At 36.8% G+C, this 106,608-nt stretch overlaps 1 protein-coding gene and 1 long non-coding RNA gene across 4 annotated transcripts; one reads left to right on the top strand and one right to left on the bottom strand.

The window, feature by feature from the left end:
- Nucleotides 1-18,878: 18,878 nt before the first annotated feature.
- On the bottom strand, nt 18,879-69,494 carry RBM26 (RNA binding motif protein 26). Of its 3 annotated transcripts, none has more exons than XM_038130226.1 (22): nt 69,001-69,494; nt 58,150-58,268; nt 57,322-57,458; nt 56,326-56,414; nt 55,541-55,752; nt 53,442-53,702; nt 51,082-51,321; nt 49,445-49,585; nt 48,923-49,063; nt 47,785-47,896; nt 46,824-46,983; nt 45,277-45,441; nt 41,691-41,822; nt 40,610-40,681; nt 37,368-37,496; nt 35,133-35,207; nt 34,326-34,496; nt 30,404-30,508; nt 27,692-27,901; nt 25,892-25,978; nt 22,968-23,081; nt 18,879-19,700 (listed from the first exon to the last, which is right to left on the bottom strand). In XM_038130226.1, the coding sequence occupies exons 1-22, from the start codon at nt 69,069-69,071 to the stop codon at nt 19,611-19,613; spliced, it is 3,033 nt and encodes a 1,010-aa protein (XP_037986154.1). In that variant the 5' UTR covers nt 69,072-69,494; the 3' UTR covers nt 18,879-19,610. The 3 variants fall into 3 exon arrangements, with proteins under 3 accessions (XP_037986154.1, XP_037986146.1, XP_037986160.1); XM_038130218.1 differs by having other exon boundaries at nt 49,418-49,585; XM_038130232.1 differs by lacking the exon at nt 37,368-37,496 and having other exon boundaries at nt 49,418-49,585.
- LOC119698389 lies at nt 68,717-79,961 on the top strand. The gene is made up of 3 exons (XR_005256153.1): nt 68,717-68,952; nt 76,587-76,653; nt 79,334-79,961. It is a non-coding gene; the product is annotated as an uncharacterized LOC119698389 (long non-coding RNA).
- Nucleotides 79,962-106,608: the final 26,647 nt, after the last annotated feature.

Below are 106,608 nucleotides of genomic sequence, written 5' to 3' on the forward strand. Positions count from 1 at the left end.
TAGGACAGATATGTTTATTTATACACATGTATTGTACTCACACATTTGTGCATCTGCCTACTGGGAATACATTCCAGCCTCATCACTGGTCAGTGCTGGACTCCTGAAGTTGTGTCTTTTTGGGAACTTCAGATCTGGCAACCTCTGTGAACTTCTACTGACATTTTGACACATTTTACAAATATTGAAAACTTCTGGACTAACTTTGCTTTAAAGATACTACACATACTACACAGAAGCAAAGCAGCAGTTACCGTTTTATTCATGTTGAAGGGCTCCTTTTCATTTATCCCTTTACTAATGCATGCCCTTCTGCCATATCTATGTATTTCACTTTGAAAAGGTATCTGTCAGCTTACTCTCTAAGAATAGAAGAACTTCTTTCTCTATGTTGGTAAAGCTCATCCAAGTTCAGAGGTATCTTCTGCCAGACAGGTAAGAAATTCCGCTGTCACTGCTGGTGTCTGTCTCTTTGCAGCACCGTGACGGCACTGCACGTGGAAGGAAAGCTGTTGAAATCAGCTGTGTACAGCACACACAGATCTCACCTATTTTATTATTCATATTAACCTCAGTTCATTTTAATTTTATGTGAGAGTTTTGATTCAGGTATAAAGCAATTTTTTATTATATGTTTTATTATTATTCTTTCACCTTACACTGTGAAAGGTCCCAGAGGCCTCCATTTCTACCTTTGACTATTTGCAGTGTTTCAAAGTAACCATGGGGTGCCTGTCCTTTTTAGCATCTAATTACACTTTGTAAGGGCTTGATTACCAAAATGCATTAAACAATAATTAGATAAGGATAATTTACATCCAAACAATAAAGTTGAAAAGAACAATATAACTGGTAATTGGCCTTGACCAAGGTAAATAATGTCCTCTTTTTTTATTTACATTTGGTTTTCCCCATAAACTGCCTACTGGGTTGTACAGAAGTAAGAGGCTAGCAAAAATCTGAATCCCCATCCATCAGTATTAATCTCACACTTTACTGAGGCCCCATCCATTTATCTTTCCGACACAAATTAGAAATTCAAGAGTTTTAACAAATGAGCCTGCAAATGTAAACTTATTAGGCCATATATTTTTACTACACACTGTGCAGTGCCCTCCACAAAGCTGTCCCTTCAGAGAGTGTTTTCCTATTTTGTGTTATTGATGGCAGCTAACTAATCACATTTTTAATGTTGTCTTTGGGGAGGGCTGTTTGAGTGAATGTGCAAACTAAACTACCCAGAATAAATCTACCTTATTAAATGCTTGAAATTATGTGTCTTTTACGATAAAGAAACTCTCGAGCATTGTTACATTTGCTAACCTTCTTTTTTGTAGAAATCAAAAGACTGGGATTAATTAAAATAATACATCAAAACAGGGGTTTGTACAGAATGTGTCTGCGTGTGAGAGAAAGGCCAAGAAAAATTGGTTAATTGGTCTCTTCATCCCTTCTCTCTTTCGCTCCATTGAAATATATTTTAAAATTGCTTTTCAACTAACCTTTGTTAGCTGAATGTTGTCATTATTTATGCTTTTGGAGAATTTACTAGTGAACAGATCAAAATGCAAACCTTGAGACACAGCCTTTCTGCAGTTGTCACAAGAGTTTTTCAAAGCTCCTGCATAGCAAGGAGACTCTCTGAACAAAGCATTTCAGATTTTACAAGATCTGGTTTTTTTTACTAATATTTTACTGAATTTCTGGAGGTTTCTGATACATTTAGTAATCTATCTGATTTTCTAAGGCATACTTGTTTGTATGCCTTTAAATTTGTATAATTTTTAGAAAAGACTGGGAGAGGAAGTGACTGATCTGAACAGTATAGGCTTTTCTAGAAGATAATGTTTAAAATCCTTTAATACACACAAATAAACATCTTTGACCAATAGCATTCAAGCTGATTTATCTCATCATTAACATTTAACAAAAATATATAATTACTTTGAGAGCCTTTACTACTTTGCTAAAAGACTGGTTAAATAATTTTAACCAATGATCAGTAGAAATGCTAATTGCTCTTTCATTATTCTCTTCCAGCAGCAAACAGAAGTCTGAGTGATACTAGATTCTTATCTTTAAAAATAAGGCCTATTGTCTGTTTCAAAGATTTGAGCAATGAAGCTGGCTTGGTTTGTTGAGGACCTCTAGAACTGCTCAGTGTAGTACTGACTCCTGTAGAAAAGGCAGAGAACATTTTCTGATTTTTCAGGTAGATAGGAAATGAAACTGAGAACTAATAATGACAGTTTCATAAATCAAGGCAGAGAATTTAGTTCAGTTTGCTTTACGTATATAACAGCCCAGTGCCTACTTCTGCCCTACTCACCATTTAAAATCAGATTTCATTAAATCTTAATTTCATTAAATTCATCAGATTTCATTAAAATCAGACATTTTATAGAAGGGGTTCCATGAAAATTAAAATTATGCACCAGAGTTCTTGATATCAATCCAAAGAAAAAAGATCTTCAACACAAGAGAAGCCTTATGAAAGCTATACAGATTTAGGCTTATTTTTCTCTATTTTTGCTGAAATATTCCTATTGGCGCAATGGATCAATAGGTCATTATTTTTCTTTTCTTATTGTTAGACCTCAGATTCTACAGTACTTGGCAATTAATAAATTATTTGGATTCCTTATATCAACTTTGTTTTTACATTAAATATATGGTTTTGCAGCTGTTGTCACTGCTTATTGCAATTGGCTTATTGGATGAGGTCATATTTTTAGCAAATTGCTTGAAATTTTGTATGATTTTTTTTTGTTATTAATACCTACCAACAGAGAACCCTGTAGATAACACTACAGTAGGAAAATTATCCAGCAGAATTTCAGAGCAATGAATATTCTGCCATTTCAATACAATATATATCCTATAAATAGCACTCTAATGGATATGAAATTACAAATACTGTTATGTTGTCGAAACCCTATGGCTTGTGCTATAGAGGAGGTCAGGCAAGATGATCATAATGGTCCCATTTGGCCTTACGATCTATGAATTTCCAAGAGTTATAGGTCTAGTTTAAGTGCACCCTCAGCATGAGTTGCCTTATTATTTAGCAGAAAGGGGGAAAAAGTAACCTTGTTCATGCTTATTCTGTAATGCAGTAGGTCAACACACATTTTACCCATAGGGTAAATAAGTTTACTTTTTTATATAAAAGAAACAGGCAATTTAATATATGTCTTTCCTTGTATGCACCCCAAACCACAGAGATGTGTAACCTACTAATCATGTCTGTGTGTGCTTATTCCTTTGCATTTAGCTATGGTCAAGAGTTGAGCTCATGGGAAGGAGGTCATCATTGTATAATAAAATATATAGGGAAAGATGGACCAGTTGTCTCTCTTACATACTGATGAAGTTACTTGCAATCTAAAGCAAAACAAAAAGCAAGTTAATGGAAGTTTGTTTATTCTAACATCCAACCTAAGAGACTGAGCCAAGGAGAAACCTTTATTTACCCAAGCAGACCTGGGAAAATGAGAAAATCCCCATGAATTACACGAAGGTACTTACAGAAGCAGGGGAGACTGTTTTTAATCAAGTATCAACAGATATCTAGCAGAAGGATAAATGAAAAGTGCACATTTTATTACAGCTGAGGGAATATGGCAAAACATCTCTCACTAGTACTTGTTCAAAATTTTAAATGCATTTATTTCCCTCACTCTTTCACATTTCTCTCACTTGCCTAGCAAAACATTTTATGGATAAGGATATTGATGGATATAAAACTTAAACAAATTCTGAAATGATAAATCAGTCATTTACACCAAGAACCAAGTTCAGAGACCTGCATATTCCCATTTACTTAGGAGACAGATTAACTTAATGAAGGAAGTTCAGAACCTAATTTCCCTTTTCAGAAACTGCCTTTAAGCCCTCCTGTCATAGCTATTTTGACCATAAAACTCACCCTCAGAGCTAATATCTGTTTTCTGGCTGTTTCATTTGCTCCCTTCCATTCCCCATTTCTCACACTACTTCAGAATAAATATAATAATATACATAACTAAGTTCAGAGAAAGGCAGAGGAGGTAGAACAAGGGATGAGGATTATTTTTTTAATAAATGCAAAAATTTCAGGATTTAGCAATAATATTTCCATGCTTCAAGAAGTTATGTCAGAAACAAAGCAAGACATTATCTTGTATTATTTTCTGGTTAAAATCTGAGAAAAGAATTTCACCCATATGCATAGTTTTTTGTACTTAATTCAGTTCTACCAGTTTTAACATATCCAGGGGATTTTCAGATCAAATCATTGTATGGTAAGACGAGATAACAATTTAACAATAAACATTAGCCCTGCTGCTGAGGGATAGGACAAGAAAATTTTTTATTCTTCTCTTTATATGAAGAAAATTGATTTTGAAAACACAACCTATTCCCTTCAGTAGATAAACCTTCTTCTGTCTCTCTGGTCACAAAGATATCTCAGGATATTTCAGCTATTGGGATGTATTTTGTAAATGAGAGATGCTGGGAGGGAATATTAGATTCACCCTGGAATATCTTGTTAAAGGTTACTCAGAGTAACTTAAAACATTCTGGAAATTTGCCAGTGATCTTTTTGTTCTGACCAGGAGCTGCTACTTCACTGATTTTCAGAATCAAACCCGTTGGCAGCATAGTTGCAGTTTTTCAAGTATAGAATGAAGTTTTTGTTAATTAAAATTATTTCTTGAATTTTTGCTGTTTCTCAGTTTGATGCTGTGAGCTTGATATACTAACGAATAGTCTCTTCCAAACATCTGTATCCCTCTTTTCCAAACGTTTTATTTTGCAAATATGATTTATGTATTTAGTGTAACTCATTGGCAAACTTGAGAAAGAGGGCAGGAAAGGAGTTTAACTTTAAAAAGCAGTCAATGAGGAAGGAGATAAAGTAGTACAATGTGGAGGAAGGATGAGAAAAAGAAAACTGATAATATTCTAGTGATCACAAACCAAACACAGGAACACAAAGTACAGCACAAGTTATTTCTCCAGGTATATTTTTAATTACAATAGAATTCAGTCTCAAAAATGAGGAGACGGACAGTGTTCTCCAACATACTGATTTGTGAATGTTACAATCTGATATTGCTGCAGCTAAATACACCAGGCTTTGTCAAAGGTCTTTAAGAGTTCAGACCATTTAGCCTTGTCAAATGAAGGCTGCGACAATGTGACAGCTTTGGACGAACATATCAAGGAAGTAAACATCAGGAAGGGAGAAAAGCCATTTAAAACAACTAACTACAGATAACCTGGATGAAAGTCAGTTTAGGTACAAACTTACCAGAGAAACAGTTGGGAATATCTTACAGTTTTAAGATATATCCTTGATCAGTTATAGATTACGTCCCACTACTACAACTGTTTTCAGTGAAATTCATTTGACATGAAAGTCACTTTAGGGACTCCTACCCTTTCCCAGGCACAATAAAATGAAATTAAAAAGGATTTAAAGCAAAATAATTTCTATTTTATTTTCTTCAACAGTATTTCAGTCATTGCTACTGACGAAAATTTTTTCAATTGAAAACAATTATTTTGATATTTTAGAACTTCTAGAAATATATGGATTTTATATATTAACTACCAGTTTTTCTTATCAAGTTGTTTTAGAAGCCTTCAATGGTCCTGACAGATTTATATTCACTATACCCATGTTATCATCCACCTTTTTAAATGATGACAGTTACAGGCATTCAGAGTATAACCAACCAATGACAATGGCAAAGGGATGGATGATTTGGTTCTGTAGATGATTTTTTTTTTAATAGATATTGTTTGGCGGAACCTCCTTTCCCCTCACAAAAAAAACCAACATGATATTCAACTGTTTTAATTGGTTATCTCTTGGTATAAATCATAAGAAGCATTTATAGCTAAGTAAAGAGAAAGTATTCTGAATTGGAAATACAGCAGTTGTAGATACATTTGGAAAGCAAAGTCAAACCCCAGAATTTTGAAAAATCACAATAATTTGAACAAATCCATGCTCTTTCAATGGCAGTTTAAAAATGGGTCTTAATTTCAAAATAATACAGCACCTCTGTAATAAGCTGTCACAAAGTACCCAGAAATAAGAATGTAGATTTTTTTACCATTTGCATTTCAGGTGAAAATACTAGCTTTCATTTTTAAATAATATATCTCCCTCCTCTATACAATCAAAAGCAAAGATATTTTCTGGGTTTACAGAAGGACAAGATAAAAATGGCAAAATGCAAAGGCATACACCAGTAATAGACTGCAAAATCAATTTAAGAAGTGCAACTGCAGTTGTCTTTCCCAGGTTTTTAATTATGTGTTTGTTTGCCATGGTGGCCTAATTTAGTCAAGTAGATGAGCCAACATTAAAAGCTGGTAGGAGAGGTAAGTAATCCCAAGGGTGGGCTGCTTGTGTAGAGAGTTTAAAAGCTACATGTACAGAAGCAGAAGCCAAGGCAAATTTGAGAAGGGGGTCCACATGATAAACAGTGAAAAGCCAGCAAATCAAATTTTTCACAATTAGTTGAACAACAACTGTGACAGGTTCAGCGCTTAGCATTTTCATTTGTGTGCTCAAATTTGGTTATCCGTCCTCTTTTATGCAAATGTGATGTGACAGGAGAAGCTGGGAGCACTCAAGCAGGCCGATCACTCACAACAGGAGCTAGGTCTGTACAGCTGAGAGGTCTGGATTAAATGGACTGAGCGCTGATGGATAAATGACATAACCTAGGCTGAAAGCCTCATGAAGTGATTTAGAACTTCCACAAGATGATGCCCAGAATACAAATTGCATTTTATTCTCAAATGTAAAAATAGAGGAGATAAAAACATCGGCTTCTGCTAGTAAATAACCATACTTATAATCTAGCTAAATCCAACATGCTCGTTGCCTACTACAATAAGGAACTTGGGAAAACTCTAATATGTATCTCTAATAATTGCTTATACACGAACCTTGTAACTCTACTACTCACTGTGATGTTTTTGTTCTTGCATGGGAGACTTGAAAAGCTGATTAGGCAATTAAATAATTCAATCTACTTTGACAGATGGGAGCATGGCTGATGAAATACATGCATAGACATAGAAAATATTTTTACAATGTACTTGCAAGTAATTTGGCAGCAGAAATTATCAGGTCAGAGAATTCCATCCTACTGCAGAAGGTATAATACTTAAGGTGATGTATTGTGCCAACAGCATACTTACACATGAAGGGCTAAAGGATGAATTATCTGCGCAGAGCTCCCCCGTGCCAGTATACAGGAAACAAAAATTCTAGAGGAAGGCGTGCCTGAAAAGTATCACAGCTTGCCCCTTCAGCTCTACCAGTGCATTATTGTTAGGTTAATTTTCCAGACTGTTGGTAATACTCAGAGATTGTTCAAGAGACCTTCAAACCTTACTAACGAAAAGAAAGTTTGAATAAAATCGCCTACGTGAATTTCAGCTTGAAGATTACTATTAATTCTCTTTAATAAGGTTTCTTCTAACTCTGTGTCTCACAGGACCGCCATGTATTTTATACCTTTCATTAAATCCAGTAGTTATGGTCTACAAAATTTTAATTGTTAATAGCATTTGTCCATTAGCTAAAGTACTAGGATTTTAATTTTTTTAGTACCCATTCCCTCTTTCAGTTACTGACATTTATCTCTGGAGAGAATGGATTCCTTGCAGAACATTGTTGACAATTGTCACTGTTTTTGAAAACAACAGATTTACCTTAAGGCCCCTTCAGCTACCACAGGAAACAAATCGTATTACCTATTGTTAGACTAAGCTTGGCAACTCAATCACACATCTGAATTAGTGAAATATGTCCAGCATACATCATAGGCACCAGAACCCTGTTGTGGGTGCCACAACTAATACCTTGTTAGGCCTTAGCACCTCAGAGACCCAGATTAGCTATCCCGAGTCAGAACTTTTCTAGCAGAGAAATCCCGAGTCAGAACTTTTCTAGCAGAGAATGTGGATATGGCTGTCCTGTTTGAAGCCTAACAGTGTGTGTGAGACTTGTTCCATGCCAGTTGGCCTCAGTGTCAGAGAACGGTCCCAGCCATGTTTAATTTACTAGTATTTATGTAGACCAGGAGGCTGAGTACCAGCATTCCGACAGGGAACAAGACACTGAAATAACCCATGTCTCTAGTGAGTTCTACTAAAAGCAAAAGCTATGAAGATATACTGAAATGTGATAGTGCTGGATACACAGCAACTAAACCACAGCATTATTGCATGACATGAAATTATTTGAAAGCCACCACAGTCTACCACCTTGCAAGATCTTTAGGCAAGTTACTACAGGCAGAAGTGGTTGCAAGTACATTCATGGGCTTTTCTCACCATTCATGTGGTTGTTGGGATGGAAGAAAAATTCAGAAGGTCCTAGGATACCCATATCAATCTAAAATACCATTTAAAATTCATACAGAGGGTTCCTAACCCATTGCTCCCATAACCACTAACCAATATTAAACAGAGTGGTTAGAGAAGACCATTCTTTGTTCAGACATTTGGAGGAAAACAAACAAAATGCTGAGTTCTTCAAAAGCCAATGTGTACTTTTGCAAGTAGCAATATATATGGTATTTGGGGATATTTTAGAGATTTCAATGTGGATCCACAGAGATAAAAGTAGATGATTACTTTTCATTGTGACTTTTGGACTCTGATTAAGACTCAAGATTACAGTCTACCTCTCCTTTCACATAAATATTTTAATTTTGAATGGTTTTGATTATCTGATTTTAGAAAGTAGACATCAAAGCCTACACAACCTCTCTCAGATAAGACAGTACTAGGGATGGCCCCTAACAGTTTTAAGGTTCAGAACAGTTACAAAGCAGTTCAGAGAAAGATGGTCATGACAAAACCATTTGCTCTTTGTGCAGCTGGAGAGATATCTGAAAGGAGTTAGGTACTAAAATTCTATGCACTGCAGAAATGTCCACTTCAAAGGCTGAATTGACACAAGCTCCTGTTAATGTAACCACAAGAGTTTAGACCAGTACCTTTCATCTTACTCTGCAGCTAGGATAATGAAAGAGGATTCCCTTGTTCCATGACAATAACTCAACATCACAATTTGTTCACTCAGCCAACAAGTTAAACAGCTTAACAAGCAGGAAAGTTCCATTAGCTGACTTGTTCATGTTATCCTACCTAACTTGGATGAGTATGTTTGAACACACAAACACCCACTGACTGGATAAGTAGTCTTTCAAAAGAGTAACTGACTGTTGACACAACATACTCCACAGGGACTCATAACAAGGAACACTAAATTCTGCAGTCACTATGCCATGCAGAAGTAATCACTAAAGTGAGGCTTCTCTTTACTTCTAGGTATCTTGGATGATACTCTAAACTTCCAAATGAAAGCTTCTGCGAAAGTACTAGTCAGAATCAGTATATCCTGGCCCTATTATCTGGATTTAGCAGTATTTCCCAAATATTTTACAACATGGCTTCTCTGCAACAAACTAGGCTACCCACAGGTGTGGCAGACAGAGGGTAGATTGCAGGAAAGGAAACCTGCACATAAACAATTCTTTGGCCAAGAACTTGAAACCTCAGCTTCCATCTGCCTCAGCACCTTCTTCTAGAATTTTAATATTGGTAGTTTATTTCACCAACACCCAATAAATTTAAACAAAGCCAGCTTTTCTACCATCTAACCTATTCAAGTCCTACAGTGCATGGTACGCTTACTCCGTTTTCTTCTTACCTGCTGGGTTCCCTGACTAAGGTCCCTAAATGCTGTTAGAATTGCCCTTGTTCCCTGTCAATGGTTTAGCTTATTTACACAGATCCATTAGAGAAAATGATCTCTTCCTGCTCCAACCTAGCCTCAAGGCTGCTTCACCCAGCTGGCAAAGCCAAGTTCTACGAAGTGCAAGTGCAAGCACAATGGTTCTGCTGCACAATGTTGAGCAGAGGAGGAAACCCTGCTGCTGCTGCATTAGCATTGCACTAACATAGAGTCACACAGCCTTTTACACAAAGATACCATACTCAAAATAAGCTAAATGAAGGTCCTAAAAATCAGACAAAAATCAAGGTTTCTCACATCTATTTTGGAGGTGATCGTTGACTGATCTGAGACTGCTTCCCCCCCATCAGAACCACTGAAGGATATGCCAAAAGGAGTCAGAGCTCCTATAGCAAAGTCCCTGTTTGTAAGGCTATTAAGAACACAAATGGGTCCAGAGAGTCAGCTCAAATACAGGGCCAGGCAGCTTTCAATTTAGTGGGTCATGGCTGAAGCACAGCATGTTCTATGCTTGTCCTGAGTCCTGCGCAAAGTTCAAGGCTTCTGTTCTCAACTGCTCTTCTGATCTTCTGTGGAAACATTTCAGCTTCTACATTCTGCTCACTAAAGGTTTTATTAAATATTTTGTTCTGGCTCCTGTAAATCAGAGGAAGAGAAGAGACAAACCAAGAGTTGAAGCCAAACACATAACCAAAAAGAGCACAGTGGTGTGGATTTTTCCAGTGAATGTATCACGGCTTGAAACAGAATAATGGATGAAGAGGTCTACTCATACCACCTCCTCACTCCTGTCCCAGCATCCCCCACCAGTAACATCTTTTCAGTCATCGGGTAAATTAGGAAGGTAATTCATTTGTACTATCCCATTTTAAATTACTACATTATCACTCAAATACCTGTTGTGTCAAGCACTGAGCATGGGCAGGAGTGACCAGCCATGGTCCTCTCTGATCCTGGCACAGAACAAGACAATTTATGAGAACATTCTTCACAACTTATTCCTGGCCATCAAAGAGTTAATACTGCTTTATATAGAAAATGAATTCTTGAAAAACACTATAAAGTTCAACAGTGGGAAAAAATTATTTCACAGAAAGATTCAAATGCTAAAAACTAGCTCAGTATTTGTTAATTCAGGGTGACTCCAGAGAGTAATTCATAAGCTTCTAAATTAATATTTTTAAGGAGGTCATAAAATGTGAACTTTAGTAACTGCTACAGCCAATCAAGGTGCCATCAATCTTGCCTTAGACTACTAACACACTAGTAATTACCTACTCAAATTACTTTAAAAGTTTAACAAAAGCTTATCTACAGATAGTATTGCAGCATGATATACTGCCATCTTAAAAATGGTAGTGTACTGAATTCTCCTGGTTAATCTTTCAGTTATTTCAGATTCAAATTTCTGTAACCTACTCTCAATTTATTCTGTGTTTTCCTGGTAAATTGTCTTCAAAAAATTCAATATATGGTAGATTTGCAGAGAAGAGCCAGTAAAGAGCAAAGACCTCAGTATTTTTAGTAGAGAAAGGATTACAGAAAACAAGGATGGGAAAGAAATAGTACTTACTTTAAATTCACTTGAAAGGATGTTTGGAGACAGCTCAACTCAGAAACTGAAGAAATAAATATATTTTAAATTATTTTATAATTCTAGTTATTAGAACATAAATTTAGTGAAGACATGCAAATAATACTGTGGGAGGTCACAAATACAAAACTGCACATACAGAGAGAACTAACCTATTGAAACTTAACAAGGTCCAATATGACTTACATTCCTTAATTTTTCATTATATATTGACAGGGAAAAGTGCTCTATATCATTCTGTTGTACTGCCAACATCCTTACATTACTTCTAATAGAAAACTTATTTTGTGATTCAGGTCAGGCAGTAAGTCTGCTGACCAGCACTTTGCTTATTCCACCATAAAGGCTACAGCTATTGCTTTTTGCTCTTTAATTTCACATTTTTCAGTAACAGAATACTCTCACAGATAAATATGGCTACATCACATTAATACATCTAAATACAAATTACACAGGATGTTGCTTCTGGGAACAAAGAATTCCAAATCCTAAACAAGAAAAGGTAGTTTTGCAAAGTAACTGATGAAATTTTACCACTGGGGGAAAAAACACCCCAAAACCACAAACACCCCTTCCCACAAAAAAATCCCCTCCCAAACCCGAAACCAAATCAAACAATAGAAAATGAACAAACAAACAAAAACCCCAACAAAACCAACAACAAATAAAAAAACAAAACAAAGAAAAAATCCAACAGAAGTAGCTTGTAGGACCACCAGAGTCCAAATTTCTGAATATTAGAAACAAATATTTACAAATTATTGACTTGGTATTTTAAAAAGAGGCAGATTACCCCACAGATACTGAATATGTATTTTTGGATGTAGCGGCAAAATTAGATTTTTAATCTCTCTATAGAAAGATTAACCCATTTAAAATGTGTTCAAGTATATAAGCAGTTATGATTCCATATCCAGGTCCATTTCATTACTAAAGCAATGCATGGAAGCAAAGTTTTCAAGTATGAGTGGGTAACATTTGCCTTCAGTCTAAGAACTTGTTTGGAAGATAGTCAAGATTATTCAGGCATAGAAAGTCCACTTTTCTAGACATCTGTACAAAAATCTATGCTGCAGGAAAGTTTTCTAAACCTGCTCGCTTGCTGCTTACTGGATATTTCTATTTTTGTGTTCTTGATAAAAATTCTAATTCTACTTAAACTTACACAACTTTTTTTTTGCCTAATGTGAAAGATAGTACAACTAATAGGCGAGTTTTGAAAACAGCACCAATGAAAAAGTTGGAGACTGTAGAACTATACAAATAAATAAATAGTATCCAAACACTCTTCTCTCTTCTCTGTTATCTAAAGTAAATTATTACCACAGAGAAAGAAGATAGAAAAATATGATTAAAAACTGTATTAAAAATACTCTTTGATTTCCTATTTAATGGGCAGAAAGATCACACAGGGAACATATCATTTTAAACACTACCTGATACCTCCCTAAGAGCAGCAGTGGATAAATGTTAATAATCTATCAGATCAGAATGCAAAGAAATAATCATGATAAATAAAACCAAGTAATTTTTACAATCAGAATTCCTCTTCTCACAATCACTTTTAGTAAGTAAGGTTTCCTTTTTTAGGTGAATTCAAAGACACTGACTCTGTGGAAGTCTTGCAGCATTTTGTGATGTTTATCCACAGATGCTGATACAATGGCCCCCTTCAAGAAAAAAGGAGAGCATATTATAATCTCCACATAGCTGATTTTGTGAGTTAGGAGGAGTGTAAAAAATCTGTGGTGCCTCAGCACTTTTTGACATTACACTAATGACTGAAAGGGAATAGAAAACAACAGAGAATGAGTTACATACATGTCCTGCATGGTGTTGGCCTATATATGATTTGTGTGCATGGGCATTGCACTCTCGGGAGTTCCAAGTGCTCCACTACACACTCAGTGTTCCAATGTATGGGCTACCAGCAGCTTCCTGGTGCACCCAGGCAAGACAGTAAGAGACAGTGAATGGGTGTACAAGGATGAGCAAGTATTCCACATCATAGCTGAAAATTACAGTGCACCAGTTGGAGGAGCTACAGTAGTAATTATTTTATGTATTTAAGATGAATCTACCATAAAGCAAATATAACCGGCTACAGTGGTAGAATTTATTCAAACTACATTAGGCTGGTGATTTCTTTTTAGTTTGTATGAAAATCCAATGTTGTGTGCCATTTCTGTCCACCTGCACTTTCCAGCAATAAGTTTTAGCTTTCTCTATTCCAGAGCACAAACACATGTTTAAGAGATTAATTCTTACAAAAAGCTTTGACAAACAGGATGAAGCTACCCAAAGTTTTCTATAAGTTCAAGTGTAGTCTCTCTAACCTAATTCAACTCCCAGAGCAGAAAAGGCAACAGATACATGCCTCTTGCAACACAGAAACATTCTTCTGTTTTATTCAGATTTAAACACCTGGAGTCATGTTTTATCATTGGTACCTAAATCCAGAGAGATACTTTGTTTCAGTTCACACACACAGGATTTCTGCTGACATAGTAGAGATGTATACAGGTTTTTGCAAGAAATGCAAATATTAGTATGAGAACTGAAACAGGAAAAATATCACTGAAGTGTTAAAATGGGAACACTTCCCAGCTTTTGTTTCACTTGTGTGGCCATAGTGCCCTCTAGCAGCCGAAAGAGAAAATACAAGGCTTTATCTCAAGGGGAAAAAAAAAAAAAAAAACCACAAAAAAACCCCCAAAAAACCACAAAAAAACCCCCAAAAACCACAAACCCCCCCCCCCCCCCCGCAAAATCAGAAGTGGTTTTTGGGTTTTTTTGGGTTTTTATTTTTTTTTTTCCCAAGCAGAAAAAAGACAGTTTGCAAATGAGAGAAAGAACATTTCTTCATGTTAAAACAAGGTACTTTAATGGAAAGGACACTAATCTAGGCTTCTATGCAGCAGAGCTCTGCAGAACTGGGAAGCTCTATAAAAATGAGGGGTTTTACCCTAAAGGCATTTCTGTGCTTCTGTAGATCTCAGCTACAATATACATGCACTAGCAACATGCACCTAACTTTAGCAAAAGGATATAGATTCTTACACGCATAGATCAAAACACATTTTTGCCAAGTCTTTTTTTCTCTTTGGCTAAAAAATCTGTATTGCACAAAATTTTGTGCAAGACAAAGAAAAAATTATCACAGAATCACAGAATTTCTAGGTTGGAAGAGACCTTTAAGATCATCGAGTCCAACCCATGTTCTAACACCTCAACTAGATCATGGCACCAAGTGCCACATCCAGTCTTTTTTTAAACACATCCAGGGATGGGGACTCCACCACCACCCTGGGCAGATGATTCCAGCATTTGACCACTCTTTCTGTGAAAAACTTCCTCCTTAATTCTAGCCTGCATTATGACCTTTAAAAGCCAAGAAACTTTTGTCATTTCCCTAGAGAGCAAATTATTGGTTAGAGAAGAGTTCATATGCCTTAAGAGCTGGGACATATCCCGTCTGCCTGCAGACTATCACAAAAACATTTTTGAGAAGCTACTGTTTCTTTTCCTCTTGCATTTAAAATAACACTCGGTTTAAGAAACAGAAGTCATTCTTCAGCAACTAGGAAAAGAACATTTGCACTGTTGGAAGTTTTGGGGCCTGTAAATAATATTTCTGATTTGCAATAATCTTCTCAGCTTGTCAGGAGGAACTCTAACACAATTACTTTTCTCCCTTTTCTTTGCAGATAAAGAGTATACACTAGATGATATCAGAAGATCTGATTTTTTAAAGAAAATTTTAACCCATCAAATTACTACCAAAAAATCTATGTACATTTGCAACACAGAAAAATAAAATAGTGTAAAAGAGTAAAAAAGCTATTCTACTCTCTCTGTATCCAAGAGGTCAAAATGAAACAAACACGTCTACTGTAGATGTTTTTCAGAAAAATAAATTTTGAAGAGTATATGTCTCAAACTTTTTTCTTCTTTTTGTTCATAACGAAATACTAAAATCTAGTTCATCAACTAGACCAGACAGATTTGCTAAATATGGTATTCCAATCTTCAGCAGAGAGAGGTGAGAAACTGAATTAATCTGTTCTGCTAACAAATATTGGAATTCAAGAATTAAAACTATAATATCAAAATTACTACACTATACCACAGGGTCAGATGAGATGATTCTCAAAGACATCAACTGGTCTCAGGATTACAAGCTTACTGCAAGAAGAAGAGAAAAATGTTAATCTTCAAACTAAGAACAAAGTACAATCATTCAGATAAGTTTTAGCGTTAACACATATAGAAGGACTTTAAAAATAATTATCTATTAGGAAAAATAGACGGTATGGGTGGTATAGGTGGTATGTTCTTGAAATCCTTCTCATTAGAGTTCCCATGAGATCTCAACAGAATTCAAATAAAGATTGAAATCACCGAAGTCTATTTTTGTTGTATTTTTGATGTCCTCAGAGTTAAAACATGGTTCAGGATAAAACATGCAGAGGCATATTTAAATAAAAATTACTTCTAAGACTGCAATATTTAGGTACCTGTGTAATAAGCACACTAGTGCATTTATCAAGGTCTACGTTGACCTCTTTAGAGAGTCCACAAAAACTAAAGGTTCATCATCCCCAAGGACAAGTTTACAGCTATATTGGTTCATCAGAGAAAGATGAAGCTGCTGTCTTTATATTGATCAAGAACTTTTACTTTGTCTGACTTCACAGGTTCATTTTAAAGTAACCAAGTGCTGTAACACCAATACAGTAAGATACAGCTCCACTCAGAACAGCATGATAAATAATAAAATTTTTTCAAATTTCACTTGTTTTTCCAGAAACCCCTCAAATTTCTGTTATTTGTTCCAGTTGCTCTAAATTTAATTTTTCTCATTGTAACGTACTGTCCTAGTTGTAATACAAGACAAGTAATACAGGATTCAATCTGACTATATCTTCATTAGTTGCAACATAAAAAAAAAAGTTGAATTAGAGTCAATGAGGTGTTTCATTGAAGGTCTCTACCCTTTGTGCATGTGTACAACTGTAGTGTATGACTGGTCTTAAGAGAAGGAAAAATATGAACAGTACTGGCTATAAGCATTGTTTCAAAGATTTATTCTTGTTAATCTACTGTTTTGTAGAGCTTGTAATACATTCTGAATTACTGATTCTCTTTACTTCAAGTGTTTTCTAGTTCAACCAAATGCAGTTTTAAACAATATTGCCATTGAACTGCATGTCAGCTCACATCTTACTCAAGTTGTTTAGCATTCAAGTGGAAAATAAAATACCTTCTTAAATGTTACCTTTTATTCGATGGAAATTTTGAAAAGGTGTCTTGAGGAAAACCAAGCCAGCAGGATGTTTGGTTTGTTGACTGAAACAAGGATGCTGCTCCAGGTGACAAAAGATTTCACTGTAAGCTATGTTAATAAGAATCTGACTGAAGTGACAAGCATTGGCTAAGGTAGCAGCAAAAAGATGGAGGGAAGAGCAGAGTAGACAAGGAAGACAGAGCAAGCCAACAAGAAATCAAATAAAGAAAATAATTTGACAATGACAGAAATCTGTATAGAATCATTCAGACTGCAACTGGGACACTGTTTCCTTATACTGAATGACATATAACCACAGATTGGTTTTGACTGGGATTGGTTTTAAAGTGAGAATAAACCAAGCCATTCTGATCCAGGTGTTTTTCAACCATTTAGAATGTCACAAGGTAACAGCAGGGAACGAAACACACACCAGTAGAAAGTTTGCAGAAGGAAGGCGATAAAAAGAATTTTAAAAGGTTTCCTCCTTTGCAGGGTGCAAAGTTTCAAGGAAATGAATCTTGGATGGATGCATTACCAGGCTGAATTCAAAACAAGCAGGCAAACTTGGAACCCAAGTTTTCAAATTATATGATACAGCAATTTCAGATGATTTGTAAGAAGCATCAATGTAAAAAACACACTCATAGCTGCCGTTAGCTTGTGTTGAGTGACTGCAGTGAAGAGGCAGGTTTGAGCAGCAAAGCATGCCACACAAACACTTTACGCAGCATGGACAGTGTTTTACTGAGCTGTACCTGTTCTGTAACATAACACACAAAAAATCTCCACATCATGGATTGTCAATTTGGCCCCTTTCAAATGCACTAAATGAATTTAAAAAGTAGGAAAGCTTGCACTTAATTCAGTGAATTAGAACAGCTCATTCAGAGCACTGGATTAAAAGGTTCTTAAAATATTTTATTTTGCCTGAAATTCAGTGAAAAAGGAAATCAATTTCCCAAATACAATTCCTTACGGCAAAATTTAGAACTTAGTGTAACAAGCATGGCAGTCAATTGTGACATTTCAATGTGAAACTAGGACTGTACAAAAATTTAAGTGCATGTTTTTTTGCAACAAGATATGCATACACATCAGGACAGAGGGGAATACCAAACAAAAAGCTCACAAAAAAAAAAAAACAGGATCCAGTTCTTGAAATCCCTTCAAATAACGGAAAAGCACAAACAAAATTCTACAGCTGGAGCTCTTCTCTCTAGAATGCTTCTACTTCTACTTTTCCCCACTCCTACTTTGGAATTGATTAAAAAAAAAAAGGGACATGACTTGTACCAGTTCTCTCCCTCTTTTCAGTATAAGACAAAAACATGGACTAAAGAAGACACCCTATTAACTGAAGTACTATCACAAAATCACAGAATATTCCAAGTTGGAAGGGACCCCCAAGGATCGAGTCTAACACTTAACTGACTGGCAGTACAGGCGCATATCCATCTATTTGATAAGTAAGACAGTGGTTTTATGATGCACCCATTAATGAATGGGGGGGAAATATTAAATCAAAACAACACTCCACCCACTCCCTTCAGAAAAAAACAAAACCCAAGAATTTGATACTTAACATGGGTTTCCTTTTGAAACCAGTCCAGCAAAATGCCACTAAATAAATAAAACCAAGTCTTTCTGAGAGGTCCTTTACTGCAAAAGAGTAGGCAGTTCCCCTTCCTAAGAAGCAACTTCAGACCTCATATGACAGAAAGACCAGCTAGAAAGAGCCAATGACGATTTTCTGTACAGTACACTAACATTTCACCTATTTTTGAATGGTGAATACATGCTATAGTGTGAACATAGGATTTTCCAAGTGTTACATTTTAAATGAAAAAATGTAATCATAAAAACACAAGAATATAAAAAAATGCACTAGTTGTGTACTCAAATTTTTAGACTATTACCTACTAAGTATTCAGATTCTCCTCACATATTTTTCTAAATTATACTTCAGTACTCCATGTTATTTTTGTGGCATCAAACTTTCTTCTAGAGTTGTCCAGTGCAAGATATATAAAAAAAATCCTTATTGTTGAGAGTATTATTCTATTTAAGATTTGACTTGCATCACTTTAAATTCAAAACATCCAAAAGTTTTTATGAAGAGTATACCATGTGATAATGTAGTAACACGATTGAGATTGTTTTATATATTCAGTATTATTTCAGGGTAAGTGATAGTGATTCAAGCTCCTTTTGTGAACATGGGGGTGGGGGTTGCCATCTGGAATGGTCTTTTCTCTTTTTTTCTTTTTTTTTTTTTTTTTTCATCATGAAGGACCATTGCCTTAGCTTTTTTGGTTATTGCTTTTTTTTTTTTTTTTCTTTTTTTTTTTTAAGACCATTCCATTTCTTTATTTTTTTTAACATCTTAAAGTCATAAGGACTTATATGCAAAGCAGTCATACACTTTATCATTAAAACCCATAGGTAAAATACGTACACAAATCCAACAAAAGGCTAGTACATAGTAAAGCCTAAGCATACTACTATGCAATATTATGAATACATAACTTTAGAGACTTCAGTTTAGTACTGTTATCTATTCAATTCTGAAAACATTCACAAAGATTTTAAATGCAAATTTTCATTCCGTATCTGGAATAGAACAAAAATTATCTATGTTATAACAACTTTTGGTCATTTGTGTTTGACCAATTCAGTAAATTACAAAGAACCCAAAGAATTCTGTAACTTTCTGTAGAACTATGTAATAAAAACATTGCATATGTTCCTAGTATGATGTCTTTAGCAATCATTTACTGAAATGTAACTCAAACATCAATCTCTCAAAATGTATAACTGACCAGCTGTTTTTTAATCTATTATCTGAATCCAACTTCATCACAAAACCCCTTTTAATACAAAGATGCAGAAGTACATTAGGTAATACTAATGCAACACAGGTGCAGCTCTAGCATTGTCGTTGATCAGTTGAATCATCTTCTCCATGAACGAGATTCATTCTCCTCTTCCTCTTCATCATCATCTTGAAGCAGTGAGTCATCCACCAAAGATTCTTCCTGAAACTTCAAGAGAAAAATGTGATAACCATTATATCAAAAAATGTAAAAAAATCAAAAGGCAAAATACAAATCTCTGGCACTTGCACTTTAATACAGAAGAAAATCTGGTTGTGAATAGGTAAACATTAATGCTTTCAATAAAGTACACTGGATATGTATGTGTTATATATGCACCTCATCCTTAAACAGCTCTTCTGATTATTCAGCATATCATTCATGTCCAAGCTACTATATTCCCATGAAACTTAAAATGCTATACTGAAAACTAATGGTTTTTTGTCTGTTTTCATCCGAGAGCTTAATCCATATGTTCTACAGTATCAAAAAAGCTGAATCTGGGATTTTTTGATTTTGACAGCTTAATGAAGATTGAAATCAATATAAAAATTTAAACTAGGCAAGGAGACAGGTATTTAGAGAAATTCAGACAAACTGTATTAGTATAGTCTCAATTCTGTTCCATAACATAGTAACTTGACAGACTTCAAAGCTTTTGAATGTTAAGTTGCCTAAATTTCTATCTACATATAGACACAGAGGTGTATATAAACTATCCTGTCTTGGAAATTTTTTAACGATCACACCTAACGCAGCAAACTCTGCCATAGCTAAAGAAATGACTAAAACACAAGGAGATGCCTTTCCCTAGCAAAACTGCCCAGCTGTTACATAGCTGCTATGCTCTTTCTTGCTTTTTCTTTGTGTCTAAGGAATTGTAGGTTTTTTGCTACAGTATTTCCAAATTCAGCAAGAGGTGTGAAGGTTGATTTGCAAAATTATGAAGTCTTCTGAGAGAGAAGAGGCTGTAGGCTGAAGAAATCCTGGAACTAAGCATTCTCTATTCCCAGCAGGCTCTTTTACAAGAGGGAGAAACTACTATCTTCATTACTCTTGCATATGGAAAGCAGTTTCAAAAGGAGCTCTGTTGACACCTGACCTGTCTACCAATGCATGCCTGCATAGTCTGACCCTGACTAAAACACAGAAGCTTTCTGAGGACTTAGATTCTTTCCTGGTATTCCCTGATGTTCAGTGAGCTAAAATACAACCCTGCAACAGTCACAGAGGAGTAGTCCTGGGCAGTGCACAGTGCAGAACTCTATAGAGCACAAGACTGAGTGGTAGCAGAGATGATCGAAAAGCCAGGCTTCCATACAGGGGAGCAACTACGGGGAGATAAAATAACTGAGGGGAACTATGACAGTGCCCCTGCATATCAAGTATCTTTAAGAAAGTGAAGAGAGAATATATATGTAGCAGATCCAATACAATAATACTTATTCAGGGTAGATATAGATGAACACTGGCATTCCTTGTTACAGGACATGACAGATGTTATTCAGATTCTAATGAAACCAGCTAAATTAATACAATAAACACATGTCAAGGCCCTTTAACTACAAAGACACAACATCTCTGACTCAAGAGGTTCCCCAACTGCAAATCCCTGATGATTAAAAGCTTATGTCTAGTTACACATTCTATACTCTTCTTAGGGATCAACTGTTGACTCAGCAGAGTCAACTCTTTTGTTAGGCACCCAGGTGTAGAACACAAGCATCTAGGAAGACCAATTAGCTGCCTACTCACCAGGGATTTTCTAAACTGCTCAAGTCCAAAAGACTTTCCTCTTATTTACATAATAGACTGGGAACCCTGTTTCATTATTAAGAATCTCACTCAGCTGAATTACATAGTTTTTTTTTCTTTTTTTGAGACAAAGTACTCACTTTCATTCAAGTCTTAAGCCTGCTACCTACCTTCTCTAGCATAGTACTCAGCTGAACTAACATGGCATTATAGATATGGAATACTGAAGAAAAACTTTTTAATGTGCTTACAACTGTTGCTATAAAACAAATTAGGTAAGTAGCAAGCAGACAAAACCCATGAACAGCTAAGAGTTTTGATCCAAGTTCAACTCTTAGGTGTTTTCCACAAGAATAATTAGCTAAGTCAGTTAAAAGACAGATCTCTCTGTAGTTCTCCTACCAATGAATCTGTACATTCCTTACTTTACTCTGCTGAAATGTTTGCCTACCCCTGCATGCCTTTCCTTCACTACACAAAAAGTCTCAGCGGCTACTCAAGGAGACCTCCCAAAAATGCAGACTCCTTGCATCAACACACTGCTGTTGAACTTCCAAGACATTACTTCCCTGAAGGAGATGTGACAAAATACCTAAGATGCTCTGAAGATTCCATAATATAGTCTCTTGTTCACTCACAGCTCATGACCATGTGACAATGCTTGAGGCTTGTGTACATGAGGAAAGTAGCACTCAGTAAACTAGAATGTACAAATGTCTAATATGAGAGGTACCTATCTTCAACTGGCACACAAAAAACGAATCAGCATTTTTGGAGACAGGAAGCCAGCAGACAAAGTGGCTTTCTTCAGGAATAAAACAAGAAGTGAACACCACCAATGTAAGAAAACTCACCAAATTTGGTTCTATCAAAGCAAACTTGTGAAGCTGCTTCTGTGGTAGATCAACCAAAATGCCACAGGAAAAAGATGCGGACAAATTATTGTCATCGCGTAAGTCAAGGTGCACTTCCACTACAACTTTTCTATGCCAATTATGTGGATACAGTTAATTGTCAGTAAATAAATTTGGAAAATGATTGCTTGACTTTATCCTCAGGTGACATTTATTCTTCTGAATTCACAAGCATAGGTATTTTGAGTGTAATGAATTAGATTGCATCAATACATATTGCCCAACTATTCCCACATTAACCAATACGGATTATTTGGACAAGGCTTTAGTATCTCTTATGGACGATGATGAAGATTAACACTCAGCAAAGGTACTTTAGATGTTTGAGTGAAGTCAGAAAATGCTCTGAATTACTCCTTCACGTGTATCCTCTGAGCCATATCCATAAAGGAGAATTAGAGTCAAAAATATGATCCTCTAAGAAATGAGTGCCAAAAGCAGATGGCACAAACCCATGTTTTGGACAAAATCATCAATCTCTCTCATGCAAGTTCAAACCTGTGCCTTCCATTTTCTAGATATATCCTCTTAAGTTTTTTGTTATGTAAGAAATGAAGTATTTCTGCAAGCAAAAGCAAAGTATCTAGACTTCCAACACCCTTAATCCCACGAAATATACAGAAATCTACTTTCTGATATGAAAATGTGAGTTAGATTAAAAAAGACAAGTATGAATCCACAGATAAATCTTCTTTCTGAAAAAGCTGTATTATTTCATCTTAAAAAAGAAAAATTAAAATAAAAAATAAAGAAAAAGCAAGCTTACTTCTTCTTCATCAGGTTCAGCTTCTTCTGTTTCAACGGCTGACATACTGGTAGCAGGCTTGTTCCATGCCAACTTCAGTTCTTGTCCTTTGAAACGAGATCCATGAATTGCAGCCTAAAACAAGTTTAACTCCCTTAGTTACACATGACTTTACAAAAGAAAGTCTAAGTTTCAACACATTCATATTGAAGTACTGTTACTAGGTTAAATGAAACAACTTCATTCACTGCACATGCAATTCATACATCCTTTGAGGAAAATGATGAAAATACACTCAGAAGAAAATAAGCTTGGAAAACCATAAATCAGTTGGTAATGTGGGTAACATACTGAACCAACACCTTCCTGGTTTTTAAGTATTATTTTGCTGGGTTCCTCACCTTTCAAAGACAGACACAAAACTGTTAATGCATAACCTACTGGAAGAAGTAAGACATCCCTCCAAATGATTTAACATATTTTTAAAAACCCAACAACCAAACAACTGGAAAAAGCCCCTTTGTGATTACAATTTAATCTACTGGAAAATGTTCCACTTCCTGTAAAGCTGTTGTAATTGAAATGTAAAAATTTTTAACTTATGGGATATTCATGTCTTTCTAAATACCAGCTGCATTAAGTGGCTGCTTTAGAAATAGTATGTTCAAATTAAAGTAACATGAAGGAGCATAAATCAGCGTTAGCAACATTCCGAAATAACCGTCATGGTCACAAAAGATTTATAGTACAATCTCAAAGTACAGCATAATGTGAAATGTAGAAACAATTACATGTTCAATGACATCTGAACATGAATTGTGTGATATTAAAGTCCCCAGGTATAAATTTTAAATCTGTACATATAAATTTATGATAAATTTAAAAGATTCTATGCTTATTAAAATGCAGCTCGGGAGCTTTTTGTCCATGGTCTCATCACAATGTCACACAACTAGAATTTTTAAAAGTACTTATAAGTGACATTTAGGTCCAGAAATAACTTGTAATCTTTGGAAGAAATTACTACTACATAAAAATGCAACATTTTACAACGGGGAATCTTCCTCTTCCTTCCAGGCTAGAACATACATGATCATAAAGTCGAGGCCTATTTTCATTTAAGAAGGTAAAATATTAGCTGTATTTCCTTCACAATTTGCCCCAGCAGAGGTTTTTAATGATTACCTTCTACAACTTCTCAAATTGCCAACCTTAATGCTTTATTTGTAAACACAGACATTCCAATGGAAATACATTTAATATGTAAGAATATCTTAAGGAAATACAAATTTTCTGAGATTTGACTGAATCCAGTTTTCATAAAATCTTCATTTAAAAATGAAAGTGAAATTAGACACAAAGTCTAGTCAAACACAAAGTTGGCAATTAAATGTTTTAATGCTCACTAAAACATGGACATCTCAAACACTGATCATGAGTCCTGATCCTTGCACTGAATCATACTCCATCTGGGAGAAGTAAAGACTTTATTTGGATAGTCCACAAAAACAGATTATTGTTCTAGGTGACCTATTTTTCTTTTCAGGGAAGCAGAACTTTCTCTCCACACTTAAAGAGTATTTCTTACGTATACTACAATGTCAAAGAATATGAAACTGCAAAACGACGTTTTCCCATATACCAGGAAGCACCAGAACTAAAATCCCAACTTTAATTAAATTCATCTATGAATATACTAATTACAGCAGCTTTTATCTTTGAACAGAACTTTTGTCCACTGTTGAACTGTGTTCCTTCAGTACAGCTGTACAATACTGGTTTTCCCCTGTCAGTCAGTATACACCATGTACCATTAACTGTACCTCCTTTTTTACAGAATAAATACTATCTCCATACAGTTAGGCTCATCATTCCTATAGCTAAGAGATTCACAAACAAAACAGAATTCTGTGTTTTTGTAAAACATCTTTGGCACATGGATTTCAAGATATCCAACCATAAATGATACTCTAAGTGTTCAAAACTATCGTCCCAGTGGTTAATGTGCATTGTAAATAGCAGGGTTTTTTTCTGTTAATCACCTCACTGGTGTCTCAAGATTAACAAGAGAATAGTCTGGCCAGGTATGAAAACTGTGTTCAGGTAAACTCCACAAGATAAAATTTGTGCAAAATATAAACATAAACTGAAATCTTTCCATACAACCATACTGCAAATACGAATCCACTCTTTCTGTAGTCCCTACTATTTTCAGGAATACTCCATCCCAACAGGGACACAAGGATTTTAAAGGAAAAAAAAAATCATTTGTAGGACAACTCTGATCATTAATTTGTTCATGACCACATAATATACCTATATTATACGCCTATACCATGGACCAAGTAAGGCAGGAGACCTGCTGAGCCAAATGTATTAAGTTCTAATGATCCGTATGTAATGATACTGAATTATAACGTAAGTCAACTCTGGATTTTAGTTTCTAAAAGTTACTTCTGCAACTCTATGATTCTGTAATTCCATAAATTTCTAAAAATATGCTTAAAAGGGGGGAAAAAAGAATCAGATCAAATCCCATTTACACTTCAACTGGTTTTCAGACAAAGGTAAACCAAACTGATCCCCTAGTAAATATATAGGCTGACTCTGCAGGATGTCAGTGAAATTCCAAGTAGACTATGAGGGTACCAAGTCTTCAGGTGAAAAAAACGGGCAACTAAATGATGATAAACCAAGACATCTAAATATCAATTCCTAAGTGTTTATCTCAATTTCCCTCTTACATCCCGCACCTCACTTTCCTATAAACTTAATTTCTTAAGTATTTCAGTACCATACAGTTCTCACATTTTTGTTCAATTTACACTTTTGTGTCAATAGTTTTAAAATAGTTAACAGTATTACATTTAATCAAATACAGAAGTGTAACATAAAATGAAAGTATTTGAATGCTGCAGTGTATTTCCAAGAAAGACTATACTCACAGCTTCAGCTTCTGCTCTCGTTTTAAAAGTAATCACCGCATGGAGAGAAGAGTCATCTATCTGGCAATCTTCAATTTCACCATATTGCTTTTGATAAATAAAGAAACAAAAAAAAAAGTTTAGTAAAATAGTTCTCCCACCCCTAAAAATGCAGTCCTAAATAAAATGTCACTAAAAAAAAAAGTAGAAAACTAGAACAGTGTATACTTCACAGTCTTAATGCCAGAGTACTAGTCCTAGCCAAGAATACAGTTACTCGTACTTGCACTTCTAAACCAAAGTGCTCTCATCTCTGGATTTCCCAATTCCTAGAGGTATGAGGTAAAACTATTATACAAATAGGCTGTTCTGCTTCAGTAGTTCTCTTCTGATTAGAAAGAAGGGATCTTGAAATAATTACATTAGCCTATTATGAAACTCTTCCACAGAAATATTTCTACAGGAGCTGCAGAAAAAGTTTGAAAACTTAACTTTCAGCATGTTAGTAACATGACTTAATCTATTCCTGTAATGGCCACGATGGTACTGGTACCTTTGATGCCGCCATCACTGTAAGCTGCAAAGACCAACAAAAAACTGCATCTGCGCAAGTGGACTGCACTGCTCATGTGCAGAGGGTTTTGGTATCACATCACAAAACCAGCAATACAGCTCAGAGCATTTCCAATGGAATTTGAAGCAAGTTTAAAACAGCAAACTTGCAACCTGCAAAATTAATTATTTTTTTTTCCTCAGTGTAATCCTACTAACACTGTGAATGGAATTGTATTGGTTCATGTACTGTTATTGGTTCATGTTAAGGTTCTTTTTGATTAATATTTTGGCTTGTTAAATATAGTTAAGTTTCCTGTAAAAAGAGAGACAAGTCCTGTTTGATTTTTTTTCTAAAGCTTCTTGCATGACTACATGATAGGAAATATTAAGTACACTGACTGTAGTAGAATTTAGTGGACTAACTGGCTCCTGGACTTCCCCCTTCAGAGAGGACCTGCAATTTAACTGCAATTAAATGTTGGGGGAAAAAACCCTAAACAAATAAAAAGGAGGGTTGCACAGATGGAAATTCATACGATATTCTTAGCATTTATTTTAAAAAATTGCTTTTATTGTACTGTTTTTTTTAATTGGAGGATAAGTGGTTTTATAAATTTATGTTGATTTTTCACTATTATATTTGCAAAGAAAAAACTGCTAAAAAATTACGTATGTCAGTTGATCATTTTTTCGACTGAAAATAAAAAAAAAAGTAGAAAAATATCTGACTTCTTAAGCTTAAGTATATGATTAGACAGAAATGTTTGGATGCCTTTTCAAGATGTACACAATTTTCACTCTGACTCTTAAATTCAGAAAGTTGGGCAAAAGCACTGAAAGTGTTTGAAGAAAATTTTTCTTAAGCACTTGTTAATGTACTTCAACAAAGACAGATTGACTTCAGGTACTGAAAGTTTGGTAATAAATCAACCTTTGTTCTCACCATCCCTTCAGTTATTTTATCTTTTTGTACCTAAAAAATTGTAAAAAAAAAATACATTTGTCCTGAACAAATAAATATAAAAAGCCGTTTGTTTTTGTAAGGAAAAAAACAAAGCCTTGTAAATGCTATGTGATTATAGCTATAACTAGTTCAAACAATAGTGTATTTTTCCTGTTTTACCTTTTCCTAATGCTTCCTCTGCATATCATGCTAAAGATTCATTCCTACATAATATTTCCAGATGAACTGAATCAGAAGAAAACAAGTCATTCAATGGAAGGATGTTATTCCAAGGGGAAAAAAAGAGTGCAATTGTGACATACCGCAAAATGAGGCAGAAGATCTTCTCTGTCACTTTCAGTGAAGGCGGAGATCTCCAGTGCCCTGGGCCGATGATCCACCACCGCATGCACAGGAACTCCTCTGCCTCTCCCCCGGCCCCGTATTCCTCTGCCTCTGCTCCGCGATGCGCCCCGGCCTCTCGCGTGAACCCCTCTGCCGCGAACTGAAGAGAGAATCCCTCGCTTGGCAGCCTAAGGCGTTTACACATAACACATTGATAGATTAAAATTCACAATCTACATATTTAGACAGAATTAACAAACACATATTCTCATGTTTCCTAAAAAGACATCTCCAATAAAGCCCCAGAAAGGGCAGTGTGCAAGTCTTAAAACAACAGAAGGTGAACATTTAAGTAACATTCAAAAGCTAATTATCTAAAGGTCAATTATTACCAGACCAAGAATAGTACAGAAATAAGAAACAAGAACCAGCAATCAAAAGAGCCTTTATCTGTGAAGATTAACTCCTCATAGGAAAAAACAACTGCTGCATAACTGAAGTTTCATTATAAAAATGTCTTCATATGATGTTTAACTACTTATTTAGTCTCTTTACTTTGTCCGTTTGTCTCTGAAGTTTAGGCAAGACCTTTATTCTGACCAGAATTACTGCAGCTTAAGAGCTTTTGGCCACAGAATTGTGAGATGCGAAACAAAAGCTTCTAAGGGGAACCTCCAAGGACAAAGTATTCAATGAACACTTGGCTCTAGGTACTCAAAAGTTTCCATTTCCACAGTACCTGTGTATCCCTTCTAAAGAACTAGCATATGCTCTTCAAGAACAATCAGAAGACTGATGACAGGGACAGTCATTTAAAAAATAATTTTAAAAAGTTACTTTAAGCTTTGAAAGACCACTTTCAGGCATCTAATTTCAATGTTTATAGCAAGAAAATACATCTTTTTGAACCCAAATAGATCTGCCATAGGAATCAAATGTTTAATGAAATCACCACACTTTTAATAAATCCTAGAGTGTTTACAAACTCAAGCAGCGATGGCACTACTTCAGTCCACATCAGTGGTGCCACTCATGAGATCATTTTCTTATGGCTTTATTCATTAAATTATTCAGATAATTTTACAATAGTGTCTAGTTTGCTTTTCAGTTTTTTATAAACATAATCCTGAGGCGTTTGGGTTTCTTCAGTTTTGTTCTTTGTTTGGGGTTTTTTAAGGATTTTAAAATGTTTAAATGAGTAATTCAGGGCATGCTGAGTCAACAAACAAGCTGTAAACTATTTGATTTTCTTTCAGTAAAGTCAGGGTCACCTGGAACAGAAAAACAGGTTATGAGTCAAAGAAACAACACATTAAATATTGTGGGAGTCAAAGTCACAAGCTCAATGTGTAAATAAAAATTTTTAAAAGAATTTTTAAGAATACTAAAGAATCAAACAAACATCAAGGGAAAATAACCCCATTTCCCTCTTGTAATCTGTGCAAGGGATGTATTTCATGCTGTTCTCTGAAACGTAAGTGTGCATTACTGATGACCCTGTTTTTTCCCATCTACTTCTCTTGGTATTTGCTAAAGGCTTCAGAAAATTCATTTAAATATTACTGTCATGAAACAGCTCTTTTTTATCTAACACAAAATACAAACAGACTTAGAGATGGAGCAGGATTAGTGCACTCAGCTATGATGTAACTTTATCTTAAATGTGCACTTTTCCTATTTTACGTGTCATTCAATTCACTTATTTTCTGAGATGCAGAATTTATAAGCAAGCTTTAAGTACACTTGTATAGTATTACTCACCATCAGAAAATATACTGTTAACATAAGCTTTTATATCATCTCTATTCAATTGTCTTGATTTATTAGCAAAATTATTTTCACAATTACCAAAGCTGCATAACAACTTAGTTTTAAAGTAAGGATTCAATGCAACTTGGCCACACATATGTGCGCTGTATTCATATGCAGCAATACGTAAGACATGACCAAACTTCACTAAGACAAGAGCGATTTAAGGGACACAGCAGTCCTGCTTAACAGGAAAAAGAAGCAAGATTATCAAGTGATTCAAGCAGATATTACACAACTATATAGGCAAGAAAGTGCAATATAACACAGAATAACACCCACAGTATTCATAATTTCTCAAAATTAGACACACATATGATGAATTTTGTACAGCCATCTCAATTTTTTTCATATTAAATACTTGAAGAATAAATTGTGTTTCTGTACATTGAATACTTTCTTCAAACACTGTATTTGCTTCTGTTAAATTTTCCTGTTGAAACCAACACTGTAATAATATTACTTTTGGCACCTTGGGCTTTTTGATTAATCCATTAAAAGGATGCTAACATTTAGGAACAAAAGATGAGGCGGTATTTCTTAACTTTTCTGTGTCAAACACAAAATGACCTTCAGGCAACAATTTAAAAACACTCTACATTGTCAAGAAAGCATTAATACCCACAAATCTATAAAATATCTAAATAGTTACAGAATTTAAACAGATTAGCAATTGCAATTAGAGACACTACTATTTCTAAATACCACTGCAGTAGAGAAAGTGTTTTTTTTAAACATTATTGCTAAATGTCTCCATCTACATGCAACTTAATAGTGCACTCTGAATAAAAAATAGTTCATGATACAATACGCAGGCTAATAAACATAAAGGAAAATATTTGATTAAAAGTTAATTGCTACAAAAGAAGACACAAACATACTTCCAGCTGCAGCTCTGTATATTTTCGTCTTAATTCAGTAACTTCCTCTCCAGCTTGCATCTTCTTGTATAAATCCAGTTCAGTATCTAGTAACTCCTTCTGCATCTAAGAAATTGTTAAGGTAAATTATTAGTTCTACAGTTCACATTCCATATTAAGGTAACAACTGTTCAACAAAAAGCTGTAACTTTGCAGGTATACTGCTTATTACACTGGTTTTCCACCTCCAAAAACCAACAAAGCACAAGCTTAGGAACCTTCATGGCAAGGTAAAACTTCCATCTGAGCTTTGTGATGTCAAACCTTTTAGACTACCAAGCAAAGCCAAAGCTAATGGAATTTTTTTTCTAAAGATGCATACAATAAAAATTCAAGATGTTATGGTATGAGATGAACTAAAAAAGGATGAAAAAGGCAGTACAGCTATGAATGAATACAAAATCTATGATCAGTACTGAGAAAAAGCATCTAAGTTTATTACAATGTCATAATGCAAAAGCACAAATATGGTAGTTCTGTTCAGACCACAGTGAAAAAACACAGGAAGTAACAAGACCTTTGCTAACGAAAGACTGGTCTCTGGAACACTCAAAGTTATTACCAGGACGCAGTACCTTAAAACAATTATTGAGGTTCAGAAAATATACATGAAACAGAAAGGTATCTCTGAACCCCAATTAGGACATGTTCATTGCAACCACTGAGGTGCAGGGAAAGATTTATGTGACTGTGAAATTAATTAATTAATTAATTTGAAAGTTCTGATCCAAAGTGAAACTTTTCTAATGGAAGAAGCAGGATCCAAACATTTCAGTGACATCACAAATGAAGGATAACTATAAAAAAAAGCTACACAGCATTGTGAAACATTTTACATTCACACATGTTGATTCAAAACACCAGCATGTAATCTTTGCAAAGGCTGGATTTCATGAGATTAAGGTTTCGTGCTTGTGACAGTTGGAAACCAAGCATCACCACTGATAAATAAAGGTGATATTTTTGATTTTTTTCCTGGAATCCTTAGAAGAAAAAAACCAACCTAGATTATTCAACTGGCAACTTCAACCTCAAGTCAATCCACCCCCATTTAATTATCTACTGCAACCAGATGAAAAAGTCCATTATCTGTATAATGGCTTTCCAAATTTTCAAAATTGGAACCAGTGTCTCTGAAATCCCACTGTGCTGCAATACATCAATGACATGACAAAAGAAGCGCTTCTGAAATTTAATGATGACCAGCAGTTAGCAGCCACAGAGTAGCCAGTGACACTGGTGTAATGAAAATTTTTGAGGTTTATTGTTAGTTTAATGAAGACTTCCTTCTTACAGAACTGTGCCAAGTCCGAAGAAGAAAATACCTCCTCTAGGATACACCAAGAGGCAGCAAAGATTTCTCACTTAAGAAGGAAAAGTCTTTTGTAATCTGAATGAATTGGAAGAAGCAAAAGTAGGTGAAGACAATGGCACAGTCCTGTGAGCCTCATCTTCCATATCTTCACCATCTTCCTCAGAGCTGTCCAGGTCTTAATCACTTAAAAAAAGAGAGCCAAGATGAAAGTCTTACAGAAAATTGTAAAAGTTGTAAATTTTAACCAATGGCTCTGTAAAATCCTTACTTCTACAAAAGTCAGATGGGGCTGATTGTTTTTGCTATTTCAAATGTTAACAAAACTGCACACAGATAATGGATACTTTGTCCACTATGAAGTGCATTTACTGACAATGTTTCTTCATTTTCCATATTACAAAGGAAATGGAACACCAGCTCAAAAACTTCATTAAAACTTCAACACTAGCATATTACCTCAATTTTTCTTAGTAAAAACAACTACCACACAAGGAAGTGGTGGACCAGGTTACCAAGCTAAGGGTGGTGTGGGCAGATCTCCAGATAAACAAAACTGGGCTAAAGAACCATTGCAAACTTAGCAATCATACAAATGAGGGGGGGCCTACACAATAGCATCACAGAGACAAGCTCTCCTTCCTTTTCTGGGAAATCAGTGCCTCTCTAAAGAGTCTACAAACTAATACACAAAACTTGTGAAAGAAAGAGAAGGCACTGGATATCTGTGTGCAATTACAGGGTTACAATCTCCCTGGGGCTACAGAAACATCATGTTGAAACCAACAGTGGGGTGGTACAGTGGACAGACAGCCTCTTAAAGAAGGATGAGCCAGGACAAGGAATAGGAGCTTTCTGCATTAGAGAGTGCAGTATGAGCACATACAACTCTGCCTGAGGACAGATGATGAGCCAGCTGAAAGTTTGAGTTAGGACTGATGGCAGACCAATGCAGGTGATACTGCAGTGTGTGAGTGCACTACACACTATCTAGTCATGTAAAAGTAGGTGAGGCCTTCTCCAGACAGCTGGAAAAAACCTCCTGTTTGAATACCATGGGTCTGGGTAATTGCTGGAAAGGTGATCACCAAGAATGGTAATCTCGGTAAGATTCCATTTACCAAGAATGGTAAATGGAATGATTTCCAAGAATTGCATCTTCCAAGTTCCAGAAGATCCAGGAAATAAAGTTGGCAGGATGATTGCCTGGATGAACATGATAATTCTAACAAAACTTATATCCAAAACCAAGGTGTACAAGAGGTGGAGCACAAAAGGAACACAGTGAAATTATCTGAGCATGCAGGTACTGATCTGGAAAGCTAAAGCCCACTGAGGGCTTTGAATGTGGCAAGGGGGGTAAGAAACAAGAAGGTCTTCAACACGTCAGTCAGTAGCAAGAGGAACACCATGCTGTGAAAAATGTGGTCTGACTGCTGGACATTAAAGAGGACCTGGCAATAAAGGACATGAGAAGAGTGGAGATACTCAACACTTCCTACTCCTAAGTCCTTACTGGAAAGACTTGCATCCATCAATCCCATATCCTGAGACTGGAAAAGTCTGGAGCAAGAACCATAGAATCATTAAGGTTGGAAGAGATCTTTAAGATCATCCAGTCCAACCATAAACCCAGCACTACCACTGTAATGCGTAAACCACTAAACCACATCACAGCGTTTGATGCAGACCCCTGAAGCACCTTAAACACCACAGGGATGGTGACTCCATCACCTCTCTCAGCAACCTATTCTGGGTTCTGACCACCTTAGCAATCTATGCCCATTTTCAGAATAAATACATATTGCTTCAACTTTTTCCTGACAAACTATATAAGAAGGTATAGTTGAGTACACAGAAGGATTTTCAGCATTCCTTTTTGGTATTTCTTTTCAAGGCTGTGATCTGTTTAGGAACAAATACTTCTATAAAAAGCAAAATACTGCATTTAAAAAGGTAATATAATTGCATCTTTAGGCAGCTGGGAAACTGGTAACAGTCATGTATCAACATGAATGGTAGCAGAGGAAAAAGTACTTCTCACAGGTAAAATCCAAATATGGGCACCTAGATCAAAGGAAAACTGACCACTATAATCTTAAAAGATTACTGTACTGACAAATTTCTGGGACACAAAGAGTCACAAAAAATTACATACCAGTACAGTTTGTTTTGTGTATAAAGCCTGACCAGAAGATATCTGTGCTGCCTAAGTATAATCTTTTTGCATAAGAAATACTATTTTCACAATTTCTATTCAAAATTTATGAAAGCAATATACTATATACAAGGCATTGGACAAAGTAAAAGAAAGAATCATGAGATTTCTGATTTTTTTTTTGATCTTCTAGATGATGCAGTATCTGTGTAACAGCAGATACAGGACAACAGCATGGTTTTAAAATTAACTATGCTCCTTTGATAAGAAGGCAAAATAAATCTCACTTCAAAGAGGACTTGAAAACTAAACGAGTTTGGGTTTTAAATACCACTGATGGGACTACTTATTTTTATTCTTCTGAAACAAACATGTGAATTCATCCATTAAAAAGCTGACCAAAACTTGAGTACCTGAGTTTTAGTTTTCATGCTTTTTAAAGGAGTCCCTCCTCCTGGTGATACACCTTTTAATTCATCCTTTAACTTGGTAATGCTGTTAGTCAAAATTTCCAGTGTTTTCATAATTTCTGCTTTGTCTTCTGACTTCATGGCCTTATTCTTCTCCAGCTTTGAAATCAGCATCTGTCCAGTTCAGAAAAAGAAAAGTCTTTTTACTCAGCAACTACTTATACAGATCTTCCAGTGGTCATTATAACTAATGGAAAAAATAAATACTGCATTTGCTTTGACCTACAAATCAACACATAGGACTTTTAACACGTCGTATAAATTAATTTTTTTTTCTGAATCTCAGATTAGTTTCCAAATGAACATCTGATATTTCCAATTCACTTGGACAGATTTGCTTAACACACTTGAATTATTTCAAAATTTTATTCAATTTAAATGACACTTTTTTTTTCCTCTTCCTAGGCCTAAGTGCAGTCATGCATCATATTCTACATCAATCTCTCTTGCTCTTGTCAAACAGAACTTAGGCTTTCCCTTCTCCCAAACATATGCATATTGCTCCCAAATTAGGCAATATCAATTAAACTGGACATAAATTGCATAAGCTTGTAGGGTTTTATTTAAGTGAACTAACAGGACAAGTTATATTAAAACAATAAACTTGAAATAGTATGATAATGCCATTCTAGGAGAATGCTTATTTTATAGGCCTTTTTTTTGTTCATTCTTACAAATTCTGAAATATTTTAAACTGAGCTGAGATTTTTATAACTGAATTGGTGACTGTCTTTAATGCTAGTATTTTACCTTCTGTGTTTCAATGTGCTTCTCCAAGATTTCTTGCTTCTTTTTCCTCACGTCTTGTTGAAGTCGCAATGCTTCCTAGAAGCATAAAAAGATTACAGAAAGTTTCTAGACTTTGAAGCATTCATGCCAGAATAACATACTACACCTGACCACTACACAGTAGTAACTTACAATAACAGGGAAAAAATTAGTAACAGGAAATGCAAGGTATTGATATTTCCAACTATGTTTTAGACTATAATGCATCACCAAATTAAAGAAATATCTAATTATCTTTTTTAGTTAGATCCAAGCTGGGAAGACTTTATTATTGCTCACATATAAAGTAACACGTTACACAACTCCACTGAAAGCTGAAAGGCAACATATTACACTACCTCAAGAGGTACAGCATGCAAGTGTTTAAATGCAATTGTTTTGAAAGCAACCGTAAATCAAGCCCATCAATTAAAACACAGTCCCCGAAACTGTTATAAGTAAAAAGAAAACTTTTTTTCCCTTAACTTGAAGTGTCACCCAAAGAAAAGCACCTCTTTTGTCTATGAGCACTCTAACTGGGAGCCAACAGTACAGCTGCTCCATCTGCCAACAACAGAACCTTGACCAGGCAATGGGCAAACCAAAGTGAACTGAAACTGATCAGTAAGTGACAATACTGCACTCTGAATGAGAAGCAGGATGAGATGCCACCCCTGCTGTGCTCAGAGCCTACTAATGGTGCTTGTAAGAAAGCAGTTGCTTCTTCTTCTCAAATACAGAAGTCTTAGACAGCAGAAAACCTTTAAGAGCTTTGATGTCAACATATTTAATGGAGTAGTAGAGGAGAGGCAGAAGATGATCAACTGGGATCAACTGCAAGTGGAATATCTTATACAAAGACTGCAAATCCACAGCAGCCATAGAAAAAGAAATAGTAGTCAAGTTTCTGTATGTCTTCCCAAATACTGACAAATTCTGCTGCATGAAATGTTAGTTTTTCAATACAGTCTGCAATCATTTTTCTGAAGTGAAAGGGAAGGTAAGATAAGGGCATGAATGCGAAAAAAAGCTAGGGAGACAGGAGGAAAAGAAGGGAGTCAGTCCCACAAAATAATGTTTTTCCACAAGTACTTGTATATTGTAACAGAAATCTCTGAAGGCAGGAAGGAGCACAAGATCACTTGAAAAAAGAGCCAATCACTTAGGCACAACTTCAGTGTCTTCTCTTAAAAAAACCTCTACACCTGTTATGATGAGTCAACAATTTTATTACAAGTTTTTTGCCATTTTACAGGTATTTAGCATCTTAACTTGAAAGGTAAAGGCTCTAATTCTAAAAACATGTGTTAGGGGACAAACATGAAATGAAATCTCAAAATCAGAACTGCTTCCTAAAAATTCTGGACCACTGGCAAAAGTCATGTGCAGCTACAAACTGCTAGCTCAAATTACATTAGACATAAGTTACAGAAATTGAGCAGTACTTGACCAAAATCTTTAACAATTATACTGATTTCAACACTTATGTTTGGATGTAACCTTAGTACTGTATTCATAATTTGTGGTTAAAAAAACAGTGAGGCAAACAATGTCCTGTATTTAGTTTCTCTAAATGATAAGAATAAACCTGAAGAAGGAGCTTTGCTGTGCTCTCCTGAAAATTCTAAGCAAGCTAAACTATAACTGAGTGACCTATGAAGTCCCAAAACATTTTTGTTGCATTTCCTTTCTAACATATATAAAAAAGAGAAAACCTAGCACTAAGTAAACAAAAAAGTGTGTGCAGAAGAACTATAGCTTAGAAACAACAAAATGCAGAGTCATAAAATTCTCAGTTCTCGTGAATAAACCATTTTGGTCACACATACAAAATACACTGAGAATAGAGGCCAGTTCCAGAATAGTTTAAGAAAGAAGAACAGCGACTGTACTATACTCCCTTTCACTCACAACAGACAATTCATACCTCAATGTGTAGATTCTGATTCCAGGAAAAAGTGTTTCACATTTTGAATTTCTACAGTTTTAAACCTGCTTACACTGCCTGAACATACACTGAAAAATAACAAAACAATGCTAAATTTTCTAGTAATATGTGGGGGGAGGGGGGGGGTGGGGGAGGGAAACATTATAGTGAATTTAATCTTGCAACAAGTTTCATCTACAAGTTCTTGAGATGAATATACATAGTGCTCTATCTCTAGGTCACAAGTTCCCAACCTAGGTCCATTTTAAAAAGAAGCATATTTAATTTACCTGTTTTTTCTTCTGTGCTTCATTAGAGTCTAGCACGGAAGTGGAAACAACAGGCAAAGATTTCTGTGCTGCCTTCAAAGCAGCAGGGTTGTACACAGTTTTTGTCAAGCCAGTAGAAGTAGATAAAACCTATAGGAGGAAATCATTTTATTTTTTTGCCAGTGAATTTCAATCTTTTAAAAAACCCGCATGAGTGCTTAAAAATATATAAGCGTCTTTTCTTTTGTCTCCTTTGATGATACGGAATATAAAAATTTGGTGTAGCAATTATATCTGGAGTTGTTGAAGTTAAACAATTTCTGAAGAGGCAGCACTACATCAGCTATGTAAGCTATCCACATCAGCTTATAAATCCTCTCCACTGAGATTTCGTATGCACTTCCAAGTTTCAAATACATAAATATTTATGTATTTGAGCATAATTAAGGAAATAGAAGATTGAGATTTTTGCAAGAGCAACTGTCGTTTTTGTTTTGAAGTCTAAAATACAGAATTTCATGGCTGCATGAATTTTCCAAGCAAAAGTTCAACATAATTTTAGAGACTAAGGTCCAATGTAGAGACAAGTTTCTTTTCATATGCAGTTGGTGCAAAGTAGAGCTTGCACAATCAGCAAGAAGTAACTCAAGTACAAGGAAGTCTTCAACATTATACAGCACAGGAAGAGGCTCCTATGCCTCTCTGTTCTCTTTCCTACATTTGTAATGATTTCTCCATGACTTACTGAGAACACTGAGGGCTGCTTTACAATATCCCTAAAACATACTATGCACCTCTCCACATACCCTGAAGATTTGAACTATTGTGTTTTCTTAGCCTGTTCCTTAAAGAGTTTTTTTGGCATGCTAATATTGAAAAATCCACAGCTAAGTCCTAGAGATAATATAGGTATATCCTGTCTACCTTGTTAGCAAATAGAAGAATTTATGTAATTGGTATGATTTCCAGGAGTTTAAAAATACTTTCTATCTATGTGGAAAATTAAAAGATGCATGCAGATTCTATTAGTCACCATGCACTCCATAAAACAGCAAAAGGCCCACCAACAGGAAGGGGGGAAAAAAAGAGACAGACAAGAAACAGAAAGGCAGAAAAGACCAAGAGCTTAGAAGAATTTTCAACAGGAATGGTTCATATAAACCCTTTGCACTTCAGTGTGATATTTATACTATTTCTTCCCACAGTAAAGTGTTTTCAAGAGTATGCAGTGCATAGAAAACAACAGCAAAAAGAGATCAACACATGTTATGAGATACCATAGAAGGTACAAAATGCTCTAAGAAGGCCGTTACAAAGATGAAGGATTTTTTTCTAAATCTATTAAAGAACATTTAACTACGCATATCTGAATCATACCGTTTCTATTACAAGGTAGCTTTAGGACAGGCTACAAGACAAACAGAGGATCAAGCAAAGACAAAAATATTGACACATTCCTTTTGGCCTGAACTGTCTTCAGGGCAGACTGAACCACATCTCCTCATTTCTTTTATGTAGGAGATGTAAGGAGAGATGCCACAGCACCAACACAGACAAGTCAAAAGCAACACTAAGGTCTTCTACATCGCTTAATACCATTCAAGAGAAGCTACTGTGTGAATAGCGTGCATCTCTTCACAAGTCTACAAATTTTAAGTCCCTATACAGATGCTACAAGGTCTCACAATGACTGTTTTAGCACCTTTTCCTCCCACTCTTTGGGAAGAATAGCTACCTCCTTTCTCACTGCAAAGTTCTTGTCAAACCATGCACTCCATCAGGCACAAAAAACATCAAGGACATGACACCTCCGCTTTTTAAGGGATGTCAATAATTTTATTTCTAATGGTTATAGAATACAATGACTGCAAACTAAGCAAGGTATTTCCTTGTAAAGAGGCAGCAGTAGCTAAAAATAAGTCAAATCAGGTTTTAGAATCCTACTGAAAATGTCAAAGGAAACTGCTGTTTCACAACACATCCAGTGAACAGCCCAGCTGCTCAGCAAAATCACATCTGTACTATAAGACAACAGAACAGAAAAGCATTCTAGCTTTTGTAGAAAAGCATTCTACTCTCTGCAGAAAAGTATTTCAGGATAACTCAACTCTTACACAATGAGGAAAAGAAAGTATTTCCATTCAAGCTACAAGATGAAGCAGACTTCCTATTTCTAAAGTAAGCATGTATTATGTATGTAAAATGTAGATCAGGAATACACAGCAATGTATTTATCTGCAAATTTAGAGTACCAAGAATGGAACTAATCAAACTAACAACAAAATACAGGCAAAAAGCCTTGATCAATGCACTTAGGTGGACTGCTCGGCTTGAAATGAATCAAAGACGCATCCTCTAATATGACAAGTAATATTATCAACTTCAAGTTTGTTGCCTTTCCATGTTAAGTATCTCTGCAGTGAATTTTACCTGTTAGATGCCACATAATCCGTCAACTGCCATACTGAAAAAGGGTGGGAGGGGATGTGTGTGGGGAAATACAGTGGATGCTTCATTTACTTCAGGTCAAGCTAACTCCCAAGAGAAAATATATATACCTAGATAGAGGAATCCTGTTACAAGGTAAAACTTTCTGTCTTTCTACTACAAGTTTTCTCAAATGAATGTTAAAAGCATTGGGGAAGCGCTAAATAGATCTGGAAACATGCATTACAAACTTTGCTACTATAGTAAACGCATCAACCACTTTGTATTCTGAAAATTGGAAACACTGGCCAAAATACATAGCTCATAACCACAATTCAGATGCACCTTCCTCCCCCTATCTTTGTCCTTTCTATACTGATTAATTTCCACCTTTATCTTTTCACAAGTACTGCAAATTGTAAAACCAAATAAAGCAGTAAATGTTTACAGCATCATCTTTTAAGGGGCACAGAAGACCAGAAACATTTTATAGAACTGCTTTCCATAGTGTCATATGTAATGTCAAAACTTATTTATTTTTAAAATTTATTTTTGTATACTTCTAAACAAGTCAGGATTATGGAACATAACCAGTTCTTTTTATGACTGAATAAAAGGAACCTGATAGATTAAACAAAATCAACAAAATAGCAGCTTTTGTCCTTCTTATAATCATTTAGCCATCTCCTGAATTTTGACTTATACTTCCTAAAACTAATCCTTCACAAACTGTTTTATTCATAGTTATGAAACAATATAGACACAAGGGGTTTGATAAAAAAATTAATTCTACTGAAAATATGTATGAGAGAAGAGAATATGAGACATTTTCTTACCTTTTCAGTTGCTGGAGTAACTGGCTTCGACACAAAACCCAGTCTATCCTTCACAGATAATTTAGTCACATTCTAAGAAAACAAAGCATAATTATTATTTGAATTTAATAATTATTATTTCAAATGTACACTACAAGTACTAGTAATTTAGAAAAAATATTTCACTAATAAAATAATAGACTTTTAAGCAATAAAACAAAAAATATTCAAATAACTGACAAAACTAATTTTAGATATTTGATTTTCAGTTAATATACATCTATTAATTGGGTAAGACAAATATGAAGCTAAATTTGGAATTATAGATTATCCTATATATTTTTTGGAAGAAGTTCAAGACATGCTAGCTGGCAGAGGATTACCTGCTATTTTAAATACACTATAGCTCTTGTGTTCTATAATCTGCTATTTGCAGATTACATCTGCATCAAATGCAGAAAGCTGTTTGAATTTAAATTACAAATGTGTTCTGATTTATGCTGGTCTTTCTTTCCAGAGGTAAAACCAAAGCACCAGCATAATGCTAATAAGAAAATGTTGCAAATATAATAAAACATTAAAGACTATTTCTAATGGGAGTAACACACCAGATTCTGTCATTATTCACATTGGTACTGTGGTTACATTCTTCCTTTTATTAGGGGAGAGGAACAAATTCTAAAACTTCTTCTAGATACAGAGCTTCATTCTCTAATGGTTTTAGGTGTTTAACAGATAAAATACATATACATTAAAAAAAATTAGCTTTTAGTTCTTTGGATAGAGACTCACTTTATTTTGAAATCTGACACCAGCAATATAACACAACAATTCTGAAACAGTCTGAACAAGCCTTTCAGTTTTTCTTTTTAAGCTATGTAAAAAGCTACAATACTAAAAAAATGAAGTACCAGGCTCAGGTAAAAAAGCCAAATATTATTGCACAGAGGAAAACTTTAATAGGAGAACACCACTAACAACATAAGCAGAAGCACTTTGAAATAGTAAATGTGTACTTGCACCACGGAAGTAAGTGGTACATTCATACGCTACAGAACCTATTTCAGAAAGAACAGGCAACTGAACTCACTACAATACAAACCTGAGCGACTTCTGTGTTGGCACCCTGTGCTTCTGCAGGTTCAATATTACTCGCAGGTACTGGGCCGAGCCGCTCCTTCACCGACTGCTTCACTACAGGCAAAGTGGGCTGCTGCACTAAGGGCTGGATCACCTGCAACACCACCCCAGCCCCCAAAAGGCACAGCACAAGATTAACAACAGAAGGCTGCTACACATGTCATTCAGTTAGTACACAATGAAATTACAGTGGAATTTATGTTTACACTTCTTCCCTTCTACCATTCACCCGATGGGATAAACAAGCACTTCATGATATTTATTATGTTATACTGAATATTTGTGTAGCGCGAGTGGCGATAACATTCATTCTGCACTTACAGCTTATGGAAGTGACCGAACAACTGATTTATTTCTTTTAATTACATTTGCTCAATCTAACTTAAATTCTACCTGTTAGAACAAAATAAAACGTAATAAAGAGGTCTTCTGATTCCTCTCACAAGTCTTTCACCATCAACTGTTTAGTTATGAAAAGACAGAATACAAACTTGTATCACAGACTCTCACTTTTTACAGTGATACATCACACTTTTCATCTCCTAGGTGTTTAACTTGGACAAAATAGAAAAGGATATAGAAACATGCAGTCATGGGACTGAAGAAAAAGAAAAGAGAGCAGATAATCTTTGAATCTACAATGGATATACCCTGACAGCTAACACCTTTCCTTTTTTTTCTTTGACAAAAACATTCAACAGTTAAGACCAAAAAATATGCTTCCAAGCAAGCTTACTGTCATATTTATAGCTCTCAGAAGGTCACCTAATCCATTTCTCTCCACTGTAGGGCAAAGTCAGTTATGCCATTACTGACAGTATCTATCTATCTTGTTCCTACAAATTTCAGATGAAACGGGTCCTGTCACCTCTCTAGGCAAAAGTGCTTCAGTATGCTTTGGCATTAGAAAATGTTATTTTTAATATTTAACCTAAATCTTTTTGTGCTGCCTTTTAGGCCCAGAACATCCTGGTTTATCTGCCTCAGATGTAGAGAGCATATTATTTTCTGCTTTTTGGCAGAAGCCTTTTATTTGATGATTTATTATAGTTCACTCCCACCATCTTTACTTAAGTACTTCCACCTGTCTTGGAAATTCTACAGTAAAAAATTTCCAAAGTAGTCCTGCTGATAAAACAGCAATGGTTAAGCAATTGTGCTGGACCAGATACTACTGAAGGGACAATTTAAAAGTCAACTGACTTTACACTGAAGAAAATTCAAAAGCCAGTCCTGGTGCCTGACAGACAAAACCTGGTTGGAAGCCATTACAAATACAGGTGAAATTAATTAACCCATAATTAATTAAAGTAACAGAAATCTTGACAAAAATACAAGTATATGAAGAAGTATAAAGTTTCCATACTACTCATAGATATGATACCAAATACTAATTTCAACAAAAAGAGAATTAAATACTCATGCTCCTGAAAGACTTATGAACAGAAAATACCTGTTTACTGACTCAACAATTTGTTAGATGTTGTATCTTGGGGTAGAAGAACATAGAAGCATTGTACTTAAAATTTTAATTTCCTGTTAAAAACTTTTCTTGTTACTGTGTGCCTTCTGCTGCTGATGTCAGCAGATTGCATTTTGAAGTCTGTTATGTGCAGAATGGCTGTTCTTGGCTCACCAAGAGAGCCAAGAACATCTAATACTGTCCCCAGGACTAAGGGGAATTCATTCTGAAACCAACAAAGTTAACTTGCTAAAGGTGGTGTGATTAGAAGCCGTTAACACCACTAAATATTACGGGACTACTAAAAATAAGAACTATATCGATCGACTGTTTGTTTGGAAATATAGAGTTAATACTCCAATAATACTCTGAATAGCATAATCATCAAATAGGCTGATAGCATAGTCCAAGCTATCCTTTGAGTAAGAGGGAATGTCTGTAGGAATGCAAATGACATACTCCACTGCCCTCTTCTGGCTGAGATGAAAATCAAGCTTAGAAAATAAATACCCATTTTGAGCAGTACTACTTTAGACAAAGCACTAAGGATATCGACAAAATTTAAAGAATAACAACAGAGAAGATAGTGAAATAGATGTCATTAAAACCGAATTTTTGAAGATAAAAATCAGGGCATTTCTTACAAAGAAGAAGAGAAAGAAAACTGTTAAAATCTGAACAGCAGGATTGCCATGGAAAAGCAGGTCACTGATTCTAAAGGATGATGACATACACCATCAAGACAAAGTAGGAATTCTCAACTCAGAGCAGCAATTGAAAGAATCATCTAACTAAAGTCATTCACATATTTAATCAGCATATATAATTAAAAGACCATTTCTTCTACAGAGCCTGTCTCATATTTCTGAAGTGCAGAATGTGCTGTTCCACACTGACGGCAAATCCAATAGAGCAGGATACACAGACATTTTGAAGGACCTGCTACACCAACCACTAACTGAGAAGACTCAACTCATTAACCCAAAGAGCCATGGCGAACCCAAGGTTCCTCTTCTGCTTGAGTACAGCCACTACTACTCTGCTGACAAGTCTGATTTGGCTTGACACAGGTTACAAAGCCACCCTTCACAAGAGTAATTGCTGTTTTATTTTTTTAATGTTGCCAGTGCTGCTAAGAACATGACAACTTCCAAATGTGCCTGCATTCCTCTGCAATTAAATTCCTCTGCAATTCAATTAAAAAATGTAGATGAGAGTATTTCAGTTGTAAGGGACCTGCAAAAATCATCTAGTCCAACTGTCTGGTTACTTCAGGGTTGACAAAAAGTTAAAGAACATTGTTAAGGATACTGTCCAAACACCTCTTAAAGAATAACAGGCTTGGGGCCATCAGCCACCTCTCTAGAAAACTGGTTTCATTGTCTGACCACCCTCTCAGCAAAGAAATGCTTCATGCCAACTCTGGACCTCTTGTGACACACCTCCAGACATTCCCAGACATTATATCCTTGGATATCATAGAGATCAGCAACTACCTCCCTACTTAAAATGATCCTTTCCTAGAAAATTAGTCTCTGTAACGCAGTTCTCTTCCACTGTTTGCAAGTCCTTAGATCTACGTGTGTATACACAGAGGCACCTATGTGTAAACTGAATTCTTCTGTTACTTTATACAACAATATGCATGCTCAAGAGGAAGGAAAGGGAAAGGGAAGGAGGAAAACCAGAACCTCATGAAGGAAATGGAGATAATATTTCACAAAAAGAAATATAAATCTGATGCCTTTCTTATGCTCACCAGAAGAAATAAAAAAGTCTACATTAATCAAAGCAAAATCGATGTTATTCACCAGAGAGCCTCACCAAATCTTGCTTGACATGATAACAGAGTAGAATACACCAAAAGTCACGGAAGGGCTTTCCTTAAATACCTTTGGTCTCATCTTGCTAATCAATTGCTGAATGTTGTATATCAGGTCAAAGAATTCACAAATGAAGAGTGAGTTTTGGAAATAAATTACATGAAGTAGTCATTATTTCAAAGGAACTTAGTTTGATGTAAACAGTCTCTTAAAAATGTTTTGAAGATTCTTTTTTACATAATATGCTAAAACAGATCTTCTACCTTCTGTGTGGTAGTCTGGATTTGCGGTGCGCTGCCTTCTCGATGCCAATAAACTTTAATAAAACGATTATTTAATACTGCTTCTGTACTTGATATAGCTTTCTTTGCTTCCTCATGGGTGGCAAACTGAATAAGGGCACCTTCTGGATCACCCTGATATGCAACCTAAGATTTAAAACAGAAGAACAAAACTTACCACACTGAGGATTCGAATTTGTGTCTAAATTATCATTAAATCATTAGCTTTTAGGCTTAGAAGCTTACAATTTACACCCAATCCCAATATGAGTCATTAGATAAATACTTCCCATCCACGAGTCTGTTTGAAAGGCCTGGGGTCAAAATCAACCTTGAGTTTATGCTAATAGACTTTAAGAATAGTTTAAAAAACCTCAAACAAACAAAGTAAAGCAAAACCCCCAGTCAACCAGTATTTCTGTTTACAAATATGAGCAGTTGTTTGAAAGACAAAAGGAAGCATCAGCAAAGTAAAGAAAATTACTACGAAAAATGCACGTGTCAGATAGTAAATGTCCTATCTAATATTAGAACTAGACAGCAAAGTTCATTTTGATCTCTCTCCTTTGAGCATTAACACATCATTTTAGCTCCAAAAGCCAAGACTATACTTTTTGCAAGAAGCACATAGCTTGCAATCTCCATATACATCCATGTTTTACTTGCCTTAATGAATAATACTGCCTGCTAATACACCCATATTCTTAAGTAAACTACACAAAAGTTTAAGAAATATTTAATAGCAATTGAGATTTAAAATCTCTCCAGTGTTCAGACAGGCACAGAGTGCTTATTCTGTACTGTATCAGTACGTACAAAAATATTGCTGCACTTCTTCATTCCAGCTCTCAGTGCAAACCAGAAAGGGTTTAGAAAAATGCATGGTAGCATCTGAAACTTCTTGATAATGAAGCACAGTGAAAGGTCACACTGGGTAGCTTAGAGACTGTGTATGAAATACTGACATTACACGTGCAGCCTGTAATATGTAACATCAGCCTAAGTCAGGCCCTAGTTCTTTCAATGCTTCCCTCTCTCTTCATTTGCTTATTGGGTGACTCCAATAAATCACTAAGTAATTTTAAGGGACAAACAGTCATTACCATGGAAAGCAATTATGTCACAGGGATTGCTTTCCAGGTGAGAAATGCAGGTATTCTGCATTTACAATTTATCTCTGAATATACAGAGCATCTATGATAGCAGATCCAAACTAGATAAAATGGGTGAGAAAAACCCATGTGCAATCAATTTTCGATGTTTTAAACAATGTCTCTTAAAAGTCTTATCTCTGAGGAACATTTGTTCAAAATCTAAAAGATGACTAGAACATTTTATTTCTGCTTCTTTAATAGCAACATCATTAAAAACAATTAGATCTTGTTTAAGAAACAAGTTAGGAAAATAATGAAGAGTTTCAGGGAAAAAAAAAAATAAAGAGTTCCAGGGAAAAAAAATTACATTCTTCTTTTAGCAACTACCACTACCTTTCCATCAAAGCATACTGCTTTCTCTTTGTTGACTCTTACCTGCAAGTTGACTAAGTTTCCAAACTTACTGAAGTGCTCATTAAGTTTGCTGATGTTGTTAAGTTCTGGGGGAACTTTTCTCAATTCAAGTTTTGTATTTTCATTTCCAAACTGCACTTTCTTCTGGAAACCTGGACTATTTGTTCTGTTAAAATTTTGCCTGCAACAAATAAAAAATCAAGCCAGAAATCCATAGCAAACTAGCAAACACAATGTTAAATTGCATATGCTTACACAGAAGCATGCGCGTATGAGACACAAAAATCTACAGACTTAAAAAATAATGCAATTTTGGAAGAGTGAAGGAGAGTACCGGACACACACCCATACAAATGCTATCTTCCCCACTGACATTCTCAGCATACCCCAGCACATAAATCTGTGAGGTAATTCATATTTATTTGCTCATGTCAGTGTAATTCCTGACTTTTACATTGCTTCTCTCCAAAAACTGTTTCTTAGCTATTCCACGAAACTTCCCCACTATTGTTTCAAATTACTATTACTTCAAGGCTTTCCTCACTCCCAGCAATCTCTTTAAAATCCCTTCCAACCTTTCAACCTCTGTTTTTTCCTCAGTAACATACCTGGCAACTCAAATCAAAATAGCAGTGATAAAATTCACATTTCACAACTAAAATCAGTCATCTTTAACAACCATCACACTGCAGCTTTATTGTTTCTTATATCATGCCAACTTTCAAGGAATAGATCTTAGTATCATCCAAAGCAACTTCATCTATCTGTATGCTACCTTTGATAGAAGACAGTCAAATAAATACAGCTCACACTACAGTATGACTTACTTTAGTACCATCAGTGTACTCAGAGTTTCACTTGCTTGCAATTTATATATATATATATATATATATATATATGTGTGTGTGTGTGTGTCAGATTACAGTAAAGCAGTTAATGAAATTCCAGCTCTTAAGCCAACACTGTGTTAACAGTCACTCACTTGTCAAACCATGTCTTCTTTGTAGGAACTCCACCATCCCCTGAACCAATTGTTCTTTTCCTGGATTCAGCATCTACCACTATTCTCATACTACTTTTATTAGGAGGTTTTTCTGTAAATAGATGAGAAGATTTTACTTTTTTAAAATTTATTTTTTGTGCATTTGATTGTAAAAAGTATTCTGCTCACACTGAATTTGCACTGAAAAGCACAATTGTTTATTTTGAAATTACTATGATTCTTGTTCTGACTGAATCAAACCTTGGTCACAGACTTCTTAACTATCAACAGATGTTGTGACAGATCAAAATAGCTAACAGTACTCATTTTGTCACAGTAACATCACACATACAAAAAACAAAAGAGGTGTGACAGAAGGCATCTGCCTCGAGATGACTGCGCTCTGATGCACAATGATTCACAATGTCCCATGCAATACTCTGAGGCTCACACCACTCCAGCTAACACCTTCGTTCTACTATTAGATGGCATACACAAAAATGGTCATGATAGGAAATGCAGAGTACTCCAGGGCAATAACACCTAGGAGCAAGATTTATGGATGGACTGGGAAAGGAGTCACTTTTGCTGAAGAACAGGAATCACACTGGGGGACTCCTCACTGAAAATACACCAACAGAAACATAGTAAGATTAAATAGAAATACATACAAATGCAAATAAAAACTGCATTAAAAATGGTTTTATCCCTTTTGCATTCTTATTTTGTGTGCTGCTGCTTCTTCTCAGGACCACAGGAACTGGGAGGTTAAGATTATTCATGCATAAAACTGCTACCAGATAAAAATGACTCCCTCTTCTCTATAGCAAAAATCATCCTGAGATTCTACTATAGAAACATTAACATTTTTCTGTACAAAAGATATATAAAGTGACCAGTTACTACAGCTAAAGGTAAAGGTAAACTGTGTAATACTCTAGCAAGAGATTTCATTCTACCTGTAAAAATGCACACACAAAACAATTACAGACATAGTTCCCTATTCAACCAAACAACTCTTAATTCCAGAAGATTTTAGGAAAATGCTGTATTTTCCAGTATTCCCTGGAAAGTTCCTCAACCTGCATTAATGTAAGAAAATCAGCTAAACTAACTAAGTAGAGCTTTGAGAGCATACCTCTGGGTGGTAGATCCATATCACCTGATGTGAGTCCTATCAAATTTGGTCTTTGGGCATGTACTCTATGTCTATACATAGGTCTTGAAGTATTTGTTATGCTTGGAGCTTCTGGATTATAGCCATCTGTGTCATACGTTTCTGGTAACAAAGAAATTGTCTCATTAAAATAAATTGCAGTTAAAACTCTTAAGGTTTCAGATATAATATTTAATTTAATTACAAGATAGAGTTACAACAAAGGAGTTGTATAACCACTAACATGAAAAACCATCATGCCAATTTTTCTGCTTTAATACAATGAAAATATTACTCGATCATAAGAACTTCACGCTTTGTATGCAAATTTTACTTCTGTCTTGAACTAGGTCTGAAAAGAAGAATGTTAATTTACTGTCACAATCTATACGATACAAACTTATTCTTCCAAACTATGACATTATAATCTCTGTAAGTACAGTATAATATGAATCAATGTTATTCTATTTAGCAAACCTTGTGGGCAAAGCCTCAGTACTACACCTGCTGTAAAAAGAGAGGGTGGAGCAGGAGGCGGCTGGTGATGAATACCCGTGGTGACAACAGTAGGAACTGAGCTGGTTGCTGAGTTTGGGGGGGCATCCATGCCAGCAGGCTGCAATGGTGGAAGGGGAGGGGGTGGTCCTGTCAAAAACAAAGGAAAACGCTGCATTCATTTATTATCCACTACACTTTCATTACACTCCCTTCATAAGGAAACTGATCTGAAATGCTTTTAAGGTTACTTAAGAAAAAAGGGGCTGAGAGGGCACATCTGCAGACTTGATGCTGTACCATAAATTCACATGAAACCACCCCCAACAGCAAATGACTCAGAACTTGGATTAGACAGAAAAGCATTTGAATCATTTAACATTTCTCCAAACATCTTCTTTCTACAAGTAAAATTTAATTGCTAGACCAGTATTCATCTTCACCAAATGAAGCACTTTAAAGTTCAATAAAAGATGATCAAAGAAACAAATTCTATTTTTGAAGTTAAGAAGTATTTTTAGTATTACAAAAATATGCTATGATGACAATAACTAACTTGAATGAAATTATTTTTCCAAACACTCAAGAAGAATCCTTCAACTCTAATGGAACTGTTGTTAAAATTGAGGGAGTTTTTTTGTTTGGTTGGTTTGACTTTTTTTAAAACAGGTTATGTGACTCTTTCAAAGCTAAGCAGTCAAGCAAGACCTTCAGTTTAATCACTGATAAGAGCAGGTTTTGGTAAAAAGTTATAAAGTGATATATCTGAACTTGTGAACCAGATCTGAAAATAACATGTAAGGCAGACTGCCCAAACCAGAGGAAGTTACATTCTATGTTAACTGAAATAAATACATCCATTTGTATCTTTCTTAAATATACTATCAACAGGACATTAAAACAGTTTAAGAAACTTCTAATCAATATCAAATATCTATTACTCCTGAATAATTTTATGTAGTGGGACACCTAAGTTAGAAAAAAGAGAGAAAGGAATAATCACATAAAACTAACATAACAGCTTTTAAACCACATAAGGCAACTGAGCACTAAACTTTAACTACTTTATAAATGAAAGCCAAGAACATAAGTTTTCATGTAATTTTTAGTGCTTCAGCTAATTTTTAGTACTTCAGCTGAAATACTTTCCAGTGAAACAGTAAACAAAGCTGAGACTTTTTCCTAGTTACTTTGCAAATTTAGTTTTAAAATTATTCTCAAATGGTACTTTCAGGTATATATTTGATGTCATCATGAATTATCTTTATTTCTATTACCATGAATGAAACAGTAAGGATCAGTTGTTTCCAGGATTTTCCCTTCTTTGACAGTAGTCAATTTTGCACAACTCCTCCTATAATACTCAAGGAATTGAATTTTGCCATGTCATGTTTTTGCTTAAATACAATGAAAATATTATTTCATATTAAAGAGTCACATTCAGCATGCAGCTTTTTGCAATAATCAACTCTGCAACAATTATCATCAGACAGAATAATTCTGAAGTAAGCTACGCCATAGTAGAGCACAGTTCAACTTTACATAATACAGCTGGGATTCTTCAAAATGACTTTTTGCACTGAGTACAATACAAGCAAGATCCAGGCTTTTCTATTAAAAAAATTGGTTTAATTTATTTTAATTACCTGTTACAGGTGGAAGGCTAGGTGGTAAGGGGCCTGGTGGTGGTACTGGAGGTCTAAGGTTAACAGGAGGAGGACTGAGAATTGGTGGAGGGGGAGGAAGTCCAGGAGGAGGTGGTCCTTCGACAACAGGGGGTTGTGCTGGAAAAGGCAGAATGCCAGGAAGATTCACATCTTCTACCACTACTGGATCGCTTCCATGATCAAATGGGCACATGTCTCCTCTCATACAGAAACCCTTCTCTGAAACATCAAAAAGAACTGATGTTAGTATTTAGCTGTAGCTCGATTCAGGGTAGATACAAGACATTCAATGTGTAATGCAGCAGTTTGTAAATTAAGAGCTCCACATACCAGCAGAAGCGTAGATTAGAAAATGAAATTGACTGTTTAACTTTATTCTTAACAGTCCACACACACAGGCATTGCATAAACTTGCTAACTAATTCTGCACTGTATCATAACAAATGGTGAAAGCAAAGAATGAACTCTAGATGTCATCACATTAACAAAATCAATTTGTTTCTAAGCAAAAAGTGCAGATGCTAGGATTGCGAAACCCCAATTAAAAGTTAGAAGTTAATATTATGAAATTCCAACATCAGCAAATTTACTCATTTTTTTCTCTTTTGCAATTATTTCAGGAAACATTATAAACATCTGCCATAATTTAATGTGGTTACAATAAGAGCAAAATTTGTTATTAACATACAATATATGCATTTGTAAATATTAAATATATATAAATAAAAATGAATACACATTCACTTCTTTTCTTTTAAGCACAAGTCAAACACAGAAGGAGGACAGAGGGGGGCCACAAAAACTACCAAAAGCCTGAAGCACCTCTCTTATGAAGAAGGGCTGAGAGTTGGGGCTGTTGAAACTGGAGAAAAGAAGGCTCAGAGCAGTGAATTTAAGTACTCACTGCAGCCTTTATACTTCAAACTTTTTAGTGCGCCTTGAGGTGATAGGACCAAGGGTCATAAACTAAACTAAACTAAAACACAGTAGATTCAAAGCAAATATAAGAAAAAGAAATTATTATAATGAGCGTGGTTTAACAGTGGAAGAGGTTGCCCAGAAAAGCAGTGCGTGCCCCACCCCTGGAAACATTCAATGCCATATTGGACTGGGCTCTGAGCAACAAGATCTCATTGAAGAGGACCATGTTTACTGTATGGATGCCAGACTAGATGACTTTAATAGGGCTTTTCTAGCCCAGACTGTTCTATTATTATCTGTTTAGCAACAGTGTCCACAGAAACAACACCAAAATACCAGTCAGTGTAATACAGGGGAAAGGCTGAAACACGTTCTGGTAAAACAGGAAGAAAGAGGAGCGCCCATTTCCTCAAAACATGATGTAGGAAAGCAGTATGTATTACTTCATCTTCAGGAGGAGTTATAGAGCACACTAAATGGAAATGTTAAACAAAAACAGAATTTCAGCAGAGGGTAAAGTTGAAAATTTGAAAGTGAAGATAGGAAGAGCAGTATGATGGAAACAGGTAGCCACTGAGGAGAGAAAACTTCAAAACCAAATGACACATTCACAATTCCACTTGCTCCATATTGCTGTGATGTACACTGGCAAAGCTATTCTTCATAAGTACAACTCCGCCAACACTTGAAAGCTCAGTTTCCCATTTTTTTTTTACTTAAAATAAAATTCTAATCAGAGTTACAAATGTAAACTGGCCTAGTTCTTAAACTCCTCATCATGGTATGCAATAGTAACAACAACAAAATCCATCAAAAGCAAATTTACAGGAAGATTTCAACTCTCCTGAGCTACAGGTTGACCAGCTGAGTTTAGTTAAGACACTGCCAGCTGCAGCAGCCTCTTGTGTGTATTTTGGCACAAGACATTTAAAACGAAAGCTTAAGACACCTAGCCAGTTTTAAGAAACACCTACACAGAAAGAAATGAGCCTGTGAAGTTTCAGCTCTAGATCTTTCTAGTTAAAAATTGTCTGTTAGATAGGATAGAATTAAATAGGATAAGATCAGTAAGGTGCCAGTCATTGTCAAAACTACCAAATACAGTATTTGGTTGGAACATAACCAAAGACAGAAAACCTGGGTAAAACTGGATTTTTAAAATGAATTTTTAATATACTGTTTTTAATTTATACAAAATAGTCCTACCACGTAAAAAAAATAGACAAACACTAAAAGAGCAATTTGTCTGAAGTCAGTAAGAAGTGGTAATATGATAACATTTGTGATCAAGAAGTGTACAATAGAAAAACCCCACTATACTAGAGAAGATCAGAAAAGAAAGGTGTATTACCTCAATCTTTTCAGAAAGGGGATAACCATAGCTGCAGGAAGCAATTAAAAAATTAAAATGTACTTACCATCATAATCTCTACAGCGTTTCTTTGGCAGCGGAGGTCTTCCGTAGGAGTTGTGGTCCAGCTGCTCTTCATGGAACTCTGACCAACTTTCAGTAGTGTTATTTCCATGATGAGCAGGAGCGATAACAGTAATAGTACTGCTCAGCGTAGGGACAGGGTAGTGGCCAGATGAAATATTTGTCACAGAAGAAACTGGAGTATAATTGTTCTCTAACGGATCTGTTCTATCCATGTCATATTTTGGCTTTCCTAAATCCCTTTCTGTAACAAAAAAATAAAAATAAAAATTATACTATTAATAATAATAAAAATTATTATCCACCTTTTCACCAGAAGCAGCCACTACTCTCTAAGTATCTTTACTCCACATCAACTCAATACATATACACAATAACTGAAATGTTTTACAGGTTGCCCAAAGTGCCTGTGGAGTCTCCACTCCTGGAGCTATTTATAACCCAGCTGGTCCTAAGCAATCTGCTCCAGTTTATTTGTTTTGATAAAGGGCGTTAGACTATACCACCTTCAGAGGTACAATCTCAACTATTCAATGATTCTACATTCCAAACGTTTAACAAGAAAAATAATAATCTGTGAAGTACATAGTCAGGCCCTGGGCAATTTTAATAACAGATATATGCACAGTAGAGCAGACACCCTATTTAACTTCCGGCAGAGTACACCTTCTTTAGTGATTCATGTAAGAACTTCAGATGTAAAGTTATTTTGACTAAAGGGAAGCAATGGCAAGAAAAGGATAACCATGGCTTGAAAACACTATGAAAGTTACAAATCTTTAATGTTTCAGGACATTGTTATTGCTGTGTCTTCATTTTGTTGATCTTCATTTTCTGTTGCACTCAAATGCATGAATTCATTGCATGCAAAGCTTTGCCTTAATGGGTGAAATAATAATGCTTGACAGGTGTGGAACCCTCCTGGGCAGATACAGCAAGTAAAATGACCTTTTATTCTGAATACATACAAACTATTCTCTTCATGTTCTAGTATTACCACCAAATAAAAAGTAAGTATCTGTAAATTAAGACAGACTAGTTATGTCATGACATAAGTTAATAGACTTAAATAACTCCACATTAAAGAACATTATGAAATATCTTAAAGATGGCTCATCAGTAAGGGTAAAACAGGTTTTTCTTCACGTTGTAAGAAAAAGAAATAAAGGTTTCACTATAAAATATTGTCCATAAGATACTGTCATTTCTGTTTGTGTAAATAATCCTTAAATTAAGATTTAATCATGTTGTTATCTTCTAGTTAAACAGCTGCATGTTATTTAATTTGCTTGTTTATAAGTTGTCTGTAAAATATCTGCTCTCATATTTTCAGAAATCTGCATTTCTACTTTTAAGGCTGGATTACCAAGGCCTCTTTTACAGGAAAAAAAATAACACACAGGAGAGTTCTACCAGACTATTTTTCACCCATACATTGTCTAAGACAGGACAAAGATACAAAATTACTTACACTGGTCTTTTCCAATTTACCATTAAAAACTATTGAGGGAAAAAGCACTCTTTTGAACTGAAAAAGCAGTCCCCTTTCCAAAGAGGTTTAATTCTACAAACTACCATACTGCAGCCTTAAGTCCTATGGATATGTGCACAAATGCAAGTATTTACGGTAACAATTTCAGAAAGGGGACATGACCAAAAGAACTGAACTGTACTGTTTTGCTTGATAAGTCATTTACTGCCAAACATGCAATTTCTCTGCCAGTTCTCTTTATAGATCAGTATTAATTTCTGTATCTCCCAAAACCAGATTCTGAGTTTCCTAAAACTTAATGAAATGGAAATAACTTGTATTTTTCTGCCTCTCTTGCAACAATGCTTAAAAGTGGCCAGCACAGCCACCTCAATACAAAGATATTAATGAATAACAGAGGGGAAGAGAGGAAAACGAACACTGAGAACACAATCACAAAAGCCTCATTTCCACAGAAAACAAAGCTAAATTTGAATAAAGGAACAAGAACAATAGAGGAAATTCTAGTACATTTTGAACACAGTTTTCAAGTTTAGTTTCTAAATTTTGTAGAAAACATTCACCGTATTTTAGAGACCAACTGTTGGTACCTCTGCTTCGTGTTCTGCTCCGGCTTCTGCTCCGGTCTCGATCACGGTCCCGCAACCTCTCTTTGCTCCAACTCCTACTTCGACTCCTGCTGTAGCTCCGACTCCTCCCTCTCCGTCTGTTGTATCGATCCCTATAGGAATCTCTTCTGGGAGGATTTCGGTCATAATCCCTCTTCCGAGAACGTTCATCCTTTTTCCTTTCATCACGGCTTCTAAATATGAAATATTAGAGGTTAATTACAAGACTTAGGAAGCCAAAATTTGAAATCAACTACTTAAAAACTTTAGGAAATGTCAATGGAAAACTAGAGAAGAGCTACAAATTGTATGTAATTTATGGCTACTCCTTTCTTCTCAGAAGGATTCTAAAATTAATTTTGCTTATTAGTTTGATTTTTACCATACCTAAGATTTTAAAACATATATAAATTTCTGTTTCTGCCCAATACTGCATATTTCCCAAGTTGGAAACACCAAGACTTATTGAAGGGAATGCTTCTAAATCAAAATTCAAACTCAATATCAAGCAGAATAAATACTGCAATATAAACCACAAATCTAACACCAGAATTAGTCCTAAAACTCCAAGGATAATCGCTGTGCAACTCAAGACACAGGTTTCACTGACACACACTCGCCACTTAACTACATATGCACAAAAGCAGTAGAGGCCTTCTTTTCAAGCTTACTAGATGACAATACAGAAAGAAAGCATTTAATTCAGTCAAAAATCGAAATCCATCTGATTACTGATATAATACAAGGAGTTAAACAAAACTTTTTACCTGGTGTCTCTGTAGCGAGAACTTGACTGAGGAGGGCTGTGATTTAATCTTCTAGAGAACTTTTTCTCTCGCTCTTCCTCTTTAACTATCTGAATTCAAAACGTATATATTAGATCAAAACATGAGTACACTAAAATGCAGACTTCTGCATAAGCAAATAAAACCAAAAACTCTGAACACTGAGCAATCAGCAGTAACAGTGAAATTAAATATTTTAGTCTCTAACATAATAACAGAATCTTCATAACATGTTTATTTCTATTTCTAGGAATATTCAAAGCCCTGTTTGAGATAAAATAAATAATCTTTATAGTGCTGCACTGAAAATACAGCTGCTTTTACTGCAGGTAGACAAAAAACCATATTAAGGCTTTGGGAAGTTTTGAGAAAGCATGGATATTCAACAACCAACACCAAAGTCTTTCTTTCATCAGCAGCTTATCTAGTTCAGTTCACACTTAAAACACTTTCACACAGGCAAACTTAGGCTGCTATTGAAAAGCAAAGACTTACTCTTCTGGCTCAATGAACAACATAAACACTTGTGACAAAAGGATGTTATCTGGATCAAACAGCTGAAGGAATGAGAACTGCAATTTAGAATGGTAGCCTGGATTTATGGAGAATTAAAGTGCAGCACAACTACAACAGTAATTTTGATCAGAGAACTAATGCAGGTTAAACTGCAGCTCCTACACTACTTAATCTCATTTACCTTTGCCTCGGCAAAACTTTGCCTTGGCTTACGTTTGAAACACCCACTTGTGTTAGAAAAATCGTGCAGCAGTGCTCAAAACGCCAAGCACAAATCTTCCAAGTTATTTAAATGCTGTCATGTAATTATTAATAATATGATTAATAAACATAAATTATTACTGATATAAATGACAATAAATTGCTAATAACTATTACTAATAAACAGTATGAAGTTGAACACATAAGCAAATTACATGAATGAGGAAAAAGATATACATGTAAATTAAAATCAATGCCCACCTCTTCCTTTTTTGTCTCTTTTTCTTGGTGCTGAAAAAATTCTACTTTCAGGCTTCCTGATGATGGCTGTTCTGGTGGAGGTAGGTAGCTTTTTGTATTCACAGCATCAAACAGTTTTTCCACAAATATCTGAGTTTCTATAAGTAAAGAGTGTACAAATATCCATTATACAAAACCATGGTTAACATTTGCTTTAAAAATTAATAAATAAAGAAACCCCAAAAACCCAGAGAAGCAACCAAAACCTGCATTCAGCAGAACAACAAAGAGTACTTTCTTTAAATAGTGTGTTGCTAATTTATTTTTAAAAGGACATTTATAGAGTCAAAAAACATGACAATAATGACAATGTTTCAGGAAAGTTTTCAATTCTTGAATTATTTATTGTCTCTTAATAAAACATCTGGAAAAATATTTCTGGCATATATATATACAGAGGTTCAATACTTGCCCAGGGAAGTTGTGGATGCCCCAGCCCTGGAATTATTCAAGACCTGGTGAAACAAGGCCCTGATAAACCTGGTCTAGTGAGAGACGTCCCTGTCAGGACAGGGGGCTGAAACTATAGCATCTTTACAGTCCCTTTCAACCCAAACCATTCTATGATTCTGTGCCTCTGTGATAGTAACAAAACATATACCTAATATATGTGTGCCAACCTATACACCTGGGCTTTTTAAAATTACTTTATGAAAACTGAATTACATTCTACAAAGTAACAAAGCTAATAAAGAGACCAAAGCCTGATTCTATGGTAAATGATTGCTTGTATAAATTGAACAAGACAGAATAATCACTCAATCTTAATTGTTATGACAAAGCCCATACCTTTCTGAAGAAATACATCCAGCTGATCAACACACAATGCCTTCAGTTCCTTTTCACTTTTATCCTTCTTTACCAAAGCCAGAACATATTTAGCTAGGGCAGATGGATCTGCATCACATCTGCAAACAGATCAGTTAGAAAAGAAAAAAGCAATTTAATTACAGAAATTAATGTCTGAAACTGGTATGACCAATACCTATATAAGGCAAAATAATTTCCTACAAAAAGAAATTGAAAAATACTCAGGTGTACTTTTCAAAACAGAGTCCAGATAGATAACATTCCTAAGTATCACTTTCCTTTTCAAGAGAACAATTGCCTAGAATATTTCCTAACAATACGGCATAGAGAACATCAGAGCTAACTAGAACAAACTGTTTCCTAAGAAACAGCCTCAACTGCCTGTTTTGTATTAAAAACAATGAATACTTCCCCAACTCTCCAAAGATGGAATCAGTAATTCTGAATGCAACACTGAGTAACTGTTATCTGGGAAAAGTCAATCTATCCAATTACAAATTAATACAGTGATACAGTAGAAGTGATCTATGCTACAACAACAACAACAACAACAACAAAATCAGACCCTCAAGTATTCTCTTAAATACTCTTTTGAACATTCTTATTACTACTTACGTATGAACACCATGAAAACTGAAACTGATTTTTTCCGTTTCAAAAGCCTAAATTCATGTATTGTAACAGACACTTCCATAAGAGGTACACTGAAAATGGAGGGAAATTTAGGGGATCATTATCCATTAGGCATCTGAATTCAGAATTCAACCTACAATTAAATACAGAGCACCTCAATGTAGAAATTGATGGTCTCATGCACATCAACAAAGAACTTTGAAGAAAGCCACGTATCCACATTCAGTAGAACATTATTTAAGTGGCATATTTTTTTACAATGTTTCACAAATAGGAATCTACAATGAACTTTGTGGTGGTGTTGTAAAGCCTGAGAAAGCAAGTGAGACTACTGTACAAAACCATTCATGTTTCAAAAAGAGTAACAAATGAAATAGTGAGACTCTGGTCTTAACCAACTTAATCTCCTTATTTAGCATATACCAAAGGAAGACTTCAGGCCCCACAAAACAATGCCAGATTGAATGGATGCATACCAGCCATGCGATACAGACAACTTATGTGAGTAGTCATCAAAGTTTGTACTAATGTTTTAAAGAATAACAAGAATAAAAAAAACTGCACTGATGCATCCTAACTGCACATGCTTTCTAGCAAAAATAACCAATAAGAAAAAATAATCTATGGTCAGGGAGTTGCACTGAATATGAACATCACACAAACACTGCTCTAGTATAGATGTCCAACAGTCATAACAAAGGAATAAGAAGTTTGAAATCCCTTCCACAATGAGTAAGATACAAATACTCAAGCTTAATTATTAATCTAAATGTTGATCATTGAAATGAGGTTATTTAGGACACTGGGCAAAAGAACCCAAATCCCTAAGCAAACATATCACACCACCTAATTCCTCTCACCTGAGAAACTCATCTCCTGCACAGCAAGCAACATCCCCCAGGCAAATATATCTGCTAAGCAAAGGAAGCCAATCTGTCAGCATGGCTCATGGATAGCCTGGGCCCAGCACAGAGAGCCCTGAAGTTAAAGGTCAGAGCTTCAAATGTAACCCAGCATCCTTCAGAAAGCAGGCAATACTAGAATTTCATGCTGAAAAAGGAACTTGGGCTGCTAGTGGATGCACCACTGTATTCCATGTTAGTCTGCATTATTTATAGATACAGGAAATGGGAATTCCTAATCATTGCAAAAGAACCCATGGACACTAAATGAACAAAATGAAAATATATACTGCTAATCAAAAACCAGACTGCACACTGACTGAAAACTCTTCAGAAATTTTTCACATCTAGTTTGCCCCATTCAGGTCTAACAATTCTTTATCCAGAAGAAAATACAGTCTGAGCACCAAGTCAGTGCACAACCTGTCACAATCTCCTGCAGTGAGAGCAGTAGGACTCTAACACTGCAAGCACCTGAGCACATCAGACAAGCAGATTATCTAAAAGCCCAGTGTTGAACAGGTTGTAATGAGGGTTCTCTCTCAGCCTTCAGCAGGCCCTAAGACCAGCATTTCATAACCTCTCAATCCTTGAATTTGAAAAGTTAGTAACTTTTGTTACTGTTTCTTCACTCAACTTCAATGAACTTCAGGTTTTCAATACTTTCCCAGTTTCAAGCTGAACTGTGCCATAGAAAATTAACGTGCTGATGTGCTGTTTTCATCACGACAGGTGGGGAGCAGACAATTTTCACATGATTATCCTCAGTTTTCCTTTTTTAATTTCAATTTCCATAAATTTGGTTCTCATTCAATAATACGAACAGTCAGCTGTCGTTCAAAATCCACTACAACTTACTTAAATGACATGTGCACTCAAAATTTAGTGGGGGGGGGGAAGGAGAAAAAAAGGGGGGGGGGAACCAAGTCAGTCTAGAAGGTAAAAACCTACTGCTCTTAACTACTACAATGTGTTTTAATTCCCCAGCTCCTACAGCACTGACTATACAACAACCTCATATTCAGTTTACAGCAATTCCCCTTTCATGAGCAGGATAAAAACCAGAAAATCTTCTCTGGAAAGCCACCTAGACCGTAACAAAACAAACAAACCACAAACTATCCCCCAAAAAACCCACAAAACCACACAAAACCAACAAACAAAACCCCAAAACCCAAACAAACAGATGATGTTTAAAAACAACGAACAGTTAATGCTTTCATCCTCCCTGCAATGATGACTTCGGAAATCTTAGCAATCCTGTCCATCCCAGGACTTGAAGTCATCCACCCAACTCCAAGATATGCTTATGAAAATATTCTCAATGAAAATGTACTTTTAATTTGCAAAACAGAGGATCACTTTCTGCTGTGCACTCATGCACGTTTCAACATTTGTCACCCTGTAAGGCCACATATAAACAAAGCAAAACAATTGCACTGAATTATACTATTATTATCATTCAGTGTGGGCAGGGGAATTTCTACAATAAGAATTTACATGGTTCAATTTTGGCTACTTAACAAATACTATTTTTTTAAAAATACTAACAGGCAAATTATTTCAAATTGACACTAATTAAGCAATAATGAATACAGTGAGTTTAGTGGCAGAGTGAGATGAAGATGCTTTTGCAAATCAACACTAGGATTTTATGTGCTTTCTTTTAATTTCTTAAAATTAAACAGCAAATGATCTCTACACAGATAGAGGCTGTCATCCTTTTTTAGCTACTGACTTGGAAACCAAGTCTCTTCTATATCTCTTCTTCAAAGCTTGAAAAAAACCCCACAATTAATCTGTTTTCTCCACACTAATGTGAAGACTGTTTCCATAGACAGTATCTTAAGTAAATCTAACAAGTCTATAATATGATCTTTCATGGCTTTTCAAACTCTCGTAATGCCTTTTTTTAAGATGATTCTAAAATTAAATTGCTAGCAACCTCAAGTGGTTGAAGAGAGGACTAACTGGGCCCACAAAGTAAGAAAATAAAATTAAAGTTTACAAAACTGTGAATAAAGGAAGTCTGCCTGAAAATTTCTTTATAGCTATCAAGAGTTCTAAACATAATCTTTAATAATTTTGTTTGGAGGGAGCTTTTTTAAAAAGCAATTCCTTTCCACTTTTTCACTCAAACTTAATTCCGAAATGCTCTGTATAAATTCTCCATCCACTGGTTTAGTCCAAATCCGCTGGTTTGGATTATGGGGCCTTGAGTTTTTCTGATAAACAAGATCTTATGTTCTCTAGTTTAACAGTATTTTCTTAGAGAATAGCAGCCTTTGTGTGTGAATAATACGCAATATGCCTGCTCTGTCTCTGCTGCGCATACATGGATTTTTCACAAATTTTGAGCGAGCTTTGTCAGTTTTTCTAAACCTCTTTGTCTTGCATTTTATGCTCTTACAATCTACTTTGTTTTGTTAACAAGTAATGTGAGAGTAAAGAAAACAGTAAAGGCACCCATGCTGATGGCAGCAAATATACAGTGTAGCACAGGATCTATCATACAATATATGTATCCTGCTATATTCTTGTCGATTGAAAGATAATAGAGCAAGATCCTTAACTGGCTTCTCAGAAAAATGAGAATACCACCAACACATTTCAAATACTTTAGGTTACTCTAAAAATGAACAAAAACTTTTTAATTTGATTCTACTGCTCACTGAATGATATACATTTTCAGTTATTAAATACAGGTTTGAATCCTTAGCTAAACTTGAATATAGTGTGGTACATCAGTCCTCACCATAAACACAATTTGTGCATTACAAGTGTGGCAGAACTTTGTACGTAACTTCATTCTTATAACACCTGGCTACTAGAAAAATGGTCACATTCAATGAAGCATGCAGAAAAACATTTCTCAACTCTGATTTCCCTATCTTCATCCCCTCAACATACTGCAGGCATGTGCTGCAAGCACTAATACACATCTGTAATCACAAATTCTTCCTCCTGTTTTCACTTGTGTTTTCTTTAACAAACAAGCACCAGCTGGCACAAGAAATCCAAATTCATTTCCACTGCAGCAAGTACATCCCAGTGTGTGCTACCAATAAACACCACAGCATGTTTTCTTACACCCAACCGCTGAATATATATCATATATTCAGAAATATACATATATCATTGTTCCTAGCAATGTTAAATGGTTTTACCTCTAGTAATACTTTTTTGCAGTCTGTACTCTCTAAGTCAGAAAATACACAGTGCCTACTCCTCTCTCTTAAGGGAGACAGCCTACGTAATCCTGCTTTAATAAACAGTATTAAATATACAGGCATAGATGGAAGACTTCTCTTGCTAGATCTCTACATGTTCTTCAGAGAATTATACTGATACCTCCAATTGCTATGCAACAGACAGAAGCTTCAAAAAGGAAAGCAACTCCCAATCACATATTCTGCTCAATCACAGAAGGAACAGTTCAAGAGAGCTCACAGGAAAGTTCAAAACCCCATGTTTCTGACCTTATGTTGTTCTGCAGTCATTATTTGAAATTACTGTTTCAAATAAAGATAAACCAGAAAAGCTGAAACTGTCAGGGTAAATTTAAGTCCTATTTTTTTTGTTGCAAATAATATTTGGAAAACAAAAAGTAATTTGGCTGAGTCACCTCTCAGTACAGTATTTACTTCTTATTTGAATACTCTGCAACTCATTAAACACTTTTGAACCTGTTTCAAATACTCACCTTTTTTTAAATATAAATTATGTTCGAGAACTCACTTTGACTTTTTTAATCACCAGGCAAACACAGACTTTAGCGTTAACTGAGAAATGCAGCATTTGTGGAATAGATATTAAAGGTGTTTGCAAAAACACACTAGTCGTGTAGCTGTATGTTCAAAAGCCCTTATTAACACACAGCTTATGCTGTATGCGCACACTACTTTTTTAAGATGTAAAGGAACTACACAAGGGGATTTTTCTTCAGTTTTAAAATTAATGTACAAACCAAAAAGATGCTGCAAATCCTGAAACTAGTTCCCTGACAAATTTAAACTACCATAACACACTGAAACCTCAGAAGCACGTCTGCAGTCCTCCAGGCAACAAATGGTGATGCTGTAGAGGAAATAACATGTAGGTGCATGCTATTTGTCGTGCTCCGATCCTGAGAGTTAATAACCTAAATTTCAGAGTCCAGTTTTGTTGCCTGAAGACTGACTGCTAAAATACTGCTCAGTTCTTGACATTAACTAAGGTGGACATGGCTGTGTTTGAAGGCTGAGAGAAATGCTTTCTACTTGCAGAGCTGAGTGGGTGCGGAAAGATGTACACGGCCTACTGGGCAGTGCAGCCAGCCTAATTCAGGCAGTTGCACCACTCTGTTGTTACTAAAAAAAAAAAAAAAAAATCTATAAAAAGCTATGGTGTAAAGTAATGTGGCGCAAACTTACTTCAGCAAGTAAAATGAATGACAAACTCATTCAGCAAGATCCAGCTTTTATCTTGAGACACTATCGTGGCTGAGAAGGACCACTCTTATGATACTCATTTTAATTACCTCTCTAACAGTACTTAAAGCAATAGAAACACATTGAGGAATGCTGCAGCCTCCAAAGCTGCTATTCAAGCTAATGATGCCATTAAATCAGTTCTAAATTATTCTGATACCCAGATCTGACATGTTCATACAGCTGCAACCAGTAATTGGCAGGCTAGAATACCACCCCTAGATTCAAGACAGCTCTCATGAGGCACAACAGCTGTCAGCTTGCTGGCTCTGTTGAACACCCATTCAATGCAGAAAGCCAAACTCATCACAGTGTCTCTGTGACTCTCAGTGCAGTCAAAGGGGTTTCACTTCACTGCTGATACTCACTGCAAGAACAAAAAAGGTTTCCTGTAACAGGAGTAATTTTCTCCTTTTTATTTTCTGCTTTCAACTATACCTAATGGTACCAATCTTTTAATACTAACATATTTTTACACAGAAGCTTAGGAATATTGGCATTCTAGAATAGGAACCTTGATTTCTCTAATACAGTAGCTCTCTGTGAATCAGGTGAACAGACTATCAAGTTTCATAGCAGATGTAGAAAAATAACTAGTGTTAAAAACTACATATCACTGATGTGCATTTGTGCTTTATTTATCTTAGTTACAAATAGCTTCACACAAAGTATGAAGAGAAATGCTTACTGCTTCTGAACTTCTTAGGAAGTTTCACAGAAAATTAGAGAAATCTCATGGTGGCCCAATGAGTGTTACTGGTAGGGTGATGCACCACATAAAATGAATGACAAGGTTTTAATTCTAACTTATTTCTATTATTTCAATGTCCTGGTAGCATATTCCTTACACTACTGTTGAGCTGTTTTTATTCACTACCTTTTGTCAGTAACCTGTGAAGCCAAAAAAAAAAAAAAAAGGGCTGTAAAGCCTGACAAACAAAGAATAGTGAGAGCATAACACCAGAGGACACACACCACTTGCAAAAAAACATTCCAATGATAAATATACTCAAAATATTCTTTTACAATTTTCATTTTATTCCATCTGATGCAAGTTGTTACAACACTACGTTTACTTACAGAGTTCACCAATGAAAAACACTTTTCCATTTCAATGAGGTATGCCTAAATCCTGCATAAATGTTGTTGTAGGCATTTCATCTTTTTTTCAAGTTTGATTTAGCACAGGAACAAACCTTCACAAAAATGTAAATACAGTGAAGTGGAAAAAAATTAGATATGGGAGCCTTAATCAAATTGAAAGTAAAATTCAGCAGGCCACAAATATTTCAATTTAATTTATTTTACACAAAGTAATTAAAACCAAGGAAACTTTTCAGCATAGAGAATTAGGGCAAGGGAGAGAACATTACAATGTCTTAAAAGCGAAATTGTGAGTGCAGCATTAGTACAAGAAGCTAGTTTTTTTCACAAGTAGAGATTCCAACAAATTCAAGAAAAAAAAAAATTAAAGAAATCCCCACTTGGAACTTAGCCAAGCCAGATCCTGATATTCCAGCAAGGACTATATACACAGTTTATAGAGTATCTGGAAAGGAAAAAAACTCATCACAATTGACAGGCTCAGTGAGTGCCTTGTTAGCATAGAAATCAGAAGTGACAGGCAGATGGTTATATTCCAAGTTTAACATTTTCCAACACTTGACAGAAACCACGCCATGAACAAGAAAGTGTGTAACACTAGAAACTTAGTTCATTGCTATCTGCAAGCAATGAGCATGACTGGTAACAAATGCCTTCTTCACAGAGCTGACTGGAGTTGAATATACAAGATAATTCTACTCAAACACACAGTAGCCACAGCACAAAAAGCCTCTTGCCACTTTATCTGTACTACAGGTACTACATTTACATGGCGGTATCTGCAATGATACTGTGTGTATATTTAGCAATTCTGCACGAAGAGTTATTTCCAAAATGACAAAAGCAGCCTCTACTTGAAGAGTTGTAGAAAACTCCTACAGACCTATTACCCCTAAACGGAGCTGGACTGTGCAAAGGCTCCAGCATGGCAGCATTTGCAATTTCTGCCTCACTGCAACAAGACAAAACTCACATAAGGCCTTTTTGTATGGATGATCACCAAGGCTTTGCCAAAGGCTTTACAGTAGTCCAAAACAAACAAACAAACCAAACAACCTACCACTAACAAAATTCCAAATCTTAAATCCTCCACCATCTCTCCTGTTCAAACATTCTTGTCTATGAACAGTGTTTCCCAGAGACTCCATGTGAAAGCAGTCCAACAACTAAATCTTGTCCAGTCTATATAAATACACTTGTTTCATTATATTGAGAAGTCAGCTTTTTAGAACTGTTTAAAGATAAAATGAGACAATTTTTGTGGCTATTGAGATATTTTAATTCTGAAACATTATGTTTTAGAAGTACATGCATTATGGCCTTTGGAACAAGTTATACATCCTGATTAAAAAAGGCTAGCTCCTTGGAAAAGGCAACTTGGAAAGTGCAGCATGTTCTAACTATCCAGCTCTAGGTAAACAGCACATAAATATAGATCTAGACATGTTTGTATGAAATTTATTCACGTTTCTTCTTAAATGCACTTCTCCCCTTAAAACCACCGAGACACCACCTCCACAATGACCTAATACAGTGGTGCAGTTCTTAGTGCAGTTAGGAGGTTAAGCCATGCATCTTGCAGCTAAAGGTTTCCAAAAGAGCCACTACACAACACTTGGCATTTTTGTTTCATTAACAGGAAAAGTCAAGCCAAAAATAATTTCTGGGCTACAGCAACACCTTCAGAGGATCAGCAGTTGGCTCCTCACTGTACTAGTAGTGCAACAGTTACTTCTTTAGAAGTAGCTGCACACCGAAATTTTCATACAGCCAGAAGGCACGGCTGTAGTCACACACTTTGGACAGCTGACACCAAAAGCACCTCCAGGAGTATCCCACTGCCAGGAAAGGACAATACATCTCCACCAATTCTAACATCTGTTCAACAATGCAGTTACACAGGACACTGTACAAAACTGAATGACAGTCACTGCTGGATGGTTTCCTCCCAAAGCTAAAATGCAGAGAACTCATCAACCTCCAGACCAGCATCTCCCTAGCTCTCCACAGTTTTCCAAAACAACAACCACATTTGATCTACTCACACACCACATTTAACCTAACAGATACATGCTGGTCTTCTTAGTGGAAAAAAGCAGAAAATTGCACTGACCATGAAAGCTGAAAATTTCAATTTCACCCTTTAACTGCTGACTTTTGCTAAGAGAGCTCATGGTTCAATGTTCAAACAAAGAAACGTGGACCAACCTGAGTCTGTTCCAAGCCTCTTAACCAGCACATTCTAAAATACTGACATCAAACTGCTGACTGCCATTAACAAAATATACATACAAGAAAGTACCCAGAAACTAATAGTGAGCACTATGCAGCAGAGGACTAGGGAAGTCTATTACCCCAGAACACAACATACTGCATTATACTGACCCAAGATAAAAAGTAATTCACCTTCCCCAAGCTACAGCTTTACAAGATGATGCCCTTTTTTCTCCCCAAAATTAAAATCTTAAACGTCAAACCTTTTATAACGAAGACTCTCAGTGTAATTTGCTGCAGGCCTAATTCAAAGACCACTGAAAGTAAACTCATAGTTCATCTATTTCAGTGTGGTCTGGATTAGACCCTATGGAATAATGGAAAACGATCACCTCCTCCCCAACGCCTCAACAAAAGCCGCAAACAAAAGAACAACCCAAGAGAAGTTCTCCTAAAAATGTCCCAGCATTTTACAACTTTTTCAAGTTATTCCAGCATAAGCCCTACAAACTGTATCTATACATACAAATGCTTAACTAATGGTTATGGAAACAATAAAGCGAATTTTGCTCCCTCATCTAAACTTGTCAAGAGTAAAACCTACAGTGGGCAAAAATCTCAGAGCAAAAGTTAACACCAGACTGAATTCAGGAGTTCTAGCTCATTTAACTCAAATCAAACTCCAGCAAATTTAATTCAGATGTGTTAAAATAGTGCTCCAGAATGACCAAAAAAAGTGCATGCTTTCATCTGTAGACACCATACTTCCAGAAAATAAAACTTTATAATTAAGTTCACACTTCAGTTCCACTAAAATACCATTCAGAGAAGGAAGACGCATTTGCAGAAGGGCCCCTGTTACTCACATGAATGTTATCCTTAAACGGCACGCACGTATTCACCAACAGGTAAATTATTCTCTGGGGCTCCTACTCCCAAGTCCTCTACTGATGCAATTTTTATTTGGGGGAAGGGAAACCAGAGAGCGTCAAATACTCCAAATAACCAAGAATGATGCGCGACGAGTCTGTAGCAAACGCGACTGGGAAGATTCCAGGATCCCGCTGCACGTCCCCGAGGCACCTGAGCTCTCTCGGAGAAGGTCCCTGCACAGGCACAGGGCGGCGGGCCGTGCTCGTTACCGCGGCCTCTCCGGGGGCCGAGCGCGGGGCACAGCGAGCTGCACACGCACACACAGCGTCTCCCGCTCTCCCTGGGCTACAAAGGGAAGAGGAACGCGGTCGCTAGGGGGGGAAGCTGCATCCTCTGAAGGGAGATGGTCCTACCTCCCGGCCGAGGACGGCGACGGGAGAGCGGGAGAGCGCAAGAACGACGCAGCCCCTCACACACGGCGGCCGGGGAAGAAGGGTGCTGAGAGGGCATCTCCCGGGATGCCCTCCCGGGACTCGCCGGCACCGCGTTTCCCGCCCCTGAGGATCCCCATCTTCTACAAGGAGAAGGTTTATTTCGGGGGGGCGAGAGGGCGAGGACGGGTCGTGGTTACTCACATGGGCTCCAAGGTTTTGCTGAGCCAGGATTTCAGCGCCTCGAAGTTTTCTATGATCATTTTAACCACCATCCAGAGCGGCCCGGGCCCCCCGCCTCCCCGCCAGCAGCAACAGCAGCAGCAGCAGCCCCGGCGGCGGGGTCCGCGCCGCCCGCCTGCCGGCACCCCGGCTCCCGCCGCGCCTCCCCGCACTCTCCGCCGCCTCCCGGTTGGGCAGAAGCCGCCCGGCAGGGGCCGGAGGCCCAGCGACACGGAGGGGGCGGAACCAGTCGAGCAGCGGCTGCTTTCCGCGGGCCCCGCTCTCGCCGCTGCTCTGCCGGGGAGCGAGTCCCGGGCGCTGCGCGGGTCCCCCCCGCCGGCGGGCGGCGCGGCCGAGTGCGGCGGCGGTGCGGTGCGGTCCGGGACGGGCGGCCCCCCCGCCGCCCTGAGCCGCAGCGCCCGACACAGCGAGCGCCCGAGCGAGCGGGTAAGATGGCGGCGCCCCGCTGTCGCGAGAGCCCAGAGTCTCGCGAGGCCGGGCGGCGCGCGGGGGCTGCCGGGAGGCGGGGCCGGGCGGGGAGGGCGCGCTGCGGGGGCGGGGGGCTCTGTGGGGCCGGGGACGCTCCCGAGCCCACGGGCGTGCGGCTGCCTTGGCTGGACGGAACTGTGCTCTAGGGACAAAAGAAATACCGCTGTGTATTTCTGGCATTTCAAACACCCGACTGGTGTTTGAAATGCGCATGTACTTGATTTGTTTCTTGGAAACGCTGATAGCTTTACCTAATATGATCACAGAACGGGTGAGGTTGGAAGGGACCACATTGGGTCACCTGGCCCAGCCTCCCTGCGCTGGCAGGGTCATCCTAGAGCACATTGAACAAGGTTGCATCCAGATCGTTCTTGAATAACTCCTTTGAGGGACTGTGCAGGGTCACCTGCACAGTCAAGAAGTTCTTCCTGAGATTCAGGTTCTGAGATTCAGGAACTTCCTATGCATCATTTTCTGCCCATTGCCTCTTGTCCTATCGCTCAGCACCATTGAACAGAGCCTGGCTCCATGCTCTTGGCACCCTCCCTTCAGATAATTATTAATAAAATCCCCCCTCAATTGTCTCTTCTTGAGATTGAACAGGCCTCCCTGAGCCTTTCCTTGCAAGAGAAATGCTCTAGCCCCTTAATTCACAGCATCTGGAGCTACTCCAGAAGCTCCATGTCTGTCCTGTACTGGGGAGCCCAGAACTGGACACAGCACTTCAGATTTGGCCTCACCAGTCCTGAGCAGAGGGGCAGAATCATCTCCCACAACCTGCTGGCAATGCTTTTCCTGATGCATCCCAGGATACCATTGGCCTTCTTGGCCACCAGGGCACACTGCTGGCTCATGGACATCTTGTTGTCCATCAGGAACCCCAGGTCTTCCTCAGCAGAGCCACTTTCCAGTTGTCCATCTAGAACCCCAGGTCTTCCTGGGCAGAGCCGCTTTCCAGCAGGTCACCCTTAATCTGTACTGGTGCTCAGGGTTATTCCTTGTAATAAACCCACAGCTGGACACAGTTGCCTCCCATCCCTGATCTCCCACCAGCAGAGAGCAGCCCCCCAATCTCCCGGGCAGCCGGGAGTTGCTGCAATAAGGAACCGCACTCTGGACTAGCAAGAAGGGAGGCACAGCCAGTACTCCATTGGCTCCCCACATGCAAATTCCCATAAATGTTTGTAACTAGAAAAGGGAAAACATCCAAAATATTTGGGATTTTTTGGTGGTTTTTTTTTTGTTTTTTTTTTTTTTTTTTAAAGAAGATGTAGGACCAAAACAAAAAGTGCTTGAAAATACAGGAATTAGCAGCAAAGTTCTGTGTCTTCCTGACATCGGGGGGGTCCCAGCTCCTCAGGGTGCACCTGGTGAGAGCCCAGCCCACGCTGCTGCTTGGACACCCCATGAACAGCGGCAGTGGGAGCACGTAGGACAGCTCCCTGCACACCTGTGCCCACCAGTGTGGCACCTTCCCGTGGAAAGTTATGTACGTGCTGCTTTCTCTGGTGCCCGGGGTTAACCGAGCACTGAAAGAAAATATTCCCGCTTGATGTCCCTCAGTCAGATTTATCTGCGCTTTCCAAAGATCCACGTCTCACCTGAGCTTCCGAGCCAAGCATTCTGCACAGGCAGCGCACAAAGGCAAGTGTTTCTTCCTGAGCTGCCTGCCTGGCAGGGTGGGAGAGGAACTGCAGGTAATTCACTGTCACTGAGCTAAATGAGAGCTGGAGGAGGCTAAGGCCGCCTGCACACAATTATTTGTGATTTGATTATCATCTTAGAAAGTTTGTTGAAGACACGAGAGTGTGGCAAGCCAACCAAATAAGCTGCCAGCTTAGTAGGTACTTTGGTGAGGACTTCCCAATTACAAGATACACTTCGGTTTCCCTGCACAGTGGAGAATGAACAGCACATCCTGTCAGTAGGCAGAAAATCACCAGAGCCTGAAATTTTCTGGAGACTGTTCTATAAACATGTAAAAAGTCCTTGACTCACAGTCACCAACTTGTAGGTTTACTCCCTGTGAACATGTAAAAAGGGTCACTAACCTTGGGATTCTGATGGGTCTCTGAAGGGACAGGCACATAGAGATTAGCCATTGTGATAAGAATCTTAATTTGTTTTTGGATCTGTCCCCTCAATCCTTTGCAAAAGCCAGTGTCTAGTGAAAATAAGTTGGACGAGCACTGCATTCAGACAAGCACTGCAACTACCTTTGATCCTTGGATATACAGCAGCCAGCAAAAAACCACAAACTCTAAAGCTTCCCCACATAAATGTATGGATATAATCACAGTAGCAACTTTTCTGATATTTCATTTTCTAAACTGCTTTTTCAGCCATTTGGGAGTAAAATGCTGTAAGTAAATGAAAATAGTGATCCCAAAAAGTTTTTCACAAATACATTTTATTCACTGGATAAGACTTGTCTGCATGTGGTAGTTTCTGAACATTTCTGTGTTTGTGGAAGTGTGCTGTGGTCACACTTCTGTGGTAATATTCTGAAATAAATAAAATAAATAAATAAATAAATAAATGCTGACTTTCCCAGTTCTAGAGTTTGCAGACTTGAAATCTCAAAAGCCTTATAAATATTTACATCCCACATCTTCAGAAGTGACTGCAATGTTTTGTAGCATCTTTTGGGCAATGTTAATTTCATTTCACAGCTGGAATTACAAGACTACAAAATGAAATTATTTAATAGATCTGAGGAAATAATTTTCTCTGAAATATAAAGTGTCTTCTATGTATAAGGTGGTTTCTATTTAAGATAGAAATACCTTTAGGTTCTTAATAGTTTTTAAAACACACACAAAAAAGGAAAAGTTTTTACTTAAACTTCATTCACATGTGAAATCAGTATTTTAAAACAAAAATCATAAAGATCATGTTTCATTTAAGGCAACATAAGAATCTGTACAAAGGGTCAAAGTAATAATTAACTTCTACAGTGTCATAATTCTGTAAGACAAATAAGTTTTTATTTCTCCTGTAGCTGTTAGATATAGAATGTTATGAAAATAAAGTAATGCAAGTCTAATTCTCTTACTTAATTCATACATCATAGACTCCTAACAGCCCTTTTGGCTTATGAAAACTTTGTTAAGTTCTTCAGAGTAATATAGATGTTTTCATGTGTGATAACTCCCAAAGTTCATAGGGTTGGTGTGCACTTAGTTTGCAGTAATCTTATCTAACTCAATGTAGTGACCTTTGATGTCTAAAAACAATGGGTTTATTTATTCACATTTTTATTGGATCACCTGCTAACATGAGAGCTGAATGTGGCCAGTGAAGTTAAGAGAGATCAATCCTTCTGACATTTCTTGAGATTTTATTTTCGCTGACTCCTCTCCAAAGCCATTGAACTTGTGCTCATAAGCAATCTTTGTCAATGTTTAAAGATGCAATTTTTAGGTGTTAAAGATTTTCATTTGAAAGCTGACATTTTCTTAACTGTCCATAGATGTCTTTTTAACCCAGATTTGTCCCTCTTATTTTAAATACAAAAAGCAGCTGTAGAAGAGAATAACTTTCAGGCACATCATCCATCTTTTTGCCAAACCTATACTACCTTCATTAGTCCCTGTTTCTCTCCCTGTTATGGAAAAAAGAAAGTTAATTCTTCTTCTTTTTTATTTGTTTGTCTGTGGTTTGGTTGTTTTGGTTTGGCTTGGGTTTTTTGTTTATTGAGTTTAATTTTCTTTTGAAGACAAGCCAGACTGGTCTATGTCATTAAAAAACTCTTCAATCTATGCTTCTAACACTTCAGCTTTTTATTTAGGAAAATGCAATGGCATTTGCAATTGTATTTAAACATTCATCTCTGACTGGAAGTTTTCTTCTAGTGTTAAATGTGATTCTGGTTTTGTGTAGCGGGTATAACACACCAGACTTGGGGCTCCTAGTGTCTCCCAGAAAAAGCATTTCAGCATATAGACCTCAGGTGTATCAGACTGGATGACCTAGAGATCCAGGGTTCCTTGTCCCTGCAGTTTATCACAGCCCCTAGCATCAACACACAGGCTAAAAAGTAGGGCTGCTGAAACTGGATGGCATCACGATGGGTTGATGGAACTAAACCATTTTGTATGTTGTTCAGATTTTAGTTTGTACTGCATTGAGTTTTGGGGCTTGCCATTGGTTGCTATCTAGACATATATCTGTACATGTACTGCCTCTACTTTCTGTAAAAGGGTCAAATGACATTTCTCCTGATGCTCCTTGTCTATGGTGAGTTTCATTTCTGAAGGTGTCAGTATGAGTTTAGAGAATCATTTCACAGAATTGATCCAGACCTGAAGACTTCCCCTTCCATCCTTCACAAGTAGAGAATCAGTTTATCAGTTCTTGAGCATCTGAAAGCTGAGGCACTTTTGCCTTTCCCCATGAATGCACTTAATAGTGCTTCCACAGGTATAACACTTCCACAGGTATAACAAAGCAGGTCAGTTTTGTACTACTCTTACTTGATTATGGTCCAAAAAGATCAGTGTTTATAGGAATGTTTAGTCCTTTGCTTTTTTTACTATTGACTTCTGCATAGTGAATTTAACCAAATAGAACCATTGCTACTTAAAAAGCTGGCTCTGTAGAAGCTCTCAGAGCAGATGGTCTGTAAGATGCAAATGTCTTCCTCCAACCTTGAAACCAAAATTTTAATTATTAAATAAGCTCTGGACATTAGACAACTTCCTTGTCCATGGTCTTTCTATACAACAGCCCTAAACTTTGGGATTATATCTCTCTCTGGCTTTCTCTTGCTGCAGGAAGTAGATAGGTGACATAACTGGAGAAGAGGGATCTACATGGCCGTACTGAGCAGGGGAGGACTCCAGAGGTGCCTTCCAACCGAAACCACCCTGTAATTCTCTGCACTTTGTGCAGAGTGGCCCAAAGCTGCAAGTATTTGAAGTATTTGTAGCTGTTGCATGTAGCATTTAGCTTGAGATTGCAAGTCATAGAACAGAGCATTGATTTTTTGAAATGACCCTAACAGTTGTTCAGCAGGTTTTCTTGAAAGCCAAGGTTGCAACAAATTGCTACCATCAGAAGTCAAACCTATAAATTTTGTGGTTTTAATTATTGTTTAAATACAGAGACCAGAAGTGGGATATTTAGTTGATATTTAGCAGGATACATCACACTTCTGAAGTGTGTATTGTATAACTCTAAATGGCTTTGTGTTTTGAAAAGTAGGAAGTGTTGGTTTTGTAAGTCAAGATGCTGGTGTTTTAGAACCTCATCAACTTGTACTAATGCAGGGATAGCTTGTTGTGGACTTGCTCATTTACTTGTACCAGCACAGAGGCAGGGTTGCTCCACTTTGCCAACGGCAGCAAAATTAAGCTTAACCCCTGCTTGTGCCTATAGGAAGGATGACTGACAAAGGGGCCAGGGTGTAATTAATACCTCCCTTTTCTTCCCAAGTTGCAGAGTAGCAGGAAAGGAAATACATAGCTCCTAACTCTGCCCCTATGACACCAACCAGCAGAACTTCTTCTTCCAGAAATCTTCGTAATAGAGTCTCAAGCTACTGTGTCATTCTGGTTTGCACGAGCAAATAATTATGGGGCAGAACCACGCCTGAATTTATGCCTGCATGTGGGGTAAGAGGCTGCCCACATTCCCCAGTTCCTTCAGGCGAAACGCTGTGAAGGAGAGGTTGAGGCTGGAGGCAACTGTGACGCTGCTGATGGTGCTGTGGTCTCAGCTGTCATGTCATGAAGAACGTATGCTGTGGTTCGGGATTTACTGCTCAGGAAGAGAGGCTGCCTCCCTAGTAATTAACTTGGTCCATCCCAGATGTTATTTTCAAAGTCATGTCGGGAGTGTGTCTTAGACACCACCTAATGTTCTGCCCCAGTTTTGAGTCACACTACACAGTGCGTGGACAGTTGATTCCTGGAGTGGCAGATTTTTGCTTAGTGCTGTCTAGTGTATTTTGCTTCCTAAATCTTGTGGGGAAAAACAAGAGGTATCCTTTCCATTTCAGATGTTAATAATACAAAAATGTAGGAAGAAGCAAGCAGGATCTTTATTTTGTCCTTCCTGCTACCCCTCATGCCCAGTTCACCTTCCTATTAAATTTAACGAGAGGAGAGGAAAATTGTTTTCCCTAGTTTTTCTGTAGGGTATACCACACTGGAGAGAAGGCATTCCTGAGTCACAGTATGAACCTCATTGCCCCTGAGATGGCTCAGCTATCTAAGAGCATAATAAAATTGTCATGAATGAAAAAGTAATCTCATGTGCCAGAATGTACTTTATCCTTTTATTGTGAAACCACTAATTTATTTTTAATTATAAATAAATATATTTTCTTAGTTAAGACTGAAATAACCAGCCATTATTAAAGGCTGCTGAGAAGCCACATGACTAATCCAGTAAGGATGGCTTCATCCTGCAGATGAAAGAGCTCTGTGTTGAATGTAGTAGAATCACTCCAAAGAATTTTAAAGGATACCTTCTGTCATATTTGAGGTAGAAGTTATATTGTTCACACCACCTGTTATTCTTGTACATAGTCATGTATGGTGATGTGATAAAGTCCTGGTTCTATGAGTTCTTCCTATATAAATGTACACATAAATTGCACCTGAGAGGATGAAGTTGTCTTCTTTTTATTTCTGGTACTGTTTGGTTTTGGGAAGCTACTGGGTTTACAATTACACAATTAAAAAGGATCTAATTTTAGCATTAAAAAGGTTATTTAAATCTTCTTTGTGAACAATTTATTAGATGAATAATTATTTTAAATATTTCAGATTGCCCACCATGGAGATCAGGATGTCTGCAACTAACTATTCTTAAAAATTACCTGCAGTATTTCAAATACTGAAAAAACTGCTATTGTCCCTTGTGCAAGGCATTTTTATATTCTTTAATTGTCAGATCTTGGGAAAAACTTTCAAGAAGCTTGGAAATAAAATATTTTAAAAATAATTTTAGTTTCCATTCGAAGCAACTTCTAGTTTTTCTCGTTGAGGAAGCTGAAACAGTGCATTGCTTCACATTTTTGTTCTTTCTGTTGTGCACAGGCTTCAGCCTTGATATTTTCCTGCTTTTCCTAGGTCAATGTTGCTGCAGAGCCAGGAGAGGGAGCACAGACATTGCCGCTTGTTGGTCATGCTTTTAGAGGTAATTTGGATTATTTCCAGAGAAAAATCACTAAACTTGTTTTAATAGGAGGCATTGTGGAATCCTCTTTTTATACTTTTTTTTTTCCTCCCAAGTTTTTGAATAATATTTAATTAGGGGAAATAAAAAACCCCTGCAATTTTTATGAATGGCTGGTATAGTATTTTAACATTTTAGAAACTTTTAAGGAGTATTTTTGCATTTTCTTCTGCAGACACTGAGGAAGATGAAGTTTACCAGAATCCAAATATAGGAGAAAAACTTGATTCACTGCAGTCTAATGTTAGAAAGTGTCTTTCAGTGTGTTTTTATAGTTTTGGTCTAACTTCAGATCATATGTTTATACAGTAATTTTCAGGTATGAAAAAGATTATTTTAAAGACAAAAGGTTACATAAATTCTCTCCAACTTTTAATAGCAATTGTTAGAACTTCCCATATCTCACCTCTGTCATAATTTTCTCAATTTCTTGGTTATAATTTGTCATACCACCTAGCTATTCCTGACTTTAGAGACAAAACCATTCAAAAGTGCCTTGTTTCACCTTGATAATAATTTCTACTACTTAATCATTGATATAGGAGAGTTGCTGTAGAGTTCCTGTAGCAGAACTGTGGTGAAGCTTTTGTAAAAATTCCCTGAATAAAATAAAAATCTAATCTGTGAGATGGCTTTGAAGTATTGAAAAAATATTCGCTCATGTCTTTGGTTCGAGATCTGTAACAGCATTATAAGGATGACATCTTACAAGTCAGGCAATGCCTGAGTGAAGGCTGCCCGCTGTCCTGATGGCCAGCTCTGTCATTCAGGGCCACAAACACTCTATCCCAGGTGCTCGGGAGCAGGAGACTGGCTTCTCACTCAGACTGCATGAGACAACATGTCAAGTCACTTCGTAGCTCTGTGTGTCTCCCCATGGCTGCTTAAATACTCAACAGATAAGATCTTATCACCTCTTATCTGTGTGTAGAGGACTCATAGGTGAAGTGATGGTAGGTGTAGTAACACAAATTATAATTATCTGGCCACACTGATCACAAAATGGTGGTTTAAAATTTGCAGTGTAATGAGGGAAAAGGTCAGTGAAGTCACTACCCTGGACTAGAAGAGAGCAAGCCTTTAGTTGCTGAGGGAGCCAGTTTAAAGCCTTTGGAGGATGCAGGGCTTTCTGTGAGAGCAGGTTGGTTTTGAACAACTACCTTCTGCAAGCCCAGGAGCAGGTAATGCCATATTGTGGGATTCACATTCTCTGAACCTGAGAGAAGCAGAGAGAGAAGCAGAGAAAAAAATTATCAAAACAACTCTTATCTCATTTGCTGCACCTGTGTTGTTCACAAGTGGAATGCATTATGGAAGATTGTTTACCTGAGGGGAATTGGTAATTGGATTCTGGTGCGAGTGTTTTGATTCACTGATCAATTGACTCCGTGTGTGTGTTGGGACTGTCGGCTGACGGTCACAAGATTCTGTGCCGTTGAGTGCTTGGCAGATTCAGTTTAGATGTAATGTAATATAGTATAGAATAATATAGTGTAATAAAGTAATTAATTATCCTTCTGATATCCATGGAGTACTCCTCATCATTTCTCCCTGCCACGAGGGTCGCCTTGTTTACTATACCATGGTATTGTAAGTCAAGCAAGTGGGACAGAGGACCATTTTAGCTGAACTGAGAACTCCTTTTGCCACTTGGGTGGAAGAAGAAATTGTATCTTCTCTGGAAGCAAGGTCGGGCTTTGCAGGAAGAATATAGAGCTGTAGTTTTCATGTGTAGGGAGAAAACACTAAAGGCTAAGAGTTGAAATTGGTCAGCATTGTGTCAAGACAATAAAAATGGCTTTTTAAAGTATGTTCATAGCAAGAAAAAGTTTAAGGAAAATACTGAACCAAAACCTGATGAAGCTGGCCACCTGACAAATGGTGATAAAGAAAAGGCAGAAGCATTGAATGCTTTTTTTGAGTCAGTCTTTAGTATTACTGATAAGCCTTGGGGTGCTGAGTCACTGAGTCACAGGGCTGCAGGAACAGTGGTTATCCATTTTAGGACACCAGAATTTATAAGGGACCAGCTGCATCAGCAGAGTGTTCACAAGTCCATGTGACCTGATGGGAGTCATCCCAGAGTTCTCAAGGTGCCAGTGGATGTTATGGCAGGACCTCTCTTGACCATCTACCAAAGGCCTTGGATGTCTGGGGGGGTCCCTACTGACTGGAAATTGGCCAGTGTTATTCCCATCCACAAAAAGAGCAAGGGAAGATAGAGACATTTTTTCTACCCTCAGTTTCTGTAAAAAACACTGTGGAAGATTATACTGGGTACTACTGAAAGGCATTTAAAGAATAATATAATCATCAGTCACAATCTACATGGGCTCACAAAGAGAAATTCCTATTTATCTATAATTTGATATTGTTCTATGACAAGGTCATCCTCATGGGTGAAGAGAATGCAGTGGACGTAGAGTTCTGCATTTTAGAAAGGCTTTGGATACTGTCCCTCACAGCATCCTTCTGGACTAGTAGTGCGATTGTGGGATGAGCATGGTGCACTAGGTGAAGAACTGCCTCAATGACAGGGCTCAAAGCGTTGTAGTGAATAGGTGGTATAGCAATACAAAGTAAATGAAGGTTTCCCATTCTTATCAACTTTTCCAGAGTATGTTTACATTTTCTTTTGCAGCGTCTGAGGAAGGTAAAGCTTATCAAAATGGATGAAGCTTATCAAAATTTATGAATCACAGTGGATGAAGGGAAGACAGGTATATTAAATGCTGATACAAGAATACATAATTTTCTCAGAAGCTAATCTGAAACTGGACTACTTCCCAGAATAATCAATAAGTGTACAAGGATTTTCTACCTGCTGTTTATGCAAAGTTCTGAAGGATTTTCAGATATATTTTTATATAAAAGATGTAGCACTTCTTATACAAGAAAACTAGTTTTGTATGGAGTTTTTTGTTGGTTTTGTTCTGGGCTTTTTTCCCTTTAGGAAAGGCAGAAGAGGACAATCACTATTTATATAGTTCTATAAAACACTCTGATCTGGTCCACAATGGTTTGTTAACTGCATCCAACTTCTGATTCTTAGCTAAATGCGGGTTTTTTCTTACCTTTTCCCACATTGCAGCATGGACCCATCGTGTGTATCTCGTGTATATGTCATGTGGTGTGACAGAAAAACACCTCTTTCAAAAACTCTCCTCTTTTCCCGCTAGAGGGCTCTCCCAAAATACTCATGAGAGACCGTTCCATTGACTGAGACTGCTACTTTAAACAAACGTTTTTAGGAATGTTTACGTGTAATGGTAAGGGCTACCCTGCAATGAAATGAAATGTAATGAAATGCAAGGAAATGAAATTTCTGTCAGGTTTTGGGGGGGGGGGGGGGGGAGGTGGGGGTGTGAAAAAAAGAACTGGATAATGATATTTGCTCTTCTTCTTCTTTTTTTTTTATTTTTCTGTTATGTAGGTATGTATTTTCTCAGGTTTAATTAAAAAAAAACCCCAACAATTCTATGCATATTCTGAGGAGTGATGCTGTCAGCATTTTAGATATATAATTCTTGGAAATGTAAGAATAAATAGAATTTGTACACAAGTATTTGTATCTTCCTTATCAGCCATATTAATATGTCCCCAAAATTGTTGGCACGATAAACCTTGACTGTGTTACAAATCTGAAGCCAAGCACTTGTACCAGCACTCAGTAAATATGTTGTTCAACTAAAAATAGAAATTACTGTCACCAGTAAAGTGTATCCACAAGGGAATGATATATCCTATAAATATACTAAGATACGTGTGGATTACTTTAATCTAATGAAGTGTTTGTAAACAAATCCACAGAGAGCTTCCTTTGAATGGAGGAAGTAAGATGAAAAGAAAAGAAAGTTCAAGGGAAACTGCTAGATAAACTTCTTAATATTATGCCTTGATTAAAAAGAAAAAAGCAACAAAAAACTTTCTTGTATGTTGTGCAACTATTACATTAAGAACTTGTGCATGATTGTCCCTACATAAGTCAATCAATTTCAGAAAGAATTTGAAAGTAATGGGATTTCTTCTATATTTATCTTATATCTAAAAATATCAGCCTGTGGTTTCAAGTATTTAAATTTTCCACCTGAGATACTTGAAAAGGGACAAATGTTCAGAGGGTGATTGCTTAGTTTTCTAAATGTGGCATTTTATCTAAATTGGGCACATTTATAATTCAGGTGAGGTTCCCAAAAACCCACTCAAAATAACTGATGGCATTTTAAAATTTAGGCCATGGAGTCAGAGATATGAGAACATTTTAAAAAGAATAATTTATTTGTTTTCTATATTCTGTTTCCATGTTGATCTGTAATCAGGAAATCATGGTTAGAAATCACTTTGATATTCATGGTGAGGAACACATTCAGTGCTGGCAGGTCAGGGTGCAGCTGCAGTTTGAGGTGCAGGCTGAGCTCTGGGTGTTGGAGCCCGAGCCAGGAGGCTGTGAGCTGCTGACCCTTTGCAGAACAGGGGGCACAGGGGCCAGTGGCCCAGCCAAGTGACCGGGAACTCAGGAACATTTAGCTGGAACTTTACCATGCACAGACTGTGAGTGTATGAAAGCCCAGAGAGTCCTGTGTTCAGGGTCTGTCCTCAGAGGCACCAGTTTGGCCTGCTATTCTGTGATTGTACCATGATTAAATTATTCTCTATTATATTATTTTTGAAATCTGATGGATGAGCCAGTATGGAAACCTGGTCTGACTGTGTGAGAGTGGGGTGTGTAGGACATCGTGATGGGCACTTGCCATCTTCCTGAAGCTGCCCATGGTCTTTGGTTCCAGCAGTGAAAGTCTCAGGTGGTGGGAGTGTGACAGCCAGAGTGACTCCTGGATGGTCAGACAGGGAAGTTTCCTTAATGTTCAAAGAACTTTGGCAAAATTCACACATAAAATTCTATCAGAAGTTTTAAAACTATTGATAATAACGCAGTCACAGGTTACAACAGGACTTCTACAGAAATAATTCCTTTGTATTTATTTTCAATAAACATAGACACAGATACACAGAAAAGGATATCTTTCAGCTCCAGAATCTGACTCCTGTCAACATTTATCACAATCTTGTTGGTGTAAAAAACAGTGCTCCTCACTATTTATTCAAGAGGGTGTTGAAAGCCTGTGGATAGATACCATGTCAAATTAGGAGAAAATAAAGGGAAGACCCAGCCCTGCTGACTGAGGAGATCTCAGCTAAGCCATGCGAGGAAAATACCAGCTGGCTTTGAAGTCCAGCCAGATTTAAGTGGGTTAAATTAATTCATGTATGACCCTATTAAAGTCAATTTTTATATGGAGTCAGTGGGCAGTTTCAGCTAAGCACATGAAATTACTTTAGAAGTGATAACCTCATTTTTCTTTAACAAAAGTTATAAGTTAATAAATTATAACTTAAGAGGAGTATAGTTAATCTTCCCACACATAAACACATACAAAAACTATTTTGTGAAAAAGTGAAATTAAAGAAGTAACATCTTAGCATTAAAAAAAAAAAAAAACTGCAGACATTTTCTATTGATTTTCTCAAGGTTATAGCCCAAGATTATTTGGACTATAGATAGACCAACATCTATGTGGCAAAAATAATCCAATATATATTGGATAATTGTTCTGCTACAGGATAATGAACAGGAAGAAAAGACAAAGGACTTTCATATAGTTAGACAATAAAAAAGTTGTTGGTCAGATATACTGTCTATGCTTGGCCTTTTTACACTGTAATTCTGGCATCTTCTACAGGTAGAGGTAAAGGTCCTATTTCTCTGTTATTTATTGATCTTCAAATGTTTGTGTTTGTGCAAATACATAGAAATTAGCTGTGTTCATGCCTAAACATTATCCAAAACATTAGCTACTGATACTTTGAGGCATACACAAAGCAATGAAGTACAAGGCCATCGTAGGGGAAGAGAGACAGTGTTATAAGGAGAGACTTGGATGAGGAAGAAGCGTTATTTGGTTCATAACATTGCAAGCACTTCTATGAATATCAGTGGTACAACCTAGAATAAAATTATCCATCTGCATCTCCTGGTGCTCAATACACAGCTGAGTCTGCTGCCTGCTTTACAGCTAGGCTCTGTCAGGAAGCAGCAGCCCTGGGATACTCTACAAGGCCAGTGGGGCTGGCAGCGGGGAGGAATGGAGGGGCTGGCAGGACAGCAATTCCCATCACCCAAACAAGGGGAAAAGGGGAGAGGTGGTGATGGGAACCAGGTCAGCCAGCAATCCCAGCAACTAGACATGTCCATGGGGATGAGGCAGGGGTCTGGAAAGTCAAGGGAAGTGTGTGGGGATTGTGTCTGTGACAAACTATTAAGGTCAGCTACCACCCAGTGATCTCCAGGAGAGCCTATAGTGGTGAGGAAAATCCAAGGTCATAGCTCTGGTATAATGAACAAGTGGGTCAGAAAAGGATTTTTGCAACCATTCAAAATAATGATACATGGTTGGTTTTTTTTTGCTTTAGTCAGCATTTCGTCTTGAGTATTGAAACACTGTTGTTGCCAGCAACATGGCAAAATGCTACGTTGTTGTTTTTCTATTTGACTGTTCCTATTTTTTGAAATACCTACAAGTCACAGCAGATGCTGAGAAGTCAGAATGTCAATGCTTGGCAAAAGATTGTAGTAGGAAAGTTTAAAAGCTGAACAGAAAATAGCAATATTAGGCCTATTTTCCAAGTGAGAAGGAGCACTCACCCAAAATTATACAAGAAGAACTAAACTTTTGTTTCACAATTTCTGTGCAAGGCATGTCTTCTGTCCAGCATTTGGCTGATTAGTGGTCCAGGTTCCTTGGTTGTGACTAGCAGTTGTGTATTCCTAGCTGGAAGTAACCATGACACAGAACTGGAGTTTCTAGGGGATTTCTTTTCTCTGACCAAGCTGGGTGAACCGTTTTCACTGCTTAAGCAGTGTGTGACCACAACGATAATGTTTGCATTATCAAACCCAGGAATATTTTCATATTTCTCAGGGAAGATGCACAGCCAGCTAAAGGCACGGGCGGATTGTGGCACCAATTTCTTATTCATTTGTGAGGGAAAGAAAGAAGTACTGAGACTAGACAAAAACCAGAGACCCACAGTGCCTCCAGGTCTGATCTGTCGGGTTCAAGACTGCACAGCATGGCCCCAGCAGGTCAGACAGATCAGACATAGACACAGAGACTTACATGGCTCTTTAGATCTTATCCTAAGCAAAAACACTTCTTGATTTGAGTTTTTTCCTGCCACCACTTTCTCCTCAAGTCCCTTATTTTTCCCTGTGTTTAGCCCCTTCCTGCTGCACACACTGATTAGTGGGCTGCACAGAAAATTTATGATGCCCCATCCCCTGAAGAGTTCAAAGGCAGGCTTGATGGAGCTTTGCGCAACATGATCAGTGAAAGGTGTCCCTGCCCACAGCAGGGGGAGTTGATCCAGATGGTCTTTAAAGATCCATTCCAACTCAAAACATTCTATGGTTTTGAAAATACTGCATTCAGTTTTGGACTCCCTGGTACAGGACATTGAGGTGAGTTCAGCGGAAAACCATCACAGTGGTTGGGCCTGTGAGAAGATGCTGCGGACAAGAGCTTGATCAGCCTGAAGAAATCTTGGCTTTGGGGACACCTGGTAGAAGCCCTCACCTAACAGAGCCTGGGGGCAGGTGAGCTAGGAGTTGAAGCCTTGTTCTTCCCAGTGGTGCATGGTGAGAAGAGATGACAAGCACAAAGTGAGACAGACTGGACATAGGAAAGAATTTTTTCCATACGAGGACAGTCAGGCAGGGAAGAAGGCTGGCCAGCGGGGTTTTGCCATCTCTGGCCTTGAAGGTGGTCAAGACTTGACTGGACACACACTGAGCAACCTGGTCTGGCTTCAATGAGCAGGAGATTGGTCTGGAGGCTTATTGAGGTCCTTTGCAGCATGAACTATGCTGTGTGTTTATGATCTGTGTCTCTGTTAGTCACCTTGGTCTCCCTTTATAATTAACAACATTTCTAGGAAATTACTACTTGGACCTATTTATTATGAGTATTTATTTTAACTGGGAGGAATGGTGCTGTACAACTGTTTCTTCACTATGAAAATGTTCAGACAGCTAACTCAGATCTAATTATCAAGATGTTAAGTGTCCAAAACTAGGTCAGGTTAATCCCATCTGGGTGTATGTGCTCCCTGAAGGGCCCAATTAGATTCCAGGGAGGGAAGGAGGGAGTTATTTCTGTACAGCATTAGAGCAGTTAAAACACTTCCTCCAAGAGAAAGATATCTGAAATCTGGAATGCATTCCTCAAATCCTTATATTTTGATCCAAACCTCTTTGATACCAAACTAACAAATGTGTAGAACATGGAATTTTCCATCTTTTTGTTAATTCTGTCTGATTTTTTTTCCCTTTTCCATCTCTGGCCTCTACACCTTACACAAGACTGTGCTCTCTGCCCCTCTCTTCCATAGATGCATGGCTTCTTCCTGAACCAGCCACACGGCCAGCTCTGTTCCTCAGGAATGGTGGGGCTGCTGCTAAACCTATCTTCTGTTGACACCAGAAAAATTATAAATAGCTGATTTAGGTGCTTCTGCTGGGACTCTGATTTATGGAAAAGGGACACAATCTGGTTTTTAAATTGAATTATTTAAAAATATCTTCATGTAATTTGTTAATAGGCTAGAGAAATAACGTTCATGCCACTACAGCATCCTGTCCTTTTTACTAGTGTAATGGTAACTCAGCATGAACTCTTTAATATATTTTGTAGCTTTATATATAGACAAAAAACAGTGGCATGTTTATTTATGTTGCTAATAATGTGTTGGCAACACACAATACAATTAAGTACATCAATAAATTATCATAGGGATAATAATGTTGATTTTTTTTCCCCCTGAAAACTCTATTCAGGTTATTTGTATGAAAAAGGTTAATAGTTTTCCATCCATTTCAATGTATGGATCTACTACACAGGCGAAAAATATCTTGCTAGAAGTACCCTTGCCGTTCTTTCCTGGTTTTATTACAGAGCCCATAATTCCATGGAGTGTCAATACGACTTTGATTTCTAGGCTTTTCTAAATCATGCCTTTAGCTTAATAATACCCATGGTTTTTTGTGCCTTCTTAGTGTTCGGTGCTTTATGACCTTTGTTTTCATGCCTATTCATTATACCAAGGCACTTTGTGTTGCTTTTCTTCTATCACTTTGCACATTATTACCGTTTTCTTTTGTGATCCAAGCAACATCATCTCTGCTTGTAATAATTCAAAGCAAGAATGTGATCCTGCATTTGAAAATTTACATCTTCCTAACACAACTCCTCCTTCTATGCGGTATATTTTGTTTTCAAACATTAGCACCCTGAGGCACATGTGTGACTGAACCTTGGGAATGTGTACTTCCTTTTGAAGTTTGTTTGCATTGCTAATTCACAACAGGGTGCAAGTCAGGATTCCATAGCGCAGAAAAAAGGACTCGCTACCATTCTTTTATTTTGGCATCTTGCTCATATGTATCATATGTATGTTTTATTGTGTAATTATTGCAAACTGTAGACTTCACACATATTGATAGATTTATTTTGTACTAGTCCATTACAGAAAACTCTAACTTAACCTAATCTTTTTTATTATTTTTACTTGACAACATTAATGCTGTTGCAAGGTCTTCATTGGAACATCGGCTGTACACAGGAATCTTTCTTTGCTAACATGCTTCAGTTACTTGCCTGAAGGCCACTGCAGAAGAGTCACATTTTCTCTTTAGGAACCATAGATATCACTCAGTAAAATTAATTACCATTATGTCACCAGAATTTTTCTTTCAAATATTGTCTCTTGACCATGAGTGGCCTAGGAAAGGTCTTGCTAGCCTAAGTTTATTTTTTTCATGCTGGTGTTGTTATCATTATCTATTTAGGATTAAAAGACTTCTCTTCCTCCTTTGTAGTTTTCTTGCAACTGTGGTAGGTTAAATTACTGAATGTATTTCCAATAGACATTTGCAGAAAAAAGAGTCAAGACTTACATGTCAGCCTTCTGTTGTCTTTATTAATGATTTTTACTGAACTCAGTCCAATTATTTAGTTTGAGCAGTCTCTAGATATGGAACTCTGCAGTTTCTCTTTCCATTAAATTGAACCAGACAGTACTTTTTTGTGAATATGTGCTGAACAACCTCGTACTTTAATGGTAGAAATTAAAATAAATGCTATTAAAATGTGCTTTCATACAAGCTTTCTATGTTTTTCATTAAAGGCCTGATTGTTAAAACTGATATTAATGTCTATTTATTAAAGAAGGTATTGCTCAAATATGCAAGGAACTATGCCTGTGCCTCACATGTAAAAAATATGCTGTGATAAAATAGAAAGTGACCTTTGATTAAGACACTCTCACTTGAATGCCTGTGACTATTTCAGAGAGAAAAGATCTTTAGAAACACAGATTTCAGACTTGCTAAAAACTTGATAACCAGTAAGCTGGAGTAATTAGCTAGATTTTTTTGTGTGTCCATGAAGAATGAAAACCCCATACTAGATTCTTGCTTGTTTCATTTTATAGAAAAATAAATGCTAGTGACTGGGTTTGCCACTTAATATTCCATTTTGTGTTTTGATGAGTCCAAATAAAAAAATATGTTTATATGAGAATATGTAACCATTTTATGCCCTATTTGTAATAATGCCTTTCTACTTTGCTAGGTGTTACTCTTTTTATAATTGTGTTACTGCTGTCAGTAACAGTAATATGCATTTTGAATATTACATAATATTTCAAATGGAATTTGGAGTCTCAAAATCCATGTACAGTCCTTTGCACAACCTGGACATGAAGATAAAAAAATGAGAATCAGGATTTCTGTAGTTCTCATTACATGAAGTACCTTCATTAATCTGATTGACGACAGTATAACCTATCAGGAAGTTTTCAATATTATAAATGTAAATTATATAACAAATATAAATTACATCTTTATATGATTTGGGAAAAATAATCTGTGGTTCAGTTCTGCTTATTTCACTGGTATAATGAAAGGATGAATCTTACCCTGCCTGTCATCTCAGGGAAAAAAAAAAAAGAAATAAAGACAAGAAAAAGAAAAGAAAAGAAAAGAAAAGAAAAGAAAAGAAAAGAAAAGAAAAGAAAAGAAAAGAAAAGAAAAGAAAACCAAAAACCTCTCTGAAGAACTGAGAAAAATACAGTAAATATTTCCCAGCTCCTTTTCTATCTGTGTTTGTGCAGCTGATGTATTGAGGCCACTCAATTGAAGATGTGAGCACAATAGGCAGCCACTCTGATAATTGTACCAGATGCTTAAAAGCTTCTCCTCTAAGTTTTGTTAAGGATTTTTTTTTTCCTTTCTCTGAGAGATCCTAAGTCTTTCTCAATGGGAAGCAGTGCCTTTTTGCTTACTTATGGAGGAAATTGAAGCCTTCATCTCAGCTTTTGTTACTATTTAGCTGCTGCCTTTTACAGCAGAACCCAAAAACATTGTTTCAACATCTCATGTGTAGATAATTCTCTCCTTAAATCATACCAGAAGTAAATGTTTTAGACAAAATACATTTTTTAATAGCAAACCACGAGGAATAGCAGCTCCTTTTATGAATCCTTTTCGTTTTCGTTCAAACAGAAGATCAGAAATCTCCTTAATTAAGTTTTGATTTAAAATTATTTAATTCAGTTTGAATCAACTTTCAGATTGTCATTGTCAGCTATTACATAATTAGTCACGTCCTCATTGCCACTTTGTGGCTGTGGTAGACTTATGTAAGGTAGACCACTGTTCTCTTTCTCAGGCTTTCTAAATATTGAATAGAAGGAATCTCAAAGCAATCTGAGGTCTGAAAGAATATTGTTGTCTTAAAATGTGTCATTAGACTCTGATACACCTCTTTAATGCTCGCTGGATAATGAAATTTTCCTGTCTCTAAGTTTCCTCATGTAATGCTGATGGCAGTTCCTTTCTGATTAGTCCATCTGTCCTTCCATGACACAGCCCCTTCAGTACATCTCATGCCACTCACTTGTGCTGGGCAGTGCCTGGAGATATTTGAGGAACTAAGGACATATTTCTGCCTAACAATGAAACAGAGCAATTCACAAAGGTAACTTTATAAGAGTTGTCTTTGAAAAGTTCATGATTTCAAACCAAATAACTACTTTTTTTTTCTTTTTTTTTCTTTTTTTTTTCTTTTGCTAGAAAGCTTAAACAAGCATAAAGAGATGCAAATACTTCGTACTTGTCTAATATTTCTTCCTTTTTAAATATCTTTGCTCTTAACATGGACATCTTAAACCTTTTACTTTTAAACCAGCATCACAATCTGTTTTTCCTGTTCTTTATTGATTTATTATCTTGTGAAATGTCCAAGTTTCAACTACTGTGCGACAGAGATCAGAAGAAAATCCCAAACTCATGGAAAATAATGTGGGGATTGACTCCCAGGAACTACATATACCATTTTTTTACCATTGTGGTTTTTTACCATTGTTATTTATGTCCAGCAGAGGTAATCACACTGGTGCCAGTGGACTACTCAGAGTAAGATACTTTTTAATACAAGCAAGAGGATCATAGTCTGCCTGCCTAAAATATACAGTGCAAGGAGCAAGACTGAATCCACAAAGGATTGCACAATCAAAGTCTGCCTTTCACAGGTTAATATGTAAACATCCTATCTGAGAAAGTGAGGTGCTGAAAAGCTGGAAAGGACATCCTAGTCTAGTGGGAAAGATATTGTGGGAAGGATATAATGGGAAGGTCTTTTCTCACTCATATTAGTGTAAATTAAGCAAGTGGATTAGGCTAATCTGTAGCAAGCAGGAACAGTGAAAGAGTAAAAAGCCCAACCAAATGAGAGGCTCTGTTTTTAGAAATCCTGAGCACCTAGCTCAATTTCAAAATACTGGAGATAATCCTCAGGCACTTTAATTTAATGCTTTGTATCATTAAAGTGCAAATATGATCCCTAGGAGAAGTGTGGGCTTTGCCCAGCTATCTAGTTCTTAGGCATGGTATGGGGAGCAGCATGGGTAAGGGACCTTTCCCAACAAGCAGTTTAGGTCAGGTCACCCTGTTCAGGACAGCCTCTCACATAGCTATGGGGGTGAGGGCTGCTCCATGCCAATTGCCTTCAGTGCCAGCGAAGAGTCCTTGGTACATTTGATTTTTTAATATAGCATAGCAAGCTGATGTGGAAATTTCCAGTGCCTGACAATTTAGAAAGTTCGATTGCTTAAGTTGAATGTATGGATTTAGGGCCGAATTATAGACTTATTTTTAAAAATACATTAGCCTGAATAACTGGATGAGAACAGGGCAAAGAGCTCTTCCTTAATGAGGGAGGAAACTTGATGGCTAGGAGACATGCCAGATGCCACTTGCCAGCTGGAGCACTCCTTCTGAGCACTGTATTGGCTTTCCCCTCTTCTGGCTGCTCAGTAAATGCCCAGAAATGCTCCCTCTATTGCCCGTTTGTTATAATTTAGGCACACAAAAGGACTTAAGTTATTGTCAGCAAATTGTTGTGAATAAAACAGCAATACTAATTACTTGACTTGATTTGCTTTTCTTCCTTTACTGTCTTTGATACAGCAATGCATCTTCCAACAAGTCATGCCTAAAAACTAATTGATAAACTAACAAGTTTCAGGCTGCAAACATGTAAAATATATCCTCATGTTAAATACTCAAAGTTGGAAGAAAAAGACACTGCACAGACACTTCACTCTTTGAACTGTACAGCTGCTTTTGGCTTCAATGAACCATGAAAATATCAAAGGGATAACTTACAACTCAGTATTTTGATGTTCATCAGTCCTCACATTGCTTTACTAAGAAAAACAGTGGCATCAGTATTGCAACAGCAACACGTTACATGCTTCAACTTTCTCTTTTCTGTTGGTATGACTGTCTCAAATAATTTATTCTGTTAAAGAACACAGAATCTTCAGCGGTCCTTGTGAGGTGATGATCCTTTAAAAACTCAAAGTGGAAAACTTTTCAGGGAAAGTGAAAAAATCAGCTCATTTTGTATGAAAATGACATTTGAGTGTATCCTTCCCTTTGAAGGATATTTATTCTTTCAAGGTATTCTTGAAGAAGGAATTGAAAATTTAAAGGAAAATTATGTTCTATAAATATACAAAAAATGAAATTTACTGACCCAAATAGAAATTAGCATTAATTTTATAATATAATAATTTTATAATATAATTAATAATATAAATAATATAAATAAATAATATAAATATATAAATAATAATTAAATTAATTTTATAATATATTAAATTGTCTTTCTTACTCAAATGTTCCATCTGTAAAAACAACAGCAAAAAAACCCTGTTAAGAATCTTGTGTATGAGAAAGTATTTCATAATTAATTTTTGGTACTGAAGTTATCTGAAGAATAATTATAAGCCTTCAGTTTTTGTCCCCAGGCCTTAATTTACTCTGTCCCCAAATAATTCTTAGTTAATGCTTGTAGTAATTTAGTAATTTCAATTGCTTTAACTTACTAATATTTATGTTTACAGGCTGGTGGCTAATATAATTTGTCAGCTTACAATAATAAGTTTCTTCTTGTTGCTGGTATTGATCTCAAGTTATTTTGTTGAAATCCAATAACTCTTCTCCCCCCCCCCCCCCCCAATCTATATATCTTATTCCATAACCAAATTATTAGCATATCTAAAAAGAGGGTGGAACTCTTCTGTAGTTGTGATATTCTGAAAATTTTATTATCTTATAAAAAAAAAAACAGTACTCATTTTAAAGAAGCTACTGTATATCCCAGAGTACTCCTAATCTGATATACTGAAGAGATTTCCTTCTTTATCTATATAGTACATTTTTTAGCTTCCAGCTCCAAATTTTATCATGCAAGTATTTTGAGATTCCTAATTTTTCATCACAACCCAAGGCTATTTTACAGAATGTCACAATATGCCTTCCCCCTTGCCACCAATTTTATAAAATCCATATATTTAACAGTATTTTTCATGTTCTTCTTGAGTAGCTGACAAATATAAAACATTTGATCCCCTAGGAGTAGCTTTATTTTAAATCTCCTATTGATGTTGCCATCTAATTTCCTTTGATTTTGGGATTGTGTGTTGAAGATGTCATTAAGGATAGAGATGCTAAGATAGTCTTACAAATTAATCTAATCATACTTTTTCCAAAGTTGTTATGTCTAACTGTTATCTGCTCCATTGAGATATCTTCTGACTTCTAAACCTAGTTTGTTAAGTTTTGTCATCTTTTGAATTTTATAATTAATCAAGAGATTTACCAGCATGTCATTTTGCTGTTTCCAAGCAGTCTGATTTCCTCTTGTTAATTTAAAAAATATTTCTGCCATATTAGTTTCCAGAAAAAGCTGTTTGCTTATGAGATAATTAAGAAGCTTACTCAAACATTCTCTCAATTTTTCTGTAACTGTATTCTTTGAAATAAAAAAATATTCATTTTCATTCTCCACTAGATCTTCTCCACTTCAGTGATAGTGTCTTCCATTTTTCCCTCTGTCCCATTTCATCTCCTTCAGAGCTATATAGCCAGTGATTCTCCCACCAGCTCTTCACTGGTTTGAAGGTCTAAAAAGGAGAAGGAAGCAGTAGGGTGAAGCATATGGATAGAATTCAACTGCTGATTATCTTTTTGAAAAAAAAAATAGTGGTATCAAATAAAGGTGGTGAGGGTCAGATTTAAAAAAAAAAAAAAGAGAAAAAAAAACCTCAAACAGGAAAGGAAATACTTAAATACTTCTTCACACAATGCAGAAGTTTTGGACATGCCACACTGGAATATTAAAATGTCACAAGAGTTCAAAAAGCAATGAACAAATGTATTGTAGGAAATTCTCTTGGGGCTGTTAGATACAAAGACAGTGCATACACTTTGCAAGCTACAGGCTGGGCAATTGTTCTGTGATGTGTTACTATGTGCTTGTCTTGTTCGTACTTCCTTCTCTGAGCATCTGGCAGATTTTGGGAGCCAGATCGAGGTAGTCAACTTCCCTTATTAGTAGTGTGACAGACAAAAGTTTAGTTGCCACCAGCTAATATCATAACATTTCAAAGCATCTTATGAACTCATAATTTTGAATAAGTAAAGCATATCTATAAATTCTACATATCTGATATACAAAAACAAGTCATTATGAGTAGTGCAAGCTACAGATATCCCTCAAATATTAAATGCTTGGGAAGTAGAGGCTACTAAGCCGCTGTAATTACTATCCATAGCTTTTACTTCTCATCAGTACTTAATTGCAACCCAGTCAGATTCCAGGAAGGAATATTATAGAACCAAATGCAAGATTATTACACACCAAGTGCAAGGTGTTGCACCTGGATCAGGGCAACCTCTGGCATCAACACAGGCATGGAGAGCAGCCCTGCTGAGAGGGGCTTAGGGTGCTGGTGCATAAGAGGCTGGGCATGACCCAGCCATGGGCACTCACAGCCCAGAAACCAAACGTGTCCTGGCTGCATCCAAAGCAGCGTGGGCAGCAGGGACATGGAGGGGATTCTGCCCCTCTGCTCTGCTCTGGTGAGAGCCCACCTGCGGTGCTGCATCAGCTCTGGGGTCCCAGCACAGGGAGGAGAGTCCAGACGAGGGCCTTCAGCATGATCATGTCTCCAATGAGGAAAGGCTGGGACAATTGGGATTGCTCAGCCTGGAGGAAAAAGCCTCTGCAGGTACCTTACGGCAGCATTAAAGTGCCTAAAGGGGGCCTAAAAGAAGGCTGGAGAAGGTCTTCTTACAAGGACATGCAGTGACAGGACAAGGGTGAATGGCTTCAAAATGAAAGACGGAAGGTTTAGGTTAGGTATTTGGAAGAAATGGTTTACTGTGAGGGTGGAGAGACACTGGAACATGTTGTGCAAAGAAGCTGTGGGCACCCCATCTGTGGAAGTGTAAGGCCAGGTTGGATGGAGCTCTGAGCAATTTGTTGTAGTGGAAGGTGTCCCAACCCAGGCCAAGTGGATTGGAACTATGTTATCTTTAAGGTCTCTTCAATCAAAACCATTCTATGTTTCTATGATACTTTATTATCCAAAAAAAAATCCAGGAAAAACCCTATTTTCCAACAGAGTCAAATAATGACTAGAAAAGAGACTCTGACAGCTCAAGTACTGGCCGTTCTCATTATTCTTGATCTCTTGCTCTGCCTTATCTAGAGTTTACTGTTGGTTTCATTTGTAAAATATGTGTGGAAATAGTGTTAAGATTTTCATGACAATCCATTCAAGAATAGAAATTAGGCAAGACCTGTAGGGGAAAGACTTTAATTTAATAGATAACTACTAGATCAGGTAAAAAAGGCAGGCATAACTGGTTATTTTTCAGGATATTCTTTCTATCTACATGCTTTTCCTCCTTTAATAGCTGCATAATTTAAAATCCCCTTTATTTTTCTGGGCATTTTTCTTATAATAATAGCACATCGTTAATGGATATAGTTGCAGATCTATACAATATTTTTTACTCATCTGCTATGCCTTTATTGTAAGCGTGTTTCTGTTTCACTTACTAATGATTTGTTTCTGTGAAAATTTAAACCAGTCTGTCTGTTTTTAAACTTTGAGAAGTTTAAAAAATTACTTCAGAAAGATATTGTTAACAATTTTTAAAAGATTAATTGCTACTGTGAATATCTTAATTTCTTATGAGGCTGCTGTGTGGGTTTACTGAGCAGAGTGGGGAGAAGGAAAATAATCAGACAGTAAAAGTACAAAAGTTTGCTTCAGTTGCTTTAATTTTCAGTTGCTATTTCAAAGGCCCTTTGGTTTCTGAGGTAGATGCCTTCAGACACCTCTAAAACCTGAGGTATCTCCTAGGTTTGGCCAGCACTATAAGGATGTCTTGATTATCCCAGGGAATTTCAGATGAGTCTCGCATAGAGCCTCAAACAATGGGAAAATGGTGGGAGTGGGAGTAGCTTGTTTGTTTGTTTGTTTATTTGTCTGTTTTTAATCTAGCATTTCCAGTTGATTTGGTAACTTGTGTAGCACAACTAAGCAAAGGGAGACAATGAAAGGAAATAATTGCAGTCATCCAGCCTTACTTTCCCAGGAACTGGGGCAAATCTAATCACTGCCACAAGTTATTTCACGGCTATGCTTTTTTAAAATCCAGTAGTCTGTGTCCTGTTCCATGGAAAAACAACTCCGTTCCAGAAAATAATACCTAAAAAAAAAAAAGTTTTGGAGCAATACAGCAGTAGTTTGACAACACATGAGTTTATTTCATTGGGATTTATGAATCATGTTTTTAAAGCTGTTTCCTTATTTTGAGCATATGAAAGCAGTTAACGACATGCAAAGTATCTGGCCCTCATGTTCAAAGATGTTTAGTTTAGCCTTGCTTATTTTAAACATAGGAAGTTCTACTATTGTGGTACTGTTAGTGCAAAAGGCATTATTATTTTATTCTAGACTTATTTTAAAATAAACTGTAATGATTCACTGAATCAAATATTCATACTTTGCTGAAGTGACATGTTTTTTTTTTCCTGTACTAATACACAGGGAATTATAAAATTGTATTTGTTCTTTAGCTTTGGACACAATGGCATTTTTAAAAAATCAAATACCAATGTGTACTTTGGCACAACATTGTCAGCATTTGTGCGTCCCTCTGATAAAGTGCAATGCAAGACCTTTCATCCAGCCTCTGTACAGACAAGGACAGTGCTCCAGGAGAATGCCAGACAATGTAGTAGCACTCTGAGGTAGCCAGAGAAAACATAGTTTCCCTCACAGTTAGCTGCTACAGTAACCTTGTTTTTATCATTTTCCTTTATAAGTAACCAGTTTTGCTCTCATTCAGGAGAATGAGTGTTTTTGCAGGAAATCTGCTTTTGTTCCATAGAAATTTAAAGGAAGGAAGTGGTCCTTCAGGAAGAGTTCATGCCTGTGCATTTATGAATTTTCTATAGCAAGGTTTACAGCAACAGCAATTTCACTACATTTACCTGCAATTCAGAAATAACTTTAAACTCTCATTGCTGTCAACTACATGTGTTTATTTGTCTTTAAATCGTGACAGACATTTAAGATTCCCCTGTGACCTTAGTAAACTAACTCTATGTGTTTTCTTAAAACACCAAACAACTTAAATTTATGTCTTTCTGTATCCATTGCCACCCTCTTGAGGGGATAACTGGTGCTAAGGGCTGCACTTTAGATGCTGCTTCTATTTTGCTCTCATAATGGGAAATCAGTTAGTTTGTACCATTGACTATGTGTTACTGTGAAAGAAAATTAGATTGCACCTAGAACTTTGAAGTAAAAAGAAGAGGAAATTGCAGCAGATTTGAGCATGTAGAATAGATTTTGGATCATATAGAAACTATTCAAAAGTCACAAGCAATCATTACACTCATTCTTGCACGCTTCATTTTGTGCAAACAGCGAGTTGTTTAAGATCTGCAGCTTTTCCTGGTTATCATGGACATAAATATGTCACAGTTTGGAGGCAGGTACTCCACATCTTGAACTCTGCATGACATTCAATACAAAGTCAACATACTGTTATTTATTTTTCTGAAGAACCAAGTTGGAGCACTTGGCTATAAATATTGCAGCTGTGGTGTACGTAGTGCAGTATTTAAGATATATTCTAGTTAGCAATGTCCATGGGGATTGTATTTGTGTCCTAAGTATTGACAGATTTCTGTACTGAAAATATGAAGAACGAAAGAAGCCTAATCACCACACAGTGGTTGTTTTTTTTCCCTACTCATGCTGTTGGGAAGTAAGCCAGTCACTAACTGCTGGGGCCACATGGACTGACTCATTGCCATTTTTGTCTTAGTCATTTGTTTCTGTGCAGACTGTATTTTTTTTTTCCTGATAGAAGTATTTAATCTAAATTTTTCAGATTTATGAGCTCTTATAGCCAGGCTGTGGGATGATGACCACATAAGCCAATTCTAATGGGATTTACAAATAGAAGCACTAAATATAATTATGTGCTTTTAGTGGTAACAGTACTACTAGTGAAATGAATTAGCAACTTGATCTATTTGATATATTAATTTGCCAGCCAGATTTGGACAAAATAGCCTCTTTATCTTGAAAAATAGAGGACACTGGCACTGATTTCCTGAATCACATGGCATATGAATCACTAGACTTTTCAGTAACATATGTCAGGTATAATGTTTAGAAACAGCAGAGTAACAAGTTGCAGCAAAGATCGATACTGCTTTGTCATTTGTTAAATCTGAACTTTGTACCCTGGTGATAAGCAGCCTTCTCAGAACTAGAAGAGGTTAATTACATGACAGATCCCTAAACTCCCATGAAACAAGTGTTTCCTATTTAAGCCATACCTTTCTTTCCAAGGGAAAAAAAAAAAAAAAAGAAAAAACAAAACAAAACAAAATAAAAAACCAAAAAACAACCTGAAAAACTGTATTTTTTCCCCTTTTAGTTCTGGCCTTATGGACACCTGGTTCAGATGGAATTAAGGGTTTTCTAGTTCATTCAGACATCTGGTACTAAAAATATTCATGATTTGGTATGATTCCAATTTTTTTGTGTCCATTGGCTTCTTTTGCTAAAAAAATATGAGGAGTTTATATGAGAGGAACTTTCCTTCATGTGACTGCTTGCTCAGAGTTATGACTGTATCTCTAAAACTGCTGAAGAAGGAAGAAAATTGAGGTTGTATAAAAGATTATAACTAGACTGAGTCAGACAAAAAAATCCCACCACAAACATTTAGACCATCATCGTCTCCATGACACCAATCCACAATTACACATTCAACTGTGATTTTACCTCAAGTTCCTCGGTGTTTCATTAATTCTTGTCTAAAGTTACCAGAGGAGCCCTTCTTATAGCCAACCAAGAGAACAGAATTAATGTTTTACAGTTGAAACAGATTCTCCATCCTGGGAGATATTCAAAATTTGACTGGGTAAGGTCTGAGCAACCTGACCTTACTGGGCCTGCTATGTGCAGAATTGGCCTAGCTGAGCTTTGCATACCCCATATGGTTCTGTAACTCTGATTGTTGTATTTAGCTTCCATGAATTGACTGCTAGCACCTGGCATCTCTTCAGTTGTACAATGAGAATGTCAAAACACACATTCAGTATCTTTTTGAAGGCACAGGATAGATGCCTATATATGCCCATAGGCTAGATGCCTGTATATGAGCTGGACACCTCACCTCCCATTACAGTCAGTGGAAACCAAATCAAAAAAGTTGGTAGCTACATCAAGTTTTAAGAATCTAGGCCCACAAACTAGGTCCTCCACAAAATTAGTATTGACTTGTTGCATTTAAATTATGTCTTAGGTCACCAATTTGGTGCAATACGACTTACGCAGTTTATGTGGGTCACTTACATTTCATGCAGAATTGAGAATTTACTGCTGGTCTAATTCATGTCTTGATAGTCTAATCAAAGAATTTTTATTAGTCTGAACATAATGATACTATAAATTTTAATTCAAATTATCCAAACATTATGGCTAATCCCTATAATCATAGGGTGAAAATCAAAATGACTTAAACTTTATAGTAATTGTCCCTTTGATATTATGCTCACCCTTCCAGTGTTACTCTGGTGACACAGAAATCCTGTCCTAAAGTTGATGGCTTCTGTCTGGGGGGTCTGGGTGTGTCATGGCAAGACATCCATGGAAGAGATGTGATGTGGAGAGTTTCTTACTTCTCTTTACCGAAAATATAATGTTGGTATTGATGGTTTTCTCTTCCTCAGTCTTGGGTCTTCCTAGTGTCATAATTATGTACTTCCTAATATGATTTGCTTGCTCCTTACTCATTGGCTCACAGTTCCCTATTACAGCAAAATCTACTATGTACAGTGTGTTTTAACATATATCAGATACCTGTTTTTTCCTCTTTTTGTCACCTCTAAATAATTTTACCCATCTGCCAAGGTAGAATTCCTTTGGCAGCCAGTTACTGTGCTCCCAAGTTGTTTACAACCAGAGGCCTCTGTTATCAGCCTGTGTCTCTGCTGTTAAGGCTGCAGTTATCATCCCATGCCTGCACATCTCTACCCTGTATTTTTATTGTAGCATCATCACAGATCACTAGAGAAAGAAAAATTACATGCTGCATTTATGTGTATATTTATAAAAATATATATTTTAATAAGCCTTATGCCATTCAGCTGTACAAAACTAAGCAAAGGCTGAAACAAATCTAACTGTTAGCTGGTTATCAGACAACAGCTGTTACAGCTAAACAAACTAACCTCAGCCTTCAGGCAGGTCAAGGCAAGTACACATGAATCCTGATATATCTTAATAATTGTGTTCTCAACTTAAAACACACAGAGCCTGCAGCCTGCTACTCATATTGGTACTGTATGTGCTGGGCTGTAAGGCTGAAGAATCTGGACACATAGCTCACTCTGAGCAAATGCCTCCATTTGAGGCACCCAGTCCTGCCTACAACATCCTGAAAAAGTTTTGAATCCTGGCGATGCATTTCTTGATTTTCAAGGAGATTGAATTATTAACATTTACTTTACCTAGTTATGATAGTGCTCAGATAAACTAATGTTTCTAAAAGTCATCCTGAAAGGCACATGCTTGGGAAAACTGCTTTGATATGCAAATACCATGGTCTTATCTCAGACACTTTACCTCAGCAAGAGCTCATACATCAGAACAACTTGAATATTCCACATTTGGAACCAAGTTTTCTATCACTCATAAGTCTGATGTCCCAATGAGCCAAACAAATGCCACACTTCTGCATGAGTGGGACATCTGTCACAGAGTGAAAGTAGTTGAGACCAGCATGTCCTGCCAAGTGGACATTTGTGTGCTGAGTTAAACATTCTGTGTTACTTGTTGACGCCTGAGTTGAAGTCCTGTTCCTGTGGCACTTCCCGAGTCCTAACTACAGCTGTTGCATGTAGATTCTCTTTTACTGGGATTCTGGCACAATTCCAGATGGAAATACCAGAAAAAGATGCTGTAAAACACTATGGGTCCCATTCAGCTCACAAGTCCTGACTTTTTCAATTGAAACATGGTAGGTTAAATATCAAAAGCTAGGGAATTTGGTATAATGCATGCCTGAGTATATCCCTCAAATGGAGTTAGGATATGGTCAAGGGAAACTGGACCTAGGAAAGCAGTCTTAGATCTCTAAGTATTTGGAGCAAAGGATTTAGTTCTAGTTAGTTCTGACTTAGTTCTAGTCAAACTCTCTCAAAGTATCAGCCAGCATCTTAGACAATATGGTTTCTCCCATCTGTTGGTTTCCAAGTTTCCAAAGGTTTTTGCAAATTATTTTTCATCTTTTTCTCTTTCTCTGGTGCCTACTCTTCTTTCTGAGACTCAATATTGCCTGCAGATTTTACAGAAGTTATATATTCGGTTCCCACCATCTTAATAGCAGTATTGTCAGCACATGACCAGCACTTCTGGAAGATCTCACTGAAGAGCTTTCCAAATTACATGGAAATAAGCACACTTAATTGTTACTCAGTGTACTTATGGCTGGAACATCCCATGGTACTGATCTCCAGTCACTCATTCTCTTATTCTGAGATATGTACCTGGTCTTTGGTGTGTTTTTTTTTAATTTCTGCTTTGGCCACATTGCAGAACTAGCATGGTGGTTGACGCCCACAAGGTTCTCATCTCCAAGGCAGTATGGCTGGCATGTGAACACATTTCCAAAAGCACAGGAGACTTATCTCCTATTCAAATTCTTGAACATGCTTTCCCTCTTTCATCTTTCCTCCCTTATTTTGTGGTGAGAAAAATTAGACCCTAAATGTCCTTTCCCTCAACTTTCCAGGTAGAAAGGGCTAATCAAATGAGATATCCAAATAAAATAAAATAAAACAAAATAAAATAAAACAAAATAGCTCCAACATTGAAATAAAGTACCTTCTGCTATTTTTTTGAAAAACATACCCTTATTAAAGATACATTCTGTGCACCCTGTGTGTCACCTGTCATTTCCCTCATCTCATGCACTTCTTTTTATATCTGAATCAGTTTAGGAACTCCTTGCTCATCCATGCAGGATTCCTGCTGCCTTTGTTTGATGTCTTGTTGGGATGGAGCTTTCTTAAGCTTGAAGGAGGTGATACTGGAATTTAAATCAGCTCTCCTGGAGCCTTCCTCTATCTGGGGTCAAGGGTCATATCCTATGGGATTATTCCAAGAAGTTCTCTGAAGAAATTGAAGCCCAAAATGCAGGCTTGTGGTCCTGAGTTTTGCCCTTCTTCCTCCTCTCTGGATATTCTTCCCCCTGTATCGTTCTGGATCCTGTTACTCTAGTGGTGATTTGCCCCTGCAGGCTAGGCTGCTCCAACTTTCATATCCCTGACCAATTATTCCCTGTTTATAACTATGAAGTCCAGAAAAGCACCTTTCATTGTTGGCTCCTTGAGGAGGCTGAGAGAGTTGGGCACGGAGAAGAAAGGCTGAGGGGAATCCCACTCATGGGTATAAATACCTGCAGGGAGGGAATGAAGAAAAGGCGGCCACACATTTTTCAGTGGTACCCAGTGACAAGACCAGGAGTATGTATCTTAGAATGAGATGAATAGCATCATAAAAGTGCCTTTTTTCCTCCACTCACTATAAAAAATACCCAGATATCTGGATCCAATGCAGACATCTGTGATAGAAACATCTAAATTTAGGTGAGCTAACTGCTCTGTAGTAGAATAAATCAGGGCAACACAGCTGACAAATATTTCAAGATAAGTGCTCCTCCTTTCAATTAGCATGTGCAGGATCTCAGACCCTTACTGAGCTGTTTGGTTTAGAGCCCTTCTGCATATTACCAGCAGCATTTAAGACTTTCAAGCACAGCGCTGCTTTCTTTGTCTCCAAACTGACAGGAATGCTGAAATATCATGCCTGAAGCTACCTACACATACCACATAATGGAACAAAAGCTAGCTTCAGTGGAAATCTCCACTGAAGATTATTTCTCAACATTTATTTTTCCTTTCTACCACTGCAGCCCTGGGTCAAATCGGATGTTGATGGAGACTTCCACTCAGATTCACCAAAGGAGGCATTTTTTCCAGAGATCTACGTACTTCTAAGAACAAGAGTATGCAAAAGACCTGAGCAGCTTTCATGTGTTTGCATATTACTAGTTCCTGAGCAGTGACTGAATAAAATTTAGGCAACTGTATCTGAAATAGCAGAGTGTATTCTGACAATGGGACACAATGTTGTTTGACAGTCAGCATGCTGGAGCAGCAAAAAGAATATTTTTCTCCATGCTTAAGAAATTATCTGTTGAGGTAAGTGGTCATATTTACATGCTACCTATGCTTATGTGGTAAATAATAGGTAAAATCTATGTACATCAGAAATCCTCTGAAAGTCATTTGAAGAGTCATTTGAACCAAGAAACAGAATGCTTACTCAATTGGAAACTTGAGGCATGGGGCCTTAGCCAGAATTTAGGCTGAGTTAGCACTTGCTGGCTAGGTCTGGTTGATGATCTGGTGGTTAACAACATTTCTGTTATATTTTGCTCTATTTCTGTTTGTATTCTGCCTTATGTTCAAAGGAGACTAAGCTGGCATTACAAGGACCCACTTTAACAGCTCAACAGCTCTGATACCACTGAGTGCTTTTTAATGCAGTTGCATTACAAACACAGCATAAAAGGGGGGAGTTCATAATAAAAGAGGTTTATAATTTATGTGGAGCTGTATTTTATGTAGAAGAAAATCAATTTGGACACAAAGCCTGCTCGAGAGTATATATGGGGAACATATACACTGATGAACAGACAAAGTTATTTAGAAAAACCCTCTAACAGTACTGTGCAGGGCAGTGTCACAGCACATCTGATTTGAATGATCAGCATCATTTGGATAACTGAAGAGATCGTTTTCATCTTATAGCTTTTTCAAATAGCTCTTTATATTGTATTGTAAGAGTTAGGAGAAATGCCAACACTTCAGACTTACTGATCTAGCAGTAAATTATTGTGAATATATATCCAGCTTCCTTCTATTCCTTTAGGACAGAGACTATGCTTTGCAGTTAATACTTACAGCAACATTGGCACTACAAGAGCATGGAGTTACTATGTATCTATTACTTAGTCTTTCCTTTTCTAGTTGTATAACAAAATTATTTTCAGATAGCATCAAGTTCCTTAACTGACTGGATTTTGTTTTGTATACAGCCAATTTAATATCAAAGTAGCTTTCAGATAACTGGATTAACAAATATTTGAATAATTTTTTTCCTACAGAATACATGCTAAAACTGTTTTCTACTTAATCATGTCTTATTGATATTACAAAAATGACAAGTGTTGCCAAAATCAGAATAGAAATATATATCTTGTTCAAATAAGACTTCATAACAGCATTGGATTTCTTCTTGTAGCATGCATCTGTATTGATTTCTGATGCACTAAGCCTACAGATGTCTGTATTTTCTACCATTTCCTCCATTCTTTCCCCAACAGATTTCAAGGGTTTGGGGATTGCTTTGTTGTTCATTGTTTTCCAGCTGGAGGTATTTTCTCACATATTTCCCACATTCCTTCACAGTTTTTTGTATATTTACATTCTTTATTCTGTATTTCAAATTTAATGTCATTGGTTTTATCGACTCTGACTGACTTCTGCACATTCCGTTCAACCTCACTTGTTAAATGAAAACTTCAAAGCCATAGGGGTATTATTTTTGTTTGTTACACATTGTGTATTTACATAATAGCACATGTTGGCAACTGTCAACATCAGGTTTTTAACATCAGATCTGTAGCTGAAAACACACTGAAAAGCTAGGCCATAAAAATTTTAGAAAATTCTAGTTACTTCTCAGCTTTTGACATTTGTGGTGTGTTTAGGTAGTGTCCACCATCAGTGTTCATCACACACAAATATTTAAATTATTATATTTTATTGCAAGGGATTTTAAAAAAATAGTTATAAACTCATTTTTAAAGAGAGACTCTAGTTTTAAAGTGAACAACTTCAAACTGGCACACACTCATGTGTCTATTCCTGTGATTCTCCTGCTTTAAACTGACTTCTCTCATGTACATGTGCCTCTCCAAAAAGGTGGGACTTGGCAGCTCCTTTTTTCTCATCATTAGGCCGTTCTCTGTCACCTGTGTGAAACACCAGCAGCCTTTGCATTCATTCTTCATTCTCAATGTGTCACATTTTATGGAAATACGACTTTTAAGAAGAAACTACTCTAAGACACACGCTGTCTCGGCCTTTATTTATGAACTCTGTACTGTTTCCTCTAGACTCATAGCCTACTGCACAGAACTGGCTAAGCAATCATCTTCCAGTGGCAGCTCATTATGTTTTGTTTTTTTTTTCTCCTTGCAAAACCATTGAGCTGTACTGAAGAAGCTGTACTGCTGCTAATGTGAGCATTGGCTCCCTGAACTTGTCTGAAGCCTTTTTAAAAGATGGTGTTCCTTCACTTCTGTGGTGTGCTGCTTTAACTGTGCTGGTAGCCAGCAAAGGTAATTGATGTAGGCTGTAAGGGAGACAACTGAGATGTAGGGATCTAACCATGCTACCAGCTTAGACAAAGTTTAGCTGTGCAACACACAGCTGTGTGGAGCTTGTCAGACTACAGCTGAGCTAGTTCAGAACTGTCTCTGTGACTTAGCAGGAAATAGCTGCAGCAGTAAAGAGATCCATGCAGGTTGCAAAATCTGTCCTAGACCAAGGCAAATATTTGAGATATTTCCCAGCCTGAGCTCTGTGTTGCAGTAATGACTTTTAAACCTCATTCGGACACATCTGCATGGTATTTGGACATATCCAAAGGCCAGGTTTGCAGGACTGTACACCTGTATATACACACTGAACACAGATGATGATAATGTAATTGAAAATCTACATTGGGTTACAAAATCTTAAAAGTAGCCCAGTGCTCCTGCTAGTGATGGCTCTGGCATTGCCTATGTTACCTAAAAAAAGGAGAAGAAAACATGAAGAAAACTAAGCCAAAGTCTTGCTGTTTCTTTCTAAAAAATTCAGTCCCAGTGGTTTGTTTAAGCCAACTTCCTGCCTTAACTAACTATCTAAGCCCATACAGAGATTGCAAATTTTGTGCAGTTTACATAACCAGGAACATAAAACTAAAACCAAATAGCTTATAAAATGAGTTTGAAAATACAGAGGAAAATAAATGCAGTCAATAAATTCACAGCCTGCTTTAGCATCAGTCCATGAGTAAATTAAGTACATTAATTTCATTAGATTTACATTTGGGAAAGAAATATTTATTTCTCACTGACTGTGTGAATTATCTGTATTAGACATTTAAAAACACATGCTAAAGTCATTATGCAAAGCTATAAAACCTGAAATTTTACTTTGTTTCCCAAGTTTTGGAAAGGTACGTACAGCTTTTATTTTTAAATTTTTAGATTATTTATACTGTACAGCAAATAAACTACTATAGTAACTGCAATATTTACTTAAAATAGTACAATATTATGTATTATAAATGTAATATAAATATTTGCATTTTAACCAATATAAGTATTTGGTTTATGTATCTTTATTAAGATAAAATTAATGTACTTCTGAAATCTACCTAGTCTGTGGGTTCCATAAGAAACTTTAAAATTTAAATGAAGAAATGAAGATAAATACTGAAGAAGAAACTGGTGAAGAAATGTAAAGATAAATACTGTGCTTTTCTTTTTGCTGGCCATTGATTGAATAATAAATGAAAAACAAGATTAAAATTTCTAACAGTCCTTGCCTTTGTGCAGTTAAGTTCAGACTTGTCTGAATTCAGATGCCATCCTTCAAGACAACTTTTCACAGAACTGGGCTTGCAAGAGCTGCTGTTACCGAGAAGAATATTTTCTTGGCTCATTTTCATGGTGGAACAAAGTTTAAACTGTTGTAAGTTTGCTGACTAACAGCAATTAAGTTTCTTTTTTCTTAAAAAAAAAACCAAAAAACTGTCTGAAGCAATACTTCCTTTTAAATGTAAATTTGAAACTATTTTGATTACATGCTATTTAGAGCACTATTTCTGTTTCTTTAAATACAGTTCTTTGACAGAAAAACAATATTCTTCAGGATCCAAAATATAGTCCTAACCATTACTGTCGTTGCAGGCCTGTTAAGGTTAAAGAAAGTCAAAATAAAAAAGTAAATCTTAAAAATAACATTCAAGGGGTTTAGTCAATAGGACAGTCCACATGATTTGTTCATCTAAGTAATAAATTCCTAGCACTTCTGAAAGACCCATTTCCTACATTCAATATATATTCTGTACAAGAGAGTACAGAAGAAATACGGACTCATGGGAGAGAGTCCAGCAAAGAGCCATGGGGTGATGAAGGGACTGGATAATCTTTCCTGTGAAGCAAGTCTTGGATACCTGGGGCCCTTCAGCCTGGAGCAGAAATGCTTCATGGGGATCCCATCAATGTATACAAATATCTAAAGGGAAGGTGCTTAGCAGATGGAGCCAGGCTCTTCTCAGCAGCGCTCAGTGTCAAAGCCAGGACGATGGGCCTACACAGAAACACTGGAGGCTCCCTCTGAACATCAGGATTTTTTTTTATTTTTTTTTTTTACTGTGAGAGTCACTGAGCACTGACTTAAGTTGTCCCAGGGAGTTGTGGAGACTCCATTCTCAGAGATATTGAAAAACCCTCTGGTCCTGGGCAGCCTGCTCCAGGTATCCCAGCTTGAGCAGCTGGCCTCCAGAGGTCCGTTCCAGCCCCAACCATTCTGTGGTTCTGTGATTCTAAGGAACCTTAATGTTTGCCAATTGCTTTGCATTATAGATTAATATTATGCCATGGTAAAAGCCTCTGGAATGAGACAGGTAAAAGCCTCTGGAATGAGACAGTTAAATTCAAATATACAGATAACACTATTTTGAAAATACACAGATCTGAAATAAATGCATGATCTGTTTTTATAT

This window comes from Motacilla alba, chromosome 1 (genome assembly GCF_015832195.1).
Source record: "Motacilla alba alba isolate MOTALB_02 chromosome 1, Motacilla_alba_V1.0_pri, whole genome shotgun sequence".
Classification (NCBI taxonomy): Eukaryota; Metazoa; Chordata; class Aves; order Passeriformes; family Motacillidae; genus Motacilla; species Motacilla alba.

Coding starts and splice junctions, on each gene's coding strand:
- RBM26 (XM_038130218.1), bottom strand. CDS start 69,071: ATGGTGGTTAAAATGATCATAGAAAACTTCGAGGCGCTGAAATCCTGG. Junction 55,753..56,325: donor TCTCGCTACAGAGACACCAG/GTAAAAAGTTTT, acceptor TTTCATATTTAG/AAGCCGTGATGAAAGGAAAA. Junction 49,586..51,081: donor TAGCCTTCCACCTGTAACAG/GTAATTAAAATA, acceptor TGTTTTTGACAG/GACCACCCCCTCCCCTTCCA.